This window comes from Phyllobates terribilis, unplaced genomic scaffold, assembly GCF_046119375.1.
Source record: "Phyllobates terribilis strain yellow unplaced genomic scaffold, ASM4611937v1 Scaffold_11__3_contigs__length_659146591, whole genome shotgun sequence".
Classification (NCBI taxonomy): domain Eukaryota; kingdom Metazoa; phylum Chordata; class Amphibia; order Anura; family Dendrobatidae; genus Phyllobates; species Phyllobates terribilis.
This window is the reverse complement of record NW_027362771.1, coordinates 615672171-615816349: the sequence shown is the minus strand read 5'-3', so window position 1 is coordinate 615816349 and position 144179 is coordinate 615672171. Positions and strand designations below refer to the sequence as shown.

Below are 144179 nucleotides of genomic sequence, written 5' to 3'. Positions count from 1 at the left end.
CTATGTCTGTCCCCCGTCCACTCCTGCCAGCAGGATCAGCTCGATGGGAGCAGTAGTTCCCATCAGCCTGATCCTGCTATTTAAATTGCCCTACTGTGTCCCCAATAAATGTTAAATACATGTCATTGGTGGCCAGTGGTTATCTAAAAGAAATTAGTTCATACATTACCTGTCCCCGCCGATCACCACCTAAAATAAAGTAAAAAATAAAAAACTACACCTATACTCACCTAGACACCTAATTCCCCGAAGCCATCGATCTCCTGTAATAAAATATAAAATAATAAAGCACAACCTTATCCTTACCCCTCCGGAGTAGTTCACGAGTGTCCCACGAAGATCTCCAGTTTAGAGCAGCCACACAGAATGTGACCGCTCTGAACCGCTGCCGCCGCTAGAATGACGGGGCCGTAAGGGTTCACCGGAGTTCAGGCAGCGCTGCTCCGGTTAGCTCCTTTACGGCCCTGCTGTATCGTGAGAAATTCCCACGGTACAGCAGTGCCGTAAAGGAGGTCTCCGGAGCTGCGCTGCCTGAATGCACTCCGGTGACCTCAGTCAGTGGCTCCCGCTGCCGGGAGCGGACGTGTTCCCGGCAGCGTGAGCTTACAGCAGCCATGCACAGCTGTCACCATCTCCAGATGTGACAGCTGTGCATGGGAGATCAGCGCAGGAACGTGGACAGGTAACTATTATTTTTAGTGAACTAAGAATTAAATAAAATGGTGTGTTTTATTTCAAATAAATTATTTTTTTCTGGGTGTAGTGTGTTTTTTCTTTTTAACACTTTGTAGGTTAGTAATGGGTGTGTCTTAGACGCCCATCATTACTAACCTGGGCTTCATGGCAGCTGGCGCTGACATGAACCCCACCACTATTACCCCCTGCCACCGCACCAGGGCAGCGTGGAAGAGCGAGGCTAAGTGCCAGAATTGGCGCATCCTATGGATGCGCCATTTCTGGGGCGGCTGACGGCTGGTGTTTCTAGCCTGGGAGGGGGCCAATATTCATGGCTCCCTTCCTGGGCTATTAATATCAGCCCCCAGCTGTCTGCCTAGCCTTTGCTAGCTATTAAAATAGGGGGGACCCCACGTCATTTTTTGGGGGGGGGGTCCCCCATTTTAATAGCTAGTAAAGGCTATGTATTCAGCTGGGGGCTGATATTAGTAGCCTGGGAAGCTCCGTGGGTTTTACCCCCTTCCCAGGCTTCAAACATCTGCCCCAGCCGTCTGCTTAACCTCCGCTAGAGCCTAAAATTATGGGGAACCCCACGCCATTTTTTTTTTTAAATAAATCCTTTATTTTAACACTAAATGACATTTGAGGAGTTAATAAAGATGCAGTCCCTAAATTATTATTTATTTTTTAATTAATTTTTCCCAAAACTTTTGACGTGGGCTTCGCCATATTTTTGTATGCCAGCCAGGTACAGCATCCAGCTTCTATGAACGAGCCATTTTCTGGGGTGGCTGCGGACTGCAATTTTCAGCGGGGGGGGGGGAGGGGGGCAGAAAGCTTGGGCCTCCCTGCGCTGCAGATTCCAGCCCCCAGCTGCCTAGTTGTACCTGGCTGGACACAAACATAGGGAGAAGCCCCACGTTTTTTTTTTTTTTTAATTATTTCATGAAATTCATGAAATAATTAAAAAAAAATTATGTGGGGCTTCGCCCTATATTTGTGTCCAGCCAGGTACAACTAGGCAGCTGGGGGCTGGAATCTGCAGCGCAGGGAGGCCCAAGCTTTCTGCCCCCCCCCCCCGCTGAAAATTGCAGTCCGCAGCCACCCCAGAAAATGGCGCGTTCATAGAAGCGCCATCTTCTGGCGCTGTACCCAACTCATCCAGGGCCCTGGTGCGGTGGCTCACTGGGTAATAAAGGGGTTAAGGCCAGCTTGGCATTATCAGCTGGCCCTAAGCCCGAAATTCATGGGGTCACGCCAATATTAGACATGACCACCATGAATTTCTAGTAAAGTATTTAAAAAAACACAAACACCCAGAATAAAGTCCTTTAATTGAAATAAAGACACAATTCTTTATTGTTCTAAATTAAACCATGCTTACCATCACGCCCATTCCAGCTGAAGCCAATGATCTCCTGCAATAAAAGTAAAATAATAAAGCAACCTCATCCTTACCTTTCGATGGTTCCCAGGACAGCTTCAGCTCTGCTACATCGAGATGACAGGCTGGACCGCAGCAGAACGCTGCCATCCAGCCTGTCATCCCGCAGACACTGAGAAGCGCAGGCATACTTCCACTCCTCAGTGTCTGGCTGTGACGGCATAAAGATGAGCTGAGGTCATGTCCAATGAACTCAGCTCACCTCATGCACGTCACTGACAGCGTGGGAAAATTCTCCTGCACTCAGCGCTTCAGCGTGAGAATTTTCCCACGCTGTCAGTGACGTGCATGAGGTGAGCTGAGTTCATTGGACATGAACTCGGCTCATCTGGATGACGTCACAGAGAGACACTGAGGAGCGCAAGCATGCCTGCGCTTCTCAGTGTCTGCGGGATGACAGGCTGGATGGCAGCGTTCTGCTGCGGTCCAGCCTGTCATCTCGATGTAGCAGAGCTGAAGCTGTCCTGGGAACCATCGAAAGGTAAGGATGAGGTTGCTTTATTATTTTTCTTTTATTGCAGGAGATCGTTGGCTTCAGCTGGAATGGGCGTGATGGTAAGTATGGTTTAATTTAGAACAATAAAGAATTGTGTGTTTATTTCAATTAAAGGACTTTATTCTGGGTGTTTGTGTTTTTCTTTAACTTTGACTATGGGGTTAGTAATGGGGGTGTCTTATAGACGCCTCTCCATTACTAACCTGGGCTTGATGTCATCTGGCATTATAAGCTGACATCAACCCCAACCCTATTACCCCCTGCCACCGCACCAGGGCAGCGTGGAAGAGCGAGGCTAAGTGCCAGAATTGGCGCATCCTATGGATGCGCCATTTCTGGGGCGGCTGACGGCTGGTGTTTCTAGCCTGGGAGGGGGCCAATATTCATGGCTCCCTTCCTGGGCTATTAATATCAGCCCCCAGCTGTCTGCCTAGCTTTTGCTAGCTATTAAAATAGGGGGGACCCCACGTCATTTTTTTGGGGGGGTCCCCCATTTTAATAGCTAGTAAAGGCTAGGTATTCAGCTGGGGGCTGATATTAGTAGCCTGGGAAGCTCCGTGGGTATTACCCCCTTCCCAGGCTTCAAACATCTGCCCCAGCTGTCTGCTTAACCTCCACTAGAGCCTAAAATTAAGGGGAACCCCACGCCAATTTTTTTTTAAATAAATCCTTTATTTTAACACTAAATGACAAGTAAAGTAACCAACACTATCACTGTACTTCATATATATGTGGCTGACATGGTTCTATCTACCTAATCTATGTGTGAAGCTCTATTCTTTCTGTTGTAAATTGTCGGGTACCGGTGTATGCCGCTGATGAATTGCCGGCTTTTCATGTCATTCTACATTATTCTTAGTTGTTTTACTTCATGTAGAATTAACCTTCAAGGAAAGAAAGGGTTTATTTTCATTCCGATATTTGTGTCCCATTGACTTGCATTGGTTTCCGGTATCGGAATCGGCGATATCCGATACTTTTTGGGTATCGGCCCGATCCAATCCGATCCGATATTTCCTGATATCGGAAGGTATCGCTCAACACTACTCCTCACACATCTCCAATGTGCAGCATTACGGCAAGTCGGCACAATCTGAGATCTGATTGTTCGGCTGGGTTCTTATGTGACATTTTCGGGGTGGTTCTGTACCATGTGATAACACCACTTCGGACTTGGCGCGGTTTTGCAGCAATCTCAGATGAAGCACATAAAAATAACCTGCTTGTCCTGGACTCCCGGCGAAACTGTGGCAAATCATCGGCTTCGGCTTTGCCGCATTGTTCTCCGGCACAATGAAAACCCAGCCATGTGGTTTTGTATTGCGAGCACGAGGCGTAACTCTACTCAAAGGCGGTGTTCCCACATACATAGACGATGTGTTTTTTCCACACGTTTTTTGCAGGTGACCGCATCAAAATACGCAATAAAAATCTACTCCGATTATTGCATCTTTGCTGCATTTTTTATGCATTTTTCCCTTTATTTTATGCTTATTTGGTGCAGATTGGAAGCTGCATTTTTAATGCATTTTCTTTTTAGTACAGAAAACTTTTGATTCTGCATTTTACACAACTGCGTTTTTTTATGTGAATTTTTTTCACTCTTCCTAAAAGAAGCCTAAAGAGAAAAACAATGCACCAAGAATGCACAGCGTCCTTGGTAATACACAATACATTTGTGATGGATTTTTAATGGGGGGGGGGGGGGGTGATTTTCTCAATATCACCACATTTTTACCAAATTGCAGAAAAAAAACACACGTGACCTGATGCATCGTGTGAACACTGCCGAAATGCTGTGGGTTATTATGTGCAGAAAAATTGTTACATTTAACAGTTAAAACAAAGTAGATGCGATTTTGTGGAAACTTGTGCGTTTTTAGACATTGTGGCACTGTGCGCTTTTTGGTGCTGTCTTTCCCTATAGGCTTTTATACGGAGGCTAGAAAACGGCATATAAAAAACACAGATGTTTTTAAAGCGCAAAATCTCAGCATTTGCATTCAAAATGGCTTCAAATTTGCACAAATAAGGAAAAAATATGTAAAAAAAATTAGAAATATATAGAAAAAAAAGTGCTGTGACTATAAACACTACATTTTTTCAATGTGTTTATACATTGTACTTTATTTTATTTTTTTCCTGCAATCACGGCAGAGAAACATTGTTTTGTCTCAATTTTCAAAAAATTGCGCCGCGACCTCAGTGTGTGAACGCAGCCTACAAAGTCTTTGTGGATTTTTACCCGTTACTTGACCGGTCGATCAGTTCCAACCTCTTGTGTCTTACTTTCCACATGTCTCACCTGCAAAACCTGCAGCGCTTACCACCAAATAAATCACTGTAAAATTGTTTCTGTTTCTTATGCAGTTTTTAATGCAGTTCCAAAAAAAAAAAAAAAGTTAGAAATTCAGCAAAAAAAAAAATAAAATTGATGATAACATGTAAGAATGGGGATACATGTGATGTGACATTGCATCTAATCATTTCCTGTGGTGCCACATTGTGACCTTACGGCCATCCGCGGCAAAGAGGAGCAAATGTTTCCAAATGTGGTTGGTTTTTCTGCCGCTGGTCACAATTCACACGCGACTCATTTGCCTATTACTTTTCCCCTGATGAAGCCACCCTGTTAGTGGCGACGCGCGTCGGGTTGGGGGGGTTTTCTTCCCCTTTTTGTTTCACCTCTTTATGCATTTTTACACACATCACACGCATGGCACTTTCGATATTTTCCCTAGATAAAAGTCCTATATTTTTTTCTTGATATGGTTGTACCTGCAGCAGAATAGTAATTACCTATGTATCATTTCCCATGTTTCCTTGCTTTATCCTGTATTGTAAGCAGGGATTATATTTATTGGTAAAACAATTTCTCGGATTGTGCCATTTTGTGTCTATTATGACTCCATGTTTGAGGTTTAGTCCACATGATATTGTGATGGGGCTTGTTGTTATATTGAAGCCTTGAGCTTTTTAAATGTTTTTAACTGGGATTGTTTGTCTAGTTACTTGTCCAAGAAAAATTTATGATTAAAAGTTGGTGATCCCTGTCTATACATACTTCTTTTCTTTCTCTTATGACGTAACTGCAATTGTCTGGTATGTGACGGGTTGAACACCATAGTATAGTATTACTATTATTGCTATTGTGATGCCCTCCGTTTTTCTCCCTAATTTCATTTGCCATAGACTTCAATACACACTGTGCGGAACCACAACTTGTTAGCAATTTGGCTGGTTATCACAGCCCGGTGATGGTCACAGACAAGCTACACAGAGGTCTTTCTTTTTTCACCCGACACATGACTCCATGTAATCTTAGCCTTAAAAAAAAAAGAAAAAAAAAAAAAAGAAATTGAAGATGTGTTGCACACAAATCAGTCAAATGCAACTTACACTGAAGTCTATGGCAAGTGATTTACATGTGACTTCTGACCAGCGGCAGAAAATCTACCAAAACCCTTGTGACTTGGCATCGCAGTCATGGTAGAAGACAGGTCACAAACAATCCAACATCAGAGGAAATGACCAACTGCAATGTTCAAAGCGACACATGGACAATATAATCCTGGTCCAAACCTAAGGAGATGTGAACAAATCCCAGTGTGACTCCACCTCATTGCTGTGTCCTCACCAGGTGAGGAGAAGAAGGTGGTCAGCTGAAGGTAATGAGGTGGGATAATGGTGGTGTGATGAGGAGGGTATAAAGCTCTGCTCCCTTCACTTTCTCCTTGTGTGTCTTGTGCTGCAGTCAGGATGGAGCTGTGGGTCAGGTGGAGTTGTCTACTAGTGGTTCTCCTCTATGGATCAGACTTTGGTAGCTCCTTGGTCAGGCACCGGCGCCAGTCAGATGCTTGGTGGAGAAATTACCAGCCTGGATGGGGATCTTCTAGAGGACTTGGACAGCCTATATCTGGATTGGGGTCTTCCAGATGGGACAACCGGTATAATGGAAGAGACCATAATCTCCGAGCCCTCACTCAAGCTCCATCCTCTGTCAGTGTGCAGTGTGGTGAGGACAGCATGGTGGTGATGGTGAACAGAGACTTCTATGGGAATGGTAAGCTGGTGAAGCCCTCAGACCTGACCCTGGGCTCCTGCAGTCCTGGACAGCAGACTACAGATACTACTATGGTGTTTGACAATGGTCTTCAAGAATGTGGTAACCTCATACAGGTGAGTGCTCCATATGACAAGTGTGTGTGTGTGTGTGTGTGTGTGTGTGTGTGTGTGTGTAAACTGGATACCATGTTCAATACAATCTTTGGCCATGATGGTATAGAGCAGAGGAGGAGCTGAGAAGACTAATCAAGTTGGCAGGAGAATATTGGTCTAACATGGTGCATATAATATTTTTGATACTCCTTGAAAAAGCCATCTAGTGAAATGGCATTGGAGGTTGTGGGGCTCTGACTCTATTGTGTATGTAGATTATACCCCATATATACTTTCTGGGAATATTACTTATCCATAAGTCATCTTCCTTGTAATTCTGTACTCCCCACCACTTTTTTTTTTTTTTTTTTTAATCATGTATGTTAATAAAAATGTTTATTTTAAATTACTTATCTCCATTTGAGTTGGTTAAATATATTATGGGTAAGGCCTATTCTTTCTAGGCTTTTGGGTTATGTATTACAAGGTGTCACCACCCACTGGACAAAAGCATAAGTATAAACTTCAGAATAATTTTTCCTAAAAATCTTGTTCAGCTTCAGTCAATGCAACCCACAGGACTACATCAAGTCTCTGACCACTGATGGTGGAGATATGGGAACAGATAATGGTGTCTGAGAGAAACTGGAATCATGAGAACAGCAAGCAAGGCTGTTGCTCTTGCCTATTAACATGGCCCCATCACTGATGTTTTGTCCCATTTCTCTTCCATAAAGTGCTAAAATAAGGGGACCCTTGGGGTCTTAAATTACTCTACAGATGTACCGTAGCTTTCTCCAGGACTACTAGAAAGTTTGAGGAGCTGGTGTGCAGGAGTTAGATAACAAGCTTCTGTTACATCTGAATACATGTGTGAACCCAATGACTAACCTACTGATGATCTTCAAGATGACCCCAGACTGGCTGATCTACAACTCCAACCTGCGCTACACCCCCACCTCTTCCAGGAACGTGCCTATCATCCGGTCCAACTCTGCTGTGGTTCCTGTCCAGTGCTTCTACCCAAGGTAAGACTCTACAAATACAGGACCTGTCTGAAGAGCTCAGACTAATCAAATGTTCATTAGAAAGGATCCACAATGGAACTAGGCTATGGAGATGCCTGAAAAGCTGACCATTGGCCGTAGTGTTAATGCACCCTAATTTCAATGGTGCCTTAACCATCATGTTGTGGTTTAATGGTTAATGCATTTTTTTTTTCCATTAGTGTCATATTGGCCTTTTCCAGTTGTATAGCACCTAAAGTAGTTTAGACTCTTGTCCCCTGTAGCAACAATTGGTCCCTACAGCTGCGGTAACAGGCATCAATGCAGTTGCCTTCCAAGAAATGCAGCATAAGGAGGTATTTACTAAAGCTGACCATGGCTTATGCCACAATAACTGTCATCCCTAAGTTTATCTGGTTAAACTCCATATGTACATGGAGAGGACAAGGTTTTCAACATGCTCAAACTGCTTCTGCTGTGAGACCAACATTCACCTACACACCACTGTGTAGAATCTGGGGCCATATTTCCAAGTCTTGTGTCCAGGTCAATCTCTATTACATGACACTAACATGAATTAACAGCTGTCACTTTCCTAGTCCTTACTCTTGCAACTCTATCTTGTCTAGACATGGTAATGTGAGCAGCAATGCCATCAAGCCAACATGGACTCCATACAGCACCACAGTGACCTCAGAGGAGAGGCTGTCGTTCTCCTTGCAGCTTATGACTGGTAAGAAGCTTCCAACATTTAGGATAATGGAGCCAAGTCTTGTGATCTGTTTAATGAGTATTTTCTCTCCAGTGGACTTCAGTGCCCCCAGTTCAATACTGGTATTTCAGCTTGGTGAGAAATTGTACATAGAAGCCTCTCTGGATATCCAGAACCATGTTCCCATGATCCTGTTTGTTGACCGTTGTGTGGCCACCATTACTCCAGATGTGGACTCTAGACCCAGTTATGACATAATCTCCAACAATGGGTGAGTTATAAACATCAATACTGTAAAAGATGCAAAGAAGCCAAATCTACAACTATTTGTTCTCCAGGTGCATGATGGACAGTATGGAAGAAGATTCCTCCTCAGTCTTTGTTTCACCAAGACCTCAAGCCAACAAGCTCCGCTTCATGGTTGATGCCTTCAGGTTCACCGACCGCGCAGCTTCTACGGTGAAGATTTTTACTTGACTCATTCAGCTTGCACGAAGGCTACTAGAAGTGCTATTAGTTACCATTAACATGTTACATAGGCCATCAAGCTTGGGTTTACACAAAAAAATCAGTTGATAAAGAACCTCTAACTTATTCAAAAATGAGGGGTTTGCTTGAACAGACCAGTTGATATAACTTAAGGTGTGTGTGTTTTCACTTGGCCTTTGTTTCAATAAAAGTAAATTGCCGACTTCTGGTATTTTATTCTCCTAGATCTACATCACCTGTACCCTTAGAGCTGCTGACATCAACCAGACCCCTGATCCCATGAACAAGGCCTGCTCCTACAACAAGGCATCTAGCAGGTAAGACCCACCATACTACTGGCTGGTGTTGACCATGATAATTCAATGGTTGGTTCTTATTGACTCTCACTCTTTCAATTCCCCCCCAACAAATCCAGTTTTAAACTACCAACGTTGACCTACAAAGCTGTCCATAATGTGTCCCCCTCCATATATCTCCAAACTAATCTTTATCTCTCTTCAGTTGGACCTCTGTGGAAGGATCTAGTGGGATCTGCCAGTGCTGCACCACCAGGAACTGTGCTGCTGCTGCCGGCCAGAGAACACAATGGGGATCATCTGGAAGGCAAAGGGGATTTGGGAAGAGGGATGTTGGTGAGTCGGATGTCTCAATTGGCTATAGAATCCTCCCAATTCTGTGACTACTGATGTAGATATACTGTTCATAACAAATCAATGTTTTTGAAGCGGACTACATCTTCTGCCCAAGTGACTTTAGATGTGTAGTTTACCAGAAACTACATAGGCTAGACCTGCAGTCTACCAACCCATAACATTCAGTTTGTCTTTATGGGCACAAGCTGTTGGCGTTACTTTCAATATTTTAATTGTCTACATCTTCCTGACAGGTTCTCATGTAGAGAAACACAGCATGGCCACCCTGGGTCCCATTCTAGTAACTGGATCCAAGTCTAACCAGGTTACCGGAGCAGGAACCCTCCAAGCTTCCAGGATGAGTGCAGGACGTGAACCTCTACAGCTGTGGGTGCTGGTGGCCATTGGATCTGTCACTTCAGTAGTTGTTGCCGTTGCTCTTACTGTGGCTGGAAAATGTCTTCTGAAAAGATTGTCCCACAAAGAATCTGTGCAGCAATAAACACCATTTGAGGAATGCTTGTCTTCTAGTGATTGGATTAGAGACTAGGCAAAAGTTTCTGGATGGGTTGATGCAGTCACGATTTCCTGTAGGCATCACTTGGACAAGTCCTCAAATGAGTACTGGTCTGTTTACACACATTGGCATAAAGATGGTGACAGTATGCTGATACTAGAATAATGTCCCCATGGTGAAGTGCTACTGACAACCTTTTATTTTTTTAATATTTTTGATGCATACATGACAAGGAGAAGAAAAGTGTAACCTATATAACACCCAACAAAAATCAGTGATGTCCTTTTTAAAAGTATGGTCAAGGGGACCCAAGCTCCTCAGCAAAATATAAACAAATGGAACAAATCTACATCTTGAGTGCATAGGAGGAAAATACTGGAGTCCAGGAAGATCCACGGTCAACACAAGTGTAAAATATTTCATGTGTTAGCCAGTAGATAGTTGGGGTGTTTTGTTTTTTTTTGTAATCAGTGCTTGCCTTTTATTGGTTAACAAATGGTAAGCTTTCAAGACTACTCAAGTCCCTTCATCATGCATCATAGAACACTATGCCTTATAGAGACCTGAGAAGTCTTGAAAGTTTATTTGCCATTTTTTTTCACTCGTCTTTCTAGTGGCTATTAACCACTGACCACATGAAGAAATTCCAGAACAGACTCTGAAATGCGCAAAAAAAAAAAAAAAAAAAAAAAAAAAATCCAAAAAAATAATTACGCACTCCTCCACTTCCTATCCCAAGAGATAATTATCTTGGAGGATGCCTCAACAGCAGTTAGTGTCCCTCTACTCGCTGTGCAGTTTCCACCAGGCCGTTCCACTAGTCTGCATCTACTTGTGGGGGCATTTTAGCCTTAGGTGGTGTGGATGGTCTCTGGAGGAGTTTAACCCTGTTGGTACCTGCAGAGATTAAGTTCCTTAGGCAGTCTTTCCTACCACTCCCTGCTCAAATGTTGGCTTCTACCCATTTTATCCCTCGTCATTGCATGATCCTGTAATCTGATTCCAGTTTAAAGTCTCCAGCTTGTTTTCCCATCCTGCTTGTCCCTCCACTCCTCCTGACCTCAACTACTAACTGAACCTGTGCTGCCCGCCCCGACCTCGGATCGAGTGACCACGGTTCTGTCTTTGCCCGCCTGTGCCTCTGATCCTTCGGTCAGCTGCTGCAGGCCTAGGGACTAACCTGGAGCAGTACCTGGCAACTACCTATAGCCAAGTCTATCCTCGCCACCAGAGGCTCTAGCGAAAACCAAGTAGTTGCTTAGTCACACCACTCCAGGGTAAGCCTGGTCCACGTTGCAGTGGGTCCACACCTGCTAGCGTTAGTCCATCCAAATGTGTAAAAGGGTGTGCTATAGATGTAAAGGAGACCAAATGCAACAGACCAAGGCAGGCACAGTCAAGGAACAACTTATTTCTGATTATAGAGGGAATTTACAGTAGTTAGGAAACAACAGTATGCCACACGATAAACATACAATGAACTTTAGAATACAATTTTAATGTATACATGTCCTTCCTACAGGGGTGATGTACCCATTCCTGGGAACTACTACGTTAGCGCTTCTTGCAGAAAACCACTGGGTTTTCCCACTAGGCTGCAAGTACTACTGACAGTCTATCAAGGAACGTTGAGCTTCTTGTGTACCAACCCAGGCCGGCCCCTGTACTGTACATTATGGCTGGAAGTGACAGCCCGGCTCACTCGTGTTGTCCTCCTGGTCAATATCTCCCTGAGGATTTTTGGTGTTTGACAGCAGGTGTCTCCTAAGCCTGGGGAAGATGGCTGGGTCCTGGCTCTCGACAGGTGTCATCTAGGCTCTGGGCTTTGAAGGGTGAAGGCTCTGATCTCAACGGGAGCAGATTAGGCACTGGGTCTTGACCGGCGCAGGTCGGGTCCTTGGATTTCCCTGGGTGCTGTATGATGGCGGCTGGCATACGCTCTCCACTGAGGCCTGTCACCCTGGCTTCAGCGTTGTCTCTGGCCCACATCCACACCACTCCTCTTCTTGGTGCCAAATCCCACCATGGTTTGGCACGCAGGACTTTTATATCCTGGAACTCCATCATCCAAAGCACATGACCGGTTCCTGTACATAAACTTGCTCCCCCTGCAACTCTACTGGTGCTGGCTGGTTCCGCACTGTTTCGTCCAGCCAGCTGATTGCAGTCTTTCCTAACTAATGCCACATCACGTAGGGGCTCTTCAGGGGTACCTTCATTTTCTCTTACATAGAAGGGATTCCCCGGCGCTGTGGAGTATGTTACATAGGTTGAAAAAAGACCCAGGTCCATTAAGTTTAACCTTCCTCTACCAATTGTACATTTTGTCACTAATTTAACTGTAACCCACAATATTCTGTGCATCGAGGAAATCGTCCAGCCCTTGTATACAGCTGTTATAGTGTCAGCCATTACTACCTCTTGTGGTCGGCATTCCACAGTCTGACTATAAAGAACCCTTTCCTGTTTGGGTGCCGGAATCGCCTTTCTTCCACCCGTAATGAGCCCCCTGGTCCTTAGTGTGGTCTTTGGAAGGAATAAATCAGGTGCTAGTTCTTTGTACTGACCACACATATATTTATACATGTAAATGAGTTTTTTTTCTAAGCTGAACAGACTCAACTTCTCATCATATAAGAGGCCTCCATCCCTTGTAATAATCTAGTTGCCGCCTTTGAGCGATTACTTCTAAATATCCTTTCTAAAATGTGGAGCCCAAAACTGGATCCCATATTCCCGATGTGGCCTCACCAGTGATTTATAAAGGGGAAATAATACATTGGGATCGCAGGATTTTACTCTGCATTTATCTACATTAAATCTCATCTGCCAAGTGTTTGCCCATTCAGACATCTTATCCATATCGTTTTGTAATGTCAAGATCAGATTTTAATATCCTACATACTTTGGTGTTGTCAGCAAAAACTGACACTTTACTCTCAATCTCATCCCCAAGGTCATTAATAAAGAGGTTAAAAAGAATCGGTCCCAGTACAGATCCCTGCGGTCTCCGCTGCCTCCAGTACAGATTCCTGCGGTCTCCGCTGCCTCCAGTACAGATTCCTGCGGCCCCCACTGCTCCCAGTACAGATCCCCGCGGTCCCCACTGCTCCCAGTACAGATCCCCGCGGTCCCCACTGCTCCCAGTACAGATCCCCGCGGCCCCCACTGCTCCCAGTACAGATCCCCGCGGTCCCCACTGCTCCCAGTACAGATCCCCGCGGCCCCCACTGCTCCCAGTACAGATCCCCGCGGTCCCCACTGCTCCCAGTACAGATCCCCGCGGCCCCCACTGCTCCCAGTACAGATCCCCGCGGTCCCCACTGCTCCCAGTACAGATCCCCGCGGCCCCCACTGCTCCCAGTACAGATCCCTGCGGCCCCCACTGCTCCCAGTACAGATCCCTGCGGCCCCCACTGCTCCCAGTACAGATCCCCGCGGTCCCCACTGCTCCCAGTACAGATCCCTGCGGCCCCCACTGCTCCCAGTACAGATCCCCGCGGTCCCCACTGCTCCCAGTACAGATCCCCGCGGTCCCCACTGCTCCCAGTACAGATCCCTGCGGCCCCCACTGCTCCCAGTACAGATCCCCGCGGTCCCCACTGCTCCCAGTACAGATCCCTGCGGTCCCCACTGCTGACTATATTCTATTTAGAGAATGTACCATTTATGACGACTCTTTGTCTCCTGTCATTTAGCCAATTACTTACCCATCTGTATATAGTTCCCCCAGTTCTGGCCTCTGTAGCTTCAGTATAAGGCTGTTATGTGGTACAGTATCAAATGCCTTTGCAAAGTCCAGATAAATCACATCCGCCACATTACCAACATCCAGATCTGCACTTACCTCCTCATAGAACCCAACATGTTGGTTAGACATGACGTATTTTTCATGAATCCGTGCTGGTTATCATTTATTATATTATTCTCTGCGATATAACTCTGCAGGTCATCTCTTATGATGCCCTCATATACGTCACACACCACTGATGTCAGACTTACCGGACGGTAGTTACCTGGATCCACCTTTCTGAAATATCGGTACCACATTGGCTATCCTCCAATCCTGTGGCACTACGCATGTTACAAGAGAGTCTAATAAAATGAGATTCAGCTGTTTGTCAACTACTGCGCTCAATTCCCTCAGTATCCGTGGATGAATACCATCTGGGCCAGGGGATTTGTCAATGTTTAATTTTCTCAGACGCAGGTGTACTTCTTTTTGTGTTAGGTGTTGAACTTTGATTTTTGCCCCGTTGAAAGATCCCTGGAACAGACGGTTTGATGATGAACATGGATGAAAAGTGCCTGTTTTAATATCTCAGCCTTTTCTTTGTCCTCTATAATTATCTTGTCATTATCGTTTTTAAGGGGCCGATATCATCTGATTTTCTCTTTTTGGCATTGATGTATGTATAAAATTTTTTGGGATTTATTTTAATGTTGTTGGCAATTTGTTTCTCTGTAGATAACTTTGCAGCTTGATTTCTTTTTTACATTTCTTATTTGGGTCTTTATACTCCTGAAATGCTATTTCTGTATTCTCGGCCTTCAAGATTTTGAATGCCCTTTGTTTTTTGTCAAATTAAACTTTGCACTGTCTTATTTATTCATAATGGTTTCGACAGCACCAGATCCAGCAGATTACCTCCCCTGGTTGGTTCATCTACCAGCTGAGAGAGGTCATTGTCCTGAACTGTGGATAAGAACTTTGAATCTTCCAGTTGTGCTAAAAGCTATATGTCCCATTGAATATCTGGATAGTTAAAATCCCCCATAATAAGGACCCTATTATTATTATTTGTTACCTTTTTAATTTGTTGCAGCATTTTATCCTCTATATTATAAGGCTTGTAACAAACTCCAGTTTGCAGCTTTCCATTACTTCCATCCCCATGTACATTCACCCAGACTGACTCTACATTGTCGCTGCTCCCTCCAATCTCGTCATTGAGCACAGGTATTAATTTGGATCTTATGAAAATACACACCCCTCCACTTTTTTGTCTTTCCTGTCCTTTCTAAGGCTGTGTGCCCACGATGCGTTTTTTAAGCATTTCCGCAGCGGCAATGCTGCTGCAGAAACGCTTAAAAAACGCTTGGTAGAAGGTCTGCCATGCTCCCCAATGATAATCCCCGTGTGCTGTGCACATGATGCGGAAATTTCCGCTGCAGATCATCATTGCGGAAAAAAACGCAGCACTACCAATTATTTTGCGGAAGTGCTGCATTTTTGCCGCCATTGACTTACATTAGAACGCATGGATTACGCTTCACTAGATAAGCACATGCAGAATACATGCGTTCAATGTGCGGATGGTACCCGGGTGTGGAGGACAGGAGACTCTCCTCCGGACCCAGGTACCATAGAAACTGTAAAAAAAAGAATAAAATAAAAAATAAATGTTATACTTACCTTCTGGCGGCCCCCTCTGCGCTCCTCCCTTGCCGGCAGATTGCAATGGACTGGAGGACCTGCGCTGACGTCATAGTCATGTGACGGGTCACGCGACGCTGACTTCGGCAGGTCCTTCAGTGTACCGCTGCCGGCAGCCAGGACAGAGCGAAGCAAGACTGCGGAGGCCATCGGAAGGTAAGTGTAGATTTATTTTTTACCATTATTATTCTATTTTTTAACTATTTCTTGGTCACACTATATAAATCCATGCCGGTTGCTGGTTGCCGGTTGCATGGATTTATATAGTGTGACCAAGTTGTCAAGCACTTTCCAAGTGATGCTAAAATCGCCTGGAAAGTGCTTGTCAGTCCGCATGTGGAAATGCATGTGAAGAACGCTTCACATCCGCTTGTCCCTGGCAGGAAAAACGCATGTACAATCCGCACGAACAATCCGCACGCACAATCCGCACGCACAATCCGCATGTACAATCCGCATGTGCAATCCGCATGTACAATCCGCACGAACAATCTGCACGCACAATCCGCATGTACAATCCCCATGTGCAATCCGCACGCACAATCCACATGTGCAATCCTCACGTACAATCCGCATATACAATCCACATGTAGAATCCGCACGCACAATCCGCATGTACAATCCGCATGTGCAATCCGCATGTACAATCCGCACGCACAATCCGCATGTACAATCCGCATGTGCAATCCGCATGTACAATCCGCACGCACAATCTGCACGCACAATCCGCATGAGCAATCCGCACGCACAATCCGCATGAGCAATCCGCACGCACAATCCGCATGAGCAATCCGCACGCACAATCCGCACGCACAATCCGCATGTACAATCCGCATGTACAATCCACATGTGCAATCCGCATGTACAATCCGCATGTGCAATCCGCACGCACAATCCGCATGTACAATCCACATGTGCAATCCGCACGTACAATCCGCACGCGCAATCCGCACGTGCAATCCGCATGTACAATCCGCACGTGCAATCCGCATGTACAATCCGCACGCGCAATCCGCACGCACAATCCGCATGCACAATCCACATGTACAATCCGCATGTGCAATCCGCACGTACAATCCGCACGTACAATCCGCATGTACAATCCGCACGTACAATCCGCATGTGCAATCCGCATGTGCAATCCGCACGTACAATCCGCATGCACAATCCGCACGCACAATCCGCATGTGCAATCCGCATGTGCAATCCGCACGAACAATCTGCACGCACAATCCGCATGTACAATCCCCATGTGCAATCCGCACGCACAATCCACATGTGCAATCCTCACGTACAATCCGCATATACAATCCACATGTAGAATCCGCATGTACAATCCGCATGTGCAATCCGCATGTACAATCCGTGCGCACAATCCGCATGTGCAATCCGCATGTACAATCCGCACGCACAATCTGCACGCACAATCTGCACGCACAATCCGCATGAGCAATCCGCACGCACAATCCGCATGTACAATCCACATGTGCAATCCGCACGCACAATCCGCATGTACAATCCACATGTGCAATCCGCACGTACAATCCGCATGTGCAATCCGCACGCACAATCCGCATGTACAATCCGCATGTACAATCCACATGTGCAATCCGCATGTACAATCCGCATGTGCAATCCGCACGCACAATCCGCATGCACAATCCGCATGTACAATCCACATGTGCAATCCGCACGTACAATCCGCACGTGCAATCCGCATGTACAATCCGCACGTGCAATCCGCATGTACAATCCGCACGCGCAATCCGCACGCACAATCCGCATGCACAATCCACATGTACAATCCGCATGTGCAATCCGCACGTACAATCCGCACGTACAATCCGCATGTACAATCCGCACGTACAATCCGCATGTGCAATCCGCATGTGCAATCCGCACGTACAATCCGCATGTGCAATCCGCACGTACAATCCGCACGTACAATCCGCATGCACAATCCGCACGCACAATCCGCATGTGCAATCCGCATGTGCAATCCGCACGAACAATCTGCACGCACAATCCGCATGTACAATCCGCACGAACAATCTGCACGCACAATCCGCATGTACAATCCGCATGTGCAATCCGCACGCACAATCCGCATGTACAATCCACATGTGCAATCCGCACGTACAATCCGCACGTACAATCCGCACGCACAATCCGCACATACAATCCGCATGTACAATCCGCACGCACAATCCGCATGCACAATCCACATGTACAATCCGCATGTGCAATCCGCACGTACAATCCGCATGTACAATCCACATGTACAATCCACATGTACAATCTGCATGTGCAATCCGCATGTGCAATCCGCACGTACAATCCGCATGCACAATCCGCATGCACAATCCGCATGTGCAATCCGCACAAACAATCTGCATGCACAATCCGCATGTACAATCCGCATGTGCAATCCGCACGCACAATCCGCACGTACAATCCGCACGAACAATCTGCACGCACAATCCGCATGTACAATCCGCATGTGCAATCCGCACGCACAATCCGCATGTACAATCCACATGTGCAATCCGCATGTACAATCCGCATGCACAATCCGCACGTACAATCCGCATGTGCAATCCGCACGCACAATCCGCACGCACAATCCGCATGTACAATCCGCATGTGCAATCCGCATGTTCAATACGCACGAACAATCTGCACGCACAATCCGCACGAACAATCTGCACGCACAATCCGCATGTACAATCCACATGTGCAATGCGCATGTACAATCCGCATGTGCAATCCGCACGCACAATCCGCATGTACAATCCGCATGTGCAATCCGCATGTTCAATCCGCACGAACAATCTGCACGCACAATCCGCATGTACAATCCGCACGAACAATCTGCACGCACAATCCGCATGTACAATCCGCATGTGCAATCTGCACGCACAATCCGCATGTACAATCCGCACGAACAATCTGCACGCACAATCCGCATGTACAATCCACATGTGCAATCCGCACGTACAATCCGCACGTACAATCCGCACGCACAATCCGCACGTACAATCCGCACGTACAATCCGCATGTACAATCCGCACGCGCAATCCGCACGCACAATCCGCATGCACAATCCACATGTACAATCCGCATGTGCAATCCGCACGTACAATCCACATGTACAATCCACATGTACAATCCGCATGTGCAATCCGCATGTGCAATCCGCATGTACAATCCGCATGCACAATCCGCACGCACAATCCGCATGTGCAATCCGCATGTGCAATCCGCACGAACAATCTGCACGCACAATCCGCATGTACAATCCGCATGTACAATCTGCACGCACAATCCGCATGTACAATCCGCATGTGCAATCCGCACGCACAATCCGCATGTACAATCCACATGTGCAATCCGCACGTACAATCCGCATGCACAATCCGCACGTACAATCCGCACGCACAATCCGCATGTACAATCCACATGTGCAATCCGCATGTACAATCCGCATGTGCAATCTGCACGCACAATCCGCATGTACAATCCACATGTGCAATCCGCACGCACAATCCGCACGTGCAATCCGCATGTACAATCCGCACGCGCAATCCGCATGCACAATCCACATGTACAATCCGCATGTGCAATCCGCACGTACAATCCGCATGTACAATCCGCACGCACAATCCGCATGCACAATCCACATGTACAATCCGCATGTGCAATCCGCACGTACAATCCGCACGTACAATCCGCATGTACAATCCACATGTACAATCCGCATGTACAATCCGCACGCACAATCCGCATGTGCAATCCGCACGCGCAATCCGCACGCGCAATCCGCACGCACAATCCGCACGCACAATCCGCACGCGCAATCCGCACGTACAATCCGCACGCACAATCCGCACGCACAATCCGCACGTACAATCCACACGTACAATCCACATGTACAATCCACATGTGCAATCCACATGTACAATCCACTTGTACAATCCGCATGTACAATCTGCATGCACAATCCGCATGTACAATCCGCATGTACAATCCACATGTACAATCCGCATGTACAATCCGCATGCGTTCTTTTCTGCCAGGGAGATGCAGAAACGCTCAGGAAAAATCCGGAGCATTTCTGCATCGTGGGCACATAGCCTAAATGTAGTATAACCCTCTACGTTTGTCATCCAGTCACGGCTTTCTTCCAGCCAGGTTTCCGTAGTGCCCACCACAGAGTCTCCGCATGTACAATCCGCATGTGCAATCCGCATGTGCAATCCGCACGCACAATCCGCATGTACAATCCGCATGTGCAATCCGCACGTACAATCCGCATGCACAATCCGCATATACAATCCACATGTAGAATCCGCACGCACAATCTGCACGCACAATCCGCATGTGCAATCCGCACGCACAATCCGCACGCACAATCCGCATGTACAATCCACATGTGCAATCCGCATGTGCAATCCGCACGCACAATCCGCATGTACAATCCACATGTGCAATCCGCACGTACAATCCGCATGTGCAATCCACACGCACAATCCGCATGTACAATCCACATGTGCAATCCGCATGTACAATCCGCATGTGCAATCCGCACGCACAATCCGCATGTACAATCCGCATGTACAATCCGCACGTACAATCCGCACGCACAATCCGCACGCGCAATCCGCATGTACAATCCGCACGCGCAATCCGCACGCACAATCCGCATGCACAATCCACATGTACAATCCGCATGTGCAATCCGCACGTACAATCCACATGTACAATCCACATGTACAATCCGCATGTACAATCCGCATGTGCAATCCGCATGCGCAATCCGCACGCGCAATCCGCACGTACAATCCGCACGCGCAATCCGCACGCGCAATCCGCACGCGCAATCCGCACGTACAATCCGCACGCACAATCCGCACGCACAATCCGCACGTACAATCCGCACGTACAATCCACATGTACAATCCACATGTGCAATCCGCATGTACAATCCGCATGTACAATCCGCATGTACAATCCGCATGTACAATCTGCATGTACAATCTGCATGCACAATCTGCATGCACAATCCGCATGTACAATCCGCATGTACAATCTGCATGCACAATCTGCATGCACAATCCGCATGTACAATCCGCATGTACAATCCGCATGTACAATCTGCATGTACAATCCGCATGCACAATCCGCATGTACAATCCGCATGTACAATCCGCATGTACAATCCACATGTACAATCCGCATGTACAATCTGCATGCACAATCCGCATGTACAATCTGCATGTACAATCTGCATGCACAATCCGCATGTACAATCCGCATGTACAATCTGCATGTACAATCTACATGCACAATCCGCATGTACAATCCGCATGTACAATCCACATGTACAATCCGCATGTACAATCCGCATGTACAATCCGCATGTACAATCCACATGTACAATCCACATGTACAATCCGCATGTACAATCCGCATGTACAATCTGCATGTACAATCTGCATGCACAATCCGCATGTACAATCCGCATGTACAATCCGCATGTACAATCTGCATGTACAATCCACATGTACAATCCGCATGTACAATCCGCATGTACAATCCGCATGCGTTCTTTTCTGCCAGGGAGATGCAGAAACGCTCAGGAAAAATCCGGAGCATTTCCACATCGTGGGCACATAGCCTTAATGTAGTATAACCCTCTACGTTTGTCATCCAGTCACGGCTTTCTTCCAGCCAGGTTTCCGTAGTGCCCACCACAGAGTCTCTAGTTCATTCATTTTGTTTCCAAGACTTCTTGCATTTGCCAGCAGACATTTTATACTATTAGCACATTTGTTACTCCTTCTCAGCTCCCTACTTTCCTAGCATATCCTTGTGTGTCACCCTGGCCTGGATGCCACAAGTGTAATTAAAGCTGTGTCTGAGAGCAAGGGGGAGGTTCTCTAGTCAGGGGAACATTAGCATGCAATGCCTCCTGTCTCAGGCCAGTAGGGGGAGCTGGCTGCCCCTATAAAAGCTGGCACTGGGGGCAGGGTTAGGGAGAACTTGATGGCCTGTCTCAGCACTGAGACGTGTCTTAGCAGAGCAGGGACAGACAGTTGCACTGCACCTAAGAGGAAGTGTGGCAGGAGGAGAGCCACAAGCCAGAGACAAGAGGCGAAGAGAGCCTGTCTTGGCAAATCAGAGACTGACCTTACCAGACTTTGGTGTCTGAGGCTGGAAGGATTCCACATCCCCCAGCAGAGAACCAGTCCGCAAGGGACTGTATATTACTTGGCCTAAGAAGCCTGGAGGCCCTGCCACAACAGAAGGGACCAGCAAAGCCGTACAAGGCTGGGAGTAGAAAGGAACCCACATCGCAGGCCATACAGGCGAGAGTACACAGAAAGCTCGGAAACGTGGGCTGTTAGCCAGAAGGAGCGCAGAAAGCACGGTAGGCCTACACCCTCACCCTGACCAGGGCCAATTTCCCCATTGCTCTCACACATCCAGGTCCCCTCCTAGCTGGGACTGTTTGTGGGTCAATTTACCTGTTCTAGTAAAGACCCTGGACTGCAACCTGTTGTCTGCATGCTACTTGCTCCTCCAGCACTATCAGCACTGGGACTCTCACTACCATCACTCCCAACATCCATTATACTGCCCTGGGGCCGCACTCTTCCCGTGGGGAGTCACACTACCCTAGCTGCACACCTCATCAGCCCCAGCGGTCTGCATGCAGCGGCGGTTCCTAATAACCGCAATCCACGGGTGGCGTAGTCGGACATTATCAATAGCACATAACGGACTACCACTGGCCTGACCACCCTGAGCCACGGAACCGGGTTGCCACTACTACTCCCATCTTTCCCTATTGCCCGGATCCGAGTGCCCCACGGCCCAGGGGGCGAGTCAGCTTTGGCGTAGTCGGCAGGATTTTGTGCCCGCAACCACCGGGTACTGCGTGCCTGAAAAAGACTTTTGTAACTTACCTGTGGCGAAGTTTCCCGCCGTCCGGAGTCATTTCCCGCCATCCGGAGCCGATTCCTGCCATCAGACGCCATCTTGGACCGTTTCCCGCCGTCTTTTGCCTTCTTCCCGCCATCCGCAGCTGCTTCCCGCCATCGGACGCCATCTTCAGGACGCCGCGCGGGAAGAAGAGGGGCGTGGAAGTCAAAACCGCGCGAGAACCGAAGCTACGCCCCACGCACCGACGCTGCGCAAGGTCCTGGAAGGGAGAGAGAGCGACGCTGACGTCATCATGACACCACGCCAGGTCCTCGTCCGTAGCAGCAGCAGCGGAGCCGCGGCCTACAGAAGAGGATCGTCGGAAGGTAGGTCACGCTTAACTAGGGGGGAGTAAGATGTCGGACACAGAGGCGCCCACTACCACCAACGCAGCTGCAGCAGCGGTGATGCCCTTTTCCTTGCCCTACATCCCTGGAGCGGCCTGGCTGCCCAAGTACTCAGGGGAGCCCCATGCCCTAACTGACTTTAAGGAAAGGCTGTACAGTTTGTTCCAGGTTTACCCCCTGACAGGAACAGAAGGTCAGCATATTGACAGGGCAGTTAACTGGCGCAGCCCAAAGGGAGGTAAAATCATGGCCCACTGAGGAGAAAAGGACTGTGAAAGGTATTCTGGCCCGGCTGCTGGGTACCTTTGACACACGTACCTCCGCTGAGATTAAAATGAGGTTCTATCGATGTAAGCAGCGGGCACAGGACAGCATCAGAGACTATGCCCTAAATCTGCAGGAAGCCTTGAGGGCTATCCAACAAACTGACCCTGGCAGCGTGCAGGATACGGATAAGCTGCTAACAGAACAATTCATAGAAGGTCTGCTGTCTAGCGCCCACAGGGCCCAACTGCGCCTCATGTTCTTTCAGAACCCCGACCTGACCTTTGCCCAATTTAAGGACAGGGTCATAAGGGTGCTCCGTGAATCTGCAACCAGTGGCGCTATAAACCCCCGGTGCCCTGCTCTCACCTACCACCAGGAGGCGGCGCCCTCCTCTATGGACCCCGTGGGGGCTGATGCACAGGCCCTGAACCAAGCCCCGTCGAAAGACCTGCACCACCAAGTCCAGGAGCTGACCAGGAGCGTCGCGGCGTTGACCAGGACCGTCCAGGCGTTGCAAGTGGACCCGTCAAGACCCATCGAGCTGGCTTCAAGTCCGGAGGATGTGCCGTGGCGTCGACAGAGGAGGATCCCGTCGTTCCGAGGGAGGCCCACAGACCGCTATGCAGAGGATGGACAGCCCATTTGCCGTCGATGCAACCAGCCCGGACACATTTCCAGGTACTGTAATTTAAACGGGTCCAACCTGGGGCAGAGGGCCAACCCCCAGGCATAAGATCACCAGGCCCTTATAATTGGCGTGATAAGTACGTTGGGGGGCGCCCGGTTTTACCCGTGGTGCTGGACGGTATCCCCATGAGCTCCTTGCTGGATACTGGGTCACAAGTAACCACTATCCCTTATGTACTTTTTAAGCAGTATTGGACTGATGCTGATATCACATGGTATCCAGACAGTAACTTGAGCATCATCGCCAGTAATGGCTTATCCGTGCCGCAGATGGGGTTCAAGGAGATGACCATTAAAATTGGTAAAGTTGAACTGCCGGCACAGGGAGTGATTATTGTGGACATTGACCGACGTGAAAGTCACCCTAAAATAACTGTGGGTACTAACGTAATTGAAAATTGTCTTTCAGAGGTAATTGTAATTCTACAACAGGTGGCGGTGAATGCTAGTTCCAGCCAACAGAGAGTCCTCAACAAGGAGATAAAAGCCCTGATGAGACGGCAGCAGGTAGAACTGTCTGGTGGTGAGATCGGTAGCGTAAGACTGAGTGACACATTCCCCATTTCCATGCCTCCCAAAAGTGAAATGATGATCTGGTGTCGGACTGCAATCGGGTTGAGAGGTAGAGACTACCAAGCCATGGTAGAACCCGTGTACTCAGACAGCAGGCCCACCATTTTGACAGCCCGGGGGGTGGTTGATGTCCGTCATGGGAGGGTGCCCGTCCGCATCCTCAACATTGGGGAGAGGGAAGTACACTTACCCAGGTACGCTACACTCGCCAAACTGTTTGTAGTCGAACACAAAGCTATCAGCGCCGTGGAACCCTTGCCTCCATCTCCTCAGGCGGAGGGTAATGGCTCCCAGAAACAAAAGGAGGACTGGTGCCAGAAACTCCACGTGGGTGCTGACTCCACTCCCCTGCACCAAAAACAAGGAGTCTACCGGGTGGTACAGGAGTACGAGAGAGTCTCTAGTAAGCACCCGCTAGACTTCGGCAGAGTAAAGGGGATAGAACACCACATCCCCACAGGGAGCCACCCACCGATAAAAGAAAGACACAGACCTGTACCCCCTGCACATTATCAGAACGCCAAGGGCATGCTAAGAGAGATGAAAGAAGCTGGGGTCATTAGAGACAGCTGTAGCCCCTGGGCAGCCCCCTTGGTTCTGGTCAAAAAGAAAGACGGCACCATGAGAATGTGCGTCGACTATAGACAAATCAACCGTATCACCCACAAAGACGCATATCCGATTCCTAGAATAGAAGAGTCTTTAGCCGCACTAAAATCTGCTAACTTCTTTTCTACTTTGGACCTTACTAGCGGGTACTGGCAGGTTCCTGTGGCAGAGGCTGACAAGGAGAAGACTGCCTTCACCACCCCGATGGGACTGAGCGAATTCAACTGTATGCCTTTTGGGCTCTGCAACGCACCAGGGACCTTCCAGCGGCTGATGGAATGCTGTCTAGGGCACCGAAACTTCGAGACGGTCCTCCTTTACCTGGATGACGATTCAAAGACCTACGAGGACCATCTCAAGCACCTGGCCGAGGTGTTCGAAGCCCTGGCAGGCTATGGCCTGAAGGTGAAACCATCGAAGTGTCACCTGCTGAAACCAAAGGTCCAGTACCTAGGGCACGTTGTAAGCGCGGAAGGAGTAGCCCCCGACCCTGACAAGGTCACGGCAATCAAGAGCTGGCCAAGCCCCTCGAACATCAAAGAGGTGAGACAGTTTCTCGGGTTGGTAGGCTACTACCGAAGTTTCATCCCCGGGTTCACTAAGATGGCAGCTCCTATGCAGGACCTCCTGATCGGACAGTCTAAGTCCAGGAGTCAAAAGCCACCCTTCAAGTGGGATAAACCGGAAGAGGAGTCCTTCCGCCAGCTAAAGATGGCCCTCACGGGGAATGAGATCCTGGCCTACCCTGATTATGGCCAGCCTTTCATTCTCCACACAGACGCTAGTAATGTGGGACTGGGAGCCGTACTGTCCCAAAACCAACAGGGCAGAGAACGGGTGATCGCATACGCCAGCCGGAAGCTGAGGCCCACCGAGAGGAACCCGGAGAATTACAGCTCCTTCAAGCTAGAATTCTTGGCGGTGGTGTGGGCCGTGACGGAACGCTTCAAGCATTACCTAGCCTCCGCAAAGTTCACCGTGTACACGGACAACAACCCGTTGACACACCTGGACAATGCAAGACTGGGTGCCCTAGAACAGCGGTGGATGGCCCGTCTCTCCAACTATGACTTCGTGATCAAGTACCGGGCCGGAAAAACCAATGCCAATGCTGACGCCCTATCGAGGATGCCTCACTTACCTGAAGGTGACGAAGACCCAGAAGAGCTGGAGGAGGTAGAACTCCCCGCGTTTCACCGGTATGGAGCCGCTCAATACTCCCACCGCGTGAAGGAGGAGGATCTAACAACCGTGATGATCAATCCCCTACCTCACCACAGCTGGGCCGAGACCCAGGATAGTGACCCGGCCATCTGCCTGGTGAAAGACCTGCTGACCCAGGAAGACGCCCGCATGGATCCGGATGCTCCAGAGGAAGCTAGACAGCTATGGAAGGAGAAGAGCAAGCTGTTCCTCTACGAAGGCAAGTTGTGCAGAAGGATTGTCAACCACCGGACGCACGAGCTGACCTGGCAAGTCGTGATCCCAAGGCGGGATGCAGCTATGGTCCTGGGGGCTTACCATGACCGAGCGGGGCACTTCGGTTGGAAGAAACTGGAGTTCCTGCTAAGAGGAAGGTTCTTTTGGGTCGGCATGAGAGGAGCCGTGGAAAAATGGTGCAGAGACTGTGGACCTTGTCACCTAAGGAGGAAGGACCGCACCAGCCAGAGGACACACTTGAGACCCATCGTCACCACGCAGCCTCTTGAGCTGGTAGCTCTGGACCATGTCAAATTGGCTCCCAGCCGGTCAGGATACATCTATGCCCTGACAATCGTGGACCACTATTCCCGCTTTCTAGTGGTGGTCCCGGTAAAGGACTTGACAGCCCAAACAGCGGCCAGAGTCTTCCAGCAATACTTCTGCCATCCACACGGGTATCCGGAACAGGTCCTGACAGACCAGGGTCCAGCGTTCGAAGCTGAAATCTTCCAGGAGTTCTGCAACCTCTATGGCTGTAAGAAGATTCGTACAACGCCTTACCACCCCCAAACCAACGGGATGTGTGAGAAAATGAACAATATCGTCATTGATCTCCTGAAGACGTTGCCCCTGGAGGAATTCAGCCTGTGGCCAGAAAAACTGCCGGACCTGATAGACCTATACAACAATATCCCGTTGAATGCTACAAACTGCACCCCGGCTTACCTGATGCGAGCTAGACCAGGTAAGCTGCCCGTAGACCTGGAGATGGGAGTCCTAATACCTGAGGACACCTCCCCGGATGCGGACTGGGATACGGAAAGGCAACTGCAGTACAAGAAGGTACAGGAGAATGTGGAGAAGAGCCTGGCCCAGGTGAGAGAGAGGAAAGAAAAACTCTTCAATCAACACGCCCCTGCTGGTCCCCTAGAACCTGGTGAGCAAGTCCTAAAGCGAAAAAGAAGGCTACATAAGTTGGACGACCAGTGGGAAAGGGAACCGTACACCGTACTGCAGTCTGATCACGACAACCCGAAGGTGTGCGTGATCACCAAGGACGGAGGAGAAACCACTAGCACCGTCTCCAGAGACCACCTCAAAAGATGCCCCGAGCAACTCCGTAGTGCAGAAGAGGATCAGAGTGACCTTGAACCCGCAGAGGACAAGGAAGAAATGATCAGCACCTTTCTCGGAGAGTTCCATCAGTCCTGGACTCGCAGAAATGATGCCATAGTGGTACCCGTTCTGCATTTCCTGCAACCCGCACAGCAACAACCAACACCAGAGCCGGAAGGCGAAGAGGAGCAAGCGGTTCCAGAGGCAGAAGAGCCTGTACCAGCAGCCCAGGAGAGTCAACCCTCTGCTGACAGTGAGCCTGCCATGCCTGCGGTAAGCCAAAGAACCCGCAGACAGCTGCCTGCCCTACCTGTACACCCAGCTGGTAGCTGTACCCCTAACGTTAGTGGGGAAAGCCAGGTTGGTCCACCACCAGACAGTGGGCTACGTAGGTCAACCAGGAGCACAAAGGGACAGATACCCGCTCGCTGGAGAATATAGAGCGCGCTAAAATTGTAAATCACCTTGTTGCCAAATGTTAAAATGTTTGCCAAAGTTACCTGCATGTTTATTAATAGTGTGTTTCAGTTTCTTGCAGCTACCGTAAGGACTCAAAGGTTATGGACTTTTTATAACCGGGACTTTGCATGGACTGCGTTTGGAGCCTAATCAAGGAATGAACTAAGACTGTAAAGGACTTGGGGTAGGACAGACCCCCACCTGGTTAAGGCTCCCCGTTGTGCTGGTGATATGGACACCCGGTCACAGACCACACTGTGACCTTAAGAACTCAATTTGTGCGTCGTCTGTCTATTAATGTTTTATGGTTATGCATATTGTCTTTGTTTATTGTTTAGTCCCGGAGTACTAAATTTTACTAGGGGGGAATGTGTCACCCTGGCCTGGATGCCACAAGTGTAATTAAAGCTGTGTCTGAGAGCAAGGGGGAGGTTCTCTAGTCAGGGGAACATTAGCATGCAATGCCTACTGTCTCAGGCCAGTAGGGGGAGCTGGCTGCCCCTATAAAAGCTGGTACTGGGGGCAGGGTTAGGGAGAACTTGAAGGCCAGTCTCAGCACTGAGACTTGTCCCAGAGCAGAGCAGGGACAGACAGTTGCACTGCACCTAAGAGGAAGTGTGGCAGGAGGAGAGCCACAAGCCAGAGACAAGAGGCGAAGTGAGCCTGTCTTGGCAAATCAGAGACTGACCTTACCAGACTTTGGTGTCTGAGGCTGGAAGGATTCCACATCCCCCAGCAGAGAACCAGTCCGCAAGGGACTGTATATTCCTTGGCCTAAGAAGCCTGGAGGCCCTGCCACAACAGAAGGGACCAGCAAAGCCGTACAAGGCTGGGAGTAGAAAGGAACCCACATCGCAGGCTATACAGGCGAGAGTACACGGAAAGCTCGGAAACGTGGGCTGTTACCCTATAACGAGGAGATAGCCAGAAGGATCGCAGAAAGCACGGTAGGCCTACACCCTCACCCTGACCAGGGCCAATTTCCCCGTTGCTCTCAGACATCCAGGTCCCCTCCTAGCTGGGACTGTTTGTGGGTCAATTTACCTGTTCTAGTAAAGACCCTGAACTGCAACCTGTTGTCTGCGTGCTCCTTGCTCCTCCAGCACTATCAGCACTGGGACTCTCACTACCATCACTCCCAACATCCATTATACTGCCCTGGGGCCGCACTCTTCCCGTGGGGAGTCACACTACCCTAGCTGCACACCTCATCAGCCCCAGCGGTCTGCATGCAGCGGCGGTTCCTAATAACCGCAATCCACGGGTGGCGTAGTCGGACATTGTCAATAGCACATAACGGACTACCACTGGCCTGACCACCCTGAGCCACGGAACCGGGTTGCCACTACTACTCCCATCTTTCCCTATTGCCCGGATCCGAGTGCCCCACGGCCCAGGGGGTGAGTCACTAGCACCCCCTAGATCAGGGGTCTCAAACTCAGCTGGGCATATGGGCCGCACACGGAAAAACATTTAATTTGGGGGGCCGCATTATTTGCATGACAAAGTGACATTTTTAGTGATACCATTTTATTTTCTATACACATTTTTGAACTGGTCCTCATCTTGCAGACATGGTCTCCCATCCAGGTCCCCCATACTGCAGACATGGTCTCCCATCCAGGTCCCCCATACTGCAGACATGGTCTCCCATCCAGGTCCCCCATACTGCAGACATGGTCTCCCATTCAGGTCCCCCATACTGCAGACATGGTCTCCCATCCAGGTCCCCATACTGCAGACATGGTCTCCCATTCAGGTCCCCCATACTGCAGACATGGTCTCCCATCCAGGTCCCCTATACTGCAGACATGGTCTCCCATCCAGGTCCCCCATATTGCAGACATGGTCTCCCATCCAGGTCCCCCATACTGCAGACATGGTCTCCCATACTGCAGACATGGTCTCCCATCCAGGTCCCCCATACTGTAGACATGGTCTCCCATCCAGGTCCCCAATACTGTAGACATGGTCTCCCATCCAGGTCCCCCATACTGTAGATATGGTCTCCCATCCAGGTCCTCCATACTGCAGACATGGTCTCCCATCCTGCGGACATGGTCTCCCATCCAGGTCCCCCATATTGCAGACATGGTCTCCCATCCAGGTCCCCCATACTGCAGACATGGTCTCCCATCCTGCGGACATGCTCTCCCATCCAGGTCCCCCATATTGCAGACATGGTGCCCCATATTGCAGATATGGTCCCCCATCCAGGTCCCCCATACTGTAGACATGGTCTCCCATCCAGGTCCCCCATACTGTAGACATGGTCTCCCATCCAGGTCCCCCATACTGCAGACATGGTCTCCCATCCTGCGGACATGGTCTCCCATCCAGGTCCCCCATATTGCAGACATGGTGCCCCATATTGCAGACATGGTCCCCCATCCAGGTCCCCCATACTGCAGACATGGTCTCCCATCCAGGTCCCCCATATTGCAGACATGGTCTCCCATCCAGGTCCCCCATACTGCAGACATGGTCTCCCATCCAGGTCCCCCATACTGCAGACATGGTCTCCCATCCTGCGGACATGGTCCCCCATACTGTAGACATGGTCTCCCATCCAGGTCCCCCATATTGCAGACATGGTGCCCCATATTGCAGACATGGTCCCCCATCCAGGTCCCCCATACTGCAGACATGGTCTCCCATCCAGGTCCCCCATATTGCAGACATGGTCTCCCATCCAGGTCCCCCATATTACAGCCATGGTCCCCCATTATGGTCCTTATCTTGCAGACATGTGCCCCCCTTCCAGGTTCCCCCCATACTGCGGTCAGGGTCCCCGTCCCCCCATACTGCGGTCAGGGTCCCCGTCCACCCATATGGCGGTCAGGGTCCCCGTCCCCCCATACGGCGGTCAGGGTCCCCATCCCCCCATACGGCGCACAGTGCCCCCCTGTGCTGTATTTCACATGACAGAGAAAAAAAAAAAGATTCTCACCTGTCCTCCGTTCCCTCGGCATCCTTTATGCACCTGTGGCCCGCGGGCACAGACCCCGTAACGATCGTGGCTCTCTCCAGGCGCCGCCGACATCAGCGCTGTAGCGCAGTGTATTGCCGCGCAGAGACCGGCTCTCTGCACAGCAATACCAGTGTCAGCCGCCGGCCTATTAGAGTCCAGCAGCTGACATCTGCGCCCCAGCGCAGTGGCGTCTGATAGGCCGGCGGCTGACACTGGTATTGCTGTGCAGAGAGCCGGTATCTGCGCGGCAATACACTGCGCTACAGCGCTGATGTCGGAGTGGCTGGAGAGAGCCACGATCGTTACGGGGTCTGTGCCTGCGGGCCGCAAGAAGCAGCCGGAGGGGCCGCGTGTTTGAGACCCCTGCCCTAGATCCTCATTAACCACAACTGTCTCACTCTCTCTATCTACTATGTGGCTATGTGCATACTGTGTGTTTTTGATGCATTTTCGCAGCGTTTTTTCCACGTGGAAATGCACCAAAAATACAAGTTAATCTATCTGCCAGCTAATGCAATGACAATCCTGATGTGCTGTGCACATGATGCAAAATTTTCCGCTCAGGATTGTCACTGTGTTAAAATACACAGCCTGTCCATTCTTTGCAGCATTTCTGCAGCGCAAAAACGCACAAATAATGGTACCCAGGCCGGGGAAGAAGACTGCTTCTCCCACTATCCGACCGCCGCTCCTGCTGCGAGATCGGCGCGGCTGAGGGGAGAAGTAGTCTCCTCAACCGGCGTCTTTGTGCGTGATATAAAAAAAGAAGTAAAAAATCTATTTAAAATAAAAAAACACTATTCTCACCTGTCCGGCGTCCTCCCGGTGTGACCCGATCATCCCGGCGGCTGGCGGTACACTGAAGGGAGCGAGTTCACTCCCGGCAGTGTGCATCGCTGCTGCCAGCTGAAGTCACACGAGTTCATCAGCTGAAGATCAGCTGATGAGCTCTGGGACTTCACTTTACGGCACCGGTGCTGTGTGGGAATATTCTCACGAATGTTCCCACGCAGTACTGATGCAGTATGAGGTCACTGGGGCTGATCAGCTGATCTTCAGCTGATGAACTCACCTGACCTCAGCCTGCAGCACAGCCATGCACACTGACAGAAATAATTACACTCCTGTCAGTGTATAGTGCTGTCTTCTACAGCAGTTACATAGGTGATTGACGTGGCTGCTGTAGAAGTGACCCGGATCGCCGTGGGACAATCTGGATTATGTCATGACGGCGGACAGGTGAGGGTTATGGTTGTTTTTTATGTTTTTTGTTTTCAGGAGACGAAGGGATTGGGAGAACGATAAAAAAAACATTAGAACCGTGTGTCATTTTATTTCAATAAAAAAAAACTTTATTCTGGCCGTGTCTTTATTGAAAAAGCATTGAAACCCTTTACTATGGGGTTAGTAATGGGGCCGTCTTACAGACACCCTCCATTACTAACCTGGGCTTCATGTCAGCCACCAATACAAGGCTGACATGAACCCCAACCCTATTACCCCACTCGCCACCACTACACGGCTGTGGGAAGAGCGGAGGCTAAGCACCAGATTTTCCGCATCTTAAGGATGCGCCATTTCTGGGACTGCTGAGGGGCGATATTATTAGCCTCGGAGGGTGCTAGCATCCATGGCCCCTTCCCTGGCTATTAGTATCAGGCCACAGCTGTCTGTTTAGCCTTTTCTAGCTAGATTTTATAGGGGGACCCTACGTCAATTTTTTTCTGGGGTCCCCCTGTAATCTAGCTAGTAAATACTAAGCAAACAGCTGTGAGCTGTTATTAATAGCCAGGGAACATTTTTGGCTAATGGCCCCTTCCCCGGCTACTAATATCAGCTCCCAGCGGTCGGCTTTCCCTCTGCTGGTTATAAAAATGACACAGGAGCCCACACCATTTTTTTTTTTTTTTTTTTAAATTTCGGCTATGTGCCCATGATCCGGACTTAGCAGCTCTTTGGATGCAGCATATTTTTGCTGTGTCCAAAAAGCTGCATTCTATTGAACACAGGTAAATCCACATGTGTTCACTTAACCATGCGTATTTACCGCATTCAATACATTCTAGTGGTCAAATTTCTGTTGGCGGAGACTAGCAACTCCGCAAGAGAATTTGATATGCTGCGGTCCTGAAAGACACGCCGCATGTCCGTGTCCACGGGTGATCCGCAGCCTCAGATGCATTCAAAGTGGACATGGGATTTCTAGAAATCCATCCACTATGCTGTAACATCTGGATGCTGCGGGTTTGACGCTGTATAAACATGCAGCTTCAAACCCGCAGCGGCTCCTGATCGTCGGTACATACCCAAACTCACCCGCATCATGTCAATTTCTGTAGCGGACACTGTAGTCTCCGCTGCAGATTTTAACCCATTGAAGTGCCATTATATGCGGTGGATCCACACATATAGACAACAAAAGCGCGGCATTTGAGCACAGCGTTTTGGACGCAGTGAAAATACATAGCGGCTAATGAAACAGCTGTGAGCTGTTATTAATAGCCAGGGAACATGTTTGCCTAATGGCACCTTCCTAGGCTAAAAGTAACAGCTCTCAGCTGCCCCAGAAATGACTTGAATGGAAATGCTAATAAGGTTGGGTGTATGGGATTAGCTGACACCTAGCCCTTTTGTTTGGTGATGACAAGGTATCAATCAGACCCTTTCATTATTAAAAGCTAATTAAAGTAAAGAGTTAAATAAACACACACACAGAGTAAACACTTTATTTGAAATACAACAGACACATTATTTAATCATTTAAATTAACCAATATACTCACCCCAGGTCTGATGGTAATTCAAGGGTTAATGCAATGTCCCTCGTTTATTTTTTCAAATATCTTTATTTAGCTCCAAAAAGCATTCATTGATGTACAAAAATGCATAAAAAACTAGTCAAAATCGCATCAAAATGTGCTTTTTTCGGCAGCATTTTTCCTGCCAAGAGATGCAGAAACACTGCAGAAATTTCTGCAATCAAATCCTGAACGTGCGCACATAGCCTAAAAGCTCCTCCATCCATCTGACCATTTTTCCCCCCAGCACGTGGGCAGCATGGGTCTGAAGACTGCCACCTGTTACCCAAGCAAGACCCAGCGGAACCTAGAGGGAGGGGAAGAATTTTTGGGATGAAGAGTCCAGACAAAGCACTGGGTCAGGTGACCCTGGTGACGCAGTTCCCCAATATAAGAAGCTGGATTGGCGACGAGTGGGATGTGTGCAGAGAGGGACATTGAGGACACAACATCGGGGCATGCAGGGAAAGTTGGACCAGCAGGCTGTTGCATGCCTGTAAGCAGGGGTCAGATGACTCCGGACAAGATTCGTGAACCAGCCGGTGAAAACTCCAAGTCCAGATCCGCGCTAGTCAAGGTCCGTTAACCAGAATACGCCAGTCAAGGCTTGGGACACAGTCCTTGTGCGTCCAGGTCTGATAGACTACCGTCTCAGGTCAAGCACTGAGGACCCAGAAGTGGACATCTGCCATGGTTTATTTGAGGCGCGAGTGAATCAGGGCGTCACTTTCAGCTCTGACGTACGGTACAGGGTTCAGTCTGGGGTGATGCAGCAGGTGGGATGGGGACCGGCCAGTGTGAAAAAGGCTCAGAGAGCACTGATGACTTTGTCAGAAGGACTTGCGGCCTAGCGGGAATAACCAGAGAGTGAGAGAAACCCACCGCTGATCCCCAGGTGATTGTGAATATTGTTCCAAGCAGACGTTGATCAGATAGTATAGCAAGCGGCCACAAGAGTTGTATAAGGCCTGGCACAGAATTGTGTAGTGCATGCTGTAAATACTTTGTGATCATAACCTTTCCTTTCTGTTAAAGAAACACCATTCCCCATTTCCGGTTTAGGAAAATAAATAGTTAAGTTGGTTACTTCCGTTGACCTTCTTACTTTTGGCTTAGCGGGCTGGATGCAACATTCCAGTGCAGGGATGGCGGGCCAGTCAGTAACAGAGTCTACCAGGGGCAGCAATCCCCTAGGGGCTAGGCTTAGCAATCTCCCAAAATTCACGGAGAGCAATTTGTTATTGTGTGACTGGGTGGAGCGACTGAAGAGTGAGTATGTTACGCATGTACCCCATAACCCCCGTCCTACAGGTAGAATTAACCCTATTAACCATGGATGGAGAGGCTCAGCAGACGGTTATATACCGACAGCCGAAGGACCGTGGCACCATAGATAAAGTGATCAAAATCTTAGAGGACATGCATGGTGACACCATGGACCTAGGTAATTTGCGTATGTGCCTATTCCGGTGGATCCAGGGGGGGGGGGGGGCGATACTGTGGCCCAGTATGTGAACGCTCTGCAGAAAGTGACAGCCCACATCACCAAGAAGACACAGAAAGAATACGGAGGGCTGGGACCGCTAGATGAGGTACTACAAGATCAGTTAGTGGCCAGCCTGAGAGACTCCTACTTAAAGCGCACCTGTCAGCAGGATTGTGCTCAGTAAACTACATACACTGTCAGGTGGGAGACATTACACTGATTAACATAATACCTTGGCTGATGAAATCCGTCCTGTTGTTCTTGTGGAATCTTTACTTTCAGTTTGGAGATAATGATATGCCCGTGCTCTGGGGCGGCCTGTGGGGGGCGCTCTATATGGTGCTCTGCTTACATGTATGCTCTTATGACAGCTCACTGTGCCTTCAATAACCAGCCTCCTATTTTACATAATGCATCTAGTAGTGTGGGGCTAGGTAAAATAGGAGGCAGGTCAGTGAAGGCACAGTGAGCTGTCATAAGAGCATACATATAGCTGTCATAAGAGCACCAGATAGAGCCCCCCCCCACAGTCCCACCCCGAAGCACGGGCATATCATTATCAACAAAATGAAAGTAAAGATTCCACAGAACCACAGGACATATTTCATCAACCAAGTTATCATTTAAATCAGTGTAACAGTGCCCACCTGACAGTGTGTATAGTTTACTGAACACAATCTTGCTGACAGGTGCCCTTTAAGACAGGTCCTGAAAGAACGCCTACGGTCTAACCCCAATATGAGCTTCCTAGAGGTAGGGGCAGATGCAAGGGTTCGGGAATGAGAAGCACCTGTCATGACCGGTATGGTATGATCAACGAATATGTAATCTGACTGGGCCCAGGAGGTAAGACAGAATATTCAAGGAGAATTACGCGGTATTAAGATATGAGGAAAGGTCAGAACTGGAATACATTCCTCCTCGTGCTCAACCGCCTCAAACCCATCATCCACCGGAAGACCAAGGAGTGGAATGCCAGACTTGCGGAGGTATGAGACACATCTCCTGGAAGTGTCCAACTCGGGAATGAAGAAGAAGGGGGTGTGCGTTAAACTAGCGTACCCCATGGTCAAGGAGCACACAGTGGGGCTCCACATGCTGGAAACAATGGATGAACACTCTGAAGATATTGTTTCCGAAAGACCTATTACTTGGGCTGAGTTCAACGGACAACGCATCCGCTGCTTGACATCGGATCTCAGGTGACCAATATGCCGGAAGAATATTTTCGAGTCCACTTCCCAGAAGTCGCCTGCTCTATGAAAGAGCCAACCATCTGTCTGATGGCTGCCAACCAGCTGCTCATCTTGGTGGCTGGAATAGTGTGGATGTCTGTACGAGTGTGCGAGAAAGTTCTGCTCAGAAATGGGATCATATTGGTGAAAGGCTCCAGAGGAAAAGAACCCATAGTGACTTTGGGAATTAATGTCTTGAAAGAGATAGGGCAGTTCCTGACTGATGAAAGATGAAGGACTAATTGGGCCCGTGTGACCCGGCACCTTTCAAGTAAGAGAGTGTTTCAGCAGCTTGTGAGATCAGCCAGATTCAGAAGTTACCAACCGCTTCTTGGTGCCTCGGCAAGGTGGTGGTACCCGCCGAAGCTATAGTGACCTTACCCATGGGACAGACTGTACTCACTATGTCAGCATGGGCTTGTATGTCACTGGAAGGAGTGGAAGTGCAAACTTAGCCCACAGAAGGGCAGGAAATTACTCTGGGATTGCTGGTTGCCCGCAACCTAGCAACCATCCATCAAGGGCGCATACCCATGCGTTGTATTAACCTAAGAGGAAAAAGCCTGCAAATTTTTCCCCCCCAGAAGGAAGTAGCCTGAGTACACGAAATGCCGGAAGATCTCACCACAGCAGATGCCATCGAGGTGATTCCTGTGAAAGGGGACCCGTGGACTTTCTTGGTGACAATCAACACAAAGGTGAGTAAGGGTGAAGCCCTGACTGGCCACGATATCCTAGAGTAAATGGAGGCAAACCTGACAGATTTCAGCCCTGGATAAGTGGCGCAGGTAGAGAAGCTACTGCAACAGTATCAAGGGGTATTTGGCCGACACAACGACGATTTTTGGGGATACCAAAGCCATTCAGCACAGGATCCCTATGGTAACCACAGCCCCCATCCAAGAGAGATACTGGCAGATCCCGCCTCAAATGTACCAAGAAGTCAAGGATTTGTGTCACACATGCTGCGGGACAGGGTAATACAGGAGAGCCAAAGCCCCTGGACTGCACCCATTGTACTAGTACGAAAGAAGGATGGCACGCTGAGATTCTGTGTGGACTACAGATGACTGAATGCTCGTACTGTGCGAGACTCATACTGTGGCGCCCCTACGGGTTCAGTCACCACAGAGGTACTGCATCTCACCCAGAGGTGTGGTACCCCACTCTCAGGTAAGGAGGGAGTACTGCCCGGGACCCACCCACCTGTATCCAACACTACACCATTCCAGACCAGCAGGCGGGGCAAGATGCACCTGCTCAATGCTGAGCCCTGTCCCTGTTTGGAAGTGGGGGGAACCGAGAGAGGGGGAACCATGTAGTGGGTGTAGGTGGAGGAAGTAGACAAGGGAACACCTTCAGTAGGAGTATAAGAAGGGAACCATCTTGAAGGAGTCAGGTCAGTCTGAGGAGAGAGTCAGAGGAGAGAGTGTTGGGAGCAGGAGCTCTGTAGGAGCTCTGATCAGGAGGAGAGGAGGAAGGAGCGGGCCTAGTCGGAGAGGCCCAGGAGGACAGACTGAGAGAGGACGGGAGCTGAAGGAAGCTCCAAGAGGAACAGATGGATCCCAGGGGCATGGGAAGTGCAGGAAGCCACCCATGCACCCGAATCTACAAGGATGTGGAGGGATCAGGCCGCAGAGGGGACCAGCCCCTAACTAGTAGAGAACTACAAGGCTCAGCTAGATAACCGGAGGCGACTGTACTTTCAAGGTGCAGCTGCCCAAAACCACAATTATATCACCGAAAAGGTGGTCTCATAGGATTCAGGGGACTGCACGTCGCCCGACAAGACCCGAGGCTACTGGCTTGGGACACTGATTGCGAGGCGCAGGGCAGGAAGGTGAGAGCCAGCGCAGGAAGACGACCGAGGAAGGCACATATAACGGGGTTCTGTTTAAGTGCTCCTGAGATACTTGAGAGATTGCTGAACCCCTTCCTTGGTGAACGCAGGACAACGTGGGAGGTTACACATTGGCGCTGGTAACCTGGAGTCTTGAACAACTGTGAGTAAAACCTTGAAGACTGCAACCCCACTGTGTCCTAGAATTATTGCTGCGCTATCACCAGCCCTGCACTACACAGCATAGCAACATCTACCTCATAACATCATCATACACTGCCCTGGAGCTTAGCTCTGCTGTGGAGAGCTGACCCAACTCTGCTGTGTCACCATCAGCTCCAGAGGATCTGCATCGCAGCGGCGGCCCCATATAGCCACATACCACAGGTGGCGTCACGAACATTATCTCTAAAAACTTTATTCCTTTTACTTTATTCCCCTTTAATTGACCGCCCTGGGTCACCGACCGGGTCACTGCCACCGTGACATCCCCATCACCGACCAGCCCAGCTACCGAGTACCCCACGGCCCAGGGGGCTGTTACGAGTCAGGGTGGTGGAACCTCTGTGCCGTGGTGCAAGGAGGGACCCAGAGGGGCGTAACTAAGTATCAACTCAGACCGACCCTGGTCGTACGGCGGCTATCGACTCCGTGACCAGGGAGGGACCGAGCAGAGGGACCAGTTGCTAATCTGGGGACGACCTTGTAAGAGAGCAGGTGGCTCCCAGGGGTCAGATGACTGGGACTGACCGGTATAGCGGATGGGCACAGCAAGCCGGCAGAAGTCTCTGGGTTAGCTGACAGGTGGTCACGGCACGTGACGGCAGAGCAGGCTGAAGTCTCTTGGTTAGCAGACAGGTGGTCTCGGCAAGTGACGGCAGGAGCCTCCAGGTAGGCTATCAGGTGGTCACGGCAAGTGACGGCAGGAGCCTCCAGGTAGGCTATCAGGTGGTCACGGCAAGTGACGGCCAAGCAGGCTGAAGTCTCTTGGTTAGCAGGCAGGTGGACACGGCAAGTGACGGCAGAGCCTCCAGGTAGGCTAGCAGGTAACAGGCAGGTAACAGACGAGTGCTCCCAGGTGAGCAGGCTAGCAGGCACGGCAGGTAGCAGGCAGGTAACTGGCAGGTGCTTCATGATAAGCAGGCGGGCTTGCCCATAGACAGACTGGCAAGTTGAACGGAAGACAGACTGTCGGGCTGGAGAGTAGTCAGGTTGGCGGACTGGAACAGTAGTCAGGCTGGCAACTGGACCTGAGGGCTGAAGCAGAGGTAAGAATACTTGTGCAACAACTATTGCTCGGGCACCTCCGTTTTGGAGGAGGTGCCTTATATATGGGAGGTCCTCCGGCAATTGGCCGGGGACTCCTTAGGACGGCGCGCGCGGCCCCTTTAAGAGAGGGGGAGCGCGCACGCGACCTAAGCCCAGTGCCCGGGAAGCTGCGCGCGCCGGCCGCAGCAGGAAGAGGAGCGCAGGAGGACGCCGCGCGGAGAGCGGGGAGCGGGGAGGTGAGAGGGACGGCGTCTCTGCCTGGCAGGGGGCAGAGACGCCGATGCTACAGTACCCCCCCCTTTACGCCCCCTCTTTTTTAGGCCAGACAAAAGTTTTTCAAGGAGAAGAGGTTCATAGATGTTCTCCCTGGGTTCCCAAGTTCTCTCCTCTGGGCCAAACCCCTTCCAATCCACCAGAAAAAAGGTTTTCCCTCTTACCCTTTTGGTGGCCAGAATATTCTCTACCTCAAAAATGTCCTCAGCGGAAACCGGAGCAGGGGAAGAACCTGGATTATTGGAAAAAGAATTAAAGACAACTGGTTTGAGGAGAGATACGTGGAAGGAGTTGGGAATCCGTAAGGTGGCTAGGAGTTTCAACGTGTAGGCCACAGGATTAATCTGTTTAAGGACTTCAAAAGGACCGAAGAACCGAGGGCCCAACTTGTAGGAGGGTATTTTGAGCCAAACGTGTTTGGAGGAGAGCCAAACCTTGTCTCCCGGACGGAATTGAGGCGGATCCAGATGTCTCTTGTCAGCATGTCTCTTCATCCGCTCGGAGGACTGAAGAAGTGCGGACCTAGTACTCTCCCAAATGGTGGAGAATTCGCTGACCAGAGACTCTGCGACAGGGTTGTCCACAGAAGCGGAGACGGGAAACGGAATCCGGGAATGTTGACCATTGACTACAAAGAACGGAGACTTGGAAGACGATTCACTCTCATGGTTATTGTAGGAGAATTCGGCCCATGGCAGGAGATCCACCCAATCAGTATGGTTAGCGTTAACAAAGTGCCAGAGGTAGCTGGTAAGGATCTGGTTGATCGGCTCCACTTGACTGGACTGTGGATGGTAAGTGGAGGAGAAATCCAGGGTGACATCCATCAGCTTACACGTAGCTCTCCAGAAACGTGAGGTGAACTGAACCCCTCGATCAGACATGATGTGGAGGGGTAGGCCATGGAGACGGAAGATGTGAAGGAAGAAGTCCTTAGCTAGCTCTGATGCAGATGGGTGACCAGGCAGAGGGATGAAGTGAGCCATTTTAGAAAAGCGGTCAGCGACCACCCAAATGACTGTACAACCAGCAGAGACAGAGAGATCTGTAATAAAGTCCATAGCAATGTGTTGCCATGGGGCAGCAGGTACGGGAAGAGGCAAGAGATGGCCGGCTGGAAGGTGTCTGGGAACTTTGTTGCGGGCACAAGATGAACAGGCTGAGACGAAAGCCACCACATCCTTGCGCAGGGTAGGCCACCAGTAATGCCGGGAAATGAGCAGGAAGGTCTTCCTCTGGCCAGCATGGCCGGCTAGTTTAGATGAATGACCCCAATGAAGAACCTTCTTACGATCTGGTACTGCTACAAACGTCTTACCGGGTGGAAGACGAGTCAGATCCAAGGGGGCCACATTCATCACCCTGGAGGGGTCGATGATGTGCATAGGCTCCTCCTCTTGATCGGAGGACAGGAAGGATCGGGACAAGGCGTCGGCTTTGACATTCTTGTCCGCCGGGCGGAAATGTAGAACGAAGTCGAAGCGGGCGAAGAACAAAGACCGCCGGGCCTGACGCGGATTGAGTCTTCGGGCATTTTGGAGATATGCCAGATTTTTGTGATCCGTATAGATGATCACCGGGTATAGAGCCCCTTCAAGCAGGAAACGCCACTCCTCCAGTGCCAACTTAATGGCTAACAATTCTCGGTCTCCGATGGAGTAGTTGCGCTCAGACGAGGAGAAGAGTTTGGAGAAGAAGCCGCAGGTTACCATTCTTCCGGATGAAGATTTTTGAGTGAGCACCGCTCCGGCTCCGGAGGAGGAAGCATCAACCTCCAGGAAGAACTGTTTGTTACAGTCCGGACGGTGCAGTACTGGGGCAGAGGAGAAGGCTTGCTTTAAGGAAAGGACGGCCTCCTCAGCTTCGGGCGACCATATCTTGGGATTTGCTCCCTTACGGGTGAGCGCAGATATGGGTGCAGTCCAGGAAGAGAAGTGCGGGATGAAGAGACGATAGTACTTGGCGAAGCCCAGGAATCGCTGAATCACCTTCAACCCCTCCGGACGGGGCCACTTAAGGACAGCAGAGAGCTTCTTAGGATCCATTCGTAAGCCTGTCTGGGAGATGACATAGCCCAGAAATGGAAGAGAGGTCTGCTCGAAGAGGCACTTCTCGTAATTTGCATAGAGGTGGTTCTGCCTGAGCCTAAGCAGGACCTGACGAACATCCCTCCGGTGTGTTGGAAGATCCGGAGAGAAGACCAAGATATCGTCCAGGTATACCACCACACAGGAGTAGAGAAGGTCACGGAAGATGTCATTGACCAATTCTTGGAAGACGGCGGGAGCATTGCAGAGACCGAAGGGCATCACACGGTATTCATAGTGACCGTCACGGGTACTGAATGCCGTCTTCCACTCGTCTCCTTGACGGATACGGACCAGGTTATACGCTCCACGTAAATCCAGCTTGGAAAAGATCCTGGCGCCCTTAAGGCGATCAAACAACTTGGAGATGAGCGGCAGGGGGTATTTGTTTTTTACCGTGATCTGATTGAGTCCTCTATACTCAATACAGGGGCGTAGCGAGCCATCCTTCTTCTTGACAAAGAAGAATCCGGCTCCAGCCGGGGAGGTAGATTTCCAGATGAATCCCCTAGCCAGATTCTCCTCAATGTATTCAGACATGGCCCGGGTTTCGGCCGGCGACAACGGGTAAATACGCCCACGGGGTGGAGTGGCGCCAGGTACCAGGTCGATCGGGCAATCATATGGCCTATGGGGTGGCAGTGTCTCTGCTTCCTTTTTACCGAAGACATCCGCATAGGACCCGTAAGGAGCCGGAAGACCGGGTAAATTAGCAGGGGTAGGTGGTGGACGAGCCGGGCGAACCGGAACCAGACAGGTCCTATGGCAGTCCTGCCCCCACCGGAGTACTTCACCGGATTGCCAGTTCAGCACGGGTTCATGTATCTGGAGCCAGGGTAGACCTAGCAATAGGTGGTGAGAGAGTCCGGACAGCACATGGAAGGAGATTTTCTCAGAGTGCAGCATTCCCACCTGCAGGGTAAGGGGCTCAGTGACGAGCAGGATGGTCACCGGAAGGAGTCTTCCATCCACGGAGGCGACAGACAATGGTTCAGCCAGAGGTTTGGTGGGAATTCGGTATCTCTCTACCAGGGACTGGGAAATGAGGTTTCCAGCAGCTCCAGAATCCAGATGAGAAATTTCAAAGAGACTGTTCTCTCCCCAGGAGATAGAGACAGACAAAGTCAGTGATGGAGAGGGCTTACTTTTGCCTAGGACGACCTCTCCGAGCGGTCCTAGACACTGAAGTTTTCCCGGCCTCTCCGGGCAGGAACGGATCAGGTGCTCTTTACTGCCACAATAGAAACAGCTCCCCTCGGCTCGACGTGACTCTTGGCGAGATTTGACCATTTGGTCTGGTCGATCTGCATGGGTTCAGGCGAGTGCGCCCAGGGAGTGACTGGTTGAGAGGCAGGTCTCTGAAAAGTGGAAGCAAGGCGGAGGAGCTTTCTCTCCCGGGTGGTCTCTTTGGTGCATTCTTGGAACCGGATGTCAATCCGGGTAGCAAGTGACACCAATTCATCCAGAGTGGTAGGAATGTCCCGGCCGGCTAGCTCATCCTTAATCCGACCGGAAAGACCCTCCCAGAAGATGGATACTAGAGCCTCGTTATCCCAGGCAAGTTCAGAAGCGAGGATACGGAACCGTATGGCATATTGGCCCACGGTGAGACTCCCTTGGCGGAGACGTAGCAGAGAGGAGGCTGAAGAGGTTTTTCGCCCTGGTTCATCGAAGACTTTCCGGAAAGCAGCGAGGAAAGACGACAGGTCTGACACTAGGGGATCCCCTCTCTCCCACAGGGGATTTAGCCATGCCAGTACTTCCCCAGTGAGATGGGACATGATGAATGCCACTTTGGCCCGGTCGGAGATGAACTGATGTGCCAAGAGTTCAAAGTGCAGGGTGCACTGGTTTATGAAACCTCGAGCTAAGGCAGGGTTGCCAGCAAAACGTGGAGGTGCTGAGAGCCGGGGTCCATAGCCGGATGCCATAATAGGACTAGGTAGTAGTGCTGCGGAAGCAGGTGCTGCCTGACCAGATATGGACACAGACGGATCGGACAATGCCCCTAGGCGAGAGTTTAACAGACCGCAGGAAGGACAGGACCGACTCCTGTTGAGTCCTCTGACGTAAGACCTCCTGGTGCAAGTCGAAGATAGCGGAGGTATGGGGGCCACCGGGTTCCATGGCCCGAGCAAACTGTTACGGGTCAGGGTGGTGGAACCTCTGTGCCGTGGTGCAAGGAGGGGCCCAGAGGGGCATAACTAAGTATCAACTCAGACCGACCCTGGTCGTACGGCGGCTAACGACTCTGTGACCAGGGAGGGACCGAGCAGAGGGACCAGGTGCTACTCTGGGGACGACCTTGTAAGAGAGCAGGTGGCTCCCAGGGGTCAGATGACTGGGACTGACCGGTATAGCGGATGGGCACAGCAAGCAGGCAGAAGTCTCTGGGTTAGCTGACAGGTGGTCACGGCACGTGACGGCAGAGCAGGCTGAAGTCTCTTGGTTAGCAGACAGGTGGTCACAGCAAGTGACGGCAGGAGCCTCCAGGTAGGCTATCAGGTGGTCACGGCAAGTGACGGCAGAGCCACCAGGTAGGCTAGTAGGTAACAGGCAGGTAACAGGCGAGTGCTCCCAGGTGAGCAGGCTAGCAGGCACGGCAGGTAGCAGGCAGGTAACTGGCAGGTGCTTCCTGGTAAGCAGGCGGGCTTGCCCATAGACAGACTGGCGGGTTGAACGGAAGACAGACTGTCGGGCTGGAGAGTAGTCAGGCTGGCGGACTGGAACAGTAGTCAGGCTGGCAACTGGACCTGAGGGCTGAAGCAGAGGTAAGAATACTTGTGCAACAACTATTGCTCGGGCACCTCCATTTTGGAGGAGGTGCCTTATATATGGGAGGTCCTCCGGCAATTGGCCGGGGACTCCTTAGGACGGCGCGTGCGGCCCCTTTAAGAGAGGGGGAGCGCGCACACATGCACCCTAAGCCCAGTGCTCGGGAAGCTGCGCTCGCCGGCCGCAGCAGGAAGAGGATCGCAGGAGGATGCCGTGCGGGGAGTGGGGAGGTGAGAGGGATGGCGTCTCTGCCTGGCAGGGGGCAGAGACGCCGATGCTACAGGGGCATGTCATACTTGGCGTCACGAACAGGATGCGAACCAACCAGTTATAACCGGGTACTGTGCGCCTAGAGACTGTGTTTGATACTGAATGTGGCGCCCGCCCCAGAAGAACGGGCGCGATTATGTGCGTGATCAAGGATGACAAGAAACCTCCCATCATGGGCCGGGTTCCAGAATGGCGCCAAAAGCGGAGCCCGCCCCATGCACCTGTGGCCATATACCTAGACGTGTCCATCAGTCTGGGGAAGCCGCCCCCAGGTGTGGCCGGCAGCAAGCAGCCATGGAACTGCCACAGGAAGGGGAGAGGAGAAGAGAGACCTTGGAGACAGGGCGGGGTCTCCAGCAATGTAGACAGACTGCACCCGGCAGGCGTGATGGAGGGAGACCAGCCTGAGACTCCGGCTCGTGGCCTGCAGCCTTAAGCAACATCCCTCAACCTGGAGAGAGTTCTATCAAAACTCTCCCTGGAGGATACTGGCTTCCTCCTAGATGAGGTACAGGAGCTGGGCCGGTGGATGGAGGAGGCCCAGCAGGCTGCCGTCGCCATCTGAAAGGATGAGCTGCTGAGGAAGCTGATGACCCGGCAGCAGTCTACGCTGCGTCCCACCAGCAGCGCACCAGCCCCGGCGGAGTCTTCCCTGGACCAGGAGGTAACAAGCAGTGCTGGAGTGGCCGCAGGAGCAGGTAATAACGACACCCCTGCCCCGGGCGCTGACCTGCTCCTGGGCCCTTTACCAGAACCTCCTTTCCCCGCACCCGGGTGTATGGGCGCCCTGCGTGGGACTGGTCCGCCAAGTTCGAGCATCAGCAGAGAGCCCCACTAGTACCCACGCCAGCGCCCCCGGTTGCTTGCCAGGGAGGAGAAGAGTTCCTGTGGGACAACCAGGAGGGTAACCTCATGGGGTTCCCGAGGGAGACCAAGACAGAGGCCCTCAGGAGGGAGGAGCAGTGCGAGTGGGAGCTCCGGAAGCTGACCGCAGAGCACCGGGAGCGACAAGAAAGGTGGGAAAGGATGGAGGCCCGCAACATGGAAGCCAAACCCGGGCCCGCAAGCTAAATCCGGCCACACCCAGTCCCCGTGCAGAAGGGACTGTAGTTAAATTTGACCTGGAAGACGGATGGGGCTTCATAAGGGAGCCCCAATTATCCAAAGACTTCTTCGTCAACCGGCGTGACGTGGAATCCCACCTCCAGCAAGGACATACCGGCCGAGACCTCTACCCTGGTGACCGCGTCACCTACATCCGGCACAAGGGAGAGCGCGGATGGTATGCCCTCCATGTTAAAAGGGTAGTGGAGGAGGAGGAGGACATGCCCCTGCAGTCCGAGGCTGATGACCCGGCTGTGCCAGCCTATAGTGAACAGGTGTTTCCCAGGAGGGAGCACCACTATTGAACTCCCTGTTTAAAAATGTGAGAAAGAAAATTAGAACAGAGTATTAAGTTGCCTATTATAATTAAATATATCGTATATATGCCATACATTTTGCAATCTAGTCATGGATATATATCTGTGACCACTCGTTTAAACCAATATTATTTCAAGGGATGCCGAAGCAGAAACAACGAGTCTAAGGCCCATTATATAGAAAGTAGAAAACAACGCGCGTTTCGGCGCTATTGCCTTTCTCTTGAAAAGGCAATAGCGCCGAAACGCGCGTCGGGGAATCACACAGCGTGCTGGTGTCACTGTATATAGGTAAACTATGATCCTACTTTATATGTGTATCCAGGAGGGGTAGGGGGATTATCAGATATAATGGTCATTTGACATAACAATCTTGATACATGGACGATTATCCTTTCCCTGTTTATATATATATATTTTTCTATGTGACGCAAAGTGGATAAATGGTGATGTCAGTGAGATATACACCTGCAACCTGTGGTGATCAGCTGAGATATTTTTTAAGTATGTTTTAATGTGATTCATGTATCTGTTGCACATGTCGTGTCACTCCAGATAGTGTATAATAATGTTTAATAAAATGTTTTCTACTTTCTATATAATGGGCCTTAGACTCGTTATTTCTGCTTTGGCATCCCTTGAAATAATATCTGTTTAAAAATGTGTATATAGCTACCCAGAAGGGTACGGCAAAAATTCAAAGTTAAAATTGTGTGTTTAAAAAGTTTTATAGTGTACCCGGTAAAGGTACAAGGACACTTAGCCTGTGGACTGTGAGCAGCTAAAAACTTTCCCTTGTAAATAGTTTACACTTCTTAAAGTGCTTCTTGTTGGTTTTATATAAAAAGACCATTGAACAAAAACCTGTTTGGCGTGGCCGAAGACGTGGTCCAACAGCTGGATCACCTATACCTTGCAGCCACGCCCAGGGCCTACGTTGAGGGTTTTCGGACGGGTCCCTCATGTTGCTCATGTTGCACCTTCTCCAGTGAGATGGACACCCGCGTATGGATCTCGCTGTAGCTTAAAGAAAAATGTTTTATATGGAAAAATGTTTTATGAGTATGATTAAGAATGTTATTAAAAATGCTTTTATAATGATTTATATGCTAATAGAAACCTGTAACGTTTAAGAAAAGAGCCTCCCATAAAGGGAAGAAAAAGTTGTGTGATGTTCTTCTATGTGAATGCATTCTAAAAATTTTTGTATGTCAAAAATACCTTGTTTTTACTCTGTTCCAGCCAGAGGACGTGCTGTGTTTTACCAGGGGGGTATGTGGCGCCCCTGCGGGTTCCGTCACCACAGAGGTACTGTATCTCACCCAGAGGTGTGGTATCTCACTCTCAGGTAAGGAGGGAGTACTGCCAGGGACCCACCCACCTGCATCCAACACTACACCATTCCAGACCAGCAGGCGGGGCAAGATGCACCTGCTCAATGCTGAGCCCTGTCCCTGTTTGGAAGTGGGGGGAACCGAGAGAGGGGGAACCATGTAGTGGGTGTAGGTGGAGGAAGTAGACAAGGGAACACCTTCAGTAGGAGTATAAGAAGGGAACCATCTTGAAGGAGTCAGGTCAGTCTGAGGAGAGAGTCAGAGGAGAGAGTGTTGGGAGCAGGAGCTCTGTAGGAGCTCTGATCAGGAGGAGAGGAGGAAGGAGCGGGCCTAGTCGGAGAGGCCCAGGAGGACAGACTGAGAGAGGACGGGAGCAGAAGGAAGGCTCCAAGAGGAACAGACTGGATCCCAGGGGCATGGGAAGTGCAGGAAGCCACCCATGCACCCGAATCTACAAGGATGTGGAGGGATCAGGCCGCAGAGGGGACCGGCCCCTAACTAGTAGAGAACTACAAGGCTCAGCTAGATAACCGGAGGCGACTGTACTTTCAAGGTGCAGCTGCCCAAAACCACAGTTATATCGCCAAAAAGGTGGCCGCATAGGATTCAGGGGACTGCACATCGCCCAAGAAGATCTGAGGCTACTGGCTTGGGGCACTGATTGCGAGGCGCAGGGCAAGAAGGTGAGAGCCAGCGCAGGAAGACGACCGAGGAAGGCACATAGAATGGGGTCCCGTTTAAGTACTCTTGAGATACTTGAGAGATTGCTGAACCCCTTCCTTGGTGAACGCAGGACGACGTGGGAGGTTACGCACTGGCGCTGGTAACCTGGAGTCTTGAACAACTGTGAGTAAAACCTTGAAGACTGCACCCCACTGTGTCCTAGAATTATTGCTGCGCCATCACCAGCCCTGCACTACACAGCATAGCAACATCTACCTCATAACATCATCATACACTGCCCTGGAGCTAAGCTCTGCCTGTGGAGAACTGAACCAACTCTGCTACGTCACCATCAGCTCCAGAGGATCAGCACCGCAGCGGCGGCCCCATATAGCCGTATACAACAGGTGGCGTCACGAACATTATCTCTAAAAACTTCATTCCTTTTACTTTATTCCCCTTTAATTGACCGCCCTGGGTCACAGAACGGGTCACTGCCACCGTGACATCCCCAGCACCGACCGGCCGGGCTACCGAGTACCCCACGGCCCAGGGGGCGCATCAATACCCTATGCCAAGAATTGGAGAATCCCTGTCTGCCTTGGGCAAAGTTAAGTACTTTTCGCCCCTCAAACTAGCCAGTGGCTATTGGCTGGTTCCCGTGGCTGTGCATTGCCGAACGAAAACTGCCTTCATCCTTCCCATGAGGCTCTTCGAGTTCAACCGGATGCCTTTTGAGTTGACTAATGCACAGGGAACATTCCAGCAGTTGATGAAAAGATGCCTTGGGGACCTGAACTTTGAAGCAACGCTGATATATCTTGATGATATCATTATCTACTCCTTCGAAGAATACCTTACCAGGCAGGGACCAGCACTGGAATGACTTCAAAGGCATGGGCTGAAGATCAAACCTCGGAAGTGCCACCTGTTTCAGAAAGAAAGTGAGTACCTGGAACACATAGTTTCCAGCGCAGGAGTCTATCAAACCACAGAGAAAGTGTCCGCAGTCTATAAATGGCCTATACCTACCACATTGAGAGAACTGAGAGCGTTCATGGTGCTGGCTGGGTACTACCGGAGGTTCATCAAGAACTTTGCCAAGACTGCAGCACCACTACACGAGCTATTAAGAGGGACAGCAGGGGGAACAAAGCTCCAGGGCCCAAGACAAGAAGAGGCCATCTAAGCCTTGAAGATGCCGATGATTGATGCCTCCATCCTGGCCTATACTGACTTCTCCCAACCCTTCGTGCTGTATACTGATGAAAGCCTGTATGGACTGGGAGCGGTACTGGCACAAGTACAAGAAGGACGCGAGAGTGTGATCGCATAAGCCAGCCAGTCATCGCAGGACTCCGAGAAGAACCCTGATAATTATAGCTTGTGTATGTTAGAATTGCTGCCTTTGATCACAGAAACATTTGCAGATTATCTGTCGGTATTGGAGGTCCATGTAAGAAATGACAACAATCACCTCGCCTACCTGAAGAATGCAAAATTGGGTGTGCTAGAACAGAGATAGGTTTCCAGAATGTCTAAATATAAGTACAAGATCTCTTTTTGGTCAAATTTCAAGAACACGCATGCAGACACGCTATCCTGGGTGACACAGGCGGTCCAAAAGAGAAATGCCGATGAAGAGCCAGAAGGTAATGAGACCCCAAACTTCAGGCATTTTGCAGCAGCCGTTGTATCCGCCCAAGAATCAGGAGAAGAACCCAAACTCACTCACACACTGGGCCGTCCGCGGAACGAATGGGTGCATTGCAGCTGTCCGATCCCAAGTTAGCTGAACTCTGGAAGTGGGTGACCCTGAGGCAGAGACCCAACAAGGAGGCCAGAATGGTATTGTCCGCAAGTACCTTGCAGATCCTGGGGCAATGGGAAAGACTCTTCATGAAGAACGGCCTGTTATACCGAAGAATCCAATGTCACCTTGGCTGGTGGTGGTCCCAAAAGGAAAGGTGGTGAGCTTGGATAGAGAAGCTCGCCAGAAAGGAGCCCACTTCGGCACTGAGAAGACTTTCAGATGGCTACAGTGGATGGTGTATTGGCCGCAACTACGTCGAATGGTAGAAGAAGCCTGACAAAGGTGTAAACAGTGCGAGCTGACCAAGCCCACTGAGCAGAGAGCCCCTATCCAAGTAATCTGAACCTCCGCCCCCCTGGAAGTGTTAATGATCGACTATCTGATGATCGAGACATCTCACAATGGCTATGAAGACCGACAATTTCACTAAGTTCGCAGTAGTGATGGCAGCCAGAGATCAGACAGCGGAGGGGGCGGCCCGGGCCATCTGTCAGCATTTAATTTGTGCATATGAATGCCCCAAGAGGATAAACTAGGATCAAGGGGTCTGCTTCAAGGGAAGGTAATGAACAAATTGCATCGGCTCAATGGAATTGATACATCCTGGACTACACCATATCACAGCCAAGGGAATGAAGATTGTGAGCGCTTCCACCGAACCTTGCTGCAGATGTCGCGAACATTGAGGAAGACTGGACGATGAGGTGGTCAGAGTTCATCTCAAAATTAGTATGGGTGTATAATAACCAAGTCCACGCGACCACTGGGTACACACCATATATGTTATTGTTTGGTCGGAGTGGTCGGGAAATTACAGAGTTGGAGCTGGATCCAGGGGACAAAAATCACCTAATTTCTGTTGCCGTTTTCTGTCCATTGCCTGTCTTTTTTTTCTGCGAAAAAAACGTTGCATGTGAACAGATCCTAATACCACGAAGCATAGGGCTGTTTTCACTAGTGATGAGCGAGCACTAAATTGCTCGGGTACTCGTTGCTCGGGTCGAGCAAATTGGAATACTCAGGTGCTCGACCCGAGCAACGAGCCCAATGTAAGTCTATGGGAAACTTGAGCATTTTTCAGGCGGCTCCCCCCAGCGGTCTGCAGAGCGCCTAAAAATTGCCCAAATTGATGGGAACAGTGCTCAAATGACATAGGAACAGCATGGGGAAGACTCCTGGAAGCATTTCTGACTCCCAGGTCACTGCTGTCAACAACGTTGTCAGAGGTATTACGCCACTTTTACAGACTCGCAATAAAACATACAAAAACAAAACTAAAATGGATTTTCCTGGGAAATATATTAAGGAACATCCTTTCCAGGGTAATGACTTGTATATAAGGCAAAATAAATAACCAAAACCAAAACTACTCCTCCACACCTTGGGCTATGTTCACACATAGCGTTTTTGCACTTTTGCATTGCTTTCAACCAAGACAAATGAATTCACCAGGAAATGTCATTTTAACATTTTACAACCTTATCTGGCCATGTGGTGTGTGACACATCATCAGACACATGCGTACAGTGCTGAAAAGACATGGGAACAGAATGGGGAAGACTTCTGGAAGCATTTCTGACTCCCAGGTCACTGCCCATCATAAGTGATCCTTGGGGCATGCGAAGATGCCTCCCGCCATGCACCTGTCGCTGCAGACTTGCAACAATCACCGTCCACGTCCTTGTCCCAGTACAGAGTTCAGTTTTCCTTACCCCACTCCTTGAAATGCTAGCGCAAGTATGCAGGCAGCCACCCACCCACCCACAGGCTGCAATACTATACTGCCAATTTTTTGACAGCTGCTTGCACTTGAAATGTGGCCTTTTAGGTGAAAGCTTTTCATAACCTCATGCCGGCGGCGGCCGGGTATCCATACTCGGTCTCCAGCTGCCACTGTTTCACCCGGTGTCGTCTCCGCCTTCCACAAGCATGGGTCCCACAACTTTACCCGTGCCCTCCTCTGCACTTACTGGGAAGGACCGCCTAACCACAAACACGTGGACAGGTGAATGTGGCCAGGGACGGTACGGAGCTAGTCCACAGCTTTTTTTGATGAGAGTTGTATTTAGCTTGGTGAAAGGACTGGCATAGAGGGAAACCATATCTGCCCTGGGTCTCATTTCTCCCAGGAAGTCCTCTAATGCAGCTTGTTGCAGAAGCACTGGCAGCCCGTCCAACATCAACTCTCACTTGTCGGTGGTGCTTTGACACACAAACATCTTTCTTTGTGCATTTAATTTCATGAATACAGAGTTGGACAATGGCCTGATCAGCAATGCGGTTTAAGAAATAACATGCATAAGCATGTCTGATCCACATTAAAAAAGCAGCCATAGAGTGTCCGGGAACCTTCCCCCACACTTTTCTTAGCCAGGGCTGCTTTTCGGCAGGGTTGGACGGGCCCACCAGAGAACCGGAGACTCCTCCGGTGGGCCCTGGCTTCTCCTTCAGGAGAGTGCAGAGTGCTGAGGTGAGGCCATGATGATGATAGAGGCAACCATCTGCTTAGTTTTCTGTTACTTGGAATGCAAGTGCAAGTATGCAGCCAGCCACCCACCCACAGGCCACAACACTAAACTGCCAGATTTCTGGGCAGCTGCTTGCACTTGAAATATGGCCTTTTAGGCTCGTGGAGGCGGAAGCTTTTCATAACCTCATGTCGGCGGCAGCCAGGTCTCCTTACTCAGTCCCCAGCCGCCACTGTTTCTCCCGGTGTCGTCTCCGCCTTCCACAAGCACGGGTCCCACAACATTACCCATGCCTTCCCCAGTGCACTTACTGGGAAGGACCGCCTAACCACAAACACGTGGACAGGTGAATGTGGCCAGGGACGGTACGGAGCTAGTCCACAGCTTTTTTTTTATGAGAGTTGTATTTAGCTCGGTGAAAGGACTGGCATAGAGGGAAACCGTATCTACCCTGGGTCTCATTTCTCCCAGGAAGTCCTCTAATGCAACTTGTTGCAGAAGCAATGGCAGCCCGTCCAACATCAACTCGCACTTGTCGGTGGTGCTTTGACACACAAACATGTTTCTTTGCGCATTTAATTTCATTAATACAGAGTTGGGCAATGGCCTGATCTGCAATACAGTTTAAGAAATAACATGCATAAGCATGTCCGATCCACATTAAAAAGCAGCCATAAAGTGTCCGGGAACCTTCCCCCACACTTTTCTTAGCCAGGGCTGCTTCTCAGCAGGGTTGGACGGGCCCACCAGAGAACAGGAGACTCCTCCGGTGGGCCCTGGTTTCTCCTTCAGGAGAGTTCATAGTGCTGAGATGAGGCCATGATGATGATAGAGGCCACCATCTGCTTAGTTTTCTGTTACTTGGAATGCAAGCGCAAGTATGCAGCCAGCCACCCACCCACCCACAGGCCGCAACACTAAACTGCCTGATTTCTGGGCAGCTGCTTGCATTTGAAATCTGGCCTTTTAGGCTCGTGGAGGCAGAAGCTTTTCATAACCTCATGCCGGCGGCGGCCGGGTGTCCATACTCGGTCCCCAGCCACCACTGTTTCTCCCGGTGTCGTCTCCGCCTTCCACTACCACGGGTCCCACAACATTACCCGTGCCCTCCCCAGTGCACTTACTGGGAAGGACCGCCTAACCACAAACACGTGGACAGGTGTATGTGAGCAGGGACGGTACGGAGCCAGTACAAAGCTTATTTTGATGAGAGTTGTATTTAGCTTGGTGAAAGTGTGGCGCCCCTGAGGGTTTGGTCGCCACAGAGGTACTGCACCTCACCCAGAGGTGTGGTGTCTCCCTTTCTCTCAGGTAAGGAGGGAGTGCTGCACGGAACCCCAATACCTACATCCAACACTACACTACCCCAGGCCAGCAGGAGGGGCAAGACGCAATGTAGTTTTCTGCTGAGCCCTGACCCTGGCTGGGGTAGGGGGAACCCAAAGTTAGGGGGAACCAGTAGTGGGTGTGGGAGGAGGAAGTAGTTAGAGGGAGCACTTTAGAATGAGATATAAATAGGGAAGCCATCTTAGAGAGTGTGTTCAGTCAGAGGAGGAGAGTGAGAGGAGCAGAGCTTCTGCAGTAGCTCTGCTCCAGAGGCGGGCCTAGCCAGTGAGGCCCAAGTCTGAAGAGAGCAGTAGGGAGTTGGAGCAGGGACAGTTCAGAGGAACAGTCTGGGGGCAGAGTCTCTGTAGGAGTTCTGCTCCACTACAAGGGCCCAGGACTGAGGCCCAGGAGGGGAGCAGGGAGTAAGCTTCGTTCTACAGAAGGGATCCTAGGGGAGTACGGCGAGTGCAGGCGGCACCCGTACACCCCGAACCTGCCAAGTGTCAGGAGGATCTAGGCCGCAAGAAGGGGACCGGCCCCTGACCCAGTCGTGCAGCTTCAAGCCTCTGCTAGAAAAAACGGAGGCTTCTGGCTTCTATAGCCTGAAGCCAAACCCTCACTTCAATCCAAGTGTAATGCACACGCCCGGACTGACTGGCGTGTGCGTGATTAGTGATTCCACTCTGCCATGAAACGGAGAGTGCCTGGAGGGGCGTAACTAAGTATCTGCCCGATCCGACCAAGGTCGCACGAAGGCATACGACACCAGTGCACCAGGGAGGAACCGAGCAGAGGGACCAGGAGCCACTCCAGGTCAGACCCCGGACACGGCTGTTGACCCACACCGGGGAATACAGGAACAGGCAGGCTAGAGTGCAGGCTGGGTAGGGTCCAGTACAGACTGGGAGACGGTCCAGAGCCGCAAATGCAGTAATCAAGCAGAGCAAAGTGAAACCGCAGGTGCGGTAGACAAGGCCGAGCAGAGCAAAACCGCAGACGCGGTGGACAAAGCTGAGCAGAGCAAAACCGCAGAAGCGGTGGACAAGGCTGAGCAGAGCAAAACTGCAGACGCGGTGGACAGGGCTGAGCAGAGCAAAACCGCAGACGCGGTAGACAAGGCTGAGCAGAGCGAAACCGCAGACGTGGTAGACAAGGCTGAGCAGAGCAAAACTGCAGACGCGGTAGACAAGGCTGAGCACAGCGAAACCGCAGACGCGGTAGACAAGGCTGAGCAGAGCGAAACCGCAGACGTGGTAGACAAGGCTGAGCTGAGCGAAACCGCAGATGCGGTAGACAAGGCTGAGCAGAGCGAAACCGCAGACGCGGTAGACAAGGCTGAGCAGAGCGAAACCGCAGATGCGGTAGACAAGGCTGAGCAGAGCGAAACTGCAGATGCGGTAGACAAGGCTGAGCAGAGCAAAACCGCAGATGCAGTGGACAAGGCCGAGCAGAGCAAAACCGCAGACGCGGTGGACAGGGCTGAGCAGAGCAAAACCGCAGACGCGGTGGACAGGGCTGAGCAGAGCAAAACCGCAAGTGCGGTGGACAAGGCTGAGCGGGCAGGAACCGCCGAAGTGGTAAGTAAGACAGGATAGAGAAAAATTGCCGAAGCGGTAGTCAAACACAAAGCAAAGGGGACAGGGCTCTGTTCACACGGAACAGACTGGAAAAGAAAGGCAGAACCAGATACACACAAGGTATTTGCAAAGAAGTAGCGAAAGGACTCCAACTCACAAACGGAAGTACAATGACAATGAGTAGAAGTTAGGTGCAGGTTCAGACTCTACAGAAAATGGGAGCAAATGGACATAAAGACAAAACAGGTAAGAAACTAGGAGACAGTTCAGACAAAAACAGTTACTGTAACAAAATGCAGGAACGAGCCTAGGTAAAGCCAAGTGCCGGTTCAGACACTGCAGAAAAAGGGAATAAACAGACATAAAGACAAAACAGGTAGGAAGCTAGGAGACAGTTCAGACAGGAACTGTACTGCAACAAATACAGGAGCGAGTCTGGGAATGCGGCCCCCAGAGGGCGAGACGAACAGGCTAGGAGCATGTTCAGACAGGCCTGGAAATACAGCCTCCAGGAAAGCAGACAGACAGCTGGCTAGAGTGCACAGAAAGGACACAGTTCAGACACGGGAACTGATACCGTAAGGCAAGAAACATAGACAGGACCTGGCACATCAGTGACAAGAAGCCAACTGACAGAACAAGATGCTCAGGCATGGATTCCAAGGAGGAGCTGGTTTAAATACCAGGTGACAGACAGCAATAGGCTGAGGACGCATTAGGGGTGTGTCTGCAGCAGCTACAAGAAACAGGGAGTTCAGCGGGCGTCACCCTAAGCAGCCAGAGCAGAGCAAAGCAGACAGTATGGAAAGAAGCCAGAGTGGCAGTCTGGACTGGAAATCAAGCGCGCGCTCTTGCACAGTGGGAGATGGACCACCTTGCCAGGACGCCGCCAGGTATGTTACAGTACCCCCCCCCCTTACGCCCCCTCTTCTTCAGGCCTGCCAGAATCTTCCGCAGGGAATTTGAGGGCCAATCCTTCTCTTCAAGGAGATTACTTCTACTGTCCACAGGAAGAGACAAAACTGGTCTCATCTGGGTAGCTAGGATGCTACCTCCTATCCAGCCATCCTCAGCAACAGACGAAACGGGTGGAGTACCAGGAACAGCACACAAGGAAGTCTCTCTCCCCTTATTATCAGGTAGCACCCCAGACGGTTCAGGAGACAACTGGAAGTCCTCCGCTGGGTTGGAGGGGTGCAGAGACTCGGGGGTAACCTCTGCTTCGGGGTACATCTTGTCAAGCTCACAGGATGAAATGGGCGAGGTATCAGGTACAAGGTGTAGAAAAGTCACTGTCCCTTTGTTATTGTTATGATCTGCTACAAGCACTAAGGAAAGACAGGAGATCTGTCCCTACAATAAAACTAAACTGGATCCCTACGATGTAACGGGGAACCTGATCCTGCGATCAGACCCGCTAAAGTCCTCAGCTAGTCTGTACGAAGACCTATAGATGCAAGGGAGGGATCCCTACAAGATCTAGGGACTGGGATAAAGTTGGACACCTCCTAGCAGAAATTGTAGCAGTTAAAGACAAACACACAACATAGAACATAGAGGTCAGAAGACCTAGCAAAACTAACAGAGAAAGGTAACAGAGCACCAAGCTAGCTCAAGAGTAGTAATACAATGAAGTCCAGCAAGGCCAGGAGGACGGAGCCGGATTAAATAGGCAAAAAAGGTCATGTGACCAGCAAACTAGAAAAAAACCAACAGGAGAGTTCTAACAGTTATCTGGTGGTACCCCGGAGGATTCAGGAAACAACTGGAAGTCCTCCGCCGCGTCGGAAGAGTGCAGAGACTCGGGGGTAACCTCTGCTTCGGAGTACACTAGGTCGGACTTACTGGACGAAGCGGGCGAGGTATCAGGTACAGAGTATAGGAAAGTCTCTGTCCATTCCCTACCAGGTAGCACCCGGAAGGGTTCTGGAGACAACTGGAGGTCCTCCGCCTGGTCGGAGAGGTGTAGAGACTCGGGGGTAACCTCTGCTTTGGAGTACACTAGGTCGGACTCACTGGACGAAGCGGGCGAGGTATCAGGCACAGAGTATAGGAAAGTCTCTGTCCATTCACTACCAGGTAGCACCCCGAAGGGTTCAGGAGACAACTGGAGGTCCTCCGCCGGGTCGGAAGAGTGCAGAGACTCGGGGGTAACCTCTGCTTCGGAGTACACTAGGTCGGACTTACTGGACGAAGCGGGCGAGGTATCAGGTACAGAGTATAGGAAAGTCTCTGTCCATTCCCTACCAGGTAGCACCCGGAAGGGTTCTGGAGACAACTGGAGGTCCTCCGCCTGGTCGGAGAGGTGTAGAGACTCGGGGGTAACCTCTGCTTTGGAGTACACTAGGTCGGACTCACTGGACGAAGCGGGCGAGGTATCAGGCACAGAGTATAGGAAAGTCTCTGTCCATTCACTACCAGGTAGCACCCCGAAGGGTTCAGGAGACAACTGGAGGTCCTCCGCCTGGTCGGAGCGGTGTAGAGACTCGGGGGTAACCTCTGCTTCGGAGTACACTAGGTCGGACTCACTGGACGAAGCGGGCGAGGTATCAGGTGCAGAGTATAGGAAAGTCTCTGTCCATTCGCTACCAGGTAGCACCCAGAAGGGTTCAGGAAACAACTGGAGGTCCTCCGCCTGGTTGGAGGGGTGTAGAGACTAGCGGGTAACCTCTGCTTCGGAGTACACTAGGTCGGACTCACTGGACGAAGCGGGCGAGATATCAGGTACTGGGTGTAGGGAGTCCTCCTGTGTGGATTCTGGGTGGGCAGCAGTCTCTTCGGGCAGGAGAACTGGTGCGCTACCCACGCACATTACCCGTCGGGGCTGCTCCGGGATACTGGGAAGTGAAGCTTCAGCAGGGACTTCAAGGTTGGGGTCAGGAGGTCTTTGGAAGGACAGACCCTGGCGTGACGGCTTGCCTCTACGCCTAGAACGTCCGGACTGCCTCTTGAGGTTGGGAGAAGTATTCCGGAGAGCGTAGCCATCCTGTGTGAATTCTGGGTGGGCAGTAGTCTCTTCGGGCAGGAGGACTAGTGCGCTACCCACACACATTACCCATCGGGGCTGCTCCAGGATATTGGGAAGTGAAGCTTCAGCAGGGGCTTCCGGGTTAGGGTCATCGAAGACCATTAGAAAGGCCACCAGGAAAGCCTGCAGGTCCAGGACGATAGGATCCTGTGCGTCCCATAGGGGCATCACCCGCTAGGTAAGACATCATGAATCCCACCTTAACCCGATCGGTGGGAAAATAAAGAGGGTAGAACTTGAAGTGTAGCATGCATTGCTCCACAAATGCACGACTCTGTCTTGGATCCCCATAGTACCGTGGCGGATCCGCAGGAACGGGTGCAGAAAGCTCCATCTGGACAGGTGCGTAATTCGCCTGGAACTCAGCTAGTAGCAAAAAAAAAAACTTTCTTCTAGATGCACGTATTCTCTGGAAAGCGTCTCAGAGAGCGAAGGCCGTGGGGCTCAATGGGAACCATGGCCTGAGCATGCTGTAATGCACACGCCCGGACTGACTGGCGTGTGCGTGATTAGTGATTCCACTGTGCCATAAACCGGAGAGTGGCTGGAGGGGCGTAACTAAGTATCTGCCCGATCCGACCAAGGTCGCACGACGGCATACGACGCCAGTGCACCAGGGAGGAACCGAGCAGAGGGACCAGGTGCCACTCCAGGTCAGACCCCGGACACGGCTGTTGACCCACATCGGGGAATACAGGAACAGGCAGGCTAGAGTGCAGGCTGGGTAGGGTCCAGTACAGACTGGGAGACGGGTCCAGAGCCGCAGATGCAGTAATCAAGCAGAGCAAAGCGAAACCGCAGGTGCGGTAGACAAGGCCGAGCAGAGCAAAACCGCAGACGCGGTGGACAAGGCTGAGCAGAGCAAAACCGCAGACGCAGTGGACAGGGCTGAGCAGAGCGAAACCGCAGACGCGGTAGACAAGGCTGAGCAGAGCGAAACCGCAGACGCGGTAGACAAGGCTGAGCAGAGCGAAACCGCAGACGCGGTAGACAAGGCTGAGCAGAGCGAAACCGCAGATGCGGTAGACAAGGCTGAGCAGGGCGAAACCGCAGACGCGGTAGACAAGGCTGAGCAGAGCGGAACCGCAGATGCGGTAGACAAGGCTGAGCAGAGCGAAACCGCAGACGCGGTAGACAAGGCTGAGCAGAGCGAAACCGCAGACGCAGTAGACAAGGCTGAGCAGAGCGAAACCGCAGATGCGGTAGACAAGGTTGAGCAGAGCGAAACCGCAGACGCGGTAGACAAGGCTGAGCAGAGTGAAACCGCAGACGCGGTAGACAAGGCTGAGCAGAGCGAAACTGCAGACGCGGTAGACAAGGCTGAGCAGAGCAAAACCACAGACACGGTGGACAGGGCTGAGCAGAGCAAAACCGCAGATGCAGTGGACAAGGCCGAGCAGAGCAAAACCGCAGACGCGGTGGACAGGGCTGAGCAGAGCAAAACCGCAGACGCGGTGGACAAGGCTGAGCAGAGCAAAACCGCAAGTGCGGTGGACAAGGCTGAGCGGGCAGGAACCGCCGAAGCGATAAGTAAGACAGGACAGAGAAAAATCGCCGAAGCGGTAGACAAAGACAAAGCAAAGGGGACAGGGCTCTGTTCACACGGAACAGACTGGAAAAGAAAGGCAGAATAAGATACACACAAGGTACTTGCAAAGAAGTAGCGAAAGGACTCCAACTCACAAACGGAAGTACAATGACAACGAGTAGAAGTTAGGTGCAGGTTCAGACTCTACAGAAAAAGGGAGCAAACGGACATAAAGACAAAACAGGTAAGAAACTAGGAGACAGTTCAGACAAGAACAGTTACTGCAACAAAATTCAGGAACGAGCCTAGGTAAAGCCAAGTGCTGGTTCAGACACTGCAGAAAAAGGGAACAAACGGACATAAAGACAAACCAGGTAGGAAGCTAGGAGACAGTTCAGACAGGAACCGTACTGCAACAAATACAGGAGCGAGTCTGGGTATGCGGCCCCCAGAGGGCGAGACGAACAGGCTAGGAGCGTGTTCAGACAGGCCTGGAAATACAGCCTCCAGGAAAGCAGACAGACAGCTGGCTAGAGTGCACAGAAAGGACACAGTTCAGACACGGGAACTGATACCGTAAGGCAAGAAACATAGACAGGACCTGGCACATCAGTGACAAGAAGCCAACTGACAGAACAAGATGCTCAGGCATGGATTCCAAGGAGGAGCTGGTTTAAATACCAGGTGACAGACAGCAATAGGCTGAGGACGCATTAGGGGTGTGTCTGCAGCAGCTACAAGAAACAGGAAGTTCAGCGGGCGTCACCCTAAGCAGCCAGAGCAGAGCAAAGCAGACAGTATGGAAAGAAGCCAGAGTGGCAGTCTGGACTGGAAATCAAGTGCGCGCTCTTGCACAGTGGGAGATGGACCACTATGCAAGGACGCCACCAGGTATGTTAAACCAAGTAAGGTCAAGCAGGTCTGTGCAACTCCGACAGACAGGGGGTACCTCGCAGCACCCGAACAGGATTCACAGTGGGAAGCGCAGGGCAGGAGGGCGTAAGACCCAGCGTGAAGTCGGTCTAGAAAGGTACATAGGAAAGTGGGGTTCTGCCAGGTACACCCGAGCTACCTGAGGAAGGACTGAACCCCTGCCCGGTAAACACAATGCAACGTGGGAGGCTTGCACCAGTACAGTGCACCTGTGGACTGTCTAAGAACTGTGAGTAAATCTTGGATGACTGCACTGAGCTGCCTCCGCTCCTTTATTTCGCAGGTGCCATTTCCCTCCCTGCACTACAACGCCCAGCTCACCTCCTCCATTTATCTACACTGCCCTGAGGCCTGCTCCACCTGTGGGGAGTCGTTCCATCTCAAGCTGCCCTATCATCTGCCTCAGAGGACTGTTGCAGTGCTGGTGATCCTCACCAGACACCACAGGTGGCGTCATGAAAAATCCCCAAAACCCCATATATTCATATTCCCCTTTTTGAGTGACCGCCCTGGGCCACGGACTGGGCCGGCCACCATGATATCCCCCGGCAACCAGAGGCCTGGTTGCCGAGTACCGCACAGCCCTGGGGGTGCGTCAACAGGACTGGCATAGAGGGAAACCGTATCTACTTTGGGTGTCATTTCTCCGTCACCAGGTTCCGCCCATTGTCACACACAACCATGCCTGGCTGTATGTTCAGTGGTGAGAGCCACAGATCAGGCTGCTGTGTTACAGCTTTCAACAACTCTGCAGCGCTGGGCGGTTTGTCAATTAAGCATTAAGCATGTTATCTTCAGCACAGCCTGTTGCCGCGTGGCCAAGGCAGTGCTGCAAGCTTGTGACTGATGTGGTCTTTTCGGAGATGGAGGAGGAGGAGCAGGAGCTGAACAATGTGATTACATTGAGGTTAAATTGGTGACACTGCTTTTTATACTAAAGAAATATCCTATTGTTTTGTTTTTTTTACGTTATTTTTTAAGAAAAATGCATTCACCGGGAAATGTCATTTTAATATTTTGCAACCTTATCTGGCAATGTGGTGTGTGACACATCATCAGACACATCCTGTTTTATTTATGATGGAGGGACTCTGAAAGTCATAAAGCCTATTTTTATAGGGCCATCAGGCAGCCCTTACTATTCTTAAAAGGCCAGCAGTTGGCCCTCACTATTGTTAGAGAGCCATCAGCCGGCTATGCTTTGTTGTTCCCATTATTAACAAGTGGGTCTCCTATACTGTTATTGCGTATCAAGTGACTGCAAGGGCTGCCAAAAATTTGGACGCAACCCAATACCCTTTTGAAGAGACATAGAGGAGGGTCTCAGTAAAAAAAATGTTCCCATTATAAAGGAGCGGGTCTCCTATAGTGGTAATGCCCATGCTGTGACTGCAAGGGCTGCCAAAATTTGGGAAAAACCCCACTAAGAATTTAAAGACATATAGAGCAGGGCCACAGTAACGACAAATTCCCATTAGAAAGGAGAGAGTCTGCTATACAGTTATAGGGTATGCAGTGAGTCCAATGGCTGACCAATTTTAGGAAAAACCCCACTAAGAATTTAAAGACACATAGAGCAGGGCCACAGTAACAAGGTACGACATGTTCCCATTAGAAAGGAGAGAGTCTGCTATACAGTTATAGGGTATGCAGTGAGTCCAACGGCTGACCAAATTTAGGAAAAACCCCACTAACAATTTAAAGACACATAGAGCAGGGCCACAGTAACAAGTACGACATGTTCCCATTAGAAAGGAGAGGGTCTGCTATACAGTTATAGGGTATGCAGTGAGTCCAACAGCTGAACAATTTTAGGAAAAGCCCCACTAAGAATTTAAAGACACATAGAGCAGGGCCACAGTAACAACAAATTCCCATTAGAAAGGAGAGAGTCTCCTATAGTGTTGGCCTATGCAGTGAATGCAAGGGCTGCCAAAAATTTGGAGGCACTACAATGCCCCTTGGAAGAGATGTGGAGGAGGGCCTCGTAAAAAAATGTTCCCATTAGAAAGGAGCGGGTCTCCTATACTTGTAATGCTCATGCACTAAGTGTATGGGCTGACAAACATTTACCCCTGGTGGGTATACATAAACATACTGTATAAAAATTTTTTTTACGGGCATCATAAACACCCTTTAAAAAAATTATGTGGGTGTTGCATCACGGACCACGGTCACCCTAGTGATATGGTGGTGGAGGATGAGGAGAAGGAGGAGGACAAGAGCAAATAGCCAAAATTAGGAAACGTATATGACGCGCCCCCTGGGCCATGTTTGAGGAATACCCGGAGCCGGATCTGTTGGGGGTAGTAGTCCTCGTGGCGGTGACCCGGTCCGTGCCCAGGGTGTCAAGCTGAGTGGCGGAATTAGTATATGATGTTTTAGAGTTCGACTACGCCACCCGTTGAATGCGGCTATGGAGCCGCCGCTGCAGGACAGACCGCTGAGGCCGGTGATATGGTTGTGCAGCGTAGATGGTATAACCCCCAACGGGAGGGGTATGGCCCCAGGGCAGCAGATGTGAAATGGATGAGGGGAGTGATGGTGCGGGTGTCCCAGTACTGAAGGTGCAGGTGTGACCACGAAACACGGAGGCTTGAAGTGCAGTTTCAAAAGCTTTACTCACTGTTCTTTATCCGGTCGCTTGTGCACAATAAGGACCACCCGAGTCATGCTGCGTCCACCAGGTCAGGGACTCGGCCAACTCCCAGGTAGTTCCAGAGCGTGGTCCAGAGCTCCCCTCTCTTCCTTCCTGCTGGCCGTTCTCACCAGGGACCCACCTATGTCCGGCTCCCTCGGGCCTCTTGGTGGTGAAACCTTTCCTGGCTTCCCTGGCCCTATGCGTGGTATGCCTTCCTGGTGGATGTGGTGAGGGTCATGCCAAAGCTTGACCACGACCTCCGGTTCCTGGCTGAGGATGATTAGCCTCTACCAGTTTGGGATCCGGTACCCTTCTCTGCCAACCCTTCACCCTTTTCGTTCTCCTGTGGGATCTCAGGGTTCCCTCTCTCCTTGCGTCTCTGGGCCTTTCTGCCTCCTTCTTTCTGCTACAGGCCTGGCCCTGGAGCTGGGCCCAGCCGGAGCCACAGCTCCCTGTCAGCGCTCTCTGGCTGAGCTCCTCTCTGAACAGACAGACCCTGTCTCAAGATGGTGCCCACCTCTTATACTCCCTCTGACACCCGAGCCCAGGTGACTAGCACCCAATGGGCTCCTTCCTATGCCCAGAGTCCCTCCCCTGTCTGCTCCTACACCACTGGGATGTTCCTCCCCCCCCCCACTCCAGCCAGGGACAGACGCTGTCGTACCTGCACAACTATCTGGTGGGAGTACCGTTGTTCTGTCCCCCGGAAATGGGGTGTATGTGGTGCATGCAGCTTACTGAGCTCTGTTCCACACTCCATCCTTACCCGGGAGTGGAATACCACACCTCTGGTTCGAGGTGCAATACCCCTGTAGCAGCCGAGTCCTCGGGGTGCTACATTCCCCCCTGGTAAACCACAGCACGTCCTCGGGCTGGAAAAGAGCATAACATAATAAAACATACAAAATTTTTAAAGTGTACACTCACAAAAAAAAACATATTAACTTTCAATATAAAACTCTTGCATATAAAACATTCTCATATAAAACACATTCTTGATCTTCTGGCCACGGGACAACTTGTGACCAGGTAAAGTGCAACAGTCACTAGTAGAAAAACAGTTCCTTATAAAACCAGTAGGGGGCGCTTTAGGAAGCGCAACTATTTACAGGGTATGGCCGCTCTCAGTCCTCGGCCAGTGGGGATTAGGAATGGCTGCTCACAGTCCTCAGCCTGGTTAGGGATAGGGACACACAGGTAAACAGTTCCACGCTAGTCCCAACGGGGACCACACTTCACTTAGCAGCAATTCACATAACAGTTCTTGTAACAGTTCTGGTACCCCGACGGGTAACTATATACAGCTCTTTTGTTTATGCTACTTCCCTTCAGTAGCGGTGTCCTCCAGCTCCTTCCGGAAGGTAGTCTTCAGACCCGTCCGGGTCCTCTTGATCTTCCTCATACCGCAGCTCTTCCTCCGTCAACCGGTGCACGTGAAGGGCATACGGTCCTCTGGCACACTGATGCCGGGTGAAGGTGACCTCGTCACCCGGGTAAAGGTCACGTCCTCGGTGTCCCTCCGGCAGATGGCTCTCGACATCCCTGCGGGTGACAAAGACGTCGCCGGGGGTTCTGTGATCCCGGATAAAGCCCCAACCGTGCTCCAGTTGAAACTTTATTACAGTCCCGGTGGCGCGGGGACCGTGGGCCGCACGGGGGTTTCGTCGGGTCCGGCGTTTCTGCTCCGCGCTTTGAACCTGCAGCCGCTCCTCGCGGACCCGCCTCTCTCGCCGTTCTCTGTTGAAGACCTCCAGTTGTTGTCGGCAGCACTCCACATGCTGGGCTGCGGCCGCCCGAGTCTCCTGGGTGAACCCCATGAGATTTTCACCGGTGGGGTCCCATGCGAACTGAGCCTCCTCCAACGGGAGCGGGACGATTTTGGCGGGCGCTGGAGCCGGGATCAGGGGCTCACACAGGGGCCGTTCCCTCCGGAGTCGGGGGTTAATGTACTCCGCGGGCCACTCAAAGGGCTGCCCATCCGGGCAGGTATGCTGCGCAAACAGATCTTCACCCAGGGGCAGCACTGTGGAGGTCGAGGGCGCGGTGGGGGCATCGGCGCCCGGATTCACCAGGCCTTGCGACCAGGCCGGTGGCACTCTGAAGGTGAAGGGCACTTCAGAGACAGCAGCGCCCGGGGGTACTCGGCCCTGCGACCAGGCCGGTGGTATCTCCTGCTTCGCCGTACTCAGAGTCAAGGAGCGTAGCGCGGAAGGGGGCGTGGCTGCGGCTCCTGCCGCTTGAGGCCTAGCTGGGAGCAGTGGCGGTGCAGCAACGGGCGCGGTAAGTAGAACTTCAGGCTCTGCGACGGGGAGCTGGGACAGGCTTTCGGCCACGGGGCACGGGGTGGTGACGTCCCCTTCACCTGCTTCCATCTCTTTGGCTCCCTCCACGGCGTCGTCTCCGGCCTTCGTCCTTCCTGCACCATCTTCAGGGGCAGGCATGCTCCTCGTTGCGGGTGGCGTCCTCTGCTGGCGGGTTCCAGCCTGTTGGGCCATCTCCCTGCTCCACTCGGCCAGTGTTTCTTGTTGCACCCGGGCCATCCTCCGGGCCAAGGCCTCCAGCGCGGTCTGTGCATGCTCCCTTTCTCTGGGGAGCTGTGCCAGGATCTCCACCAGGCCTTCTGGGGTGGCAGTCTGCAACAGGCTCCTGACCACGGGGTCGGTGCTGCCTGACTCTCCTTCCATCTCCGGGTGCGATCTCTCCAGACTCCCCCAGGCTGCACCCATCCTCTCTCTTTTGTTCTTGATCCGCCCATACCGAGGGTGGTCCCGGGGCAACTTGGTGATTGTGATTTCCAGGGGCAGTCCCCCACGCTGATGGACATTTCTATCATTGCAGTCTCTGCTGGTGGGGGCGGTCTTTGCTTTTGGCGCTCTTCTGGGACCAGGCCCACGATGGGAGGTCGTCTCTTGCCACCCTCTGGCACGCCCATAATGGCGTCCGCTCTGCCAGGGCGGGAAATTGTCTCAGATGGCGGGAATCGTCTCCTAATGGCGGGAAACTCTGCCGATGGCGGGAAAAGGCTGCAGATGGCGGGCAAACGGCGGGAAACGACCCGAGATGGCGTCCGATGACAGGGACCCTCTGGAATTGGCGGGAGACTTCTTCTTACGGTACATGTAAACTTTTCTTCAGGCACGCAGTACCCGGTAGTTGCGGGCACGAGATCCTGCCGACTGCGCCAAAGTTGACGCGCCCCCTGGGCCATGTTTGAGGAATACCCGGAGCCGGATCTGTTGGGGGTAGTAGTCCTCGTGGCGGTGACCCGGTCCGTGCCCAGGGTGTCAAGCTGAGTGGCGGAATTAGTATATGATGTTTTAGAGTTCGACTACGCCACCCGTTGAATGCGGCTATGGAGCCGCCGCTGCAGGACAGACCGCTGAGGCCGGTGATATGGTTGTGCAGCGTAGATGGTATAACCCCCAACGGGAGGGGTATGGCCCCAGGGCAGCAGATGTGAAATGGATGAGGGGAGTGATGGTGCGGGTGTCCCAGTACTGAAGGTGCAGGTGTGACCACGAAACACGGAGGCTTGAAGTGCAGTTTCAAAAGCTTTACTCACTGTTCTTTATCCGGTCGCTTGTGCACAATAAGGACCACCCGAGTCATGCTGCGTCCACCAGGTCAGGGACTCGGCCAACTCCCAGGTAGTTCCAGAGCGTGGTCCAGAGCTCCCCTCTCTTCCTTCCTGCTGGCCGTTCTCACCAGGGACCCACCTATGTCCGGCTCCCTCGGGCCTCTTGGTGGTGAAACCTTTCCTGGCTTCCCTGGCCCTATGCGTGGTTTGCCTTCCTGGTGGATGTGGTGAGGGTCGTGCCAAAGCTTGACCACGACCTCCGGTTCCTGGCTGAGGATGATTAGCCTCTACCAGTTTGGGATCCGGTACCCTTCTCTGCCAACCCTTCACCCTTTTCGTTCTCCTGTGGGATCTCAGGGTTCCCTCTCTCCTTGCGTCTCTGGGCCTTTCTGCCTCCTTCTTTCTGCTTCAGGCCTGGCCCTGGAGCTGGGCCCAGCCGGAGCCACAGCTCCCTGTCAGCGCTCTCTGGCTGAGCTCCTCTCTGAACAGACAGACCCTGTCTCAAGATGGTGCCCACCTCTTATACTCCCTCTGACACCCGAGCCCAGGTGACTAGCACCCAGTGGGCTCCTTCCTATGCCCAGAGTCCCTCCCCTGTCTGCTCCTACACCACTGGGATGTTCCTCCCCCCCCCCACTCCAGCCAGGGACAGACGCTGTCGTACCTGCACAACTATCTGGTGGGAGTACCGTTGTTCTGTCCCCCGGAAATGGGGTGTATGTGGTGCATGCAGCTTACTGAGCTCTGTTCCACACTCCATCCTTACCCGGGAGTGGAATACCACACCTCTGGTTCGAGGTGCAATACCCCTGTAGCAGCCGAGTCCTCGGGGTGCTACATATACCCATGTGTGGGTGTGAAAAGGTGCATGGGAATATACCTCCCAAGAAAAGACACTGGATTTGAGTTTATGTTACGCTGCTATCATTCGGTGGTGTTGAGAAGTCTGGCCCAATCCAGCCCTTGTTCATTTTTATAAGAGTCAGCCTGTCAGCATTTTCAGTTGACAGGCGGATGCGCTTATCAGTTATAATTCCACCAGCGGCACTAAAAACCCGCTCTGATAAAACGCTGGCGGCAGGGCAGGCAAGGACCTCCAAGGCATAGAGAGCCAGTTCATTCCACGTATCCAGCTTGGATACCCAATAATTATAAGGCACAGAGGAATAATGGAGGATGTTGGTACGGTCGGCAAGGTACTCCCTCAGCATCTTCCAAAACTTTGCACTCCTTGTGAGAGTACCCCGCGCCTCAGGGCCTGTGCGATGGGAGGGTCTGAGAAAACTCTCCCAGAACTTTGACAGTGTTCCCCTGCCTCTGCTGGATTGAAGTTGTGTCTCTCTCGCCTGTACTCCTTGGTTGTCCAACAAAGTGTGCCCTCTGCCGCCAGCATTTTCAGATGGGAATTTTTTTAATAGTTCCGCAACAAGGGCCTTCTGGTACTGCCCCATTTTTGTAGACCTGTCCGCCTCAGGAATAAGAGATATAAAGTTCTCCTTGTAGCGTGGGTCTAGAAGTGTCACCAACCTGTAATGACAGTCACCCAAAATTTTGAGAACGCGAGGGTCATGGGAAAGGCAGCGTGACATAAACTCAGCCATGCGTGCCAGACTACTAACAGGCAAGACTTCCGTGTCCTCACCAAGAGAATGACTGACCATGCTCTCCTCCTCCTCCTCTCTATTCTCTGGCCATCCACGCTGAACAGACGGTATGACAGCTGTGCAGGTGGTACCATCTATAGTGCAAGAAACTAGCTCCTGTCCTTCCTCCTCCTCCTTTTCATCATTGTCACCCAATCCACGTTGGGATGAGATGAGGCTTGGCTGTGTGTAATCACCCTGTATGGTTCCTTGCTCCATCTCATCGTGCTCCGCCTGCAATGCATCCTCTTTGATTGGGAGCAGAGAGCGTTTCAGAAGACAGAGAAGCGGGATGGTGACGCTAATTATGGCGTCATTGCCGCTCACCATCTTGGTGGAGTCCTCAAAGTTTTGGAGGATGGTACATATGTCTGACATCCATGTCCACTCCTGAGGTCTTAGGTGTGGAGTCTGAACTGAATACCGACGGCCTTGTTGATGCTGGTACTCAACACCTGCCCTCTTCTGCTCACAAATCCTTCCCAACATCTGCAGTGTAGAGTTCCAACATGTGGGGACATCACACACCAGTCTGTGAGCCGGAAGCAGCAAATGCTGCTGAAACACGACAAGGGCGGCGGAAGCTGTAGCTGACGTTCTAAAATGGGCACACAGGTGGAATACTTTAACAAGCAGATCCGGCAGCTCCGGGTAGGATTTGAGAAACCACTGAACCATGAGGTTAAGCACATCGGCCAGGCATGGTGCGTGTGTGAGCTTGCTTCACCTCAGAGCCGCCACCAGGTTCCAGCCATTGTCACACACGTCCATGCCTGGCTGTAGGTTCAGTGGTATGAGCCACAGATCTACCTGCTCTTTCAGAGCTGTCCACAGCTCTTCAGCATTGTGTGGTTTGTTACCTAAGCATATTAGCTTCAGCACAACCTGTTGCCGCTTGGCCGAGGCAGTGCTGCAGTGCTTCCAGCTTGTGACTGATGTGGTCATTTCGGAGGTGGAGGTTGAAGAGGAGGCTGAGGAGGATGAGGTGCAGGAGCTGTAGACCATGGGGGGCAACCCTGATTGACCTAGGGCCCACAATCCTTGGCGTCAGGAGGATGTGTTCCATCCCAAGGTCCGACTGGGTCCCGGCTTCCACTATGTTAACCCAGTGTGTCGTCAGTGAGATGTACCGTCCCTGCCCACAAGCACTTGTCCACGTGTCCGTGGTTAAGTGGACTTTCCCGGTAAAATGCGTTGTTGAGGGCACGGCTAATGTTTTGGGACACGTGCTTTTGTAATGCGGGGACGGCACACCGGGAGAAATAGTGGTGGCTGGGGACCGAGTACCGAGGGACGGCCGCCGCCATCAGGTTGCGTAATTCTTCCGTCTCCACAAGTCTAAAAGGCCACATTTCGAGCGCAAGCAGTCGTGAAATGTGAGAATTTAGTAGTGTGGCCAGGGGGGCATTGGCTGCATATTTGCGCTTGTGTTCCAAGGACTGGGGTATGGACAACTGAACGCTGCGCTGGGACAAGGACATGGACGTGCTTCCTGATGCTGCTACTTGAGAGTGTGCAGCGACAGGTGCAGGGCAGGAGGCATCTTCGCATGCACCATGGACAGGGGATTGGCTTGCATGTACAACAGCGGAAGAAGCAATGGTGCCACCTACAGACACTGTTCCTGGACCCTGGGGTTCGGCCCACAAACTCGAGTGCTTTGCTGCCATGTGCCTGATCATGCTGGTGGTGGTCAGGCTGGTCGTTTTGCCACCCCTGCTGATGCTGGCCTGGCAGGTGGTGCAAATGGCCTTTTTGGGGTTATCGGCAGAGTCTTTAAAAAACAACCAGACTCGGGAAGACCTAACAGTTGTACTGGCAACTTCCTTCGTGTTGGTGTTACGGGGAACGGTTGCCTGCCTTCTGTTTACGGCCCCCACACTGCTTCTTCCTGCCTGTTGGGGTGCTCTGCCTCCCTCTCCCTGTGTGCTGCATGTCCTCCTGCCAGGTTGGGTCAGTTACTATATCATCCACCACTTTGTCTTCCACTTCCTCACCCTGGTCCTCCTCCTGACTTTCTGGCAATTGTGTCTCATCATCATCCACCTCTTTTGACACTTTCCCACCGTCGCCTTCGTGTGACTGTGGCTGCTCAAATATTTGGGCATCGCTACACGCGATCTCCTCTTGCCCCGCTTCAAGTGGACCGGGCGAGAGGCCTGAATCTATAAATGGAAAAGTGAACAGCTCTTCAGAGTGTCCAAGTGTCGGATCAGGCACTACATTTATTATCTTATGCTCGCCATCTTTATTGTTTGCAACGTCCTCTGCAGCACTGATTTGAGCTCCACCTACTGTTTTTGCTCATTTATTGCAAGTTTGGTATAAAGTCTGGTCTGTTACATGTTGCCTCAGTCGTCCTATGAATAAGGGTGTTGTATACACCAGAAACGCGTCAGGTTTCTGAGGTTTCATTTTAGCATGTTTTAGTTTTTTTTCAATAAAGAACAATTTTTAACTATTTCCTGTTGGATGTGCCAGTGGATTTCCCTTTTCTTTTTCAAGTGTGGGATCAGTTGTCTCTGGGTACTCGGCATGGTGGGAGGAAGGAGGATCAGGGTGAGGAATATGTGGTCCAGACTCACGGCTACTGAAACTTGACCGTGTGGAAGACAGGGTGGTGGTGGTGGTGGCTAATAGACTGGAAGCATTATCCGCTATCCAACCAACCTTTTGACACTGCTCTGGGTTCAATAGTGGTGTGCTGCGGGCCCCTAGAAATTGGGACAGGAAGGTCAGGCGAGAAGATGTGGGTGTTTGTTGTGGCACAATTTCAGCTTGCCCACAGCCTTGTCCTCGGCCTCTGCATGCACCATTACCATCACGTCCAGTTCCCCGTCCCTTGCCACGTGCCTTGCCCATTTTAAATGGAGGACAGTATCTTCCACGCTCACTACAAATGACTGAGTTTGGAGTGAACTTATATGTGATCCGTGTGACAGAGAAAACACAGTTTTAAATAGCTGGATTTTTAGCGCTGTAATATGGAAAGGCCCTGGCTGTATTCTGCAGTGCCAACAAGCAAATGGCGCAGAAAAACTGTGCTCTCTGGATTGCTTTTTAAGCAAATAATGAGGATTAAGATCCAAAGAAAAGTATTCCTGGCCCCTGAGACCTGGGCCTTTGTATAGAAATATCTAACAGCAGCAGAAGGCAGAACTGGAATGGAGCCTCTTGTCCTATGTGCACTGCAGTCTGCTATATACACTGCCTGCCTATATACACTGCCTGCCTGATATCTCTGCAGATGGATTAGTCCTCAGAAGGACTGTTTGTTAAGATGGATATGTGCAATGTACGGTTTTTCTCCCCACACTAACTAGAAACAAGCAAATCTCTCCCTATCTCAGCAGCACCTCTCTCTACACTGTGATTCCGGAGTGACTGTGACGAGCATGGTGGCGCCACGTCTGATATAGACCTGATGACACTGTGCTGCCAGCCAATCACTGTAATGCCACAACCAACATGGCTACGGCATTACAGTGAGTGGCAGGCAATCCCTGCATGTTCATTGGCTCTGTAAAGAGCGCCAAACATGCAGGGAGGGGACCCGAGCTCCCGGTGAGCAACCTGGATATACTCAGCCAGCGCCGAGCATGTCGAGTAGTGAGATGCTCGGGCGAGTACTGAGCAGTGGCGAGCATGCTCGCTCATCACTAGTCTTCACACAATACATTTGTGATGCCTTTTTTTGGGGGGGAGGGGGAGGGATCGTTTTCTAAATACCACCACATTTTTACCAAATCACAGACAAAAACCCCCACTCATGACGCATTGTGTGAATACTCCCTAGATGTTTTGGTTTATTTTGTGCAGAAAATCTGTTACATTTAAGGCTATGTGCCCACGATGCGGATTTGGAGCCTTTTTTTGTGCGTTTTTTTCCGTGCGGCAATGCAGCAGAAACGAATTGCACATCTTAACCCATGACTTCCTATGACATTTTGCAAGTTCTGTGCACATATTTTTTCTGCGCGGATTTTAGGTGCTGCATGACCATTCTTTGTGCTCTTCCGCATGCAGATTTGCATATACAATGCATTTGAAAAACGCATAGCAAATCCGCAAGTAAAAACACTTCAAAAACGCGTGTAAAATCCGCATACGTTTTTTTCTGCCAAGGACATTGCAGAAATGCTCCGGAAAATTTCTGCTTCATTTCTGCATCGTGGGCACAAAGCCTATAGCATTAAAAAATGTATTAAAAAAAAAAACTACTTCAAATCTGCACAAAAGCGCATAAAAAAGGAGTAAATACATAAATATATAAAACGTGGCGATCAGATAGTTATTGCGTGTATAAGTATGGACACCTGCAAAGAGAATGCAGCGTTTTTACATATGAGAACACGGCCCAAGAATTTTTTTTTTGATACTTCTTTTTCTGCATGAAAAAACGCACGCTGCCAGAAAACTTCATTGTAAATTACATGCGTTTTTGATGCTAAGTCATTTTGATCTCAATGTGGAAAAATTGGTGAAAAAAAATGACAAGTTGTGTTTTTTTTCAAAAAATGTTAAAAAATGCAAGAAAAGATGCGCTTTGCTCTGTTCTATAAAACTATAAAACACATTTTTTCCCATGAAAATGCTGTGTTTGCATATTGTACTTTTTCTTTGTTTCAATCATAATTTTCCAAAATTGCAAAAAAAAAAAAAAAATTCACCGCAACCTCAGTGTGTGAACACAGCCTCTAAAGTCTTTGTGGATTTTTACCCGTTACTTGACCGGTCGATCAGTTCCAACCTCTTGTGTCTTACTTTCCACATGTCTTACATGCAAAACCTGCAGCGCTTACCACCAAATAAATCACTGTAAAGGCTTCATTCTCACAATGAGTTTGTTAGTTTTTTACACTGCGTATTTTTTTTTTAAAAAAATGCAATTAACCTATTTTACTTAATGGGTGCAGAAAATCTGCAACCTCAAAAGTTGCAAAAAAATTGCAACATGATCATAACATTGCATCTAATCATTTCCTGTGGTGCCGCATTGTGACGTTATGGCCATCCGCGGCAAAGAGGAGCAAATGTTTCCAAATGTGTTTGGTTTTCTGCCGCTGGTCACAATTCACACGCGACTCACTTCACTCAATTCAGTGTAATGATCATGTTGCAATTTTTTTGGGGTGATTTTCCAACTTTTGGTGGATTGTGAGCAGCTACAGAAAATCTACGAAAACACTTGGTGTTGCATTTGTGGTGGGAGAGAGGTCACAATCCAACATCAGAGGAAATAATTAGATGCAATGTTCAGAGCGACACATGGACAATAAAGCCCTGGTTCAAACCTAAGGAGATGTGAAAAAATCCCATTGTGACTTCACCTCATTCCTGTCCTCATCAGGTGAGGAGAAGAAGGTGGTCAGCTGAGTGTAATGAGGTGGGATAATGGTGGTGTGATGAGGAGGGTATAAAGCTCTGCTCCCTCAACCTTCTCCTTCTATGTCTGGTGCTGCAGTGAGGATGGAGCTGTGGGTCAGGTGGAGTTGTCTACTAGTGGTTCTTCTCTATGGATCAGGCTTTGGTAGCTCCTTGGTTAGACACCAGCGCCAGTCAGATGATTGGTGGAGGAATTATCAGCCTGGCCGGGGATCTTCTAGAGGACTTGGACAGCCTATATCTGGAGTGGGGTCTCCAAGATGGGACAGCAGGTATAATGGTAGAGACCAACATCTCTGAGACCTTACTCAAGCTCCATCCTCTGTCAGTGTGCAGTGTGGTGAGGACCACATGGTGGTGATGGTGAACAGAGACTTCTATGGGAATGGTAAGCTGGTGAAGCCCTCAGACCTGACCCTGGGCTCCTGCAGTCCTGGACAGCAGACTACAGATACTACTGTGGTCTTTGACAATGGTCTTCAAGAATGTGGTAACCTCTTACAGGTGAGTGTTCAATATGCCAACTTTTCTGCAAGTGATTTTTAGCATTGAAGTCTTGCTAGATCTAGACCCCACAATGTATTTTTATGACTGGCTTTGCTTCTGCCAAGACTACTATAGTTGTGAAAAGCTTAGTGGATTTTTTTTTCTTGGTTCCTTGATCGCCATGGTTAAGCTAGTGAAATGATAAACATTGCCCTATATCTAGCAAATAAAACTTCTGGCATGAAGTTGTAACTTTTTTTCAAACTATATTGAACATGGTGTCTAATCTGTGGCTATGATGGTATAGAGCAGGAGCAATGCAACCAACAGACCTTTAAGTTCTAGAAGGGAAACTCCTTGAACATGAAGTCTCTGACCACTAATGGTGGAGCTATGAGAACTGGTAATGCCTGAGTGAAACTGGAATCATAACAGCAAGGCTGTTGCCTGTTAACATTACCCACTGCCAATGTTTGGAATCTGGATGGAATTGTCCCATTTCACTTCCATAAAGTGCTGAGATAAGGCACCCCTGAGATCCTTAAAATTTACTCTACAAATGTAGCTTCTCCAGGCCTACTAGAAAGCTTGAGGAGGAGCTGGTGTTTGAGTAGAACAGGCTTCTGTTACATTTGAATAAAGTGTGAACAAACTAACCAACTAACCAATCTATCTTCAAGATGACCCCAGACTGGCTGATCTACAGCTCAAACCTGCGCTACACCCCCACCTCTTCAAGGAATGTGCCCATCATCCGGTCCAACACTGCTGTGGTTCCTGTCCAGTGTTTCTACCCAAGGTAAGACTCAACAAATACAGGACACATCTGAGGAGCTCAGGCTAATCAGAAGTTCGTTGCAAAGAGTCCACAAATGAACTAGGCTATGGGATCCCTTAAAAGCTGACCATGGCCCCATACTGTGTGAATGTGCCTTAACCATAATGTTGTGGTTTAATGACTAATGCATTTTTTTGGTCATATTGTCAATTTCTGGTTGTATAGCACCTAAAGTAGTTTAGACTCTTGACCCCTGTAGCAACAATGAGTCCTTACTGCTACAGGCATCAATGCTGTTGCCTTCCAAAAATGCAGTGTATGGAAGCGTTTACTAAACCTCACCATTGCCTATGCCACTAACTCTTATCCCTAAGATTATCTGGTTGAACGATGTAGAGATATTTGTCTTGGGGTTTTCAACATGCTCAAACTCATTCTGCTGTAAGACCCACCTTCACCTACACACCACTGTCAGGACCCAAAACTAGTCTTGACTTGGGCTAGTAGAGCCTTATTCATTGTAGAATGTGTGCTGGCCATCTTATGATGGATCTGGGGTCATATGGCCAAGTCTTGTGTTAGGTCAATCACCATTACATGACACTAGACACAAAGATGTGATAGGTCAGTTGTCACTTTCCTAGTCATTCTTGCAACTCTATCTTGTCTAGACATGGTAATGTGAGCAGCAATGCCATCAAGCCAACATGGACTCCATACAGCACCACAGTGACCTCAGAGGAGAGGCTGTCGTTCTCCTTGCAACTTATGACTGGTAAGAAGCTTCCAGCACTTGGGGTAATGGAGCCAAGTCTTGTGATCTGTTTAATGAGTATTTTCTCTTCAGCGGACTTCAGTGCCCCCAGTTCAATACTGGTATTTCAGCTTGGTGAGAAATTGTACATATAAGCCTCTCTGGATATCCAGAACCATGTCCTGATGATCCTGTTTGTTGACCGTTGTGTGGCCACCATTACTCCAGATGTGGACTCTAGACCCAGTTATGACATAATCTCCAACAATGGGTGAGTTATAAACATCAATACTGTAAGACACAAAGAAGCCAAATCTACAACTATCTGTTCTCCAGGTGCATGATGGACAGTATGGAAGAAGATTCCTCCTCAGTCTTTGTTTCACCAAGACCTCAAGCCAACAAGCTCCGCTTCATGGTTGATGCCTTCAGATTCACTGACAGCACTGCTTCTACGGTGAGGACTTCTACTTGATTGATCCTGGTCATACAGTCAACTTGCACAAAGGCTACCAAAAGTGCCATTACTTAGTTACTCTTAACTATAGCATGTTACAGATGCCATCAAGCATATTTTTACAAAAAAAAAAACTTCAGTTGATAAAAGGAAATTGCCAACTTCTGGTATGTTCTCCTAGACTTACATCACTTGTACCCTGAGAGCTGCTGACATCAACCAGACCCCTGATCCCATGAACAAGGCCTGCTCCTACAACAAGGCATCTAGCAGGTAAGACCCACCACAATACTGGCTGGTATTTACCAAGATAATTCAATGGTTGGTTCTTATTGACTCTCAATCTTTCAACTTTAAACTACTAACACTGACCTACAAAGCCATCCATAGTCTGTCCCCTCTTTAGATCTACAAACTAATCTCCAATATCTTTCTCTTCAGTTGGACCTCTGTGGAAGGATCTAGTGGGATCTGCCAGTGCTGCACCACCAGGAACTGTGCTGCTGCTGCCAGCCAGAGAACACAATGGGGATCATCTGGAAGGCAAAGGGGATTTGGGAAGAGGGATGTTGGTGAGTCGGATGTCTCAGTTGGCTATAGAATCCTCCCAATTCGGTGACTACTGATGTAGATATACATGACAAACCTGCTTTTGAAGCAGACTACACCTTCTTCCCAAGTGACTTGACGTGTAGACTACAGACCCCCAAAAAATAATGTAGATTAGACCTGCAGTTTACCACCGCTGAGCCATACCATTCAGCGTACCTTGATGGGAACAAACTGTCATTACTTTCAATATTTTAATTGTCTACATCTTCCTGATAGCTTCTCGTGTAGAGAAACATGGCATGGCCACCCTGGGTCCCATTCTAGTGACTGGATCCAAGTCTAACCAGGTTACCGGAGCAGGAACCCTCCAAGCTTCCAGGATGAGCGCAGGACGTGAACCTCTACAGCTGTGGGTGCTGGTGGCCATTGGATCTGTCACTTCAGTAGTTGTTGCCGTTGCTCTTACTGTGGCTGGAAAATGTCTTCTGAAAAGATTGTCCCACAAAGAATCTGTGCAGCAATAAACACCATTTGAGGAATTCTTGTGTTGTCTAGTGATTGTGTTGGACTGGGCAAGAGTCTCTAGATGGGTTGTTGCAGTCGCTATTTCCTGTAGGCATCACTTGGACAAGTCCTCAAATGACTACTGGTCTGTTTACACAGGTTGACAGAATGCTGATACTAGTAGGATGTCCCCATGGTGAAGTGCTACTGTCAACTTTAGACATATAATATTTAATATAAAATATAAATGTGTTGGCCAATAGATAAAATTGAGTCCTCAGTGGTTGCCTTTTATTGGTTGGCAAGATTTCAAGACTACTTTAGTCTCCATCAGACATAGAACACTACCGTGGGGGCCATCATATAGTATGAAGACTACTGTGGGGGCATTATGCAGTGTGGTGACTATTGTGAGGACATCATACAGTGTGAGCGCATGATTAATTTTATAGGGTGGCTTTATACTGTGCATAGAGGGGTATCCTACAGTGTATAGGAAACTGTGCAGACATCATACTGTGTATAGAGAGCTGTGGGCAAGTCATGCTGTGTATAGGATCTGTGAGGGCATTATACTGTGTATTGGGGAGTTGTGGCCCTGTTATGCTAAGTATGGGGGCGTCATACAGTGTAGGGACACCTGTCATACTGTGTCTAGGGAATCTGTAGGGATGTTATACTGTTTATAGGGGAGCTGTGGGGGCATCATACTGTCTAGAGAGCTATGGGCCTGTCATATGGTGTATAGGGAGCTGTGGGCGCAGTTTACGTTGTGTAGAGGGGGCATTATATTATGTATAATCGGTTAATGAGGTGACTGTGAAGGGAGAAGTGCACAATATAGGAAATGGTTAAACAATAGTTTTTCTCACCTTGGGTGTCTGTGTGAAGACACAACCACTATAAAGGTTTACATAGCCAGCCATTGCTGCCTCGTGACTGGGGAAAAATCTGCCAGATGGAAATGACAAATAGGATATTAACACATATAAAAATTGTCTGCGCTGCTGGAAAGACATCTTCCTGCCATATTCTTAAATGGCTTTGTTATCCACCGTGTTTCAATGCCGTACTGGCATCTTTATCAAGTGTAAACCAACAAGTCAATATTCTAGTGCTACATCAAATATTTAACTCTTCTCTGACCAAAAACTGAACTTTCTTTTTATTTCTTTGCAGACGCCTCTGAAGCTAATTTCCACTAATGGCTTTGCAATTACTGGTGGTCATAATTAAAGTTAATTTTCAGTTTGAAGCATTACATGTTGAGGACATTTTAATTTTAGTTTTTTTTTTTTTCTACTTTCTGATGCACTTGTGGTTTTGGAACTTCTGTGGCTCAGGCTCTATTCTCCATGTCATTGATTGGTCGTTGGGCCAGATTGCACAATGGTGATCAAGTTTTCAAAATTTCCTCCAAGCTTCAACACAACCACCTTCTCTGAAACTCTGCATTGCTTCCAATTTGTTTGCTCCATACCAGGACTTTGCAGAAGATGTGGAGGAGTCGGGAGATGACTTGGTCACATCTGCCTGTCAAATTCAATAAAAGTGATGGTGTTTTTGTATGATAGAAATGCACAACCTGATGAATTTGGTGCCTTATACTCTATCAAGACTGGTATAGTGCAAGCGTAGCTTGATGAATCGGTCACTCAGGCTTTGTACAATTATTAGTCAGGAAAGGAAAAATGATGCAAAGTACGAAGCTTCCAAATCTAGAAGAGACAATTGATAAAATAAACTATGAACAAAAGAGAAATGTAAATCTGATTGGTGTCTGGCTCCAAATATATTCTACAGCCAGACAAGGACCCCAAACATCCAACCAATATCATTAAGAATGAGAAGTCCTAAAAGTGATGATCCGGCCCCCACAGAGCCCTGATCTGAAATCCTCTAGTCTATTTGGGACTACAGTACCTAGGGTGGAGGATGGGCGTTTGGAGATGATGTAGATGATGAAAGTTCCACACTCCCGGGTCGATTCAAGGAACTTCATTTACGAGTTTCTGGTTCGAACCTAATAGTTTTTCAAAATAAACTACCGATAGGAGCAGGTACAGAGGTATGGGGGTTTATATAAAAAAAATTCAATAAAGAGCGGCACGAAGCCTAGTGACGCCCATGTGGGCATGAACCAATGAGAAGCCAATATGTGAATCAAATGGGAATGTTTTACACAGTAATAATGCAGAAGAACAGATTAAAAAAAATGAATAAATATATTGGGAAATAATTAAACTGTATTAGTGGAATAGATAAAAAGCTTCAGTATTTATCACATTTAAAAAATAGAAATACTAAGTGATGAAAGAGCCATGGTGCGCGATAGCCGTATTCTCCTGTTAGTTAACGGGAGATCCCATCAAACCGCTTCTCCACAGGACGGGTTGTGGTGTGATGACATTTCAAGAAAAAAGTATATCAAGATAGAGAAGAATGGGTAGAACAAGAATAAATTGAAAAAAAAGTGTTAAATATCTGTAGAATGAGTGACAAAACCCGGCGGTGGGTGATGTACAAGTAGTCCAGGGAGTAAACCAGTGGTTTCTCCTCTCGCGTAGAGCTGATGTTTGGAGCATATAATATTAGTGACGGTTGTGCCATGGAGTGTGATTGAGTTGAAGTTCTGAGGAACAGTGTCCTGGGTAGGAGAAGCTGGCTGGACGCACAAACTGCACGGGGATTGTAGAGAATGATGTAAAGTTATAATATTCCATAATATATGGAAGATAGTATTTATGGATTCAATAATGGGACACCAGCAGTAGACTCTACTTGTTGGAGATGTGAATGTACCTATTTTCTGGTTTTGTGGCATCCTCTCCCCATTTTGGGACAGTGTCACACGAAATATTCAGCAGGTTACCAATAACGCAATGGATTTAGGTCCGGCCCTGTTCCATCTCCATCACTGCTCCTCCTACGAGCGTTAGCCTTTGCGATATCTGGTTTTAGCAGCTGGGGGCTGTATTGGAAACAAACTATCTGTCCACCTTAGTCATTATTCAGTAAAGTGAATGTTTAATGCATACGAAGGACTTATCCTCTTCTACGCACTACAAGCTTTTCTATTTGGTCTCTCGTGGGGTGAGGGGCATAGCTGTATGTAAGTGCTCCTGGTGTTGCTCCAAGCTTAGGCTGTCCTCCATTATTGGCTCTCCTTCATTATAGGTTCCTCTCCTGGAATCCCTGATATCCATTTATTTTTACTTATTCTTTTTTTTCCCCCTCTTCTTTCTGCTATCATCTCGCTTTATTATTTCACTTCTTTCATGTTGTAGACAGGCAGCAAGATGGCGTCTGCTGCCAACAAGTCTGAGATGGAGTGATGTGTCACTAAGGTACCTGGCCTCGGTGATATGACGCCTGCAAAATGCTTCACCACTGATAGAGTCCTGAGAGGTTTTACTTAGTGGAGCAGAATGGGTCCAGGTTTCAGGAATGACTGGTAAGTGATGGGCGGGACCGATCGTTCCCAACCACCAATACATCAGGTGAAGCTCGGTTAAAAATGCGTCTGAGCTGCTCATAACTGTCTGAGTGTAGAGGTGGAGACATTTCTGGTCTCTGTGGAACCTGGAGAGCCCTCCTACTTCTGGTCAGACTGTGCAATGAGAATGTGGATAATATTGTGAAGGTTTGAGCCCTGTACAACCTTATGGACTATTTTATTTTGAAGAAAATCCAGCTCCGCGAACCGTGAATGTTTTATTCACGCAAAATGCTTCAAGGACATACAGTCAGTAACACAGCTTACATGACACGCGGCATCGACGCGTTTCAGCTGTCTGTATGCCCTTAATCATGAAACGTGTCGATACCGCATGTCATGTAAGCTGTACTGCATTTCCCACACCTTGATGCGGCGTTCCCATGCTCCGAACACCCTAGGATGCAAATCACGGGGAGCTGGACAATATTCCACTATTTTGTTTTGCCTTATGCCGAACAGCTGTTTGTTTATTTTGCTGGAAAAGATTTATGAACTTTAATAAATCTGACTTGGACAAAGAAACTGCCTCCCTGTGTGAATTCTGCCTTACGCCTACCTGAGCGAGTCCTACAATGTCTATACATGGGAAGGGTCATGGAAGTAGACGCTACATCTGATTTTTCTGGCCACGGTTAAGAATATAAGAAGAAATACGTTGAAGTCTAAAAAGGACTCAGTCACTTGACCTTTCCTGGTTAATTACGTTTTGAGTTACATAGTCCAGATGACGCTCTATAGATGTTGCTTTTTCTTTTATGCTTATGTCTTTCCTATTTTCAGAACTTTTTATTGTACTAACTGTATTAATAAAGTGGATATAAAAAGTCTACACACCTCTTGTTAAAATACCAGGTTTTTGTCACTAAGAAGAATCATTTCAGAACTTTTTCCACCTTTAATGTTGCCCATTATCTGTAAAATCAATTGAGGAAAAAAACTGAAATCATTTTGAGGAGAAAAATAAAACTAAAATAATGTGCTTGCATAAGTGTGAGCACCCTCTTATAATTGGGGATGTGGTTATGTTCAGAATTAGCCAATCACATTTACACTAATGTTACATAGTAGTCAGTTGTGATTAATCCCAGAGAAAGTTTTGTTGTGCTAAGAGAAATTTCCTGACATTTTCTTAGTTGCGTTTTACAGCAAAAACTATGGTCCTTAAACAGCTGACAACACAGTAAAGGGACCTCATTGTGGAAAGTTATCAGTCAGGAGAATACAAAAAATTTCCGAGGCATTATATCTAACAAAGGATCACTGTGAAGGCATCCTCAAGAAGTGGCTGAAATTTGTCAAAATGGTGAAATAGAATTGGATGTCCCTCAAAAATTGCTGAAAAAAAAACAGAAGACATTTGGTCCAAGAGGCTGCCGAGAGACCGACAGCAACATTAAAAGAGCTGCAGGAATTTCTAGCAAGTTGTGGTTGTGCATTGCATGTGACAATCTCCTGTATTCTTCATATGTCTGGCCTGTGGGGTCAGGGGAAAGATGGAAGCCTTTTATTGCAAAAGAAAAACATGCAAGCCCGGCTATGTTCTACCAAAGCCTACATCAAATCTGTCAAAAGCATGTGGGAAAGCATTTTATGGTCTATTGAGACCAGGGTTGATCTTTCTTGGCCATAATTCTAAAAGGTGCAAAGCCAGCACTTCGCATCGCCAAAAGGACACCATCCCTACAGTGAGGCACGGTGGAGGCAGTATTGTGCTTTGGGGCTGTTTTTCTGCAGCAAGAACACGTGCTCTAGTCAAGATGGAGGGAATTGTAAACAGTTGCAAATATCAGTCAATTTTACATCACAATCTTCAGGCCTCCACTAAAGAGCTGAAAATGAAGGGGAAATTCTCCCTTCAGCACCACAACAACTTGAAGCAACCTCCAAATCACCAAAAGAAAGGAATTAACAGAAGATCACAGTTTTGGAATAGTCCAGATCTAAATCCGATTCAAAGTCTGTAGGTGAGGGTGCTGTACATAGAAAATTCCCCCCACAATCAAATAGATGTGGAGCAACTGCAAGAGAGAGCAAAGACCGCCAATTCTAGATGTACCGCTCTGAAGGACCCCAACCCAAAAAAGACTGAATGCTGCCAAAAATTCAAAGGGGACTTCAGCTAAGTAATAGTTTAAGGCCACGTTCACATGTTCAGTATTTGGTCAGTATTTTACATCAGTATCTGTAAGCCAAAACCAGCAGAGGAACAATCAGAGGAGAAGTATAATAGAAACACGTCACCACCACTTCTATATTTTTCATCCACTCCTGGTTTTAGCTTACAAATCCTGATGTAAATTACTGACCAAATACTGAACTTTTGACCATGGCCTTAGTGGGTGTGCAGATTTAGGCAACAGCATTATTTTATTTTTATTTTTCCACTCGAAAAAGATTTCAGTTTATTTTTCAGTTCAATTGTTCAGATTATGGGCGTCATTAAAAGGTGGAAAAGTTCTAAAATGATTTGTCTTGATAGTATTTTTTTACATGATAAAAACCTGGCATTTAATCAGGGGTATGTAAACTTCTCTTGGTGGGCTTTGAGGACTGGAGTTGAGGAACCCTTCTCTAAGATGTTTGGAACAACCTCCCTGCCAAGTGCCTTCAAAAACTCTATGCAGGTGTGCTGAGAAGATTTGAGGCTTTGACGCTGTTTTGAAGGCAAAGGACATTCACGGCAATATATTGGATTTGAATCCCCTTTTTTCCATTTACTTTACAATTGGTTAATTGATAAAAAATAAACTATTGACACTTGTATTTTTGGAAGCTTCTTACTTTTCAGCATTTTTTCTACACAGTATATATTTCCATCTCTGTGACTTTCTCAAATTAACTTCCTCCTACCTAAGCATCAACTCATAAATTCTCTCTAGCTTAAGGTTGTCCTACCTCGTTTCTTCATCTTCAAATACTCTTCATCTTAGGCCACGTTCACACGTTCAGTATTTGGTCAATATTTCACATCAGTATTTGTAAACTAAAACTAGGAGTGAGTGATAAATACAGAAGTGGTGATGAGTTTCTATTATACTTTTCTTCTGACTGTTCCTCTCCTGGTTTTGGCTTACAAATACTGATGACAAAATACTGACCAAATACTGAACGTGTGAACGTGGCCTTAGAGTTATCTTCAACATCGTCAGGGCATCATTTCATACTTTCTGCCCCACAGGGTCTAGATCAATGATGTGTGACTCTGTTCTATTACCCATCAATACTACTCCACTTTGGTTATCTCCTAATTCTTCCCTACTTTTTGGCTATTTCAAACTGAAATCCCACCCATAAGATGCATCAATGACTCTTCTCTAGGTCAATGATCTTCTCATGTCTTTTCAACTACTCTTGAAACTTCTATATATGCTTCTATAGTCATTTCCTTCTGAATGTATGTCTCGTTGCATTTCCACCATTAGAAACTTTTCACTTAGTGGGTTACGATAACCTGACGTTCCACCCATAAGATCTATGATGGCTCTTCTCTAGATCAAGGTTGACTTACATTGCTTCACTAATTTACATCTCAAGGTCTATCTCAAAACTGTAGAGTTCACTTCTACTTCGTCTCGAGTAGGATTATTATCTCTAGGGCTTTGGTGTTAGTTGTATTGGGTTTTCTGCTTCTAGGATCAGTTCACAAATTATCTAACCAATGCTTATGGAAATTATAGTTATAATATGAGTTTATATCCATGGACTTTGCTCTCTACTTTCTATTCATTTCCATGGCCTCAAAGCTTGAATACATTTCAAAATGGCACCTCTGATGTCCTGGTTTCTTAAGCTGTAGATTAAAGGGTTAAACAAGGGAGTCACAAGCGTGTAGAGAACCGACAGACCTTTGTTCAGATTTATGGAATTATCTCTTGGTGGAAAGATATAAATTGATGATAACGTCCCGTAGTACATGCAGACAATGATCAGGTGGGAGCTGCAGGTGGAGAAGGCTTTAGGTCTTCCGGTGCTGGAGGAAATATTGAGGATAGCCCGAATGATTGACACATAGGTGACCACAATAAACGTGAATGGAGTTAAGAGAACTGGGAAGGAGACCACAGCAGTGACCAGTTCTACCAAAGATGTACTGGAGCAGGACAGTTGTAGAAGTGGAGCAATATCGCAGTAGAAGTGGTTGATGACGTTGCGGCTGCAAAATTCCAATTTGCTTAAGAAAATGTATACAAAAAAGGACATGGTGAAGCCCAAGAACCAACAGGAGGTGACCATCTGCAGCTGAAGGCTGAGGGTCATAATGGTGGCATAGTGTAATGGTCTGCATATGGCCACATGTCGATCGAAGGACATGGCCGCCAACAACAAGCATTGGGCAATGGTTGGAACGCCCAATAAGTAAAATTGAGAAAGACACCGGGCCACCGATACCTTTCCTCCTCCCACCAGGATCAACCATAACATATTGGGCACGATGTTACTGGTGAACAAGATCTCCGACAAAGACAACTGGCTGAGAAAGATGTACATCGCGGAGTGGAGGCTCCCAGTGACTCCAACCAGGACAATCACCAGAATATTTGCAGTCAAAGCCATGATGTGGACCATCAAAAACAGAGTAAAAACTGCAATCCTGAAGTTGTGGAGATTTCCAAATCCCAAGAGGAAAAATTCTGTGATCGCTGATTGATTTCTCTTGTCCATTCCCTAGAGGGCAGAACATAAGAGAGTAAGAGGCCAAAGAAATAAAAGCAGTCCCAAAATTAGGTCTATGGGTCAGACAGTGATCATCCACTGTCCCCTCTTGATCTCATAAAGCTCAGACCTGGCTGAAGATGTAAGGCAGCTGTCTGCAGCAGAAGCTTCTCCCTTGCCACTGTGTATGCAGCAGGAGCTTCTCCCTTGCCACTGTGTATGCAGCAGGAGCTTCTCCCTTGCCACTGTGTATGCAGCATGAGCTTCTTCCCTCCACTCTCTTAGCAGCAGGAGCTTCGCCCCACCACCCTGTCTGCAGCAGGAGCTTCGCCCCACCACCCTGTCTGCAGCAGGAGATTCTCCCCAGCTGGTCTGTCTGCAGCAGGAGATTCTCCCCAGCTGGTCTGTCTGCAGCAGGAGATTCTCCCCAGCTGGTCTGTCTGCAGCAGGAGATTCTCCCCAGCTGGTCTGTCTGCAGCAGGAGATTCTCCCCAGCTGGTCTGTCTGCAGCAGGAGATTCTCCCCTGCTGGTCTGTCTGCAGCAGGAGATTCTCCCCTGCTGGTCTGTCTGCAGCAGGAGCTTCTCCCCTGCTGGTCTGTCTGCAGCAGGAGCTTCTCCCCTGCTGGTCTGTCTGCAGCAGGAGCTTCTCCCCAGCTGGTCTGTCTGCAGCAGGAGCTTCTCCCCTGCTGGTCTGTCTGCAGCAGGAGCTTCTCCCCAGCTGGTCTGTCTGCAGCAGGAGCTTCTCCCCAGCTGGTCTGTCTGCAGCAGGAGCTTCTCCCCAGCTGGTCTATCTGCAGCAGGAGCTTCTCCCCAGCTGGTCTGTCTGCAGCAGGAGCTTCTCCCCAGCTGGTCTATCTGCAGCAGGAGCTTCTCCCCAGCTGGTCTGTCTGCAGCAGGAGCTTCGCCCCACCACCCTGTCTGCAGCAGGAGCTTCTCCCCAGCTGGTCTGTCTGCAGCAGGAGCTTCTCCCCAGCTGGTCTGTCTGCAGCAGGAGCTTCTCCCCAGCTGGTCTGTCTGCAGCAGGAGCTTCTCCCCTGCTGGTCTGTCTGCAGCAGGAGCTTCTCCCCTGCTGGTCTGTCTGCAGCAGGAGCTTCTCCCCAGCTGGTCTGTCTGCAGCAGGAGCTTCTCCCCAGCTGGTCTGTCTGCAGCAGGAGCTTCTCCCCAGCTGGTCTGTCTGCAGCAGGAGCTTCTCCCCAGCTGGTCTGTCTGCAGCAGGAGCTTCTCCCCAGCTGGTCTGTCTGCAGCAGGAGCTTCTCCCCAGCTGGTCTGTCTGCAGCAGGAGCTTCTCCCCAGCTGGTCTGTCTGCAGCAGGAGCTTCTCCCCAGCTGGTCTGTCTGCAGCAGGAGCTTCGCCCCACCACCCTGTCTGCAGCAGGAGCTTCTCCCCAGCTGGTCTGTCTGCAGCAGGAGCTTCTCCCCAGCTGGTCTGTCTGCAGCAGGAGCTTCTCCCCAGCTGGTCTGTCTGCAGCAGGAGCTTCTCCCCAGCTGGTCTGTCTGCAGCAGGAGCTTCTCCCCAGCTGGTCTGTCTGCAGCAGGAGCTTCTCCCCAGCTGGTCTGTCTGCAGCAGGAGCTTCGCCCCAGCTGGTCTGTCTGCAGCAGGAGCTTCGCCCCACCACCCTGTCTGCAGCAGGAGCTTCGCCCCACCACCCTGTCTGCAGCAGGAGCTTCGCCCCACCACCCTGTCTGCAGCAGGAGCTTCGCCCCACCACCCTGTCTGCAGCAGGAGCTTCGCCCCACCACCCTGTCTGCAGCAGGAGCTTCGCCCCACCACCCTGTCTGCAGCAGGAGCTTCGCCCCCTCTGCTCTGTCACACAAGCACCTGCTCTAATCCACCCACAGCCCAAAACAGAAGACATCTGGATGAAAGTGACACCTGTTTGAGATTTCCAGAAGACTGTTTTAATGCAAAGACTAATTTATGTCACGTGTGAGGGAATTGTGTGCAGAGAAAGAGAAAAATGACAGGAAACGCTAAACACAATTCTTACCAGTCAAGTTCTATGGATGTTCCTTCTGCTTCTCTAAACTACAGATGAAAGGAAGAAGATAATCACCATTGTTGTTACACAGTATTCATATACAGTGGGGAAATAAGTATTTGATACACTGCCGATTTTGCACATTTTTCCCACCTACAAAGAATGGAGAGGTCTAATTTTTATCGGAGGTCACTTCACCTGTGAGAGACAGAATCTAAAAATAAAAACCAGAAAATCACATTGTATGATTCTTACATCATTAATTTGCATTTTATTGCATGAAATAAGTATTAGTAACAATAGAAAAACAGAGCTTAATATTTGGTCCAGAAACTTTACATTATAGAGGTCAGACATTTCCTTTAGTTCTTGACCAGGTTTGCACACACCGCAGCAGGGATTTTGGCCCCCTCCTCCATACAGATCTTTCAGGTTTCGGGGCTGTCACTGGGCAACATTGAGTTTCAGCTCCCTCCAAAGATTTTCTATTGGGTTCAGGTCTGGAGACTGGCTAGGCCACTCCAGGACCTTGAAATGCTTCTTACGGAGCCACTCCTTAGCTGCCCTGGCTGTGTGTTTCGGGTCATTGTCATGCTGGAAGACACAGCCACAACCCATCTTCAATGCTTTTACTAAAGAAAGGAGGTTGTTGACCAAAATCTCACGATACATGACTCCATCCATCCTCCCTTCAATACAGTGCAGTCATCCTGTATTATTTGCAGAAAAGCACCCCCAAAGTATGATGTTTCCCCCACCATGCTTCACCGTTGGGACGGTGTTCTTGGGGTTGTACTCATCCTTCTTCTTCTTCCAAACACGACGATTGGAGTTGATACCAAAAAGTTCTATTTTGGCCTCATCTGACTACATGACCTTCTCCCATGCCTCCTCTGGATCATCCAGATGGTCATTAGTGAACTTCAAATGGGTATAAACATGTGCTGGCGTGAACAGGGGAACCTTGCATTCTCTGCAGGATTTTGATCCATGACGGCATAGTGCGTTACTAACTGTAATGTTTGAAACTATGGTCCCAGCTCTCTTCAGGTCATTGACCAGGTCCTCCCGTGTAGTTCTGAGCTGATTCATGACCTTTCACAGAATCATCCTTACCCCACGAGGCAAGATCCTGCATGGAGCCCCAGACTGAGGAAGATTGACAGTCATCTTGTGTTTCTTCCATTTTCTAATAATTGTGCCAACAGTTTTTGCTTCTCACCAAGCTGCTTGCCTATTGTCCTGTAGCCCATCCCAGCCTTGTGCAGGTCTACAATTTTGTCCCTGGTGTCCTTAGACAGCTCTTTGGTCTTGGCCATGGTGGAGAGGTTGGAGTGTGATTGATTCAGTGTGTGGACAGGTGTCTTTTATACAGGTAACGTGTTCAAACAGGTGCAATTAATACAGGTAATGAGAGTAGAGTAGAGGGGCTTCTTAAAGAAACACTAACAGGTCTGTGAGAGCCAGAATTCTTGCTGGTTGGTCGGTGATCAAATACTTATTTCATGCAATAAAATGCAATTAATTATCGAAGAATCATACAATGTGATTTTCCGGTTTTTATTTTAAGATTCTGTCTCACAGGTGAAGTGACCTCCGATAAAAATTACAAAATCATCAGTGTATCAAATACTTATTTTCCCCACTGTAGGAGAATAAGTAATAGAGATCTCAATAGAGAGCCAGACCACCATATCCCCATAACAGTGACATCCACTGAACAACTGTAACAACAATATCAACAGTGCCCCCACAATAACAGTGATATCCACAGTGCTCCCATAATAACAGTGACATCCACAGTGCCCCCATAATAACAGTGACATCCACAGTGCTCCCATAATAACAGTGATATCCACAGTGCTCCCATAATAACAGTGATATCCACAGTGCTCCCATAATAACAGTGATATCCACAGTGCCCCCATAATAACAGTGACATCCACAGTGCTCCATAATAACAGTGACATCCACAGTGCTCCCATAATAACAGTGATATCCACAGTGCCCCCATAATAACAGTGATATCCACAGTGCCCCCATAATAACAGTGATATCCACAGTGCTCCCATAATAACAGTGATATCCACAGTGCCCCCATAATAACAGTGACATCCACAGTGCTCCATAATAACAGTGACATCCACAGTGCTCCCATAATAACAGTGATATCCACAGTGCCCCCATAATAACAGTGATATCCACAGTGCCCCCATAATAACAGTGATATCCACAGTGCCCCCATAATAACAGTGATATCCACAGTGCTCCCATAATAACAGCGATATCCACAGTGCTCCCATAATAACAGCGATATCCACAGTGCCCCCATAATAACAGTGATATCCACAGTGCCCCCATAATAACAGCGATATCCACAGTGCTCCCATAATAACAGTGATATCCACAGTGCTCCCATAATAACAGTGATATCCACAGTGCTCCCATAATAACAGCGATATCCACAGTGCTCCCATAATAACAGTGATATCCACAGTGCTCCCATAATAACAGTGATATCCACAGTGCCCCCATAATAACAGTGATATCCACAGTGCCCCCATAATAACAGTGATATCCACAGTGCTCCCATAATAACAGCGACATTCACAGTGCTCCCATAATAACAGCGATATCCACAGTGCCCCCATAATAACAGTGACATCCACAGTGCCCCCATAATAACAGTGACATCCACAGTGCCCCCATAATAACAGTGACATCCACAGTGCCCCCATAATAACAGTGACATCCACAGTGCCCCCATAATAACAGTGACATCCACAGTGCCCCCATAATAACAGTGACATCCACAGTGCTCCCATAATAACAGTGATATCCACAGTGCCCCCATAATAACAGTGATACCCACAGTGCTCCCATAATAACAGTGATATCCACAGTGCCCCCATAATAACAGTGACATCCACAGTGCTCCCATAATAACAGTGATATCCACAGTGCCCCCATAATAACAGTGATACCCACAGTGCTCCCATAATAACAGTGATATCCACAGTGCCCCCATAATAACAGTGACATCCACAGTGCTCCCATAATAACAGTGACATCCACAGTGCCCCCATAATAACAGTGACATCCACAGTGCTCCCATAATAACAGTGATATCCACAGTGCCCCCATAATAACAGTGACATCCACAGTGCCCCCATAATAACAGCGATATCCACAGTGCTCCCATAATAACAGCGACATCCACAGTGCTCCCATAATAACAGTGATATCCACAGTGCTCCCATAATAACAGTGATATCCACAGTGCTCCCATAATAACAGTGACATCCACAGTGCCCCCATAATAACAGTGATATCCACAGTGCTCCCATAATAACAGCGACATTCACAGTGCCCCCATAATAACAGTGATATCCACAGTGCTCCCATAATAACAGTGATATCCACAGTTCCCCCATAACATTACAGTGCTGTTATACAAGTCATAATGCCCCTAATGTTCCCATTGTAATATATCCTAGTGATCCTGTAGAAGTCACGTACCTGATCCAACTCAGGAGGATGTTACGATACTCAGATATAAAGCCCACCATATTACATGGGAAACCAGGGTCCATAGATTTCTATACGTCCCTTATTATAGACCTACAGAGCACAGATCCATTATATGGCCTTGAGCATGAGCCTAAGTGACTTCTGGGCTTTGGATCCCCCCACGTGCCGTGAGCGGCTGCATTAGGCCCTTGTTCAGATCTGTCCACGTCTGTATGGGGGGATATCAGTCACCCGATGGCAGATGAGATCTGACTGTAGACCCCGCAGTACGTTCTGCCATCTGTGATGATGGCGCCAAGATGTTCAGGATTTAATTATCCAAAATAAGCCACTTAATATCCTGACGTGAGACTCTCGCGGGAGCCTCCTCCGGCCTCATTATTGTCAGGAGGCTCGTTTGAGGTTTTCTCCAGTCTCTGCAGCTATTAATTATCTCTCCACCTCTAGAGGGAAAGACGGAAACCACAGATCATCATCATCATCATCACCGATTATATCAAAATCTGCCCCAAAATATTGGCCACAAATATATTTAAATAAACAATTGTTGGTCTATTGCTTTATACATGGTTTTTTTTTTACTGTTTTACACCAAATAAACCATTGAAGGAATTCTCTAGCCTATTACAGTCATGTGTAAACCTAATGCGTGGAGGTTTTTTTTTTTTTTGCAGATGTTTTTTAGATTTATATTGCAGGGATTTGTACTCACTGAGGCGCGTTGGAGGTAGGCACGGGTTCACACAGTGATGCAGTCCGCGGGTTCAAACATACTGGTGGTTTATTTAGTGTCCATACACCAGAGAGGAAACAAAAGTAACAGCCTGGCACAAAAAAGGAATAACAGAACAAAGCTCAAAATAACAAGTCCATGCAGCACGGCTTCAGCCGTTTACACAAAGTGCTTTTCTCCGCCTCCTGCAGAGTCTAAGGAGCACATGCAAGGTCTGCTCACCTTGCCCAACACACACAGACTGACTGAGACAGGCGCAGCTGTCTTAAATCAGCCTTCCAAGACCTGGACTGGAGGTAAGTGAGCAGCTGTTCCCCCCCCAGCTCTTTCAGCTCCTCGTAAAACCCGGCCCTGCAATCCGGGCCCATTAAACTCCTCTCAGCACTATGTGTGCTGGAGCCTGCTTCTCCGGGTCCTACATCACCGAAGCTTGGCACTTCGGGGACACACACCTCCCGTCCACGACCCGTCCGGCAGCCACCTTACAATATATACAGGTGCTTATATATGTGTGCGAAAAATCCACCTGTGCATTTGTGTGTATATTTATATTGTAAGAAAGCAAGAGGTAAGGTTCTGGATGGTAGATATGCGTCATCAAGGTGGTTGGCCTCGAAAATGAAAAAAATCTGTTACAGTAACATTAGTTTACTGAGAGGGTTGATTTGACTGGATTTGGGGTCCGGGATTTAGAAACAACCAAAAGAGTCTGTTTGATATAAAAGCTCCGTGCATTTGTGTATCCAAGTGGGTACCAGGGAGCTGAGACCCTGCAATTGGTGGAGAATGCGGGCACGAAGTCCCAAGCAACACAGGCGATTACAGTTTAAAGACTAAATGTCCTGGGTAAAGGCAGCTACAGCATTGAAAACTCTGTCTGAAAGCATGGAGGAGCTAAATAAGCAATTGGTCCAGGCCATTCTGCAGCAGCAACATTTTTAATTTTCAGCCACAGTTTCAGCAGCAGATGACTCTCTAGACAGAAGCTGTCTGGGCCAGGAAGACAGCACCTCCCGCTAGTCAAAGTGACGGTACCCTTGTGAGGCAAACACTACGGGAGGCCTTGCAGAAAATTAATCTGGTGGATGATGTCAAGCCTTTCCTGTCTTTGAGAGGGTGCCCCCAGAGCTATGGGCAGAGGTCCTAGCTTCTCACCTTCTCACCCAAGAAAGTGTACTACGACCTTGCCCTGCAGGAGTACGGAAAGCTGAAGGTGGAGATTCTGGCATGTTTGGTTGTAATCCTGTCTGACAGGGTGCAACTGGTGCACTTTTTTTTGCTACCACAGAGACAAGCCTCCCAGGTCCCAGATGTTCGACCTGCTACATCTGGTGTAAAAGTGGTTACAGACTGATACCTGCTCTCCGGCATAGATAGGGAAAGAGTTATGATGGACCGATTTATCCACTCACTTCCTAAGTTGGTACAAAGCTGAGTTGCCCAGGGAGATCTCCAGAATGCGGATGACCTTGTAAGCCTAGTGGCAAGATACCTGGCTGTGAAGAACTCCCTGAGCAGTCAAGGGAGCCTCAGGTCACCTTGCTGGAGTAACCGAAGTGGAGCCGACACCCAAAAGGAGGGGCCTAAATCCTCCAAAAAACCCAGGAGTGGTGAGAGCCAGTTTCAAGAAGTCCATCTCGCACCATTGTCTGCTGTAGATGTTTGGTTACCCTATTAACTGCCACACTTCCGCATGTGCTAGTCCCTGGGAAGAGGGTGGGGGTAAGGTGTATCCATGAAGATGCCAAGAAATATCCAATGGCCCGGGTCGACATATGCACAGACTGTGGTTCTGTGTTACACAAAGTGGAAATTGTCAAGGACTTATTGCATGAGGTTGTTATTGAATGAGATTTTCTGTTGTTCTGGCACTTGTGGGCTAAAGCTGTACCGCCAAGTAGTCCAGGATTCGGTTAAGATAACCAGGTTATGTGATGTAACTGGTGAATTTCCTTTCACTATACTGGCGACACGGATGAGGAGGCATCCCCTGAGGCTAATATTAATATCCTTGAGGTGTCCAGGGAAAACTGTGGGACTGCCCAGCTCAGGGAATCAAGACTGAAAGGTGCTCTGGAAAATGCAATGGTGTTGAATGGTGTTTTCCAGGAATCAGGGGCCGATAAGTGGTTCCCGTATTTTGTCATTCATGTCAAAAGTCATGAGAGAATTGTGTAAGACCCTACAAATTTCACACCTACGTACAGTACAGACCAAAAGTTTGGACACACCTCATTTAAAGATTTTTTTTTATTTTCATGACTATGAAAATTTTCCATTCACATTGAAGGCATCAAAACTATGAATTACCACATGTGGAATTATATACAGTTAGGTCCATATATATTTGGACAGAGACAACATTTTTCTAATTTTGCTTCTAGACATTACCACAATGAATTTTAAACAAAACAATTCAGATGCAGTTGAAGTTCAGACTTTCAGCTTTCATTTGAGGGGATCCACATTAAAATTGGATGAAGGGTTTAGGAGTTTCAGCTCCTTAACATGTGCCACCCTGTTTTTAAAGGGACCAAAAGTAATTGGACAGATTAAATAATTGTAAATAAAATGTTCATTTCTAGTACTTGGTTGAAAACCCTTTGTTGGCAATGACTGCCTGAAGTCTTGAACTCATGTGTGGCGCCCCTGAGGGTTCGACCACCACAGGGATGCTGTACCTCTTTAATGGGGTGTGGTGTTCCTCCTGACTCACCCCCTGGGCCGTGGGGTACTCAGAACCGGGCCTTCTAGTGTACGGTGCTGAATGGGGTAGTAGTGGCAACCCGGTCCCGTGGCTCAGGGTGGTCAGACCAAATGCTGTGGCAGTCTCTTAGTATAGTTATGAATGTCCGACTACGCCACCCATGGATTGCGGTCAGAGTGAACCGCCGCTGCAGGGCAGACCGCTGAGGCTGGTGTTGTGGGTGCAGCAGAGAATAGTATAACTCCCCACGGGAGGAGTGTAGCCTCAGGGCAGTGAGCGTAGATGGTGGGGGTTGTGGTGCAGGGCGTCCCAGTACCGTTAGTGCTGGCGCGGTAAGAAACACAACGACAACATGTTGCAGTCCAGGGTCTTTTACTCACAGTTCGCATACTCCAAGCCACTTCTGTACAGGTAATCACTGCCCAAGCTGTGCTGCATCCACCAGGTGAGGGGCTCGGTCAACCCCCAGGCAATTCAGGAGTATGGCACAGGACCACCTTCTGTCCTCTCTCTGGCTCATGCCCCACCAGTGACCAAACTTCTGTCCAGCTGCCACGGATCTATGCAGGCAAACGTGGGCCCCGTTTCCCGCTATCCTATATGGTGCCTTCCTAGCAGGTTTGGCGGGGGGTTGCACCAATAAATGATCACGACCTCCGGTTCTTGGCTGAGGGATGATTTACCTCCACCAATTTGGGATCCGGTACCCTTATTCTGCCTGACCCTTCACCCGTGATCTCGTGGGTTCTTAGGGTCCCTTCTGCCTTCTTGTTTCTGAGCCTTTCTACTTCTCTGTCTCTTCTCCTTCTTTCCTGTTCCTTCTTCTCTTCTCCCTCGGCCTCTTCTCCAGGCCTACTTCTCCTTCCTTCCTCCTCTCTGGCCTCGGCCTTTTCTCTAGGCCTGCCTCTGAGCAGAGCTCCTACAGAGCCTCTGCTCCCTGTCACTTCTCCACTGAACTTCTCTCCGAACTAAGATGGTGCCCGCCTTATATACCTCCTACTCTGTGTGTGAGCTCAGGTGACCAGTACCCAATGAGCTCCTACCTATGCTCAGAACCCAACCCCTATCTGCTCCTACACCACTGGGTTTTCCTCCCCCCTCCCCACTCCAGCCGGGGACATAGTCAGATGTGCCTGCATATATATATAAATGGGAGCACCTGCGAGCTGTCCCCCGGAAATGAGGAGTGTGTGTGCAGCTAACTGAGCCCTGGTCCATACTCCATCCTTACCCGGGAGTGGAATATCACACCTCTGGTTGAGGTGCAATACCCCTGTAGCAACCAAACCCTCGGGCCGCTACACTCCTTCAGGTAAGAACAGTGCAATGATCAGGACCCCACCTCCACATCCAACACCACACTTCTTCCACCAGAGGGGGCTAGTAGGCACTAGAGTGCTGCCCCTACTGGAAAAAGGGAGACTGGGGAACCAAGAGATAGGGGGAACCATGTAGAAGGTGAGGGTGGAGGATGCACATTTTAGTGGCACTTAATATTTCATATTTAATAAACAGCCATCTTGGGCTCATGGTTCTTTGATTGTGATCTCCATCCCTGAACGTGGCTTCTGGATGAACCTGCAGCGGATGGAGACACAGCCCTCGTACCCTGGCCTTGAGTCGAGGGGCAGGTTGGAGTAAATGAATGTCTCAAACCTGGTCAAGGACCATGACTAAGAAGGCCTGGAGCTTAGGAGTGTAGCTCCACTGCAAAAGGATCCCAGGGGGATGTAGACGGAGCGGTATACGCCACCTGTCCTCGCTATTCGGGCCTAGTCAGTGGGATTCCGGCTGCAAGAGGGGTACCGGCCCCCGATACCTGACTTTGCTACTCCACGTCCTAGTCAGGGAAGCCCGGCAGGCCCAGAGGATCCCACCGGGTAATGGAAGGAGCGGAGCTGCCACCCGTGCCCTTTTTCTGAGCGTAGTCCAGAGGGAGACCCGGCCTATCTACACACACACAGACAGGAAAGGACTCGGTCTGAAGTCTAGGAACACTCTGGTGCGGGGTCCTGATTAAGCACTTGAATTACTCGGAGGTTGTCGGACCCCTGTCCCTGGTGACCGCAGAACCCCGTGAGGAGCAGGGAGAAGCCTTGCAGCGGTACTCTCCACCGTAAGTAAAAACCCTGGAAGTCAACCCCTATGGCCTCCGGACTCTTTATTTCTGCACTGCACCGCACCACGTAGCACCAGACCTCCTACACTACGACTCCCTCCATCCTTGTCTCTGCCCTGAGGCCCTGCTCCGCCTGTGGGGAGTAGTATCAACGACCGCTGCTACAACATCCCGCCTCAGAGGACTGCAGCAGCGCTGGTGGTCTTCACCAGGTACCACAGGTGGCGTAGTCGATAATAACCACTCAACATTGTTAGCCCATTACTTTTATGTGACGGCCCTGGGCACGGAACGGGTCCAGGCCACGACTGCTTCCCCCAACATCTGACCCGGCTCCGAGTACCCCATCTCCCAGGGAGGGCTGTGAGCGTCACACATGGACATCACCAGACGCTGTGTTTCCTCCTTTTTGATGCTCTGCCAGGCCTTCACTGCGGTGATCTTCAGTTGCTGTTTGTTTGTGGGCTTTTCTGTCTGAAGTTTAGTCTTTAACAAGTGAAATGCATGCTCAATTGGGTTGAGATCAGGTGACTGACTTGGCCATTCAAGAATATTCCACTTCTTTGCTTTAATAAACTCCTGGGTTGCTTTGGCTTTATGTTTTGGGTCATCGTCCATCTGTAGTATGAAACGACGACCAATCAGTTTGGCTGCATTTGGCTGGATCTAAGCACACAGTATGGCTCTGAATACATCAGAATTCATTCGTCTGCTTCTGTCCTGTGTCACATCATCAATAAAAACTAGTGACCCAGTGCCACTGGCAGCCATGCATGCCCGCGCCATCACACTGCCTCCGCCGTGTTTTACAGATGATGTGGTATGCTTTGGATCATGAGCTGTACCACGCCTTCGCCATACTTTTCTCTTTCCATCATTCTGGTAGAGGTTGATCTTGGTTTCATCTGTCTAAAGAATGTTCTTCCAGAACTGTGCTGGCTTTTTTAGATGTTTTTTAGCAAAGTCCAGTCTAGCTTTTTCTTCTTGATGCTTATGAGTGGCTTGCACCATGCAGTGAACCCTCTGTATTTACTTTCATGCGGTCTTCTCTTTATGGTAGATTTGGATATTGATACGCCCCCTCCTGGAGAGTGTTGTTCACTTGGTTGGCTGTTGTGAAGGGGATTCTCTTCACCATGGAGATTATTCTGCGATCATCCACCACTGTTGTCTTCCGTGGGCGCCCAGGTCTTTTTGCATTGATGAGTTCACCAGTGCTTTCTTTCTTTCTCAGGATGTACCAAACTGTAGATTTTGCCACTCCTAATATTGTAGCAATTTCTCGGATGGGTTTTTTCTGTTTTTGCAGGTTGAGGTTGGCTTGTTTCACCTGCATGGAGAGCTCCTTTGACCGCATGTTTACTTCACAGCAAAACCTTCCAAATGCAAGCACCACACCTCGAATCAACTCCAGGCCTTTTATCTGCTTAATGGAGAATGACATAACGAAGGGATTGCCCACACCTGTCCATGAAATAGCCTCGGAGTCAATTGTCCAATTACTTTTGGTCCCTTTAAAAACAGGGTGGCACATGTTAATGAGCTGAAACTCCTAAACCCTTCATCCAATTTTAATGTGGATACCGTCAAATGAAAGCTGAAAGTCTGAACTTCAACTGCATCTGAATTGTTTTGTTTAAAATTCATTGTGGTAATGTCTAGAACCAAAATTAGAAAAATGTTGTCTCTGTCCAAATATATATGGACCTAACTGTACTTAACAAAAAAGTGTGAAACAACTGAAAATATGTCTTATATTCTAGGTTCTTCAAAGTAGCCACCTTTTGCTTTGATGACTGCTTTGCACACTCTTGGCATTCTCTTGATGAGCTTCAAGAGGTAGTCACCGGAAATGGTTTTCACTTCACAGGTGTGCCCTGTCAGGTTTAATAAGTGGGATTTCTTGCCTTATAAATGGGGTTGGGACCATCAGTTGTGTTGTGCAGAAGTCAGGTGGATACACAGCTGATAGTCCTACTGAATAGACTGTTAGAATTTGTATTATGGCAAGAAAAAAGCAGCTAAGTAAAGAAAAACGAGTGGCCATCATTACTTTAAGAAATGAAGGTCAGTCAGTCCAAAAAATTGGGCAAACTTTGAAAGTGTCCCCAAGTGCAGTTGCAAAAACCATCAAGAACTACAAAGAAACTAGCTCACATGAGGTCCGCCCCAGGAAAGGAAGACCAAGAGTCACCTCTGCTTCTGAGGATAAGTTTATCCAAGTCTCCAGCCTCAGAAATCGCAGGTTAACAGCAGCTCAGATTAGAGACCAGGTCAATGCCACACAGAGTTCTAGCAGCAGACACATCTCTACAACAACTGTTAAGAGGAGACTTTGGTGTGGGGGTGCTTTGCTGGTGACAATGTTGGGGATTTATTCAAAATTGAAGGCATACTGAACCAGCATGGCTACCACAGCATCTTGCAGCGGCATGCTATTCCATCCGGTTTGCGTTTAGTTGGACCAGCATTTATTTTTCAACAGGACAATGACTCCAAACACATCTCCAGGCTGTGTAAGGTCTATTTGACCAAGAAGGAGAGTGATGGGGTGCTACGCCAGATGACCTGGCCTCCACAGTCACCAGACCTGAACCCAATCGAGATGGTTTGGGGTGAGCTGGACCACAGAGTGAAGGCAAAAGGGCCAACAAGTGCAAAGCATCGCTGGGAACTCCTTCAAGATTGTTGGAAGACCATTTCTGGTGACTACCTCTTGAAGCTCATCAAGAGAATGCCAAGAGTGTGCAAAGCAGTCATCAAAGCTAAAGGTGGCTACTGTGAAGAACCTAGAATATAAGACATATTTTCAGTTGTTTCACACTCTTTTGTTAAGTATATAATTCCACATGTGTTAATTCATAGTTTTGATGCCTTCAGTGTGAATGTACAATTTTCATAGTCATGAAAATACAGAAAAATCTTTAGATGAGAAGGTGTGTCCAAACTTTTGGTCTGTACTGTACTTCGGTGTTATATTCACAGACGGCTAGCCTGGTAGAGAGGTTTAATAAGACTAACGGTCAGGATTGGGACTGTCTTTTACCCCACCTATTGTTCTCTGTCAGGGGAGTTACACTAGCCTCAATAGAGTTTTCCCCGTTTGAGCTACTGTATGGCCATCACCTCTGGGGACTCCTGGATGTAGTAAAGGAGATGTTGGAAACTGAGACCACACCCTATAAAAGCATAATAGAGCATGTGGCTAAGATGCAGGAAAGGATTGCCGTTATGCCTATTGAACAAGGCACAATCCGGGGTGTATAATAGGTCTTCTCCAGGAGACTGTTTAAGCCTGGGATCTGGTACTTGTGCTAGTATCCACAGTGGAGAGCAAGTTCCTGGCCCAGTGGCAGGGACCCTATGAAATGGTGGAAAAAGTAGGAGAGGTCAATTATAAAATACACCAACCAGGGAAAAGGAAATCCTTCCAGATATACTGTATCATGTCAACCTAATAAAACCCTGGAAGATAAGGGGGCCTCTTGAAACTCCTTGCTTAGTGGCCCAGCCAGCAGCCAACATTGGGGATGTCAAAGTTGCAGAAACTTTGTCATCCTTACATAAACAGCAGTGTCAGGAATTGTTACACCAAAATAAGGACATGTTCTCGAAGATACCAGGTCTCACTCGTGTCATCCAGCATGAGATACTCACTGAGCCTCATGATCGGGTAAATTTAAAACCCTATAGGACTCCTGAGGCCCACCAGGGGGGTAATCTCAAAAGAGGTTACTTGGATGTTAAACCTGAGGGTGATTGAGGAATCAAAGAGTGGGTTGTCAAGCCCCATAGTGTTAGTGCCAAAGCCAGATGGGGAATGGTGATTCTGTAATGACTATCAAAAACTGAATGAGGCCTCCAATTTTGATGCCTACCCGATGCCCCATATAGATGAGATTATTGAAAGGCTAGGGCCAGCTCAGTACATCACCACCCTAGTGTGTCACCCCAGGCCTGGATGCCACAAATAATAAAGGCTGTGTCTGAGAGCAGGAGGGAGGTTCCCTGTTTAGGGACAATTAGCATACAGCACCTCCTGTCCCAGGCCAGTAGGGGGAGCTGGCTGCCCCTATAAAAGCTGGAACTGGGGGCAGGGTTAGAGAGAACTGGACGACCTAGCTCAGGAGTGAGACTAGTCCCAGAGAAGGAGGGACAGTTCAGCTGTAGCCAAGGAGTCCGTGAGGCAGAGGAGAAACTGCAAGCCAGGGACAGAGGTGACGAGAGCCGGTCCTGGCAGAGAACCAATCAAACCGGACATTGGGGTCCGAGGCTGCCCCGGGTTATCTGTCACGCTGTCTCTGTATACTGGAGGTAGGGGGCCTAAGCTGACCCTAAGCTGGGGCCCTGACTAATCCCTCAACCTGGAGGTACTGTTAAAGGTACAGAGGTCCAGGCCGCCAGCGTAACCCCTACCTCCTGAAGATCCCTGCACCTCAGTAATCTAGTCCTGAGAAGGACCCCGATCACAACCAAAGGGAACAAGAAATAATATGCCCAAACACAGTATTTAGACGAACGAGACAGTACAAGGGAAAAACCAAAACCACCTTGCATACAAACAACTTCTCAACTACAACAGAGGGAAAACCAAAGGGAAAGGAGATAAATGATAAAGCGAGGAAAGGGAAAAAACACTTCCAAGTACACTTATCTCAGCAACTCCAAACACCACGATCCGCTCTGTCAGTCTGAATGAAATGCTGCGAGAAGTCAGGCTGTGTACTCGTGACGATCTTCGTGGCAACACACCCGTGACAGTACCCCCCCTTCTACGAGGGGCCTCCGGACCCTCAGGGCCAGGTTTATCCGGGTGAGTCGTGTGGAAGGCCCGAACTAATCGGTCTGCGTTAATATCCGACGCAGGAACCCACATCCTCTCCTCAGGACCATACCCCTTCCAATGAACCAAGTACTGAAGGGACCGGCGATTAAAGCGTGAATCAATGACCCTCGATACCTGGAACTCCAAGTTACCATTGACAACCACTGGAGGGGGAGGTAAAAGTGACGGTACCACCGGCGCCACATACCTCTTAAGCAATGATCTGTGAAACACGTTGTGAATTTTAAATGTAGGGGGGAGGTCAAGACGGAATGCCACCGGATTAATAATAGAACTGATTCTGTACGGCCCGATGAACCTGGGACCCAGTTTCCAGGAGGGAACCTTAAGTTTTATATTCCTGGTAGACAACCATACCCGATCGTTCACACTTAGGACCGGACCAGACACTCTCCTCCTATCAGCCATACGTTTGTATCGGTTCCCCATAGTATTCAGATTCTTCAGCACCCCTCTCCATACTGAAGCGAGTGATGAGGAAAATCGTTCCTCCTCAGGAACCCCCGAAGAGCCCCCCCCACTGAAAGTACAAAACTGGGGGTGAAAACCATATGCCCCAAAAAACGGGGACTTACCAGTGGACTCGCTCCGCCTATTATTAAGAGCAAACTCTGCCAGAGGTAAGAAAGAAGCCCAGTCCTCCTGGTTCTCTGACACAAAACACCGGAGATATGTCTCCAAGCTCTGGTTCATACGTTCCGTCTGACCATTGGTCTGAGGATGAAAAGCCGATGAGAATGACAACTGCATCCCCCGCCGTGCACAAAACGCCTTCCAGAACTTAGACACAAACTGAGACCCCCGATCAGACACCACCTCGGAGGGTACCCCGTGAAGCCTCACAATCTCCCCAATGAACACCTGCGCAAGAGTTTTAGCATTAGGGAGAGCCGGAAGAGCGATAAAATGTGCCATCTTGCTGAACCTGTCCACTACAACGAGTATGACCGTTTTACCCGAAGACGGAGGGAGGTCCGTAATAAAGTCCATAGACAGATGAGTCCAAGGACGCTCCGGGATCTTCAAAGGTAAGAGGGCCCCAGACGGACGGGTATGTGAGGTCTTAGAGCGCGCACAAACCCCACAGGACGCGACAAAAGTTATCACCTCCTTATGTAAATTAGGCCACCAAAACCGACGCGAGAGGAGATCCACAGTTGCTTTACTCCCCGGGTGTCCTGCAAAAACTGAGTTATGGTGTGCCTCGATCACCTTTTGTCGCAACTGATCTGGAACAATCTCCCTGGAGGTCCAACAGGGGCGTCCCCCTGAGCCTCCAATACCTCCTCCTCCAGCTCAGAGCATACTGCCGAAACCACCACCCCCTCCTGAAGGATAGGAATCGGGTCGTCCGTATTCCCGGCCCCCGGGAAACTACGAGATAAGGCATCCGCCTTTACATTTTTTGACCCAGGACGATATGTAACGACAAAATTAAACCTGGTAAAAAACAATGACCACCTAGCTTGTCTGGGATTCAGACGTTTCGCGGACTCCAGATATAGCAGGTTCTTGTGATCGGTGATGACGGTGACCGGATGAACTGCCCCCTCCAGAAAATGGCGCCACTCCTCAAAAGCTAACTTAATGGCCAAGAGTTCCCTATTGCCGACATCGTAATTCCTCTCAGCGGACGACAATTTTTTAGAGAAAAAGGCGCACGGATGCCACTTACCAGGGGACGAACCTTGTGACAATACTGCTCCCACCCCTACCTCGGAAGCGTCTACCTCTACAATGAATGGCTGAGACGCATCAGGTTGAATGAGTATGGGCGCCGAGGCAAAGCATTTTTTCAAAGAGGAGAATGCTTGACAAGCCTTGTCAGACCACCTAGAAAAATCCGTCCCCTTTTTAGTCATGTCAGTGAGAGGCTTAACCATGGACGAGAAATTACGAATGAACTTTCGGTAATAATTAGCAAACCCCAGGAAACGTTGTAGTGCCTTAAGATTCTCTGGCCGATCCCACTCAAGAACTGCCCGCACTTTCCCAGGGTCCATACGAAAACCGGACGCTGAAACCAGGAAGCCTAAAAACTGGAGTTCCTGTACGGCGAACACACACTTTTCCCACTTGGCATACAGTTTATTATCCCGCAAGATCTGTAACACCTGCCTAACGTGCTCCTGATGAGACACCAGATCCGGCGAGTAAATTAGGATATCATCCAGATATATGACAACAAACTGTCCCACCAAGCGGCGAAAAATGTCATTAACAAAGTGTTGGAACACCGCCGGGGCATTAGTCAGACCGAATGGCATGACAAGGTTCTCATAATGCCCCTCCGGAGTGTTAAACGCCGTCTTCCACTCATCCCCCTCCTTCATCCTAATCAGATTGTACGCCCCCCTGAGATCCAACTTAGAAAACCATTTGGCGCCCACGATCTGATTAAAGAGATCGGGAATAAGTGGGAGCGGATACGGATCTCGGACCGTAATCCGATTAAGTTCACGGAAATCCAGGCAAGGACGTAGGCCTCCATCTTTCTTCTTAACAAAGAAGAACCCCGCAGCCACCGGTGAAGATGAAGGTCTAATATGCCCCTTAGCCAGACTTTCTGAGATATAATCCTTCATGGCCTGCCTCTCAGGACCAGAAAGGTTATACAACCTAGCTTTAGGTAACTTGGCCTCTGGGAGCAGTTTTACAGAACAGTCATACACGCGATGAGGAGGTAGTTCCTGACACCCTTTCTCCGAGAATACATCCTCAAAGTCCGCCAGAAATGGAGGTAAGACCCAAGGAGTAACCGCACCAATGACCGTGTTCATGCAGTTTTTATTACAGAATTTACTCCATTGGCTTATCTCCCTGGTTTGCCAATTAATAACCGGGTTATGCTTAGCTAACCAAGGAAGGCCCAACACAATAGGAGTGGGAAGACCCTCCAACACATAGCAAGACAACAGTTCTTTATGTATTGCCCCCACCTGAAGTTTTACGTCATGCACAACTTGCAAAAAACTTCCCTGCCCGAGAGGCCTGGCATCGATCGAGAATATGGGGATGGGTTTAGCCAACTCACTCAACCGCATACCTTGAACCCGGGCAAACCGAGCATCAACCAGATTAGCCCCGGCCCCACTATCCAGAAGAACAGATATCCTCTCAGTTCTCGTACCCACCACCACCTCCGCCGGTACGAGAAACTGAGACGAACCTAGGGACGAAATACCTACTCCCAGATTGCCGTCCACCACACAACCTGGGATCAACAGTTTTCCGACGACTCTTCACTCTGCAAGGGACGGGATGGATACCCCCCAATAAAATGTCCCTTTCTCCCGCAGAAGAAACACCTTCCTGCCTTATGGCGCACCACCGGTCCCCTCCCCCGAAATGATGTCCCTCCTAATTGCATAGGCTCCTCTGGACTGACCAGGGGAACCACCATATGAGGGGACCTTGTAGGAGGTGGAGTCATCACAGGGGGTAGAGTTATCCCGCACCTCTCCCGAAGCCGTCTGTCCACGCGAATAGCGAGGGCCATAGCGGCTTCCAGAGACACGGGAGAGTCATACTGTGCCAACACATCCTGTAATTTGTCGGATAAACCATGACAAAACTGGCTCCTAAGAGCCGGGTCATTCCACTGGGTGTCCGTGGCCCACCTACGGAACTCCGAACAGAATTCCTCCGCCGGACGATCTCCCTGCTGGATCCTACGTAACTTAGACTCAGCAAGGGAGATCCGATCTGGGTCATCATATACGAGTCCCAGGGCAGCGAAAAACCTATCCACTGTCTGGAGAGCCGGGGAACCCGGGGGAAGAGAGAACGCCCAAGATTGTGGGTCCCCTTGTAGGAGCGAGATGACAATTCCCACTCTTTGTTCTTCACTCCCCGATGACCGAGGCCGCAGCCGAAAGTACAATTTACATGCCTCCCGGAAAACAAAAAACTTGTCCCGCCCCCCAGTGAACCTATCAGGGAGAGCTACTTTAGGTTCTGGTCCGGCTTGCTCCTGAGGATGCCAAACCTTGGACCTAACGTCCGCCAGCTCCATGGACAAACTCTGCAATTGCCGAGCTAGACCGGCTACTGGATCCATAGTAGCTGGAGAAAAACTAAGTGGGTCGGTGAAAATGTCACGCTGTCTCTGTATACTGGAGGTAGGGGGCCTAAGCTGACCCTAAGCTGGGGCCCTGACTAATCCCTCAACCTGGAGGTACTGTTAAAGGTACAGAGGTCCAGGCCGCCAGCGTAACCCCTACCTCCTGAAGATCCCTGCACCTCAGTAATCTAGTCCTGAGAAGGACCCCGATCACAACCAAAGGGAACAAGAAATAATATGCCCAAACACAGTATTTAGACGAACGAGACAGTACAAGGGAAAAACCAAAACCACCTTGCATACAAACAACTTCTCAACTACAACAGAGGGAAAACCAAAGGGAAAGGAGATAAATGATAAAGCGAGGAAAGGGAAAAAACACTTCCAAGTACACTTATCTCAGCAACTCCAAACACCACGATCCGCTCTGTCAGTCTGAATGAAATGCTGCGAGAAGTCAGGCTGTGTACTCGTGACGATCTTCGTGGCAACACACCCGTGACATTATCAAGCCCAGCAGCAAAGAACCAACCCGCGAGGGATTTCAGGTCCCTTGGCCAAAGAAGCCTGGAGGCTCCGCCACACAGAGGGACCAGTACAGCGAGGAGAAAGCAAAAGGTACCCAAGGCCCGAGTTGCAAGCCATACAGGCGAGAAGTACACGGCCAGCTCAGTGACGTGGGCTATTACACCATGAAGAGGGGGATAGTCAGAAAGAGCATAGAGAGAACGGTAGGCCTACACACTTACCCTGACCAGTGGGGCTCGCCCGAATGCTCTCAGATACCCAGGCCCATTCCTACCCTGTACTACTGTTGGGTCATTAGTAACATCTACAATAAAGACCCAGAACTGTTTGAAACGGGCTCTGAACTTTTACTATTGCAGCGGCACTATCACCCCCAGCATCCACCTACACTGCCCTGAGGCTACACTCTTCCCGTGGGGAGTTATCCTACCCCTGTGCTGCACACCAACACCAGCCTCAGCGGTCTGCCCTGCAGCGGCGGTCATCCCTGACCGCAATCCACGGGTGGCATAGTCGGACATTCACAAATCTATAAATAAACTGCCACAACTTTGGTCTGACCACCCTGAGCCACGGGATCGGGTTGCCACTACTACCCCCAGCATCGTACAGAAGCCCGTTTCCGGGTACCCCACGGCCCAGGGGGCGAGTCACTAGATCTCACCAAAGGGTACTGGCAGATTCCCCTATCCAAGGTGGCCAAGGAAAAGACGGTCTTCTCAAAGCCAGAGGGGTGTTATCAATATGTTAGGATGCCTTTTTGGGTTACAGGGGGCCTCTGCCACTTTTCCGAGAGTCATGGACCAGGTCCTAGCCCCTCGCAAAAAGTATGCAGCTGCCTGCTTGGATGATTTTGTCATCTTCAGCCGGTATTGGGGGAGTTATTTGAGTAAAGTCCAGGGAATCTTAGATAACCTAAGGAAACTGGCTTTACTGTTAATTTTAAAAAAGTGCTATGGGGATAGAGGAAGCCAAATATTTGGACTACATTGTAGGTAGGGGCAAGATCACAACTCTAGCTAGAGGCGATACAGAGTTGGCCACAACCCCTCACAGAAAAACAGGTCAGAGTGTTCCTGGGAATTGTGGGGTATTACAGGAGGTTTGTCCCTAATTTTGCCATGATATCAACGCCTCTAAGCTCTCCTAAGGGGTACAAAATCAGTTACAGCTAAGTGGTCTCCAGAGGCTGAGAAGGCGTTTCAGGAGCTAAAACCGTCCCTCTTTAGGCAGCCAATGTTGGTAGCGCCGGACTTCTACAAAGAGTTCATAGTTCAGACAGATACGTTGGATGTCGAGCAAGGAGCGGTCATGTTCCAGAAGATCAATGGGGAGCAGGGACGGACTGGGACTGAAATTCAGCCCTGGCATATAAAAGCACACAGGCCCCTGCTGTCCCAGCCCCCCGAGCCCAAGATGGAGATATCTATTACTTATATTACCCTCCCTGAAGGAAATCAAGATTTTCAATATGTCTAGTAATACCGCTACATAAAATTGAATAATAATAACAATATTGCAATATAACAGACAAATACCAACAAACCATAACCAAATATTACCCCTATATACAGTACTGAAAATACCACCATACTGATTGTTAAAGGGGTTGTCCAGGCTTGGTGTTAAAGTCTATGTGACTTCAGACTTCTGAATCCTCACAGCACGCACTGTCAGGATTCTCGGGTGCCAGCGTTGGGAGAGGCCGTCGTGTGACCACAAGTATGGGATTTCCACACCTCCGGCCACATTCCAACTAAACGAACTCTGCTTTGCTAAATTCACTTGTATTGAGAGAGGCCGTGCACGTCTAGTCAGCACGTGACCGCATGAATTGAAATCATACTTGAGGTCACATGGCCGGCCGCTCCTGACACCGGACAATCCTCACAGCACGCAATGCACACACTATGAGGATTCAGAAATCTGCAGTCATACAGAGTCACTGCAGACTTTAACATTAAACCTGGACAACCCCTTTAACTAAAACTACTGCACTAGGACTGATATCACGACCATACAGTGACCATATAATGGTAATATCAGGTCTACACCAGTGCTCTACAGACCATATATGTGAGTACTGTGCAGATTCTCACCAGTGCCGTTCTCGCTGGTTGGTGTCATTCGTTTTCCCTCTTCTTTTTAATTCGGCCCAGACCGCCATGACCTCTTCTTCCGACCATAATTCGTCCTTGTAAAATATAACAGAGGCATCTTTACTTTACTGCTTTTCCAAGACCCTCCTCTCATTCTACCACCTCTACACAAATCACCACTTGTGCTGCCTTATAATAATTCCCCCGTGACCCTTTATAATAGTGACCATGCACCTAGTTATAATAATACAAACAGCTCCTGTGCTTTCTTATAATAATAATAATAATAATAATGCCTCCTTGCTTCCCCATAATGACAACAACCCCCCATTGGGCCTCCCAGGGGAGTACATAGAAATAACAGGTCCCATAGAAAAAGTCCTATCACGTCAAAGAATGGCATATCTCCCAACTTTCTATAAAACGGAGAATATGTATTGCAGCACTTACTTATTTTCCCTCCAGCCCCTAAGTGGTCTCACCCACTATGATACCCCTTTCGTGACCCTCATAGAGTATTACGCCCCACATGGTATGATGACCCCACAAACCCTATACAAATTATGATGCAGCACAGCACCCACATATTAAGATGGTCACAATAGCTCCCCATACATTATGGTATTCAGCACAGCCCCTAATATACAGTATGAGGTGCACAACAGACCCCTATATAAAGCATGATGCCCCTCATAACCACCCCATTAAATTTTATGTCCCTTTAAGCACCCCATACAGTATGAAAGTCACCACAGCCCACCACATTGTATAATGTGCCCCATAGACCTCCACACAGTATAATGTCCACCACAGCCCCCACACAAGATGAAGATCCCACACAGACCCCTATATAGTATGATGGTTGCCCCAAACAGCCCCCCATATACTATGATTGTCCCCCACAGTCTCCATATAGTATGATAGTCCCCCACAAACAGCCCTCATATAGTATGATGGTCCCCCACAAACAGCCCCCCATATACTGTAAGGGGGAAGACCGGGGTGTAAGTACTTTCAGAACCAAGGATCCAGATCTGCCAGGGCCGTGCCTCTGGTTGCAGGGGGAAGACAGACTGCGAGCACAAGAGTCATGTGACCAGGAAGCTGGGGGTGTGTCCAGAGCCAGAGCACAGGAGTCAGGTGACCGGGAAGCTGGGGGTGTGTCCAGAGCCAGAGCTCAGACGTCAGGTAACCGGGGAGCTGAAAGCATGTCTAGGAAGAGGAAGAAAAAGGACTTTCGAGCTGGAAAGCAGGGAGTTGACAGTTGGGGGTCAAGCCCCGATAGTGGGAGAAGAGACGCAGGGTCCGTGGAGCCGAGCAAGTGAGGTGCAGTGTTATGGACTAGGGGCTCAGCGGGTCAAACCGGAGACTGCCCGCTGCCGCCAGAAGACGTGGAGCTGAGCAAGTGAGGTGCAGTGGTATGGACTAGGGGCTCAGCGGGTCAAACCAGAGACTGCCCGCTGCTGCCAGAAGGAACATTGTTTAGGCATGGAAGCCAGAAGAAAACAACACCGGCATCAGCTGGCAACTGCCTTGTGGGGAACAAGAGTCAGCTAAGTGTAAAACTGCCGATTACAACCGTGTAGACTCTGCTACATCTACCCAAACTGTGAATTGTCATTTATAGTCTGTTACCTGCTACTCCCCTTGTTGTCCCCATATTTCCCCACATTTCCCGTTACTCCCTGCATGGAGATTGACCCTGTTACAATAAATCCCCCCTGTTTATTAACCCTGTACTGGCTGCTCTGTGTTTCTGTGTCACTGCATCTAAAGTACCTATGTTACAATACTATGATGGTCCCCTCACAAACAGCCCTCATAGAGTATGATGGTCCCCCACAAACAGCCCCCATATAGTATGATGGTCCCCCACAAACAGCCTCCATATAGCATAATGGTCCCCCACAAACAGCCTCCATATAGTATGATGTTCCCCTACAAACAGCCTCCATATAGTATGATGGTCCCCTACAAACAACCCCCATATAGTATGATGGTCCCCCACAAACAGTCCTCTACTGTATATAGTATGATGGTCCCCAATAAACAGCTTCCATAGAGTATGATGGTCCCCCACAAACAGTCATCTATATAGAATGATGGACCTCCACAAACAGCCCCCAAATAGCAGGATGGCCCCCCACAAACAGTCCACATGTAGTAAGACGATCCCCCACAAACAGTCCCCATGTAGTATGATGATGTACTATGCGACCCACGGCCGGACCGGCCCATCTGGCATTTGCCAGAACTGCCAGATGGCCAGTCCGGCCTTAATGGGAAGGAACACCCGATAATCTACTTGAGTAGAAAGCTTTCCCCATGCAAAACAAAACTATTCAATTGTAGAGAAAGAGTGCCTGACCATCAAATAGGCATTTCAAGCATTTCTTGAAGAGGATGGATGATCTCTATCACACAGACGTTTGTTGGTTGAGTTGTGAAAAAAGTATTGTAACATTCTGTTGCTCTCAAGGAAAGAATCGTTCAGTTCTTTCAGAGTTCTGACCTGTATTTCTGTATTTCTGACGTGACATCACAGGTCATCTAAATGAATTGAATTTACAGCTCCAATGTAAAAGTTATCTTATCTCTGCAGTAAGAGGCTTTCAAAATGAAACCTGTTTATATAAAAGCCAAATCTGGAAAGGAGAAGAGTGCCTCTTTACTACCTGCATGAAGGATATTCTCTTATGCCGAGTTAGGAGAAAAAGATTCAAGCAACATTGAACTTCTGATCCAGGAGTTTGAGAGAAGACAGACGTGATCCAAGTAGGAAAGCATTAAGTTAAAGTTAATTGAAGATCTTTTCTCTGTAGATCCTCAGGAAGCTCCAAACAAATTTACAGCTCAACAGTTTATCACAATAAACACAGGGAAGACAGCCTTCAAGATTTCTACAAAAGTTTGGAGAATGGAAAGTTTAAAAATCTGGGAGATGGCGTTTTACAGGCTTTCAGCAAAATTTGTAAGTACTTACAAGTACAAGTGCTTCTCACAAAATTAGAATATCATCAAAAAGTTAATTTATTTCAGTTCTTCAATACAAAAAGTGAAACTCATTATATAGAGTCATTACACACAGAGGGATCTATTATATAGAGTCATTACACACAGAGGGATCTATTATATAGAGTCATTACACACAGAGGGATCTATTATATAGAGTCATTACACACAGAGGGATCTATTATATAGAGTCATTACACACAGAGGGATCTATTATATAGAGTCATTACACACAGAGGGATCTATTATATAGAGTCATTACACACAGAGGGATCTATTATATAGAGTCATTACACGCAGAGGGATCTATTATATAGAGTCATTACACACAGAGGGATCTATTATATAGAGTCATTACACACAGAGGGATCTATTATATAGAGTCATTACACACAGAGGGATCTATTATATAGAGTCATTACACACAGAGGGATCTATTATATAGAGTCATTACACACAGAGGGATCTATTATATAGTCATTACACACAGAGCGATCTATTATATAGAGTCATTACACACAGAGGGATCTATTATATAGAGTCATTACACACAGAGGGATCTATTATATAGAGTCATTACACACAGAGGGATCTATTATATAGAGTCATTACACACAGAGGGATCTATTATATAGAGTCATTACACGCAGAGGGATCTATTATATAGAGTCATTACACACAGAGGGATCTATTATATAGAGTCATTACACACAGAGGGATCTATTATATAGAGTCATTACACACAGAGGGATCTATTATATAGAGTCATTACACACAGAGGGATCTATTATATAGAGTCATTACACACAGAGGGATCTATTATATAGGGTCATTACACACAGAGGGATCTATTATATAGAGTTATTACACACAGAGGGATCTATTGTATAGAGTCATTACACACAGAGGGATCTATTATATAGAGTCATTACACACAGAGGGATCTATTATATAGTCATTACACACAAAGGGATCTATTATATAGAGTTATTACACACAGAGGGATCAATTGTATAGAGTCATTATGACGCACCCCCTGGGCCATGTTCAGGGGATACCCGGAGCCGGATCTGGATAGGGGTAGTAGTCCTTGTGGCGGTGACCCGGTCCGTGCCCAGGGTGTCAAACTAAGTGGCAGTCTATGGCAGTAGATGTTAACTTGATTGTCGACTACGCCACCCGTTGAGTGCGGCTTTGACGCCGCCGCTGCAGAGCAGTCCGCTGAGGCCGGTGGTATATGTGCAGCAGTGATGGTATAACCCCCAACGGGAGGGGTATGGCCTCAGGGCAGCAGGTGTGGATGATGGGGGTTGTGATGATGCAGAAAGAAGACTCAGAGTCAGGAGATGCAGTTCAGGGTTTTTACTTACTGGTGTTCTTTTGGTCACTCTGGCCTTGAGTGACCACCCGAGCCGTGCTGCGTCCACCAGGTCCTGGACTCGGCTAACCCCAGGCGATTCCGGAGCGTGGTCCTGAGCTCCCTTCTGACTCTCTCTCTCTCTCTGGCCGTTCCCACCAGGGATCCACCTGTGTCCGGCTCCCTCGGGTCTCTTGTTAGTTGAACCTTCCCTGGCTTCCCTGACCCTATGCTCGGTGTGCCATTCTGGTGGATTTGGTGAGGGTCGTGGCAGATCCTGCCCACGACCTCCGGTTCCTGGCTAAGGTTTGTTTTGGCCTCTGCCAGCTTGGGATCCGGTACCCTTGTCCGCCAACCCTTCACCCTTTTGTCTATATTCTGGGGTCTTGGGGTTCCCTTCTTGTCTTTCTCTCTGGGTCCTTCTTTTCTCCTCTCTCCCTCTGCAGGCTTGGCTCTGGAGCTGGGCCCAGCCGGAGCCACAGCTCCCTGTCAGCCCTCCTGGCTGAGCTCCTCTGCTCTGCTCCTCAGGCTAAAAAGACCCTGTCCTAAGATGGTGCCCACCATATATACTCCCTCTATGTGTGAGCCCAGGTGACTAGCACCCAATGAGCTCCTAGCTTTACCCAGACTACTCCCCCTATCTGCCCCTACACTACTGGGATGTTCCACCCCCCTCCCACTCCAGCCAGGGACAGACGCTGTCGTACCTGCACATATACTGGTGGGAGTACCGTAGTTCTGTCCCCCGGAAATGGGATGTATGTAGTGCATGCAGCCTACTGAGCTCAGTCTCACACTCCATCCTTACCCGGGAGTAAGGATGGAGTGTGGTGCAATACCCCTGTAGCAGCCGAATCCTCAGGGTGCTACATTTACACACAGAGGGATCTATTGTATAGAGTCATTACACACAGAGGGATCTATTATATAGAGTCATTACACACAGAGGGATCTATTTCACGTGTTTATTTCTGTTAATGTTGATGATTAGGCTTACAGCCAATGAAAACACAAAAGTCATTATCTCAGTAAATTAGAATACTTTATAACACCAGCTTGAAAAATGATTTTAAAATTCGAAATGTCCTACTGAAATGTACAGTATGTGAGCAAACCTTCTCCATTATGACTGTGAAGAACTCTGACTGATGACTCTGACTGATGCATACAGTATACCCTAACTTAGGTTTTCAGTGGCTCACTCTGTAAGTTAAGGTGTGTTCACACTGAGTTTTCTGAAAACTGAGTTGAGACACTAATCTGTGCAACTGTATAGTAGTGTAACTACTAAGCTCTGTGCCTATATATTATAGTATAACCAATAATCTCTGAGCCAGTGTATAGTAATGTAACCATTAAGCTGTGTGTCACTTTTTAGTAGTGTAACCACTAAGCTCTGTACCACTGTATAGTAGTGTAACCACTAAGCTCAGTGCCACTGTAAAGTAGTGTAACCACTAAGCTCTGTGCCACTGTATACTAGTGTAACAACTATGCTCTATGCCAATGTATACTAGTGTAACCACTAAGCTGTGTCACTGTATAGTAGTGTAACCACTAAGCTCTGTGCCACTGTATAGTAGTGTAACCACTAAGCTGTGTGTCACTGTATAGTAGTGTAACCACTAAGCTCTGTGTCACTGAATAGTAGTGTAACTACTAAGATATTTGTCACTGAATAGTAGTGTAACCACTAAGCTGTGTGTCACTGAATAGTAGTGTAACCACTAAGCTGTGTGTCACTGTATAGTAGAATAACCACTAAGCTGTGTGTCACTGTATAGTAGTGTAACCACTAAGCTCTGTGCCACTGTATAGTAGTGTAACCACTAAGCCCTTTGTCGCTAAATAGTAGTGTAACCACTAAGATATTTGTCACTGTATAGTAGTGTAACCACTAAGCAGTGTGTCACTGAATAGTAGTGTAACCACTAAGCTGTGTGTCACTGTATAGTAGAGTAACCACTAAGCTGTGTGTCACTGTATAGTAGTGTAACCACTAAGCTCTGTGTCACTCTATAGTAGTGTAACCACTATGCCCTTTGTCACTAAATAGTAGTGTAACCCTTAAGCCCCTTATCACTGTATAGTAGTGTAACCACTAAGTTCTGTGCCACTGTATACTAGTGTAACCACTAAGCTCTGTGTCACTGTATAGTAGTGTAACGACTAAGCTCTGTGTCACTGTATAATAGTGTAACCACTAAGCTCTGTGTCACTGTATAGTACTGTAACCACTAAGTTCTGTACCTCTGTATAGTAGTGTAACCACTAAGCTCTGTGTCACTGTATAGTAGTGTAACCACTAAGATCTGTGCCACTGTATAGTAGTGTAACCACTAAGCTGTGTGTCACTGTATAGTAGTGTAACCACTAAGCTCTGTGTCACTGTATAGTAGTGTAACCACTAAGCTCTGTGTCACTGTATAGTAGTGTAATTACTAAGCTCTGTGCCACTGTATAGTAGTGTAACCACTAAGCTCTATGTCACTGTATAGTAGTGTAAATTTGGCGCCCCTGAGGGTTCGACCGCCACAGGAATGCTGCACTTCTGAAATGGAGTGTAGTGTTCCTCCTCTGAAGTAAGGCCAGTGTGATAGTCGTGACCCAACCTTTTGCATCCAACACCACACTTCACCAGATGGAGCTATTATGCACTAGGTGCTGCTCCCCTGGTTACAGGGAGACTGGGGAACACAAAGTGGTAGGAACCAGTTAGTGGGTGAGGGTGGAGGACTTACAAGTTAGTTACACTTTAAATTTCATATTTAATAGAAAGCCATCTTTGATCTTGGTCTTTTGCTGGTCTCTGGCGGTCTTTGTTGCTGTCAACTACTGTGTGTAATGTGACCTCCCTCCGGGAGCGCAGATCCTGTGTAGGCCTGCACCGGCAAGGGACTCAGCCCTCGTACCCTGGCCTTGGGACGAGAGGTAGGTTGCAGACAAGGAATGTCTCAACCCGGCCAATGACCAGGATCAAGAAGGCTCGGGAGCTTTAGAGTTTAGCTCCCCAGCAAATGGGTCCCGGGGAGGATGCAGACGGAGCGGAGTACGCCACCTGTCCTCGCCTACCTGATCTATTCAGAGGGATTCCGGCTTCAAGAGGGGTACTGGCCCCCGACACCCGACCTTGCACTCCATGTCCTGGACGGGAAAGCCCGGTTAGGCCCTGAGGATCCCACCGGGCATCGGATGGAGAGGAATTGCCACCCGTGCCCTAGTCCTGAGAGGAGCTCAGAGGGAGACCCGGCCTATCTACACACGCACAGACGGAAAAGGGTGAAGTCTGTAGTGCAGGAACACTCTGGTGTAGGGTCGCTACCGAACACTGGACTTTCTCGGAGGTAGTCGGACCCCCGTCCCTGGTGGCCGCAGGACTCCACGGGGAGCAGGGAGTTGCCTTCCCGCTGTCATCTCTGAGTGAGTAAAGCCTTGGAGGTTCACCCCTATGGCCTCCGGACTGTTCAATATGCGCCATACCATGCGACGCGGTGCCCGTACTCCCCGCACTACTACTCCCCCACCTCCATCCTGTCTGCCTGCCCCGAGGCCTTGCTCCGCCTGTGGGGAGCAGTGAGAACTTAGGCCGTCATTACACCAGGCCTCGGCAGACTGCAGCGGCGCTGGTGACCCTTCACCAGGCACCACAGGTGGCGTAGTCGATAAATAAGCCACTCAACCCGGACAAGCCCACAACATCTTCCTTTTCATGTGACGGCCCTGAGCACGGGTCAGACCCGGGCCACGGCTGCATCCCACCTCTCCATCACAGGGCCTGACACCGAGTCCCCCAACACCCAGGGTAAACTCAAAACCAAAAGGGCTCTTTCGAGAATTGAGGCGTCACATAACCACTAAGCTCTGTGCCACTGTATAGTAGTGTAACCACTAAGCTGTGTGTCACTGTATAGTATTGTAACCACTAAGCTCTGTGCCACTGTATAGTAGTGTAACCACTCAGCTCTGTGTCACTGTATAGTAGTGTAACCACTAAGCTGTGTGTCTCTGTATAGTGGTGTAAGCACTAAGCTGTGTGTCACTTTTTAGTAGTGTAAACATTAAACTCTGTGCCACTTTATAGTTGTGTAACCACTAAGATGTGTGTCACTGTATAGCAGTATAAACACTAAGCTATGTGCCATTGTATAATAGTGTAACCTCTAATCTCTGTGTCACTGAATAGTAGTGTAACCACTAAGCATTGTGTCACTGTATAGTAGTGTAACAACTAAGCTGTTTGTCACTTTTTAGCAGTGTAACCACTAAGCCCTTTGTCACTGTATAGTAGTGTAACCTCTAAGCTCTGTGTCACTGTATAGTAGTGTAACCCCTAAGCTCTTTGTCACTGTATAGTAGTGTAACCACTAAGCTCTGTGTCACTGTATAGTAGTGTAACCACTAAGCTCTGTGTCAATATATAGTAGTATAACCACTAAGCTCTGTGTCACTGTATAGTAGTGTAACCACTAAGCTCTTTGTCACTGTATAGTAGTGTGACCACTAAGCTCTGTGCCACTTTATAGTAGTGTAATCACTGAGCTCTGTATCACTGTATAGTAGTGTAACCACTAAGCTGTGTGTCACTGTATAGTAGTGTGAACACTAAGCTCTGTGTCACTGTATAGTAGTGTAACCACTAAGCTCTGTGCCACTGTATAGTAGTGTAACCACTAAGCTCTGTGCCACTGTATAGTAGTGTAACCACTAAGCTCTGTGCCACTGTATAGTAGTGTAACCACTAAGCTCTGTGTCACTGTATAGTAGTGTAACCCCTAAGCTCTATGTCACTGTATAGTAGTAAAACCACTAAGCTCTGTGTCACTGTATAGCAGTGTAACCACTAAGGTCTTTGTCACTGTATAGTAGTGTAACCACTAAGTTCTGTGCCTCTGTATAGTAGTGTAATCACTAAGCTCTGTATCACTGTATAGTAGTGTAACCACTAAGCTCTGTGTCACTGTATAGTAGTATAACCACTAAGCTCTGTGTCACTGTATAGTAGTATAACCACTAAGCTCTGTGTCACTGTATAGTAGTATAACCACTAAGCTTTGTGTCACTGTATAGTAGTATAACCACTAAGCTGTGTTTCACTGTATAGTAGTGTAATCACTAAGCTCTGTATCACTGTATAGTAGTGTGACCACTAAGCTCTGTGCCACTGTATAGTAGTGTAATCACTAAGCTCTGTGTCACTGTATAGTAGTGTAACCACTAAGCTGTGTGTCACTGTATAGTAGTGTAACTACTAAGCTCTGTGTCACTGTATAATAGTGTAGCTACTAAGCTCTGTGTCAGTGTATAGTAGTGTAACTACTAAGCTCTGTGTCACTGTATAGTAGTGTAACCACTAAGCTGTGTGTCTCTGTATAGTGGTGTAAGCACTAAGCTGTGTGTCACTTTTTAGTAGTGTAACCACTAAACTCTGTGCCACTTTATAGTAGTGTAACCACTAAGATGTGTGTCACTGTACAGCAGTATAAACACTAAGCTATGTGCCATTGTATAGTAGTGTAACCCCTAAGCTCTTTGTCACTGTATAGTAGTGTAACCACTAAGCCGTGTGTCACTATATAGTAGTGTAACCACTAAGCTGTGTGTCACTGTATAGTAGCGTAACCACTAAGCACTGTGTCACTGTATAGTAGTGTAACCCCTAAGCTCTTTGTCACTGTATAGTAGTGTAACCGCTAAGCTCTGTGTCACTGTATAGTATTGTAACCACTAAGCCCTTTGTCATTGTAAGGTAGTGTAACCACTAAGCTATGTGCCACTGTATAGTAGTGTAACCACTAAGTCATTTGTCACTGTATAGTACTGTAACTACTAAGCTCTGTGTCACTGTATAGTAGTGTAATTACTAAGCTCTGTGTCACTGTATAGTAGTGTAACCACTAAGCTCTGTGTCACTGTATAGTAGTGTAGCTACTAATCTCTGTGTCAGTGTATAGTAGTGTAACTACTAAGCTCTGTGTCACTGTATAGTAGTGTAACCACTAAGCTGTGTGTCTCTGTATAGTGGTGTAAGCACTAAGCTGTGTGTCACTTTTTAGTAGTGTAACCACTAAACTCTGTGCCACTTTATAGTTGTGTAACCACTAAGATGTGTGTCACTGTATAGCAGTATAAACACTAAGCTATGTGCCATTGTATAATAGTGTAACCTCTAATCTCTGTGTCACTGAATAGTAGTGTAACCACTAAGCATTGTGTCACTGTATAGTAGTGTAACAACTAAGCTGTTTGTCACTTTTTAGCAGTGTAACCACTAAGCCCTTTGTCACTGTATAGTAGTGTAACCTCTAAGCTCTGTGTCACTGTATAGTAGTGTAACGACTAAGCTCTGTGTCACTGTATAATAGTGTAACCACTAAGCTCTGTGTCACTGTATAGTACTGTAACCACTAAGTTCTGTACCTCTGTATAGTAGTGTAACCACTAAGCTCTGTGTCACTGTATAGTAGTGTAACCACTAAGATCTGTGCCACTGTATAGTAGTGTAACCACTAAGCTGTGTGTCACTGTATAGTAGTGTAACCACTAAGCTCTGTGTCACTGTATAGTAGTGTAACCACTAAGCTCTGTGTCACTGTATAGTAGTGTAATTACTAAGCTCTGTGCCACTGTATAGTAGTGTAACCACTAAGCTCTATGTCACTGTATAGTAGTGTAAATTTGGCGCCCCTGAGGGTTCGACCGCCACAGGAATGCTGCACTTCTGAAATGGAGTGTAGTGTTCCTCCTCTGAAGTAAGGCCAGTGTGATAGTCGTGACCCAACCTTTTGCATCCAACACCACACTTCACCAGATGGAGCTATTATGCACTAGGTGCTGCTCCCCTGGTTACAGGGAGACTGGGGAACACAAAGTGGTAGGAACCAGTTAGTGGGTGAGGGTGGAGGACTTACAAGTTAGTTACACTTTAAATTTCATATTTAATAGAAAGCCATCTTTGATCTTGGTCTTTTGCTGGTCTCTGGCGGTCTTTGTTGCTGTCAACTACTGTGTGTAATGTGACCTCCCTCCGGGAGCGCAGATCCTGTGTAGGCCTGCACCGGCAAGGGACTCAGCCCTCGTACCCTGGCCTTGGGACGAGAGGTAGGTTGCAGACAAGGAATGTCTCAACCCGGCCAATGACCAGGATCAAGAAGGCTCGGGAGCTTTAGAGTTTAGCTCCCCAGCAAATGGGTCCCGGGGAGGATGCAGACGGAGCGGAGTACGCCACCTGTCCTCGCCTACCTGATCTATTCAGAGGGATTCCGGCTTCAAGAGGGGTACTGGCCCCCGACACCCGACCTTGCACTCCATGTCCTGGACGGGAAAGCCCGGTTAGGCCCTGAGGATCCCACCGGGCATCGGATGGAGAGGAATTGCCACCCGTGCCCTAGTCCTGAGAGGAGCTCAGAGGGAGACCCGGCCTATCTACACACGCACAGACGGAAAAGGGTGAAGTCTGTAGTGCAGGAACACTCTGGTGTAGGGTCGCTACCGAACACTGGACTTTCTCGGAGGTAGTCGGACCCCCGTCCCTGGTGGCCGCAGGACTCCACGGGGAGCAGGGAGTTGCCTTCCCGCTGTCATCTCTGAGTGAGTAAAGCCTTGGAGGTTCACCCCTATGGCCTCCGGACTGTTCAATATGCGCCATACCATGCGACGCGGTGCCCGTACTCCCCGCACTACTACTCCCCCACCTCCATCCTGTCTGCCTGCCCCGAGGCCTTGCTCCGCCTGTGGGGAGCAGTGAGAACTTAGGCCGTCATTACACCAGGCCTCGGCAGACTGCAGCGGCGCTGGTGACCCTTCACCAGGCACCACAGGTGGCGTAGTCGATAAATAAGCCACTCAACCCGGACAAGCCCACAACATCTTCCTTTTCATGTGACGGCCCTGAGCACGGGTCAGACCCGGGCCACGGCTGCATCCCACCTCTCCATCACAGGGCCTGACACCGAGTCCCCCAACACCCAGGGTAAACTCAAAACCAAAAGGGCTCTTTCGAGAATTGAGGCGTCACATAACCACTAAGCTCTGTGCCACTGTATAGTAGTGTAACCACTAAGCTGTGTGTCACTGTATAGTATTGTAACCACTAAGCTCTGTGCCACTGTATAGTAGTGTAACCACTCAGCTCTGTGTCACTGTATAGTAGTGTAACCACTAAGCTGTGTGTCTCTGTATAGTGGTGTAAGCACTAAGCTGTGTGTCACTTTTTAGTAGTGTAAACATTAAACTCTGTGCCACTTTATAGTTGTGTAACCACTAAGATGTGTGTCACTGTATAGCAGTATAAACACTAAGCTATGTGCCATTGTATAATAGTGTAACCTCTAATCTCTGTGTCACTGAATAATAGTGTAACCACTAAGCATTGTGTCACTGTATAGTAGTGTAACAACTAAGCTGTTTGTCACTTTTTAGCAGTGTAACCACTAAGCCCTTTGTCACTGTATAGTAGTGTAACCTCTAAGCTCTGTGTCACTGTATAGTAGTGTAACCCCTAAGCTCTTTGTCACTGTATAGTAGTGTAACCACTAAGCTCTGTGTCACTGTATAGTAGTGTAACCACTAAGCTCTGTGTCAATATATAGTAGTATAACCACTAAGCTCTGTGTCACTGTATAGTAGTGTAACCACTAAGCTCTTTGTCACTGTATAGTAGTGTGACCACTAAGCTCTGTGCCACTTTATAGTAGTGTAATCACTGAGCTCTGTATCACTGTATAGTAGTGTAACCACTAAGCTGTGTGTCACTGTATAGTAGTGTGAACACTAAGCTCTGTGTCACTGTATAGTAGTGTAACCACTAAGCTCTGTGCCACTGTATAGTAGTGTAACCACTAAGCTCTGTGCCACTGTATAGTAGTGTAACCACTAAGCTCTGTGCCACTGTATAGTAGTGTAACCACTAAGCTCTGTGTCACTGTATAGTAGTGTAACCCCTAAGCTCTATGTCACTGTATAGTAGTAAAACCACTAAGCTCTGTGTCACTGTATAGCAGTGTAACCACTAAGGTCTTTGTCACTGTATAGTAGTGTACCCACTAAGTTCTGTGCCTCTGTATAGTAGTGTAATCACTAAGCTCTGTATCACTGTATAGTAGTGTAACCACTAAGCTCTGTGTCACTGTATAGTAGTATAACCACTAAGCTCTGTGTCACTGTATAGTAGTATAACCACTAAGCTCTGTGTCACTGTATAGTAGTATAACCACTAAGCTTTGTGTCACTGTATAGTAGTATAACCACTAAGCTGTGTTTCACTGTATAGTAGTGTAATCACTAAGCTCTGTATCACTGTATAGTAGTGTGACCACTAAGCTCTGTGCCACTGTATAGTAGTGTAATCACTAAGCTCTGTGTCACTGTATAGTAGTGTAACCACTAAGCTGTGTGTCACTGTATAGTAGTGTAACTACTAAGCTCTGTGTCACTGTATAATAGTGTAGCTACTAAGCTCTGTGTCAGTGTATAGTAGTGTAACTACTAAGCTCTGTGTCACTGTATAGTAGTGTAACCACTAAGCTGTGTGTCTCTGTATAGTGGTGTAAGCACTAAGCTGTGTGTCACTTTTTAGTAGTGTAACCACTAAACTCTGTGCCACTTTATAGTAGTGTAACCACTAAGATGTGTGTCACTGTACAGCAGTATAAACACTAAGCTATGTGCCATTGTATAGTAGTGTAACCCCTAAGCTCTTTGTCACTGTATAGTAGTGTAACCACTAAGCCGTGTGTCACTATATAGTAGTGTAACCACTAAGCTGTGTGTCACTGTATAGTAGCGTAACCACTAAGCACTGTGTCACTGTATAGTAGTGTAACCCCTAAGCTCTTTGTCACTGTATAGTAGTGTAACCGCTAAGCTCTGTGTCACTGTATAGTATTGTAACCACTAAGCCCTTTGTCATTGTAAGGTAGTGTAACCACTAAGCTATGTGCCACTGTATAGTAGTGTAACCACTAAGTCATTTGTCACTGTATAGTACTGTAACTACTAAGCTCTGTGTCACTGTATAGTAGTGTAATTACTAAGCTCTGTGTCACTGTATAGTAGTGTAACCACTAAGCTCTGTGTCACTGTATAGTAGTGTAGCTACTAATCTCTGTGTCAGTGTATAGTAGTGTAACTACTAAGCTCTGTGTCACTGTATAGTAGTGTAACCACTAAGCTGTGTGTCTCTGTATAGTGGTGTAAGCACTAAGCTGTGTGTCACTTTTTAGTAGTGTAACCACTAAACTCTGTGCCACTTTATAGTTGTGTAACCACTAAGATGTGTGTCACTGTATAGCAGTATAAACACTAAGCTATGTGCCATTGTATAATAGTGTAACCTCTAATCTCTGTGTCACTGAATAGTAGTGTAACCACTAAGCATTGTGTCACTGTATAGTAGTGTAACAACTAAGCTGTTTGTCACTTTTTAGCAGTGTAACCACTAAGCCCTTTGTCACTGTATAGTAGTGTAACCTCTAAGCTCTGTGTCACTGTATAGTAGTGTAACCCCTAAGCTCTTTGTCACTGTATAGTAGTGTAACCACTAAGCTCTGTGTCACTGTATAGTAGTGTAACCACTAAGCTCTGTGTCAATATATAGTAGTATAACCACTAAGCTCTGTGTCACTGTATAGTAGTGTAACCACTAAGCTCTTTGTCACTGTATAGTAGTGTGACCACTAAGCTCTGTGCCACTTTATAGTAGTGTAATCACTGAGCTCTGTATCACTGTATAGTAGTGTAACCACTAAGCTGTGTGTCACTGTATAGTAGTGTGAACACTAAGCTCTGTATCACTGTATAGTAGTGTAACCACTAAGCTCTGTGCCACTGTATAGTAGTGTAACCACTAAGCTCTGTGCCACTGTATAGTAGTGTAACCACTAAGCTCTGTGCCACTGTATAGTAGTGTAACCACTAAGCTCTGTGTCACTGTATAGTAGTGTAACCCCTAAGCTCTATGTCACTGTATAGTAGTATAACCACTAAGCTCTGTGTCACTGTATAGCAGTGTAACCACTAAGGTCTTTGTCACTGTATAGTAGTGTAACCACTAAGTTCTGTGCCTCTGTATAGTAGTGTAATCACTAAGCTCTGTATCACTGTATAGTAGTGTAACCACTAAGCTCTGTGTCACTGTATAGTAGTATAACCACTAAGCTCTGTGTCACTGTATAGTAGTATAACCACTAAGCTCTGTGTCACTGTATAGTAGTATAACCACTAAGCTTTGTGTCACTGTATAGTAGTATAACCACTAAGCTGTGTTTCACTGTATAGTAGTGTAATCACTAAGCTCTGTATCACTGTATAGTAGTGTGACCACTAAGCTCTGTGCCACTGTATAGTAGTGTAATCACTAAGCTCTGTGTCACTGTATAGTAGTATAACCACTAAGCTGTGTGTCACTGTATAGTAGTGTAACTACTAAGCTCTGTGTCACTGTATAGTAGTGTAGCTACTAAGCTCTGTGTCAGTGTATAGTAGTGTAACTACTAAGCTCTGTGTCACTGTATAGTAGTGTAACCACTAAGCTGTGTGTCTCTGTATAGTGGTGTAAGCACTAAGCTGTGTGTCACTTTTTAGTAGTGTAACCACTAAACTCTGTGCCACTTTATAGTAGTGTAACCACTAAGATGTGTGTCACTGTACAGCAGTATAAACACTAAGCTATGTGCCATTGTATAGTAGTGTAACCCCTAAGCTCTTTGTCACTGTATAGTAGTGTAACCACTAAGCCGTGTGTCACTATATAGTAGTGTAACCACTAAGCTGTGTGTCACTGTATAGTAGCGTAACCACTAAGCACTGTGTCACTGTATAGTAGTGTAACCCCTAAGCTCTTTGTCACTGTATAGTATTGTAACCACTAAGCCCTTTGTCATTGTAAGGTAGTGTAACCACTAAGCTATGTGCCACTGTATAGTAGTGTAACCACTAAGTCATTTGTCACTGTATAGTACTGTAACTACTAAGCTCTGTGTCACTGTATAGTAGTGTAATTACTAAGCTCTGTGTCACTGTATAGTAGTGTAACCACTAAGCTCTGTGTCACTGTATAGTAGTGTAGCTACTAATCTCTGTGTCAGTGTATAGTAGTGTAACTACTAAGCTCTGTGTCACTGTATAGTAGTGTAACCACTAAGCTGTGTGTCTCTGTATAGTGGTGTAAGCACTAAGCTGTGTGTCACTTTTTAGTAGTGTAACCACTAAACTCTGTGCCACTTTATAGTAGTGTAACCACTAAGATGTGTGTCACTGTACAGCAGTATAAACAATAAGCTATGTGCCATTGTATAGTAGTGTAACCCCTAAGCTCTGTGTCACTGTATAGTAGTGTAACCACTAAGCCGTGTGTCACTGTATAGTAGTGTAACTACTAAGCTCTGAGTCACTTTATAGTAGTGTAACCACTAAGCTCTGTGCCACTGTATAGTAGTGTAACCACAAAGCTCTGTGTCACTGTATAGTAGTGCAACCATTAAGATGTGTGTCACTGTACAGCAGTATAAACAATAAGCTATGTGCCATTGTATAGTAGTGTAACCCCTAAGCTCTTTGTCACTGTATAGTAGTGTAATCCCTAAGCTGTGTGTCACTGTATAGTAGTGTAACTACTAAGCTCTGAGTCACTTTATAGTAGTGTAACCACTAAGCTCTGTGCCACTGTATAGTAGTGTAACCACTAAGCTGTGTGTCTCTGTATAGTGGTGTAAGCACTAAGCTGTGTGTCACTTTTTAGTAGTGTAACCACTAAACTCTGTGCCACTTTATAGTAGTGTAACCACTAAGATGTGTGTCACTGTACAGCAGTATAAACAATAAGCTATGTGCCATTGTATAGTAGTGTAACCCCTAAGCTCTTTGTCACTGTATAGTAGTGTAACCACTAAGCCGTGTGTCACTGTATAGTAGTGTAACTACTAAGCTCTGAGTCACTTTATAGTAGTGTAACCACTAAGCTCTGTGCCACTGTATAGTAGTGTAACCACTAAGCTCTGTGCCACTGTATAGTAGTGTAACCACTAAGATGTGTGTCACTGTACAGCAGTATAAACAATAAGCTATGTGCCATTGTATAGTAGTGTAACCCCTAAGCTCTTTGTCACTGTATAGTAGTGTAATCCCTAAGCTGTGTGTCACTGTATAGTAGTGTAACTACTAAGCTCTGAGTCACTTTATAGTAGTGTAACCACTAAGCTCTGTGCCACTGTATAGTAGTGTAACCACTAAGCTCTGTGTCACTGTATAGTAGTGCAACCACTAAGCTCTGTGCCACTGTATAGTAGTGTAATCACTAAGCTCTGTGCCACTGTATAGTAGTGTAACCACAAAGCTCTGTGTCACTGTATAGTAGTGTAACCACTAAGCTCTGTGCCACTGTATAGTAGTGTAATCACTAAGCTCTGTATCACTGTATAGTATTGTAACCACTAAGCTCTTGTCACTGTATAGTAGTGTAACTACTAAGCTCTGTGTCACTGTATAGTAGTGTAACCACTAAGCTGTGTGTCACTGTATAGTAGTGTAACCACTAAGCTCTGTGTCACTGTATAGTAGTGCAACTACTAAGCTCTGAGTCACTCTATAGTAGTGTAACTACTAAGGTCTGTGTCACTGTATAGTAGTGTAACCACTAAGCTCTGTGCCACTGTATAGTAGTGTAATCACTAAGCTCTGTGTCACTGTATAGTAGTGTAACTACAAAGCTCTGTGTCACTGTATAGTAGTGTAACTACTAAGCTCTGTGTCACTGTATAGTAGTGTAACTACTAAGCTCTGTGTCACTGTATAGTAGTTTAACCATTAAGCTGTGTGTCACTGTATAGTAGTGTAACAACTAAGCTCTGTGCCACTGTATAGTAGTGTAATCACTAAGCTGTGTGTCACTGTATAGTAGTGTAACTACTAAGCTCTGAGTCACTGTATAGTAGTGTAACCACTAAGCTCTGTGCCACTGTATAGTAGTGTAATCACTAAGCTCTGTATCACTTGTGGCAAGACGACTCGCTCGGCTCTCCCGGAGGCAGACTCAGGACACACGTTCTCAGGTTACGTTCCTGCTGGTTTATTATCTGGCATAAAACCAGCAGGGTTTCGCAGGAAAAAAAAAACAATAAACAAAGTCTAGCTCAGTCCATAGGTGAGCGGTTTCCGCCCGCTCTCGGTAGCATAAACTGCAGAGTCCAAGTAACAAGCTCTGCAGCTTCCACAATACTGTCTGGAGACTTCCCTCTCCCAGACCACACTCCAGAGAACAAAAAACAGGACTGAGCTTTTACACATTGCTCAGCCACACCCTGAGAGGAGGTAGGGGGAATGGCGTCCCGCCCTCTTTGCCATTCCCATAAAACCGCACACTCTTTAACAGAGTAAGCCTACCAGCATATAACATGCTGGCAGAAAAATAAAGTAGGTCTTAGTTCACACAGGAGAGCATCCTGAGTGACACATACCTCCCCTCACATATAAAACCAGTGAAACTGTCACATATTCCCCTCCTCTGCCCAAAGCCGGGGGTTTGGGCACCTTCTGACACCAGGCAAGGAATCCTAGAGAGGGCATCTGCATTCCCATGTAACTTTCCGGGCTTATGCTCTACGTGAAAGTTAAACTCTTGAAGCCCTAGGAACCATCTAGTTACCCTGGCATTTTTACCCCTCTTCTCTCTCAACCATCTCAACGGGGCATGGTCTGATACTAATCTAAACTTCCGGCCTAGTAGGTAATATTTCAGTGTATCCACGGCCCATTTTATGGCTAAACACTCTTTCTCTACTATGGCGTAGTTCTTCTCGCAGGAGGACAGCTTTCGGCTTAGATAGAGAATGGGATGTTCTTCCCCATTTATCTCTTGGGAGAGTACAGCCCCTAGACCAACCTCTGAAGCGTCCGTCTGGACCACAAATTCTTTCTTGAAGTCTTGCGCGACCAGGACCGGCTGCTTGCACAGTGTTAGCTTCAACTGTTGAAACGCGATCTCAGTTTCTTCCGTCCATTTCACCATGGTTGATTTGGTGCCTTTTAGAAGATCCGTTAGTGGCGCAGCAATCATGGCGAAATTCGGGATAAACCGCCGGTAGTATCCCACCATTCCTAGGAATGCTCTCACCTGCTTCTTCGAGAGTCGTTGCGGCCAGGTTTGAATTGCCTCCACTTTCTTGTTTTGCGGCTTTATTTCGCCTCTCCCAACAACATAGCCCAGGTACTTGGCCTCCTCTTTTCCGATGGCACACTTTCTCGGATTTATGGTAAATCCTGCCTTCCTTAGCGCGTCCAGAACGGCCTGTAGTTTAGGTAGATGACTAGCCCAGTCTGGGCTAAAGACCACAATGTCGTCGAGGTAGGCTGCGGCATACTTCTTATGTAGGGCTAGGATCCGATCCATAGCCCTCTGGAAAGTGGCTGGGGCCCCCTGTATTCCGAACGGCATCCGCGTGTATTGAAAACACCCATCAGGTGTTGAGAAAGCCGTCTTCTCCTTAGCCATCTGTGACATGGGGATCTGCCAGTAGCCTTTCGTCAGGTCGAGAGTGGTGATGCACCTCGCCGGTCCAAGCCTCTCGATGAGTTCGTCGACGCGGGGCATCGGGTACGCGTCACACTTGGATACCTCATTCAGCCGGCGGTAGTCATTACAAAACCTCCATTCTCCATTGGGTTTCGGCACGAGGACGATTGGGCTCGACCACCCACTCTTTGACTCCTCTATTACTCCGAGGTCTAACATCCTCTTCACCTCGGCCGAGATCACCTCCCGGCGTGCTTCCGGAATCCAATACGGCTTCAGATTCACTCGTACGTGCGGCTCTGTCAGCACATCATGCTCTACCACCTGGGTATGCCCCGGCAACTCTGAGAACAGCTCCCGATTCCGCTGTAGTAATTCTCGACACTGTTGCTTCTGGGCCGGTGATAGAGTCTCTGCAATAGTGACCTCCTCCACCTTGCCTTCTGGTGCGGCTCCCAGGCAAGGAGTTTCCACAGGTTCACGGTCCCGCCTCGGCTTGAGCAAATTTATATGATATATTTGATGCGGCTTTCTTCGGCCAGGCTGGTAGACTTTATAATTAACCTCGCTGACTTTCTCCACCACCTCGTATGGACCTTGCCATTTGGCGAGGAACTTGCTCTCGACGGTAGGGATCAGCACCAAAACACGGTCCCCGGGCTGGAACTGTCTTAGTCTCACCGACCGGTTATAGACCCTCGCCTGGGCTTCCTGCGCCTGGAGGAGATGTTCCTTCACGATGGGCATCACCTTTGACATTCTCTCCTGTAACTGGGCGACATGCTCGATGATACTCCGGTGTGGCGTGACTTCAGCCTCCCAAGTTTCCTTGGCGATATCTAGGAGACCTCTTGGATGCCGCTCATATAGGAGCTCAAATGGAGAGAAGCCAGTGGAGGCTTGAGGAACTTCTCTGACCGAGAAAAGCAGAAATGGGAGCAGGTAGTCCCAGTCTCGCCCATTCTTTTCAACGACCTTCTTGAGCATCGCCTTTAAGGTCTTGTTGAAGCGTTCTACTAGGCCGTCCGTCTGTGGATGATAAACTGAAGTCCGAAGCTGAGTTATCTGAAGGACTCTGCAAAGCTCCTTCATCACCTTGCTCATGAAGGGGGTTCCTTGGTCTGTCAGAATCTCTTTTGGTAGACCTGTCCGAGCAAAAATATGGACCAGCTCTCGGGCTATACTTTTACTGGACATGTTCCTTAGGGGAACCGCTTCCGGATACCGAGTCGCGTAGTCCATGACGACCAGGATATATTGGTGGCCCCGAGCTGATTTAACTAAGGGGCCCATGAGGTCCATGGCAATCCTCTCAAAGGGAACCTCTATCACAGGTAGTGGGACTAAGGGGCAACGGAAGTGGGAGGAGGGAGCGGTTATTTGGCAGGTGGGGCAGGACCTACAATAGTTTTGAACTTCTCGATAACACCCTGGCCAATAAAACCTTCTCAATATCCTCTCCTGAGTTTTCTCGACCCCTAGGTGTCCCCCCAGAACATGTGAATTGGCCATATCTAGCACCCGCCTTCTGTATGGTCCCGGCACTAACAGCTTTTCCACTATCTCACCACCCCTCAGTTTGGCCACCAGATATAGCACCTCCCCCTGCACTGCAAAGTGGGGGAATCTGGTGTCGGCCCCCGGCTCTTGGGCAACCCCATTACATACAGTAACCTGGTCGAACGCCCCTTTCAAGGTCAGGTCTCGAACTTGAGCAGTCCCAAAGTTCTCTCTGGACATATCTAACGCAGGGAGGTCGGCCTCCTCGGTCACCGTCTCACCCTCGTCATCGACAAGGACGCACAGTGGGAACTCCTCCATCTGCGACTTCATCGGGGGTTCTTCTTCAAGGACCTGGCTTTTCCCCATGCTACTTAGTCCAGTTCCCTTCCCCCACAAGTGCCAGAATAAGGAAAAATCACGGCCCAATATGACGGGATGTATCAGGTCCTTTACTACCCCGACTTCATGGGACTGAGCACCACAGTCTGTCCCCACTGTTACTGTGGCCACGGGATAGTCCTTGGCGTCACCATGGATGCACCGAATGCCCAGGGTTTTGGAAGGGATCAACTGGTGGGGAAGGGATGCTCTGATCAAGGTCACCAGACTCCCGGAGTCCAACAGCCCAAGCACTTTTACTCCATTAATGAACACTGCACACGCCTGCGGCCCCTCACCGGGTTGACAGTCCACGCTACAGGCTGGATAGGCATAATAGGAGACCCGTCTGCCTAGGCTGCAGTCCATGGGCTCAGGGGATATTTGACACCTGGCGGCTACATGTCCAGGGTTGTGACACCACCAGCAAACTATATCTTTACCAACTGTTCTAACGGCACCTTCAGTGGGAGTGGGACGCCCCCCAGTGGTGGCTCTAGACCCCTTCTGTGGTGAACCCGCCCCCCTTTGGGTATCCCAGTAGGGAGAAGTGACTGCATCCGGTTTCCCAAGAGATCTCTCGACTACCTGGTACCTCTCTACCAGGCCGATGAAGTCATCTGCATTCTGGGGATCACCCTGGGCAACCCAGGTCTGTACTGGCTTGGGAAGGGAATGCATGAATCTGTCAATCACCACCCGCTCAACCGTCTGGGCCGGAGTGGAGGACTCCGGTTGTAGCCACTTCTGAACCAGATGCAGGAGGTCAAACATCTGCGAGCGAGGGGGTTTGTCGCTAGCATACACCCAGTGATGAACTCATTGGGCTCTCACCGCCATATTTACTCCCAGACGTGCTAAGATCTCTGTCTTTAGTTTGAGATACTCCTTAGCATCTTGCAGCGCCAAGTCAAAATACGCCTTCTGGGGTTCACCCGATAAATATGGCGCCAGAACCTCTGCCCACTGTGCTGATGGAAGTCTCTCCCGATCAGCCACCCTCTCAAAAACAGTAAGAAATGCTTCTACATCATCCCCAGGGGTCATCTTCTGCATGGCCCGCCTTACCGCCTTCCTGACGTGAGAATCATCAGTCGGTCCTGGGGGTGGGGCGGCCGCCCTGCTCTGGATGGCGTCCGCCAAAAGCTGTATCTGCTGTTGCGCCTCCTGCTGGTGCTGCTGCTGCGACTTTTGCTGCAACTGGATTTGCTGAAGCAACAATTTGGTTGTCTCCTGGTGCTGCTGCTGTATGCTCTGCTGGGCCTGCTGCATACTCTGCTGGGCCTGTAGGTGTTGCTGTTGCATGCTCTGCTGGGCCTGGACCAGGTGCTTAACGAGTTCCTCCATGCTGCTGGACTTCTCTGGCAGGCTGCCAGCCTTCACCCAGGACATCCACCGGTCTTTGTGGCAGGTACACGTGTTCCTGGAATCCTGCACGCACTCTCACACCAACTGTGGCAAGACGACTCGCTCGGCTCTCCCGGAGGCAGACTCAGGACACACGTTCTCAGGTTACGTTCCTGCTGGTTTATTATCTGGCATAAAACCAGCAGGGTTTCGCAGGAAAAAAAAACAATAAACAAAGTCTAGCTCAGTCCATAGATGAGCGGGTTCCATCCGCTCTCGGTAGCATAAACTGCACAGTCCAAGTAACAAGCTCTGCAGCTTCCACAATACTGTCTGGAGACTTCCCTCTCCCAGACCACACTCCAGAGAACAAAAAACAGGACTGAGCTTTTACACATTGCTCAGCCACACCCTGAGGGGAGGTAGGGGGAATGGCGTCCCGCCCTCTTTGCCATTCCCATAAAACCGCACACCCTTTAACAGAGTAAGCCTACCAGCATATAACATGCTGGCAGAAAAATAAAGTAGGTCTTAGTTCACACAGGAGAGCATCCTGAGTGACACATACCTCCCCTCACATATAAAACCAGTGACACTGTCACACACTGTACAGTATTGTAACCACTAAGCTCTTGTCACTGTATAGTAGTGTAACTACTAAGCTCTGTGTCACTGTATAGTAGTGTCACCACTAAGCTGTGTGTCACTGTATAGTAGTGTAACTACAAAGCTCTATGTTACCACATAGTAGTGTAACTACTAAACTCTGTGTCACTGTATAGTAGTGTCACCACTAAGCTGTGTGTCACTGTATAGTAGTGTAACCACTAAACTCTGTGTCACTGTATAGTAGTGTAACTACAAAGCTCTGTGTCACCATATAGTAGTGTAACTACTAAGCTCTGTGTCACTGTATAGTAGTGTAACCACTAAGCTCTCTGCCACTGTATAGTAGTGTAATCACTAAGCTCTGTGTCACTGTATAGTAGTGTAACTACAAAGCTCTGTGTCACTGTATAGTAGTGTAACTACTAAGCTCTGTGTCACTGTATAGTAGTGTAACTACTAAGCTCTGTGTCACTGTATATTAGTGTAACCATTAAGCTGTGTGTCACTGTATAGTAGTGTAACCAATAAACTCTGTGCCACTGTATAGTAGTGTAATCACTAAGCTCTGTGTCACTGTATAGTAGTGTAACCACTAAGCTCTGTGCCACTGTATAGTAGTGTAACCACTAAGCTCTGTGCCACTGTACAGTAGTGTAACCACTAAGCTGTGTGCCACTGTATAGTAGTGTAACCATTAAGCTGTGTGTCACTGTATAGTAGTGTAACCACTAAACTCTGTGTCACTGTATAGTAGTGTAACCACTAAGCTCTGTGCCACTGTATAGTAGTGTAATCACTAAGCTCTGTGTCACTGTATAGTAGTGTAACTACAAAGCTCTGTGTCACCATATAGTAGTGTAACTACTAAGCTCTGTGTCACTTTATAGTAGTGTCACCACTAAGCTGTGTGTCACTGTATAGTAGTGTAACCACTAAACTCTGTGTCACTGTATAGTAGTGTAACTACAAAGCTCTGTGTCACCATATAGTAGTGTAACTACTAAGCTCTGTGTCACTGTATAGTAGTGTAACTGCTAAGCTCTGTGTCACTGTATAGTAGTGTAACCACTAAGCTCTCTGCCACTGTATAGTAGTGTAATCACTAAGCTCTGTATCACTGTATAGTAGTGTAACTACAAAGCTCTGTGTCACTGTATAGTAGTGTAACTACTAAGCTCTGTGTCACTGTATAGTAGTGTAACCACTAAGCTCTGTGCCACTGTATAGTAGTGTAATCACTAAGCTCTGTGTCACTGTATAGTAGTGTAACCACTAAGCTGTGTGTCACTGTATAGTAGTGTAACCGTTAAGCTGTGTGTCACTGTATAGTAGTGTAACCACTAAACTCTGTGTCACTGTATAGTAGTGTAACCACTAAGCTCTGTGCCACTGTATAGTAGTGTAATCATTAAGCTCTGTGTCACTGTATAGTAGTGTAACTACTAAGCTCTGTGTCACGGTATAGTAGTGTAACCACTAAGCTGTGTGTCACTGTATAGTATTGTAACCACTAAGCTCTGTGCCACTGTATAGTAGTGTAACCACTAAGCTGTGTGCCACTGTATAGTAGTGTAACCACTAAGTCATTTGTCACTGTATAGTAGTGTAACTACTAAGCTCTGTGTCACTGTATAGTAGTGTAACTACTAAGCTCTATGTCACTGTATAGTAGTGTAACCACTAAGCTCTGTGTCACTGAATAGTAGTGTAACCACTAAGCCATTTGTAACTGTATAGTAGTGTAACTACTAAGCTCTGTGTCACTGAATAGTACTGTAAGCACTAAGCTATTTGTCACTGTATAGTAGTGTAACCACTAAGCTGTGTGTCACTGTATAGTAGTGTAACCACTAAGCTGTGTGTCACTGTATAGTATTGTAACCACTAAGCTCTTGTCACTGTATAGTAGTGTAATCACTAAGCTGTGTATCACTGTATAGTATTGTAACCACTAAGCTCTTGTCACTGTATAGTACTTTAACTACTAAGCTCTGTGTCTCTGTGTAGTAGTGTAACTACTAAGCTCTGTGTCACTGTAAAGTAGTGTAACCACTAAGCTCTGTGCCACTGTATAGTAGTGTAACCACTAAGCTGTGTCACTGTATAGTAGTGTAACCACTAAGCTCTGTATCACTGTATAGTATTGTAACCACTAAGCTCTTGTCACTGTATAGTAGTGTAACTACTAAGCTCTGTGTCACTGTATAGTAGTGTAGCTACTAAGCTCTGTGTCACTGCATAGTAGTGTAACCACTAAGCTGTGTGTCACTGTATAGTATTGTAACCACTAAGCTCTGTGTCACTGTATAGTAGTGTAGCTACTAAGCTCTGTGTCACTGCATAGTAGTGTAACCACTAAGCCATTTGTCACTGTATAGTAGTGTAATTACTAAGCTCTGTGCCACTGTATAGTAGTGTAACCACTAAGCTCTGTGTCACTGTATAGTAGTGTAACCACTAAGCTCTGTGCCACTGTATAGTAGTGTAACCACTAAGCTCTGTGCCACTGTATAGTAGTGTAACCACTAACATCTATTAGTAAAGCTGCTTTGAGTCCACCCCTGCTGTGTCTGTTTTAGTCACTTTGCCATTCGTTGTTTCTGGGGTCACCTGATATGTGACCTGCTTACAAGTGACCAATTATTGTAAGAGTATGGTTTGAGATCTGTAATAATTTTGTGGTTTAATAATCTGGATTTATCTTGGGTTTGGTCTGAGGTTATGACGCACCCCTGGGCCTGTGTCGCGCAGCGTTGCTTACGCGGGAGCTTACCCGGAGCCGGATCTGTTGAGGGTTGTAGTCTCGTGGCGGTGACCCGGTCCGTGCCCAGGGAGTCAGACTAAGTGGTGCTGTATTAGTGGTAGATGTTGTACGACTGCGCCACCCGTTGAATGCAGCGAAGGAGCTGCCGCAGCAGGGCAGACCGCTGAGGCCGGTGGTAGGATTGTGCAGCGTGATAGTATCACCCCCAACGGGAGGGGTATGGCCTCAGGGCAGCAGACGTGGATGATGGGGGTAGCAGGAACCACTCAGAGACGGTACGGTGTAGTTCAGGGTCTTTACTGGTGACAACGATAGACCCTCCCGGAGTACTGGCTAGCGATTGGGGCCTGGTCAGTCCTTGAGCAGATGGGATCTCCCCTGGCCAGGCGGAGTTGTAGGCCTCCCAAACTAACTGTACTCTTCTGGCTACCTTGCTAGAGGCGGGTATAAGTAGCCCACGTCCCTGAGTGTACCGTGTGGTGCTCACCCGTATGGCCGGTGACTCGGGGCCTTCTAGTAGCTTCCGCTCCACGACGGCGGTGCTGGTCCCATGCGTGTGACCGTGCCTTCGGGTTTCTTGGCCAGAGGACCTGAAATCCCCTGCCGGTCGGTTTCTGCTGCTGGATAGGAGTTAGTCCCCACAGCCTCGGACTCCGGGTCCGGTAAGAAATCTTCTCAGTCAGGGCGAGCTCTGCAGCTGCCAGCCCCTGACTCCTTGTAACACTGCTCCCACAGAGCTCCTGTTGTTTCTTCCCATAGCTGCTTCTCTTCTCTGTCTCTACTTCTGGCATGGCCCAGGAGCTGGGCCCAGCCGGAGCCACAGCTCCCTGTCAGCCCTCCTGGCTGAACTCTCCCTCTGAACTAACTAACCCTGCCTCAGCCCCAGGTTTATATAGGGGAAGTTCTTCCCCTCCCAGGACTGGGCAGGAGGTGTGGCATGCATAGGATTCCTGACCAAGAGACCTCCCACCTGCTCTCAGACATAACATTGCTGTTACTGTGGAAACCAGACCCCTGGGGTGCCACAGTTACATGCGGCACATTCAGCAGGATCCAAACCTGAGGATGAACTGGCAGTGGTACTGGAGTGACGATCTGAACACTGAATGAGCTTTAAACGTGAAGGCCAAGAGGATGGTGAAGAATGAGTCAGGGGAAGCCGCTGGATGAGCTAGAAGAGTCATGAATGCTGCATCACATCTTTTAGGAACCAATTTTAGTGATTTATATCTAGTATTGAATTGATTCAGTTTATTCCCAGCTATCAGTGATTATCTTGCATTTGCTTTTTACTGTACAGGTTATTATGGATATGGGAATAATAAGTAAGTATACACTTACCATGAGGCACCATCTGCCTAATTTTGTGTGGGTCCCCTTGTCCTTCCTCTGATCTGTTGAGGGCAGGACTCCAGTCCTATAGTATCTAGTTTTAAGACACTGGCAGTAGCTCCTTTTATGTCCTGAAAGTTGCGAAATGCGTCCTCAATGGATTGGACTTTTATTTTGTGTGAAGACCCATCAGGATCTGGCGTAAACCAGGAAGACCCTTCAAGACCTCTCATACTGGCAATACCCAAGACTTGCCGTTTATCTGTAACATGCTACAAGACCTGCCATATGGATGAAACCCAAAACAAGACCTGCCATAATCCAGAAATACCCTAAAAGACCCACTGTAAAACAGTAAAATGCAGCAGAACCTCCTGTATACTAAGAGGACCCAAGAAGATATACCAGGTACACCCCACAAGACCTGCTATACATCGGCAACACCTCACAAAACCTGTCATATAGCGGGAACATCTAACAAGAACTGCCATGTACATGTAACATGCTACAAGACCTGCCATATGACAAAAACCCCAAACAAGACCTGACATAATCCGGAATTACCCTAAAAGACCCACTGTAAAATCGTAAAATGCCTCAGAAGCTGTTGTATACTAAGAGGACCCAAGAAGACCCGCCACATACCAAGTACACACCACAAGACCTGCTATATATCAACAATACCTCACAAGACCTGCTGTATATCAGCAATACCTCTCAAGACCTGCTATATATCAGCAATACCTCACAAGACCTGCCGTATAGCGAGAACATCTAACAAGACGTGCCGTGTTCCTGTAACATGCTACAAGACCTGCCATATTAATAAACAGATTAAGACCCGCATAATAAATCATGTGGGTAAGGGGTCTCCACAAAAGATTGGACCCCGTTACCACATAGCCTACTCAAAACAATACATAGAAATTGGGAGAACAGCTGAGTAGAATGGCATAGAAAAACTTTATTGTATAAATATTAAAAGACAGTACATCACTTTAGTAACAATGACATATAGATAGGACAAGTCACAAAAATCATGTTGCGCCAGACTCACCCGGATAGAGAGGGACCCCAGACCTGCAAAAGGTGTTGCAGGGATAGGACGCAGGGTTAGAGAAAGCCTTGACGCGCGTTTCGCCGGTGTTAGGACCTGGCTTTCTCAAGAGGCATCTTTCTCAAGAGGCATCTACTCAGCTGTTCTCCCAATTTCTAAGACCTGCCATATGACAGAAACCCCAAACAAGACCTGACATAATCCGGAAATACCCTAAAAGACCCACTGTAAAACAGTAAAATGCCACAGGAGCTGTTGTATACAAAGAGGACCCAAGAAGACCCGCCACATACCAGGTACACACCACAAGACCTGCCGTATAGCGGGAACATCTAACAAGACGTGCCATGTACATGTAACATGCTACAAGACCTGCCATATGACAGAAACCCCAAACAAGACCTGATATAATCCGGAAATACCCTAAAAGACACACTGTAAAACAGTAAAATGCCGCAGGAGCTGTTGTATACTAAGAGGACCCAAGAAGACCTGCCATTTACCAGGAACGCCCCACAAGACCTTCCATATACTGGGAACATCTCACAAGACCTGCTGTATATCGGAAGCACTCCAAAAGACCCACCATATACCAATCACATACTACAAGGCATGCTGTATACCAAGAACAAAACACAAGTTGTTTCGTTTACAAGAAACATCTCACAAGACCTGCCATGTACCAGTGACACTCTATAATACCTGTTGTACACGGACAATAACCAAAAAGACCTGCTTTATACAGGAAATACATCACAATATCTGCTGTATACTAAGAACACCCCACAAGACCTAAAGTACATCTGTAACACCACACAAGGCCTGCCATTTACCGAGGACCTAGTCTACTAGAGATCACAATTTGTTTCTTGTCAGAGTTGTTCACATCCTTACATTTGCCCTTTTTTTAAGAACTAACATGGTCACCGGATAATCAGCGATATCCTTCCGCCTGTCGATGGTTTTATGTAATGGCTAATCAGTGTATACAGTAGGCACACAATGATGAAGTGGAGAAGAGGCTTTTCTTTCTGGAGGAGTCTTGAAGATGATGATGACGGTTTGAATGATAGAAGGAGGAGATCTTCTCTGTTATGTCTTTTGCCACACCTGCAAGATTTTGATATTTTTCCAAATGGCACCTCTGATGTCCTGATTTCTCAAGCTGTAGATTAAAGGGTTAAATAAAGGAGTCATCAGTGTGTAGAGAACCGACAGACCTTTGTTCAGATTTATAGAATTATCTCTTGGTGGAAAGATATAAATGGATGACAACGTCCCGTAGTACATGCAGACAATGATCAGGTGGGAGCTGCAGGTGGAGAAGGCTTTATGTCTTCCGGTGCTGGAGGAAATATTGAGGATAGCCCGAATGATTGACACATAGGTGACCACAATAAACGTGAATGGAGTTAAGAGAACTGGGAAGGAGACCACAGCAGTGACCAGTTCTACCAAAGATGTACTGGAGCAGGACAGTTGTAGAAGTGGAGCGATATCACAAAAGAAGTGCTTGATGATGTTACGGCTGCAGAATTCTAATTTGCTTAAGAAAATGTAAACTGGAACTGGAAAGGAGAATCCCAACAACCAACAGAAGGTGACCATCTGCATCTGATGGCTAAAAGTCATAATGGTGGCGTAGCGCAGTGGTCTGCAGATAGCTATAAGTCGATCAAAAGACATAGCAGCCAGCAAAAAGCACTGAGCAATACTTGGGACACTCATTAAATAGAACTGAGATAAACATCTGGATACTGGTAGACGTCCTTCTCCCACCAATATCAACTACAGCATATTGGGCACAATGTTACAGGTGAACAGGATCTCGGACAAGGACAAGTGGCTGAGAAAGAAGTACATGGGCGAGTGGAGGCTCTGGGTGACTCCGACCAGGACCACAATGCAGATGTTAGACGTTAAAGCCATTATGTGGATGATCAGAAAGAAGATAAAAATTACAATTCTGAGGTTGTAGAGGTTTCCAAAACCCAAGAGGAGAAATTCTGTGACCACTGATTGATTCTTCTCTGCCATTCCCTGGAGGTAAGAAGACAAAAACTGAGCAAAGTGGAGAAATCAATGATGAGACCACAATATTATTCGTGGTCTTCTCTAGGATAGCAAGTTACAATGGACTGATTTAAAGAGGGCAAAAGCAGCACATTCCTGGGGCTTTCATTACCTTCATAATCTTGTAGACCTGCTCCCAAACGTTTCTATCTATCCAATAACCTACAGTAGATATGGAAGTACCTGCACTACTCTAACCTCTCCAATAAATGGGAATGCCCTGATGAATATTCGATGAGCCTTTCAAGAGCAGAAGAGGTGAAGAAACATGAATGTGAATCTTTCTTTTCAAGTTTGAAAGTCCCCATACACAATGAATTTGGCTAAAACCACAGTTTTTGATGGAACAGGTCAACCATCTAATGTCTATGTGATCAACAGGATAGAGCATGTTGACTTTCAACTTACCATCCTTTTGCTCTCCCAGGAGATAAGCCACCTCAGGCGTCTGATAGCGACTTACTTCCCTCTCTTTTCACACTTGTATAGAGAAATTAGGAGAGATACTATAGCTGTCTGCCAAAGAAATGTTTAGCCGACTACTATCTATGGGGTATGAGCACCTTTAAGATGGTTACTGGATAGGCTTGGCCATTGATTCCCGTAGACTTGAGTGGATAGGATAAATGTGCATTTGGAGCCACCACTCCCCAATTACAAGACTGAGATGGAGGAGTCACCACACCAATTATCAGTGGCCTCCACCAAACCTTAATGTTACTTAGGGTAAATCTGAAGTGAAATCTCAAACAACAGTGGTGCACAATTGAATCGAACCCTTGTACGAAAGGTTACTTCTGCTAGTCAGTTTGTAGTTTTCTATTAGTGAAGATTTTGTCCTATTAAGACCAGTTTTATGTTGACTTGGGTTCTGGATATTTCTACAGGGTATAGAATCGAGGGCAAAACCCAATACCAAAGTCAGAGGTTTAGCTGTAGGGGTCACAGTGCAATCAGTTGCTGTTGGGCACTGATAACTGAGCGCACCCAAAGGCCAGTATACTTCTTGAGAAGACAACAATATTGTAAATGGCAATTAGTAAGTACATATTTTGCATCAGGTTCAAGGTCGGGAATAAATAATAATTTCTCATTTAGTCACATAGTATGGAAACATCCGATGGAGAATGGCACAATTTTTGTATCTGGAAATCTATATAGATGTGAGAGAAAAAACTTCTATATATCTCTGTAAAGAATTGGAGGCATAATGAGGGAAAGTTGTGCCCCAAAGATTTATACCAGAGGCATTTTATGATTAGACCATGTGCATGAAGATCTACATGAAGGTCCAATCATTGAATACAGTTCTGTCGAATACTGAGATGGTTATATTTGGGTTTGGTCATCACTTTGCCTGAAGATCATGAGGAAAATCATCTACATATGACATCTACATGTTGGGGTTTATATTTTGATGACCTCTTGGTCTATATCCTTCTCTTCAAACCTAAACACAGATTCTTGGATTAGCCAAAAGTCTCCATGTATCTCTCAAAATATCTTCCATCTGGGTATAACACAGTCTGAGGAAAGATCATGTCCCATACAAGATAATACTTCTACAAGCCTAGCTCAAGTTTCTTCTATTCTGTCTAGTCCAGATTTAAACTAACAAAGATCCAGTCTAAAGAGAATTCCCACCTGAGATGCAGTTTTCAAAGACCTTTACCTGCATTGGTGAGGTTCATTCTACTTTGGCCAGGTGTATTCACCAGGGTAGCAGGCAGGGCAGATTTTATGGGAACCATAAAGCTAAAGGGGCTGAATACACTCAACAGGTGCAGTTAGTGATGATTGTGGAAGATGAAGATGGTTGTGGACAACTAATATTATAGCGCCATTTATTCCATGGCGCTTTACATGTGAAAAAGGGGTATACATACAAGAATACAGGAGGAGAGAAGACCCTGCCCACGAGGGATCACAATCTACAAGGGATGGGTGAGGATACAGTAGGTGAGGGTAGAGCTGGTCGTGCAGCGGTATGGTGGAGTGAGGGTTACTGTAGGTTGTAGGCTTGTTGGAAGAGGTGGTTCTTCAGGTTCCTTTTGAAGGTTTCCACGGTAGGCAACAGTCTGATATGTTGGGGTAGAGAGTTCCAGAGTAGGGGGATGCACGGGAGAAATCTTTTATGTGATTGTGGGAGGAGGAGATAAGAGGGGAGTAGAGAAGGAGATCTTGTGAGGATCGGAGGCTGCGTGCAGGTAAGTACCGGGAGACTAGGTCACAGATATATGGAGGAGACGGGTTGTGGATGGCTTTGTATGCCATGGTTAAGGTTTTGAACTGGAGTCTCTGGGCAATGGGGAGCCAGTGAAGGGATCTACAGAGAGGAAAGGCCGGGGAATAGCGGGGGGACTGGTGGATCAGTCGGGCAGCAGAGTTTAGGATGGATTGGAGGGGAGCCAGAGTGTTGGAAGGGAGGCCACAGAGCAGGAGTTTGCAGTAGTCGAGGCGGGATATGATGAGGGTGTGCACTTGTGTTTTTGCAGATTTGTGGTTGAGGAATGTGCGGATCTGGGAGATATTTTTGAGTGGGAGTCGGCAGGACGTGGAAAGGGTTTTGATATGTGGTGTGAAGGAGAGATCAGAGTCCAGGGTTACCCCAAGGCAGCAAGCTTGCGGGACTGAGGAGAGTGAACAGCCATTGACGTTGATAGATAGGTCGGGTAGGGGGGAATGAATGAGATGGTGGAAAGATGATGAATTCTGTTTTGTCCATTTTAAGTTTTAGAAATCTAGCAGAGAAGAAGGATGAAATAGCAGACAGACATTGTGGGATTTTGGTTAATAGGGAGGAGATGTTGGATCCGGAGAGGTAGATCTGTGTGTCATCATCATAGAGGTGATACTGAAAGCCATGACATTCTATGAGCTGTCCCAAGCCAAAGGTGTAGATGAAGAAGAGGAGGGGTCCTAGGACTGAACCTTGGGGGACACTGACAGATAGGGGCGAGATGAGGAGGTGGTGTGTGAGTGGGAGACACTGAATGTCCTGTCTGTTAGGTATGAAGAGATTCAAGATAGGGCCAATTCTGTGATGCCGAGAGATGAGAGAGTCTGTAGTAAGAGGGAATGGTCCACTGTGTTGAAGGCAGATGACAGGTCAAGGAGGAGGAGGACAGAGTAGTGTCGCTTGGATTTGGCGGTTAGTAGATCGTTGGTGACTTTAGTCAGGGCAGTTTCAGTAGAATGGTGCAGTCAGAAGCCAGATTGGAGGCGGTCAAAGAAAGAGCAGGAGGAGAGGTGGGAGGACAGTTCAAAGTAGATACATTACATCGAAATAATAATGTCCTAGACATGCTTACTTTTGAAGGTGATCATGGTGGCCCCATTTGAGGGATACTATGGTTACATGCACATCTGATATTGGCACGAGACCAATCTGGGCAGATAGGCATGGAAGACATGCCTACCTGTGAAGTTGAAGACAGGGTAGATTAACTCTGTCACCCAAGACTCCATAGACCCCTGGAGCTGACTCTGGTTGCTGATCATGTACAACCCCTGGCAAAAATTATGGAATCACCGGGCTCGGAGGATGTTCATTCAGTTGTTTTAAGGAAAACCAATCGTGGACAGTGGATGACTGGATGAAAGTCATATTCAGTGATGAATCGCGAATCTGCATTGGGCAAGGTGACGATGCTGGAACTTTTGTTTGGTGCCGTTCCAATGAGATTTATAAAGATGACTGCATGAAGAGAACATGCAAATTTCCACAGTCATTGATGATATGGGGCTGCATGTCAGGTAAAGGCACTGGGGAGATGGCTGTCATTACATCTTCAATAAATGCCCAAGTTTACATTGATATTTTGGACAGTTTTCTTATCCCATCAATTGAAAGGATGTTTGGGGATGATGACATCATTTTTCAAGATGATAATGCCTCCTGCCATAGAGCAAAAACTGTGAAAACATTCCTTGAAAGAAGACACATAAGGTCAATGTCATGGCCTGCAAATAGTCCGGATCTCAATCCAATTGAAAATCTTTGGTGGAAGTTGAAGAAAATAGTCCATGACAAAGCTCCAACCTGCAAAGCTGATCTGGCAACAGCAATCAGAGAAAGTTGGAGCCAGATTGATGAAGAGTACTGTTTGTCACTCATTAAGTCCATGCCTCAGAGACTGCAAGCTGTTATTAAAGCCAGAGGTGGTGCAACAAAATACTAGTGATGTATTGGAGTGTTCTTTTGTGTGTTTGTTTTTCATGATTCCATGATTTTTTCCTCAGAATTGAGTGATTCTATATTTTTTTCCCTCTGCTAGGTCTGAAAAAACTTACCCTTACTGAGTACCACAATTTTTATCATGATTTCTTTTAGTGTTTCTTAAAGCCCTAAAGTTACCATTTGAAATTACTTTAGTTTTGTGCCATGTCTGTGATCTGATTTTTTTCAACATTTAAAACTGAATGAATATCCTCCGAGCCCAGTGATTCCATAATTTTTGCCAGGGGTTGTATTTTAGTATAGAGATAAGTATATAGGGTGACCGATCTTACCTGACATGATGTATGAGATCCGACGTCTCGTTTCCATACAATTACTTAGAATAAACAATTTATATAATGA

The 144179-nt window shown here is 48.4% G+C and overlaps 2 protein-coding genes and 2 pseudogenes across 7 annotated transcripts; 2 read left to right on the top strand and 2 right to left on the bottom strand.

Annotated features, from left to right (window-relative positions):
- Positions 1 to 6374: 6374 nt before the first annotated feature.
- Positions 6375 to 10115, top strand: LOC141167398 (zona pellucida sperm-binding protein 3-like). Its single transcript, XM_073654804.1, has 8 exons — positions 6375 to 6794; positions 7683 to 7801; positions 8410 to 8513; positions 8586 to 8763; positions 8831 to 8951; positions 9207 to 9298; positions 9483 to 9613; positions 9868 to 10115. The coding sequence occupies exons 1-8, from the start codon at positions 6375 to 6377 to the stop codon at positions 10113 to 10115; spliced, it is 1413 nt and encodes a 470-aa protein (XP_073510905.1).
- Positions 10116 to 74456: 64341 nt separating this feature from the next.
- On the top strand, positions 74457 to 77923 carry LOC141167129 (zona pellucida sperm-binding protein 3-like; annotated as a pseudogene).
- Positions 77924 to 78160: 237 nt separating this feature from the next.
- Positions 78161 to 132140, bottom strand: LOC141167128 (olfactory receptor 11L1-like). 6 transcript variants are annotated; one of them, XR_012251400.1, is made up of 3 exons: positions 109673 to 109777; positions 108661 to 108755; positions 78161 to 79436 (listed from the first exon to the last, which is right to left on the bottom strand). XR_012251400.1 is itself a non-coding variant. In XM_073654505.1 (3 exons), exons 1-3 carry the CDS (start codon positions 131805 to 131807, stop codon positions 79427 to 79429), a joined length of 429 nt encoding a protein of 142 aa, XP_073510606.1. In that variant the 5' UTR covers positions 131808 to 132140; the 3' UTR covers positions 78161 to 79426. The 6 variants fall into 6 exon arrangements, 4 of the variants coding, with proteins under 4 accessions (XP_073510606.1, XP_073510603.1, XP_073510602.1 ...); XM_073654505.1 differs by lacking the exon at positions 109673 to 109777 and adding an exon at positions 131484 to 132140; XM_073654502.1 differs by lacking the exons at positions 78161 to 79436; positions 109673 to 109777 and adding exons at positions 83736 to 86067; positions 131484 to 132140.
- A 6476-nt stretch (positions 132141 to 138616) lies between these two features.
- LOC141165414 (olfactory receptor 6Q1-like) lies at positions 138617 to 139561 on the bottom strand (annotated as a pseudogene).
- Positions 139562 to 144179: the final 4618 nt, after the last annotated feature.

Excerpts from the sequence above, each read along its gene's own strand:
- LOC141167128 (XM_073654502.1), bottom strand. The coding sequence starts at position 86,064 with ATGGACAAGAGAAATCAATCAGCGATCACAGAATTTTTCCTCTTGGGA.
- LOC141167398 (XM_073654804.1), top strand. The coding sequence starts at position 6,375 with ATGGAGCTGTGGGTCAGGTGGAGTTGTCTACTAGTGGTTCTCCTCTAT. Across the intron at positions 8,514-8,585 it reads CTCCTTGCAGCTTATGACTG|TGGACTTCAGTGCCCCCAGT; the intron begins GTAAGAAGCTTC and ends TTTTCTCTCCAG. Across the intron at positions 8,952-9,206 it reads CCGACCGCGCAGCTTCTACG|ATCTACATCACCTGTACCCT; the intron begins GTGAAGATTTTT and ends TTATTCTCCTAG.